Source organism: Buteo buteo, chromosome 7 (assembly GCF_964188355.1).
Source record: "Buteo buteo chromosome 7, bButBut1.hap1.1, whole genome shotgun sequence".
In the NCBI taxonomy this organism is placed as follows: Eukaryota; Metazoa; Chordata; class Aves; order Accipitriformes; family Accipitridae; genus Buteo; species Buteo buteo.
In genome coordinates this window covers 34881211-34999871 of record NC_134177.1, presented here as the reverse complement: position 1 = coordinate 34999871, position 118661 = coordinate 34881211, and the positions used below count along the sequence as shown (strand labels likewise).

The following is a 118661-nucleotide window of genomic DNA, read 5'->3' as shown; positions in this document are numbered from 1 at the left end:
CCAGAGCTCGCCATCCACAGCTTGGATGACACAAAAGGCAAAGGCCCACACAACGTTCCTGCAGGCTGCCGGTCGCCCTGTCCACGCTGGCAGTCCAGGGATGCCTCCTCCCCACCTCCTCCCTGGCCCCAGGCAGGAGCGTGAAGCTCTGAAACCATCCCATATGCTAAGCAAAGCCTGACAAATGCTGCTTAGTGGGATACCAGGAGTGCAGCTCAGCTCCGCCGCCACACACTGCTCAGCGGGGCTCCCCTGAGCCAGTGACTGAGAGGAGCAGAGGGAGATGATGCGCAGGAAACCCGCACGCCCGGGGCTCCCCATAAGCCCTTCCCGGGGGAGCCGGCAGGGCCGCAGGCCTCCATGCTCCCCCCCGGCCTGTTTACATTTTGGGCCAAGCTGCGGGCGGCAGAGCAGACGTCGCATCCCGCCGTGGGGCTGGGCCAGGCCGGGAGCCCGGGGCAGGACTCAGCGCGGCAGCACGAGCCGTGCAGGCCGCAAGCCCGGGCCCGTGGGACCCCTCCAGGCCTGCCCACCCGGGCCGGCTCCGGCCGCAGCTCAGAGCCCTTCGGCACCGGGTCGCCCGGGCCCCGGGGTCTCGCTTGGCCGCGGGGCCGGTCCGGTCACCGCAGAGCCGGCCCTGCGGGCTCACGGCCCAGCCCTGCCCGACCCCCGCTCCGGCCCCGGCCCCGACCCCCGCTCCGGCCCCGGCCCTCAGCGGCCCCGCCCGTCCCCGCCAGGGGGCGCCACGCCGCAGACGGGCGAGGCGCAGGGAGGGGCAGCGGGGTGTGAGCGGCGGGCGCGGAGGCCAATCATCACAGAGCGATGATACGGAGGCGTGGCCGCGGGTCTGAAGTGGGCGGTGCTAAGAGGGCGGGTCGCTGAAGGCGGGAGAGAGGGCGGAGCTCCCGCGGAGGGGCGGGAGCTACCGTTGAGCGGCGGCCGGCCGGGCCAGAGAGCTTGGCGGCGGTCACGTGAGCTGGCCGCATGAGCCGGCTCGGGGCCACCCGTCCCGGGGGGCTCCTCCCGAGTGGCAGTGGGGGGGGCCAATGAGAGCGAGGGGGCGGGACGGCGGGCGGAGCCGGCGGGGTGGAAGGCGGTGCCGGCGGGGCGTGCCCACGCGTGACTGACAGGTGGGCGGGCCAATGGCGCGGGGTCCGGCCAGCGGCGGCGCCGAGCGGAGCAGTGGCGAAGGCGCGGCGCGGCGAGGCCGGAGCGGCGGCGGGCGCGGCGGGGCCATGGACCGCGTGAGCAGCTCCATGAAGCAGGTGTCCAACCCGCTGCCCAAGGTGCTGAGCCGGCGGGCGGGCGGCGGCGGCCTGGAGGCGGAGCGGGAGAGCTTCGAGCGTGCCCAGGTACGGGGCGGGGCCGCAGGGCGGGGCCGGGCCGGGCCGGCGGGTGATGCCGCCGGGGGGGGAGTGCCGCCCGAGGGGGCGGGGCCGGCAGGAGGCGGTGGGGACCGCCAGGTAGCTGGAGTTGGTTCAGCCGGGGAGGGGGCTGGCCTGAGTGGGCAGGGTTAATGCAGGTGGGCGGGGCTTATTCGAGCCGGCGGGGCAAGCCCAGGTGAGGAGCGGGGGCGGGGCTGTCCTGGGTGGGTGGGGCTAGCTCGAGTTGTGTTGGCACAACTAGGCGGAGCTTGGGCGGGTGGGCGGGGCTTGACTGGGTGGGCGGGGCTGGCCTGAGTGGGTGGGGTCAGCCCAGGTGAGCTGGGTTGGCTCCAGTGGGCGGGGCTGCTCCAGGTAGGTGGAGATGGCTTGAGTGGGCGGGGCTGCCCTGGGTGGGTGGAGCCAGCCGAGCCCCGCCCAGGAGGGCAGTGGGTCGCCATGTTGGGTAGGGGATGAGGTCCCCCTTGGCGCTGGCCCCCTAGCCTGTGGGTGAGCCTTTCCCCTGCGGGCAGCGTGCCTGGGGGCAGAGGAGTGCGGTGGCCCCCGGGTGGCCTGGGCCCGGCAACAGGCTGCTCAGCCAGGTCCCATCCTGCCAGTGGCTCTCCCAGCTGGGGCGGGGGGCTGGGGGCTCACCTCCGACCTTGGCCGTGCGACGGGGGACAAACCCAGCTCTGGCCAGAGGGCACGTGGTGGCTGGCTTGGGTTGCTGGTGGGGTTCGGCTTCCAAGCCCAGCTGGAGCCAGGTGTTGTGCCCAGACTAGTGCCCTCTCCATCCCTGGGCTCCATCTTGTCATCCTCTCCTCAGAGGCACCCTCAGGACGCGGCAGCCTCTGCCTCTGTCAGCTGGAGGGGACGCGGTGCGGCTCCGTGGTGAGTGGGGTTGGTCACCCCCTTGGGTGCTACCCCCAGAGACCTCCTATGCTGCCTGGGGACACCTGGCATGGGCAGGGAGGGAACAGGGACTGCCCCTGCGGGCGGCTGTTGGGAAGAGGCACCAACGTGTTGAAAAACAGAGGTAGTGTGCTCCTTGGCAGCATCCAGAGTGCCTGGATGGGCCCTTTCTGCCCTTCACCTGTGTTTTAAGTGATGGCTTGATGTCCTGCACAGAGGGCAAGGTGGGGACAGAGCTGGGTGGGCAGCAGGAGTGCTTTGGGGAAAAAACTGGTAATTTCGGGAAAGGACGTGCTTGGAATCATCTGGGAAGATACCCGGACAAGCCACGGGAAGGGTGAAAGGGATGGATGGCAGTGGGAGGAGCTGGTGACAGCTCACCCCTGCTCTGTGTCCAGGGATGGAAAGTAAAGGCGAAACGGTGCTGTCCTGACTCACTGTGGGAGAGGAAGGGAAACTGAGGCAGGAGAGGGGCAGAGGTGGCAGCCAGCGGGATTGGCTCCTCTGGGAGCAGTGCAGGGGGGGAGCTGGACCTGGATGAGACCAGAGTGGGAACAGCACGTGGGTGATGGCTCAGTAATGAAAATAAAGATCAAGGATCAGCTCTGAGGGTTGGGGTTTTTTTCAGAAAGAAAAACATCAGGATTTAAGGTTGGATGAGAGATTATGCACAGGGAGTCTTCTTACCTTCCTTGTTCAAGTTCCTCAAAAATCAATTATTTATAGCACTAAAGGTGAAACCAGGACTAGTTTGCACATGAAGTTGCCTGCCTGCTCCTTTGTGTCAGCAAACGACCCCATGGGATCCCCGGAGCTCCCACGTGCTCCCCGAGAGCCGCTGCTCCCCTGGGAAGGGCAGACCCAGAGAGGGTGGCAGGCTCGTCTGGAGGAGTGGCACATGCGGCACCCAACACCACGCTGACAGCACTGTGAGCCCTCATGCCACTGCCACATCCATACTAGATGGATTTAATCTTCCTTGTCCAATTTGCAGACAAATGACACAGGTTGTGTTTTTAGGAGCTCAGTCCCTGCCTGGCTTTTTGATCTTCTGTGTGTTCAGCTCTGTGCAATTTCCTTTCTCAATCATTTTTTTTTCCCTTTTTTTTTTTTTTGCATAATTCTCTCTTTCTCTCCAGTTTAGGGAACTTGCCAGGCACCCCTCAGAACTTCCACACTTTGGTCATCCAGTTTTTGTCAAACTTCTCCTTTCTGAGGTTTTTTTATAAAACCTTTGTGGGTTTGGGGGTTTGGGGGTTGGTTTTGTTTTTTTTTTTTTGAAAGTGACTTTTCTTAAGAACAGTGTAATCTGTTAAGTGGCTTTTAAAATTAAGATTTTACCCCCATTTCTGTGTGTACAGGCTCATTCCTTCCTTGCCTCCAAACCTGTCTGTCTCACGACAGCAACGCACTCCCCAGGAAGACTATTCTGAGCTAAAAGCACCTGAACAGGCAGAAAGTATGTCAAAATGGGCCTTTGGTGAGCCTGAATAACACCTGCTTCGGTTTGGCACCACCCAATATATGTGGTCTGAGACTCAGTTTGGAAAAACGAGAGCACCCTATGAAGCTCTGGGGGTGGTAGGACATCCTAGTAGTAGGAAGGTCTGGTGGTGGGAAGCTCTCGTGGTGGTGGGACATTCAGGTGGGTGGATGCTTTTATGGTGGGGGACGTTCTGGTGGTGGGACACTCACATGGTGGTGGGAAGCTCTGGTGGTGAGATGCTTTCACGGTGGTCATCATGTTGCACAACAGCTCTGCCCTGACGACATCCGTCAGTTGGCTTGGGGATAAATGGGAGTAATCTTCCTGGTGGCCTCTTTTCTTTTCCCATGGTTGGTCAGGTGTCCCGTTTTTTCTGGTGATGCAAATGTGAGAAACCTGAGGACATGCTGAAACACTGTGTCCCTGCCATTGTGCTGCTGCATGTGTCCTTGCTGCCTGCTGGGCAAGAGCTGCTCAGTGAGAACCACAGAGATCGGGCCGTCTGGTTTGGACACACACCCAAGGGCTCCCCTTTTCTTTTGCCATCAACACTGATAGTTTTCGTGGGAAGTTGAGCAACAGGGACACCAAATCTGCAGTTCTGCTGTCCTGCAGATGCATGACTGTACAGGTGCTCACAAGGAGGGAGCACTGCTCATTGCCTCAACCTAGGTAGAATAAATCTTTCAACAGAGCAAAGATAACCAAGGGAGGAGAAAAACCACCAAAAGTGAAAATTTTGTTGTATGTTGAGATAAATATTTGTATTTCACATGATACCCGAGTCTGATGTTCGCATCCCCTGCAAGTTCTCCTGGTTGTATTGAGGAGCATGTTCTGGTGTCAGAGCTCTGCAGGGAAGGTCTGAAGACCATCTCATTTACGTTGGTGCATTAGGATCTTCCCTCCTTGGGTCTTCTTCCCTGACTCCTCACTGCAGTGGTCCTCAGTGAATGTCATTGTGCCATGATGGTGCCAAGGAGCAAATCTTGTTCTGCACCAACTTGCTTGGCTGGTTTGGCAAAGACCAACAACAGATGGATGAGCCAACGTCTTGAGGGTGAAAACAGAGTCAGAAGGACGCAGGATTTCTGTGGGGTGTGGAGGACACACACCAGGGTGAAATGCCAGGCTGTCCTGCTTCTTCACTTGTGTTCAGACTGCCATGGGGAATTTCCCTTCATTCCCAGCAGGGACATGGCCAGTGAGGCCAAGCACTGCTCAGCATCAGTGCAGGCAGAATTGCAGACTCATGGAGGTGGTGCCAGCTGGTCCCTGGAAAGCTGAAGGTGTGGGAAGGTCGCCTTCCTGACCCAGCGTGATTCTGCTCAGCTGCTCCTGCACCAGCCCCTTCCCTCTTTTGGGAGACCAAACACTGGAGAAGGGCAAATGTGCTCAGAAAGTGAAGACGTGGGAAGTGTCCTTGGAGTCCCAGCAGGACATACGCTGAGCTCTGGTCCTTGTTCCTGCCGCCGTGGCTTCTGGGCAGAAGGAAAGCAGTATATTGTGACTGCATGTTGTCTTCTGGGCTGCAAAGACAACAACATAACTCTCCTATATTTCCCCCTGTCCTGATTGTTGCTCTGATGTCCCAGCCATGCTTCATCGTGAGCATGGGCTGCCTGGTCTGGAGGCGGTGCTGGGTCCCAGTGATGAGAACATCCATGCAATGCTGATGGAGACAGCGCCTGGGGTTGTGGAGGGGGGGCAAAAGTTTTTTGCTTGTCCCCCAGAGCTCGTGTCTGCTGGGGCTTTGTGCCAGGAGACATGGTGCTGACTTGTACCAAGGTTATGTGCCCATTGGGGTCACTCTGCGCTTGTCCACTGGGGACAATCCTAAGGGTGATCTGTCCTGATAGTGGTGAGTGTTGGGAGAAGACACTTGTTTAAAATTCCTCCAGCTAAATCTAAAAAACTTGCACTTTATCTCTTTAACTGCAGGTTTTTTCTGAGAAAGTCACTGAGTAGCAAAGAGAAACATGGACCACTTGGGTTGCCCACGGCCACCACCTTCTCTTGCACATTTGCATGCTGGGTCCTTAGAACTGTGTGTTGCTGCTGGACCAGCAATAAAAACAATTTATGATGCAGAAATTACCCTGGAAAGACATATTTGCAGCAGAAGGTCATTGCTGATCTGTCTGCATCACTGCTCCTATCATAAGAGGTCCCTGATGTGGTGCAGAAGGTTGTCAAACTCTGCAGCTCAGGGCAGGGAGATGCAGCACACTGAACGCAGCTGATGCCACATCTCAGAAAGGTTTTTAAGGTCCTGAACATCTGTCAGCCATCCCATCACCAGTTCATGGGGGCAGGAAAGCTGTTTTCTTTCTTGCTCTGCTGCTGGAGGAGCCCTCTCAAAAACCATGCAGAAGAAGGAGAAAACATATCGGGCGCAAAGTGATGTCAAATGAATTTGGCTTTTTTTTCCTCCCCCAGTGTCAGTTAGTAAATCCTTTTGATGTGGGAACCAAAATTTTTCACAGCCAAATGCAGGTTGAAAGCAGCTTTGTGCCCATTCTGGTCCCTGCGATGGGCTGTGCCACCTTCGGGCACTGTTACAGCCTGACCACTGCTATTAATGCAATTAATCCATTTCCCCCATCATTTACATAATTGGGAACATGACACCATATGTCCCATTCATAGCAGGCCTGTTGGTTTCAGACCAGACCCAGCTCAGTACGACTCGCAGTCATGGAGGAAATACCATTTTACTACTGAAAAAAACAATTTTTGTGGTTCAGATGCTGCAGCCGCCGTCAGCTTTGCCAAGAACTTCAGTTCTTACACAGGAAATGAGGCTCCTTTCAAAGCACCAGAGTGGGGCTATATATATAGCCTCTCTGAAAAGATATTTAAAGAAACATATTGACACTAGCAAGAACAGGAAAAAATAGCTCCTGGCTGCGGGGAGCGAGGGCTGAAGGCAGCTGAGCCCATCCTGGGGGAGTAGGTGATACAGGGGATTAATTCATGGCTCTTTCATCTCCAGGAAAATGAGCTCCTGTGCTTTGTGCTGTGTGAACCCCCATGCTTTCGGTCTCCTGTCTTTTAATCGGAATTAGAGGTGCTTGGAATTGAATACAGCTTCAGCAGTGAAGAAATGAGTCATCTCATCTCTTTTCAGCAAGTCCTCTTAGGAATTTATTTCCATCCCCGGGGAAAGAAAATAGTTTGTCTTTTACCAGATTAGGGGCTGCTTTTCTCTTCAGCGCAATCTGGGATGGAGAGGTTTGGGTTTTTTTGAAATATATGCAGAAATAACTGAGTTTTTTAATGTGGTGATGGACTCCAGAAGCAGCCGAGCCTCAGGGGGATAAATAGGTTTGGTGCTGAAAGTGGGGGGACTTCTGCCACCGAGTCCAGGGCGCTGCTCCAGATGGGAACATGATGTTTTTGCACCACCAAGTGACAAGGGGGGACCTTGCCCCAAATCATGCCAGAGGCTGAGCAGGAAGGCAGGAATGCTGGGGGATGTTACTGACCCCAAAACCCTTTGCCCCTCACTCAGCACGTGCTGCCCTGATGGTGTCAAGAGGCTCTTTAAACTCTGATCTTTGAAATACAGATCAGCATGAATGATGTGAGCCGAGGTGGTTGTAATTCAGTGGCTCTGCAGTTAGGAGAGGGCTCCCTGCCGAGGGTGTCCTGCACTAAAGAGTGCGAGGGCTATTGCCCTCTGAAATTCAGCCTGTTTAACTCCATCCTCCTGCAAAGCTGGGGAGAAGCAGCCAGCTGGGCAGATTATTTTTACCAAATTCCCCGTCAGAGGACTCTGGACTGAGTGTGGTCTCCTCCACTGGTACTGACAGCAACCCTTGAGCCCAGGGAAAATGGTGGGGAAGGGCAGGTGGGATGTGGGTGCCTGTCAGTAGGAGGGGGTGGCTCTTCCCAGCTTTGCTATTCCAGGGGAAAAAACCTCTGGACAGACCAAAGTGAAGGGGCTGAAGCTGCAGGAGGGACAATTTTGGAAATTTTGGAAACCAAGGATGGTCAGAAGGTGCCTGTTGCAGATCCCAGTGCATTGTCCCATGGGTGCGACATGGGGCCAGGCTGAGCAGCGCCCGCTCTGGCACCGTCTGGCAGACAGGCACTGAGGCATGAGCCCCGGCACCCGCGTGCTGTGACCGTGCTCATCCCATCGCCGGCCTCCGACTGCGTAACTCATTCGCTGTTGTGGCTGGCGGACTAAAATGGCTGCCCCAGCCTTTGCACAGATCCAGAACTTGACAGACACCCAGGTCCTCGGACATGTGTGTTTCTGATCTGGAAAACGGGATGTATTCATAACTCAAAGCAAGCAAGAACAGGGGCAGTGGCTAGAGCCAGAGGTTGCTGCACCTTTGCAGGCATGTTCTTATGCAAACCTGATGCTTAAACTTTAAAAAAATCTTTTTTATTAAAAATGTATTTTTTTTAATGAAGAATATTGATAATTATGTTTCAAAAAACATAATCGGCACACAGCAGGCAATGGTGGGAGGGCTGGTGAGGACCACCCCAGGGACACCCTGGTGCAGGCAGGAGAAGAGGCTTCGTGGGCAGCCCTGTGACTCAGCCCTGGTGGGCCAGGTGCTGGTGTGGGCTGCGGAGAATCAACTTAAAACCCCTCCATCCTAAAGGGATTCAGTCCTTCTCTGCTTTCCCCCACAGCTGACTCACGCTGGGACAGTGGGGACGCAGGGCCAGCAACTGGGGAGTCACACAGCAGCACAAGGGCTGGAGGAAGGGCTGGATCCTGGCCCTAATTTCTGCCACCAGCTTGGCTGATTCATTTTGCACAGTCACCAAATGAGAAAACTTCCTGGGGACAAACTGTTCCCTGGGTGACAGCAGAAACCAGCAGCGCAGCCGGTATTTTAGCCCGGATGTGCGAGTCCCAGCCCACGGCTGGACTAATTATACATTGTGTGCTGTTCCGGACTAATCACAGTGGAAGGTAAATGATCCCTGGTCTACATGCAAAAGGTGAAGTTACTTGCTCAACAGCATTTGCAGACATTTAATATTTTATCATGGACTCACAGAGTGGTTTGGCTTGGAAGGCACCTTCAAAGATGATCCAGTCCAACCCCCCTGCCAGGGGCAGGGACATCTCCCAGTGGATCAGGTTGTTCAAAGCCCCGTCCAACCTGACCTCAAACACTTCCAGGGATGGGGCAGCCACCGCTTCTCAGGGTAACCTCTGCCAGTGTCTCACCACCCTCATCGTACAACATTTCTTCCCTATGTCCAAGATAACCCTACCCTTGTTCAGATTAAAACTGTGTCTTACTACACGGAGCTTCCTTTTGTAACCGCAGAATTTTGGTCCCTGCGTTTTGGCAGCTTGACAAGTCTCCCACCGATGGAGAGCGTGTGATGTATGTTGGTTGTGGCCATGGTTGGTGTTACACCACAAGGACAGGCTTAGCCTTGTGGCTACTCTAGGTATGGCCCTGGCCAGGGCTTCCAACAACATCTTCCGTCCAGCACAGCAGCGCTCCCAGATGGTCCCAGTCCCCACCGCAGGCTTTGAGGTGGGTATGTCCATCAGCTGTGTCTTGGAGCCTGTGCCCTCCCACGGGGCTTGGCGCACACTTGCTGATCCCTTCTTGCCCTGCCTTTAGCCAGCCATGCTGGTCTGGTGCTCAGACAGGCAGGCACCGTTGCATTCTCTGTTCCCACCAACACAAAAAGCATCAGCGTGGTGGCTGCAAAAGCTGTGTTACTGACAAATCAGGTAGCACCAGGCTCGTTCAGCTTTATGGAGCTCATAGTGTGGTTACCAGGCTTTTTTTATGGCTTTGTCATGAAACTTGGGTTGTGAGGTTGATTTGAGTTGTCCACATCTGCCATTCTTTGAGTCTTGAGGTGAAGATTCTTTGTTTCTTGCCTGTTGAGTAAACTAACAAAACTCTGCTAAGCATGCTCGCAGATGAGATTGCTGAAGCTGTGTTTACTTTGTTCCAGGACTTTCGTAATTTTACATGCTATTTTCACCTAGTCTGACTGGTAGCCAGCCTGATGTGATTGCAATAAATCCCAATTTAACAGCATCAGCCTGTGTCCTTCCCGGGTGGGTTTTTGGTCCTCCTGCCCCAAATGCTCCATCAGAGGCTGTTGGCATCTGGGTTTCTGTTCCTTGGGGGTCTCCTGTGGTCTGGTGTTCACTGCCCGGCTTTCCACCACGTCCACCACTTTGCCAAGTGACCTGATTCCTGCATGGGACGGTGCAGCCCCTCAGTCAGCACCACTGTGCTGCCAGAGCTGGGCTGGCAGCTGAAGTGCTGCCACCAAGGAGGGCACATTAAATATTTACCATGCAGAAAAGAGGCAAGTTGCAGCAAACAAAGGGACCCTTTGGGAGAAGAGGCTTCTCTAGCCAGGGCCAGCCTGGAGACTTGCTATTTATTGTTACCATTTGTCTGTTTTAGTCCATGTGAGCAGCTCGGCACTCTCTAGAGAGTGCATGGCATCGCTTATTTTATTTAGTAGATGCTGGCTGGAAAATAGTGTTTTCCAGTCATTGTGTTCACATGGAAGCAAACAAAAATACAGGATTTCGTAAGCACCGGGACATAAGGGACACCCAGGAATTGTCCCTCCTCCTCCTCCTGAGAGCCCAGAAAAGATGTGATGGCGTGAGTGCTGAGACCTCAGCAGTAGACTTAACCAACCTAGTGATGCATGTCCTGAGATTACAGCTCCCACCAAGCAGTGGTCCCCCGGTATTGGGCATCTGGGCATGGGAAGGCTCTGGGTACGGTTGCAAAGAGCAATTTGCATCTTCTGCACAAGTGAGATGTGGCCCTCAGGTCTCCAACCGCTGGTGAAGGTCACTGTGCATCCAGGTGTGGACTAAATGCAATCTCTGCAATCCACTGAATCAAGCACTGATCAGCACTCCTGCATCTCAGTGGGCTTGGCAGCAGGTCACACTGGTGCTGGCCCTCGCCCTTGCTGGTCTGTCAGCATCATGGTTGTTGTCCCTTTCCTCCTGAGCTATGGTTACTGCGTGCACCAAGCGTGCCAGCTTCAGGTTGCTCCTTGTGGGCCACCCAGTCCAGCTCTACAACCCCTCAGAACTACTCACAAGGAAAGTCCCACACCACCAGTTAGTGGTGTGTGAAGATTTTCCAAGGTCTTAAGGCAATACTGAAGCAGAGGCAGTGGAATACTTTGACGACTTCTGTGTTGAAGAAGTCAATGTAAACTAGGAATGGCTCCCCCAGAAGAGATGATGACTTCTGCATTGAATAAGTCAATTAAGTCATTGAAGAAGTCATCTCTTCTGGTGGAGCCATTCCCAGTCTGTGACCTGGTGGAGACCTTGTGTTTTCCCAGCCAGAAATGTTTTGCACACTTCACAAATGGGAAGGAAATGTTCCGACAGTGTCAGCAAGGTTTGACTGCGTCTGTGGCAGTAAATACTTGTCTGCAGAGGGCAAAGGTAGGTAATTCTGAGTTTGCTGAATTTTATGGTCTCATTCTGTTACCTGGAACTTGGATGGTCCATACTGTCCTGCTGGGACATGTGGAGTGGGTGTCAGGCAAGGTTTCTAACTGGGGAGCAGGGAGCTGCATTTTGGTGTGGCTCATTCCTCTCCATGGTCCCAGGAAAGGCTTTGTGCCCCAGCTCTTCTCACCGTGGTACCTGCTACAGGTGTCCATGGATGTACCTGTGCCTCCCCCCAAGCACAGAGCATCTCGTTTCAGCGGTGACCCAGGCTTATGTCAGGGTGACGGGTGGGAGGGTCACACGCAGCATGGCATGAAGCTGGACCTTCACTGCTTCTTGTGCAGGCGGGGTGAGAGATGGTGGGATGACCTGGGACATGACACAGCCAACGTTTCAGTGGGTGGGATCCAGCCTGGAGTTTTTGCTGTGCCCCACAGCCCTCCTTCCTTGTGAGCACCTTGAAAGGTGATGTTAGCGAGGAGTTGGGTTGAGCAAGACCATCTCCTGGCTTCACTTCTCTCCTGGTGTGATGCTCTTGGCCTTGATGGGAGGACACGCTGCCCTCTTGTTTGTCTTCCCAGCTATTGCAGTCCTGTTCCAGCTCTTTTTATAGCTCGGAAAGAAGTGCCTTGAGTTTCTGAGTTGTCTGAGAGGCCAAGCACACAGGGAGGAGTCGCAGCTAGAAATAGGGCTGCTCTCTGCTTATGCATTCCAGTTTTATTATTTTTTTAGCTGAGATATCCAAGTTTGAAGAGTCCCACTGCCGCAAGTGCTGAGCTGGGAGCCATGTCCTGCATTTTTCCACTCGGACTGAGTCTTCTTTCTCCTATGCCTTATTCCCAGTGCCCTCACACCAGCCGTTGAGCCTCTGCAAGATGGCTTTCCCAGGGAATGAGGTCTTTCACCCCTGCCTGTATTTTCGATAACCCCCAGATTTCATGCCTCGGCGCGGCTGGTTTGGCAGAATAGCTCCGTGTGTGCTGGCGGTGTTGGCTGAAGCTGCAGAAGTTAATAATGTCTGGGGGGTGGATAAATGATCAGGTATTTGCTAAAGCTGCTGGGTGGTGAGCGTAGAGCTCAGACAAAAGATTCAGCAATTTCTGCCCACTGGGAGGGAAGCAAAGCTTCGTCTGCTCCATGGCCACAAATAAATGGGAGCAAAAAGGAGAGGACAGTTTGACAAAACCTATGGTTTTCAGCCCCTTAAAATTAGCTGGGATTTTGGCTGCAGTGCAAAGCCAGGGCAGGGGTGTGGGCAGAGCTGCCCTGCTGCTGCCTGAGGGCTGGCGCAGGCTCCCCTGGGCAACCCAGCAGATCTGCTCCTCTCTCCCACCCGAGAGGGGTATAATTAACTATATAACCTCTAGACTTCTCTGTTAATCCCTTAATACTTAGATACCATTTATGGGCATGCCATGGCTGCAATCTCCCCCTGAGAGTTTCTATGATATGGGAACTGGTTTGGGTCCCTGCTGCCAGTTGTCTGCTGGCCCCCGCAGTTCTGCCTGTGTGCAAGCATCGTTCAGGCAGCAGGGCTGCGTCGGCCAGGATGCGCTGATGTGACACCAATGCCTGCTGGGAATGGGACATACCTGGGAAAAATTCATCTGAGATCAAATCTGAACCAATTCTTTCTTTTAATCAGCCATCGTGTGGAAATGGCAATTTAGCCAGACTGTCCCTGTTACATCTTTTATGATTTTAACCCTTTTTCCTGCCTTTCTGACACATTCGCTAGCTCTGGGAGCAATTGCTCTCTAGTTTTCCAGCTTCTCTTCCCATCAGCAGGAAAAAGAGATTTTGCACATTGTGGAAGTGCTAAGAACTGCAGATTCGTATCAGGGGGGATGAAGTCTGCCAGCTCCTTTCTTCTGATGATGAGCAAATTTTAGGTATCTGATCCCAGCACCTGCAAGAGACTATTTCTTTCCAGCCTGCAACAAGAAGCGGTGTTTACTGCTTGGTGAAATAACCAACGTCCTGTGAGCAGTGTGCTAGCCTTGGCGAGAGCTTCTTATACTTACCCTAGGTATTTCCATCTTTTCCAGTCCTAGAGGGTAAGAAGGACCAGTGCTCGTCTCCTTCCACGTGGCTGCCACACATAACGACTGCAGCACCGCAGCAGCGATGCCTGGGCAGTCCCAGCAGCCTGGGTGCTCTTGTATGTAGATGTCTGCTTCTCACCTGCATTTTTCCTGGTGCTGGTGTTTAGCTGCAATATGCTTTTCTCACATGTAGCAGCATGGTGCAAATTCTCACCAATTCTCACCATGCGGGTTTCTGTTTCTCTGCCTCACCAGTGAGCACCTGTGTATGGCATGGGGGACTGGCCATGGCAGCTGGGCTGTGTTCAGGGCTCTCTGGGTTGTTTCTGATAATATCAAGTCAGTAGATTTCTAGCACAATCTTCTTTATTTATCGAAAAATGTAAAAAAAGTCCTGATTCCCTGAATGCCGTAGGAACATGGAGGTTCTCCTCCGCAGAAGTGCTGAGTGCAGCTCCTGCAGCCCTTTGGCTGGTGCCTCACTCAGCCATCATCCGCCTTCACCCAGACAAGTCTGACCCCTGGGGCTTTTGAGTCCAAGAGGCTGGCTGTCACCCGCGGGCTTTCATGGGAGCCCTTGTCCCCGCATCATGCCGGCCAGCCCTGTCACCTTCCAGCAGCAGGACGCCATGGGGGCGGTGAGGACCCAGTCCCCTGTGCTGGGCTGGCCTGGCAGTGTCTGACAACTGCTGAAGTGCTGAAAAAGAATGAAATTGGGTGTGTTTAGTAGGGTGTTTGATTTTAAGTACTTGGAAAACTTCAGGGCTTTGCTGCACCAGTGGGATCCCTTGTTGCTGTGTCTGGGAGAGTGGGATTGAGTTGCTGCGTGTGGCTTGCATGCTGACGTGAGTCCTGTATCACAGACTGGGGTGGCTGATGGTTTGGGAAGCGGTGCCTGCTTGAACTTCAGTTCCAGCTCAGCTGTCAATACGTAGCCAGGAGCACACATTTGTCTGTCAAGCTGATACCTCATTATTCTGGTGTCCTGTATGCACCTCTGCCAGCGATGCATGCTCAGCGTCGAGTGGGCAGGAGGCGCTTGGCAGCGATAGCATTGCACATGTTCCAGATGCTGTGATTTGCTTTTGAGAGCAGAGATCTCCCTCTCAGATTATACCCTCTGATTTCCTGAAACAACACGGAGATACTGGGGCTGCCCTTCCCTCTGCCCTATTTAGCTCTGGCAGTGGCATCCTCGGGGTGCAGAGCCCTTCAGCTGCCCTGCCTCCCTGTCCTGCACTGGGCTGGGGCTGTGTTGCTGCCTGCAGCTGCAGTGTGCAGGCAGGGCGGCGGTGTGCAGGCAGGGCTGTGTCCAGGACTCCCTGCCCCCTGTAGCCATGGGAACAAGCACTGCATCCCTTCTAACTCCATCCTACTGCGGAGAACGCATCATCCCGCTCCCGAGGCCGGAGGAGGCAGAGAGCGGGGTGGTGGGTGCAGCCCCCCCGAGCCCAGCCTGGGTCCCTGCGGAATCATGCGTGGGTGAGCCATGGGGCACCTGTGGCTCCCAGCATGGGGACATCTCCTCCTGCCGCTGGAGAGGCTCCCGATGGAGCTGCTTCTTGCAGTCTGCGCCCAGTCCAAGTGCCTCTCGTCCATTTTCCCCATCCTGCCAGGAGGCAGAGGCGTGTTCTCCACACCCGGCGCTGGGTTTTACATTCTCAGTTTCTCTCCAGCCGCAGTGCTGGGGCTGACAGGAGCAGGACAGTGCAACCCTTCCTTCTTGGGCGGGTAAGCTGAAGGGCATGCTGGCACGCACTCCAGCCAGCAGTGTTTGTTTTTGAACAAGGAAAATGAGTAAGAACTAATATCTAGATCTTGGGATGAGATTTTGCAGCCTTTTGCACAGAATTGTGCCTGCAATTCCCCCATAGGTAAGCATCAGGCAGCAGTAACACATGAAACACAGTTTCCTTTATACACCGGGGTTTTTTCCACCTCGGGCTCCACCCTGTGTCCCAGCAGAGATCCCTGCTCAGGCTCCGCAGGCTCCCTAGGCGCTTTCCACACCCAGCGAGCAGGCGGCACGCCAGATGCTCGCAGCCCGGCAAAGTCACGGAGCTCCTTGTGGGGAGCATCACCTGCGGTGAGGAGCATCCGCAGACACAGGAGAGGTGTCGAACACAGGGAGCGTGTACCGCTGGTACTCTTAAAAGAGCGCAAGAAAAGCTTGCACTCATGTACCGGAATGGAACTGGCTTATTTTCCAGTGACACATCCATCAGAGAACATCCCTTGTACCTCCTCTGTCCCATCCTGCTCCTCTGCACGAGGAGTGGACACCCCATCGCTGGGCACTGAGCTCCGGTTACAGCCAGCAGCGGCACATACAGCGCACCAGCAGCACGTGGTTGCCTGAGCACCGGGGAGGGCTGCTGGGAACTGGCGCTTGGGGACCGCAGTCATAGCTTAATGAAGCTCATTTCTGAACTCCTGGGAGATCCTAGGGGGATGCATGCAGAGCTCCATCCTGCTCCAGTGCCCACAGCCCTCTGTCGCCTTTGGTTTAGGTCCTATGTATTTATTAAGTATATGTAGGCTTAGGTTGTATGCATTTATTAAACCAGTATTTATTAATTATAAAGGTCAAACCTTCCCAGCGGCAGAGATTTGAACGCTGGGAGTGAGCTATTTCCTTGCTGGGGGAGAGGGGAGCAGGTTCAGCCACGGGGTGAAATCCTGGCACTGGTCACCCACTGCATGTGAGGGGATGCTGAGCAGTGAATGTTGGTTTTATCTGTCATTTGGACATCAGTTCATTTGCTCCACCATTTTCTCCCTGAACCGAAATGGGCACCTTGATCCCACTGGGTCTGGTGGGAGGGAGATGAGCCCACTGCCCCTTTGCAAGACCACAGGCTGCAAACCCACAGCTCTTCAGAGCCCATGGCATGCTGACACTTCTGGGAAGCGACTCTCTGGGAGACAGGAAGGTGGACAGAGGTCTTGGCGGCTGAGTTGGGGGTTGAGAGAGCTGGAAAGTGACCTGCGACACCAAAGAAAGCAGAGAAACCTCCGGGAGCACTCAGAGAAGGATGTGGTGATGCTGTGAGCCGGCATCACCCGCTTTGCTCCGACCTCTCTCTGCAACCGCGTGGCACTTAAATATGAATATACTCAGAGCTGGAAACTTTCCCGGGGCTGTAAATATGTTGCCTATTTCCTATAAATACTTTTGCTGCTGCCTGTTAGCTAGAGGCAGGCTCAGTGTCTGCAGCCCTCTGTGTCCTTTCAGCACTGCTTTGCAGACTGCAGGCAGGGCCTGGCAGGGGTCTGGCAGCATCTGGCCACATAGGGTGGGGTCCGGACGCAGGGAAAACATTTGCTGTGGAATTTCCCATCTATTGCATCAGGTGGTTTCATTTCAGAGGAGTTCGTTCCTTGTTCGTTATGCGGGTGTGCTGAACCTGTTAACATTTAGGGCTTGTTTTAGGTGCTGAGGTGTGCGTACACATTGCAAAGCTGCCAGGAGCGTCCGCTCAGCCCTGTTCTCCCCTGTCGTTTGGGTTCACGTGGAAATAAAGCTCAGGAGAAGGTGTGAGAAGGTCCTGGGTGGTGGGTGCGCAAATCTTGGCTGGGCATTGAGCTGAAGCAACACGCATGTGGCATTGCTACCGGGTCTGCAGGTCTCAATTCAAGGGACAAACAAAAGCAGATAATTAAAATGATTCCTCTCATGGGGCAATTTGAAGACCGCCTAAGGTAGACATTTGGAGACTACCAAAAGGATGGGCCTCCCTGCGCTTTGGGAGAGGGAGGAAGGCACCCGTGGGCAGATGCTGAAGGTATTTTGGTGCGGCTTCATCTCCAGCCCCACGGGCACCAGCCGTGCTCCACATAAACCTCCAGGTCCCCATACATGAAGCCTCCAGGCCAGAACTTAGGGGCTTCAAAAGGAAATGGGTGAGAGCTGTGTTTTATTGACCATCTTCTGAATCATTGACACTGATCCAGATGTGGAGGGGCTGCAAAGTGGAGAAGTGCAAACAAAGTTGGGGGCCGTTGGTGGGGGTAAATGGCCCCATTGATGGGGACAGATGCTGGGAGCATTTATCCCCCCGTAGACCTCTGGGGCTTGCAAAGAGGTGGGTGACAGAGGAGCTCTGGGTGCTGGCAGCCCAAGGAGCAGCGAGGTGGCAAACATGGGAGTGGTGAGCACAGCACTGACGGTTTGGTAGTGCAGTTGTGACCTTTGCTAACCCTCTTTCCTTCTTCTGGGCATTTTGCTTATCTTGATGGTGTCAGCATTAGGCTCACAAGAAGGAAGCAACTAACTACAGCGGTGCATAGTGCATGTGTAAAGACCTCAGCTAGAGTCAAGAAGGGTTTCCAGATAACCTGCATGTACAGATGGGGCCACAGGGGGGACAGAAGAGATCTGTGAGTGATGAGGAAGTGGTCACGTACACACTAGCTGAAGTTAAGTGTGCAGGTTTACATCCCATTGCCACGATTGTTATTGTAGCTGCTGAAGGCTGTCCTTTCGGATCGAAGACTTCAGGGGGTACCTTCCCTGCACATCACAGGATCATGGACTCACAGAGTGGTTTGGGTTGGAAGGGACCTTCAAAGATGATCCAGTCCAACCCCCCTGCAATGGGCAGGGACATCTCCCACTAGATCAGGTTGCTCAAAGCCCCGTCCAACCTGACCTCAAACACTTCCAGGGATGGGGCAGCCACAGCTTCTCAGGGTAACCTCTGCCAGTGTCTCACCACCCTCATCGTACAACATTTCTTCCCTATGTCCAGGCTAACCCCACCCTCGTTCAGTTTAAAACCGTTGCCCCCTGTCCTGTCAGTGCAGGCCCTGGTCAAAAGTCTCTCTTCCTCTTTCCTCTAAGCCCCCTTTAAGTCCTGAGCAGCTGCAGTAAGGTCTCCTCGGAGCCGTCTCTTCTCCAGGCTGCACAGCCCCAACTCTCTCAGCTTTTCCCCATAGCAGAGGTGTCCCAGCCCTCAGACCATTTTGGTGACCTCCTCTGGACCCGCTCTAGCAGGTCCATGTGTATCTTGTGCTGGGGACCCCAGAGCTGGTCGCAGTGCTCTGGGGGGATCTGAGGAGAGCGGAGCAGAGGGGGAGCATCCCCTCCCTCGACCTGCTGGCCATGCTGCTGGTGATGCAGCCCAGGAGCTGCTTGGCTTTCTGGGCTGCAAGCCCACATTGCCAGCTCATGTCTCATTTTCCACCCACCAGTATCCCCCAGTCCTTTTCCACAGGGTGTTCTCCATCCACCCATCTCCCAGTCTGTGGATTGCCCTGACCCAGGTGCAGGACCTTGCACTTGGCCTGGTTGGGTTGAACTTCATGAGGTTCACATGGACCCACTCCTCCAGCCTGTCCAGGTCCCTCTGGATGCCACCCCTTCCCTCCAGCGTATCGACTGCACCACTCAGCTGTGTGTCATCCTTTCTATGGCTTCCTAGCCCTCCACACCAGGTGGGGAACTGGAGTTTCTTCTGCTCCAGGTTTGGATGGGAGGATCTGCCTGGCTCCTTGCAATATCAGCAGGAGGATGAAGCAGCAAGTGGGGAGGATGCTGCTTTATCCCATGTCTCTCTTTCCTTCTTGCATTTTTAAGTCTGTTGGCTTTAAAGAGCTGCTCACTGAGCTCCTGCTAACCTTGGACTGGCCCCATCCACAGGCACTGTCTGAGCAGTGTTACATGAGGCTCATGCAGTTGCTGTAACACCAATGGCTATAGATTGAAAAAGGAGCTAAAAATAACAAACGATCAATAATGGCAGCATGAACCCCGGCTTTTTTTTTTTTTTTTTTTTTTAAGAAAGTCTGTATATTGACAACACAACAAAGCAGCTTCCTGTAAAGGCAGGAGGGATAATGGAGCCGGGCTCCCTGCCCACGCCCGGGCCTGGGGCTGACAGCGGTGCCGGCTTCGCCCATGCCCGTTGGTCCTGCAGGGATTGTGTGGTTCTCCACCCTGAGAGCCCTGCATTTATCTTCTGCTTGGGGTGATGTGGAAGGGCAGCACTCCTCCCCAACTCCCTGTGCTGGTCCAGCCCATGGTGCGGAGCTGTGGGAGCTCGGTACCCACTGAAATAATCCCCTCGCTGGCAGCCCTGGGCTGCCCGCTCCTGCCCATGCTGCCTGCTCCGTGCCAGCGCAAGCCTTCAGTGCGGCCGTCAGCCCTGGACCCACGCCCACTTCAGACTGATCTGCTTTTTCCTCTCGCTTTCACATGCCCAGGAAACTGCGGCATTACAAGGATTTGAAAATGGCCTTGAGCTTTTTAAGCACTGCTCTGGAGCGGATATTTTTCCTAAATCAAGATTTGCAAAGGTATTTGGGCATTAGTTGGCCAGGGGGATTTCCAGAAGTATCGGAGCACCCAAAGACCCTTTAAATCTGCCTCCTCTGTGAGTGCAGATTTCGTACTGAAAAGCAGCTAGTTCACCAAGACTGTGACGACTGGGGGATTTTTTTTTTACATCAGCATTGTTAGTGTAAGGGGTTTTTGAAGATTGTTGGTTGCTGGATCCCTTCTGAAAATCACACTGGTGTGGGATCAGCCCAGAGGGCTTTGGGTATATTGTCGTGTCTGAGTCCAGAGAAACTCATCACACCTTCAGCTTCCACCAGCACAGCTGCTCCATTGTATGTATGTATCCCACATAACCCATGGTGTGAGGCTGGCTGTGGGGAGGGTGCTGCTGCGCGAAGTGCCTGGGGCAGGTCTTGGCTCTGTCTCGGAAGGTCGTGGAGCAGCGCAGTGGATCGGTCAGGTCAGGAAAGCTGTTCTGCGTTACAATGCTCTAACCTCCCAGGTCAGTGGGAAAAAAAAAAAAAGCCATTGCCACAAATGGCAATGGTGAGGTGGGTTTTTCCTCTCAATCACACCATTACAAATACAGCCCATTGCCCGGCATTCGCTCCCTTCTCTTAAAAAGCAAAACTCAGTGCACAGCCAACGATGCTCACCCAGCTCTGTGGACCCAAAATGAACCCCAGCCTAACAAGTCCTTGAAGGCACATCCCCCAAGTGAGTTCTCCAGATCTGGAGAGATGCTGAAAAGAGCTGAAACCTGTAAGATAGGAAATAAATAGTTTTCCAAGTGCTCAGTGGTTTTCCCATGAACCTGCTACTCTGCTTTATACCTAGAGCTCTGAAATCCTGGGATGCTGGAGATCCCATATCAGAAAGATGCTCCAGCAGCCTCTTGCACGGTTAAGCCTTGGGGCAGGACTGGTTTACTGTGAGCTAAGAGAGCTGCTCTGGGGAGGTAGATTTAAACTGCTCCAATACTGGAGCAGCTGGAAAAAAATGCTTTTCCCTGAGGAAAATGAATTTAAGAGACTATGAATCCAAGGGGTGGTTTGAGATCGAGGCTCCTGTTTGGTTCCTTCCCTCGGGGAAGACTTGGAAAACATGGAGAGATCAAGAAGGAGCAACAGATATTATTAGTCATCTAGGAGGGAGGCGGCTGCAGGGGAAGAGGGTTTAAAAGGCTTTGGAGTATTTTTAGACCCAGTAAAATGAACAGTAAGGGGGGGGAAAAGAGAAGGAGACCTTTGAGAGAGGTAAATGCTTCATGGAGCAGAGTGGCCTGGGCTTTCCACTCCATCCCGTCCCCCGTCCCAAGCATCAGCTCAGGCAGAGATTTTCTCAAACAGAAGTAGGGGGTGTAAAACCAATACAGGAAAATTCCTTCTAGATCATTACCCAATGAACCTCATCAAGCTGGCTGTAATGACAAAAGGCCACATTTGCCGAGACATTTTAGCCCTAATTCCCTTCATTTTAATGGGAGTTGGTTGCTGAAATAGAGTTTAAAAGCTGCTTACAGAGCCTCCAGTGGGCTCGGGGAAGATGCTGAATGTCTCTTCCTCCTTCATCCATCGCATTATGAACAGCACGTACCATCCTGGCAGCTCACAGGAGAATAATGGAGCTGCAGGAGGATGGACGCTGTTTCCAGGGTGGTGTAAAGAATCTCACAGCGCAGCACTGAAGAAGGTTAAATAGAGCTGGGGGCAGAGGAGAGGGCCCTCCACCTCTCTGGATCAGCTGCATCATCAGGAGGATGATGAAGGTACTCGGAAGACAGCGTGAAGTGAGGGGCTGCCTCCCCCCAGTTCTCCAGGGAAGTAGCCCTTGCTTTGCCTTCCCTGTTCCCTGCTGGGAAAGGTCCCTTCCTACACTCCGAGCTGGAGGGGTTGGAGGAGGCAGCACCCTTGATGCCCTGGGGTTTTTCAGCAGCACCTTCAGCTCATCCCCAGCATTCCCCCACCACGGCCTTCATTCGCAAGGTAATTCTCTTCATCCCAACTGGAGTGCATCTGCTCCGGAGAGACTTGCTAGGGCTGGTCCTCCACAAGCTCATCCCGAATTGCTGGGATGGGATGCAGGACCCTGGGATGAAGTGTGTGGGTTTGCACACCCGACAGGGATGCTCAATATATCCGACCCCGCTCCTGCTGCAGTGGCATGGAGATTGAGAGCAAGTTAATTTCTTGCACAGCCTTTGGTGGATTTGTGCGAGTAAGTATAATATGTGTATATTTGTATCTATAGCAGTTGAAGGAAACTGGAAGCAGAGCTGATGCTCCTGCAGCTGCAGAGAGCAGCAAGTCAGAGACCTGGCATCTTTCCAGGAGCCCCTGGGAATAACCCAGGAGCACCATGTGGGGCAGGAGCAGCTCTCATGTGCCAGCACCAGCGTTTCTCCACAGCAGTGCCATGAACCACAGCAGGGAACTCCCCTGGACTCGATAAAGCAAGAAGGAAATTCCTTTTGCTCCAAAGCATCCCTGTAGCAGTGGGATTTGTCCCCACAGGTCACACTGGCCCCTCCTGAGCCCCAGCGTGGTCGTGTGCACTGCCGTCCACACTCCCTGCTCGGTACTTTCAGCTTGGGGAACACAGCTTTGCTTGTCACTGGGGAATTTGGGTTTCCCTTTGCTCCAGGGACCCTCCCGAATTCACCTTTAAATTAATTTTCAGGTTTTCTTCTGGAGCTGCCTTGGCTCTTAGTTTTGCCCTCTAGCTGATGACCCCCACCTTGCTGTGAAGCCAGCTGGACTTGGAGCTCTCTCCCCTTTCCCCAAGGGCTTCCTGGTGGCCTCCAGAATCTGGGCTTTGCCAGCTGGAGTGGCTCAGCCATGAGGAACCACGCAGCAGCTGTGGCCGTGCCAGACACTTGCATGTCCCAGCTCTGCAGCATCCATAGGAGACCATCGATAACAGCAATAACCATCTTCTCTCTGAACTGGCTTTAGCACCAGCTAAAACGTTTGGTTTAGGGGTGAGCTTGCGTGAAAGCTGGATTTTGAAAAATAAGGCTAATGATGATGCGCTGACTTAATTTATGGGATTAAGGACAGATGTTGGGAGCACAAAGCCTGTGTGTGGGAGCTGGGCAGCTTGGCCTGGCTGCACATGAGTTTTGATGATATTACAGGGTGTCGCCAGTAAATATGGCTAAAGGATGGATCCTGCATATTATTTTACAAGCCATGGTGGCATCGTAGGAAAAGTCACATCCCTCCAATGCATGTGCTGGGGGGGATTCGGTTTTGCTCCTGAGGATGCTCTTTGGTTTTGGCTGTGCCTTGCAAGGTGTGCTCTTTGCATACCTGCCTTAAGGTCTCTTCATGGAAATGAGGCATTAAAACCTGAGGTCCAAGTGCTAATTGCAGGGCTGCGGCCTCTGGAGGCTGTGGCTTCTTGGTGCCTCTGGAGACGGTGCTCTGGGAAGCGTGGACAGCATCTGCAGGACATCGAGGGACAGCAAGGCAGCAGCGGTTGCAAGGTTGGGTTCAGAGCAATGCTAAACCCAACTAAGGGTGAATTAATTAATTCCAGAATCCCATTAACCCAGGGAGAACACCAGGCTGGGGGCTGGGCTGCACAGCAAGGACCCAAGCTCCCACTTCCCATGCAGAGAGCACAGCTGGGAATTGCTCGCTGAGGGGCTTCACTGTGGGGAGGACACAAACCCTGTTGCCCCTTCCCAGTCACAGTGCTCAATTCTGGGTTTGTCCCCTCTGCTTTCAGGGCCTGGACGCCCTGTCCCAGGGATGCCGGGGCTGGTGCCATGCCTCTCGTGGCCGGCATGGCAGAGACCATTCCTGCCACACACACGTGCTGTCATGCCTGTCGTGATAGGGGCAGGTATCCGTGATGGGGGCAGGCACCTGCGATCGGGGCAGGTACCCGCCCCCGGAGCACTGCCTCCCGCTCACCCCCAGGCTCAGAGCAGGGACCAGACTCTGCTCCCAGAGGAATTTGGCTGCTGCTTGAAACCATCCAATCCAGGAAAACACATTTGGTCCAGCAAAAAAACAAGCTGTGTACCTGCAGTGCTGCCGAGCAGTGCATCCATCTGTCTGTCTGTCCCAGGAATCACAGCGGAGGCTTTAACGGCCACCTGAGGAAAACACGACCTGGGTCTTGACCCTAAAAGCTGCCCCCCCCCTCCCCCCTCGCCAGGGCTGGGATGAATTGGGTGGGGTGGGTGGGTGCTGAGCTGGGTGCTGGCAGGTCGCCGGGGTGGCGGTGCTCTGTCGCCACAGGGATGGGGGATCCCGTTATCCTATTAAGAGCGGCCAAGTCACCATCCCGCAGTAAGTGGCTGAGCCGTGACTAGACTGTAGTAATCCTGGGGGATTAGCGTGTTCGGCCAGGACCAGCACCACAGGAGCGTTCTTTCCTTAGGGCCGTGAAGCTTATTCTCTGCCTTCAGCTGAGGGGCAGCTGCGATGCTTTTTCTCCTCACTCTTTGGGTTTGCTTTTAGGGGATCCCAGGAGAACAGAATTGTTTGGGTTTCTTTCATGCCTCCCATTGGAAGATGCTAAAGTGCTTCTTGAGCACTGGTAGGAGCTGGGGAAAAAACAAAATACTCCTTGCCTCGGTGTTTGCCTGTCCCACGGGTGGCAGTCCCCACTCGGAGTGCGGGCAGCGCGGGCCGTCAGCGTGCCATGCCTGCCCGAGGGTGGTGGGCTGAGGCCGGGCGGCTCGTTTAACCGCGCCAGTTTAATTGCTTTTGTTGTTAGAACCCAGATTGCGGCAGCCGAGTGGGCTCCTGGGCGAGGGAAACCCTGTGCAGAGCAGCGGCCAGACCCTCAGGTGTCGCTTCCCCCCGCCCCCCCCAGGCACAGAGATGGTGCAGGAGGGGGGGGGGGGCGGGCAGGCGATGGGGCAGAGGGGTGCAGGTGGGGCATTCGGGCAGGGGGGCGGGCAGGCTGCCCCGGGGGGTGCGGCGCCCACCTCCCGCCCTGCCTCCGGGCATCCTCTCCGCCTACCGCCTCGCCGTTGCCCCGAAAGCACCCGGCGGGCTGCGGGCGGGCGGGCGCCGCGGCGGGGCGCTCCCGGGTGGGCGGTGAGCGTGGCGTGGCGTGGCGTGGCGGCCTCCCCTCACGCGCGCGCCCGCCCCCGCGCGCGCCTCCGCGGGGCTCCTTTGTTACTCCGGCGGAGCGCCGCGGCCGCCCCCCGCCCCCTCCCCCGCCCCTGGCGGGAGCGCGGCCGTGCGCGGGTGCGCGCGCCGCCCCCCCCACCCCGCTCCGCCGCCGCCGCCGCCGCCGCCGCCCGGCAGAACCTTCCAGCGCCGCCGCCCCGCGGGGCCGCCGCCATGGGCGCCGCCGCGCCGCGCTGAGTCCGCACCCAGCGCCCACGGGGGCCGGAGCCCCGGCCGCCCCTCCGCCATGGAGCTGGGCAAGGTGGTAAGTGCGCGGCCCCGGGGACCCCCGCACCGCCTCCCCCCCCCCCCACCACCACCCCGGGGACCCCTCCTCCGGGAGACCCCCGCAGCCGTCCGTCCCCCCCTCCAGCTCCTCGGCAGGGCACGGCATCCAGGTTTATTGCTGGAATCAGGGTTTGCATCCAGCGAAACTCCTTCCCGGGGAAGTTTGTTGATAGCCCTCAGGTATCGGTGTCTCCGGGCGTAAAACCCGGGGGAACCCGAGGGTGGGTTTGGGGTGGCAGCCGCAGCCGCGCGCCCCCTCCTTCGGTTATCGGGGGGCTCGTCCTCGCGGTTAAAGCTGACACACACACACACCCCCCCGTGCTGCTGCAGCCTGGGCCGGGGGTCGCTCCCTCCCACGCCTTTAACTCGCGTTTCCCCCCGGTCCTCGACTCAGCTGGGTCCAGGTGGTGCCACGAGCACCCGCGTCCCCATGTCCCTGCGTCCCCACACACAATGCTGGTGTCGCAGCCCCTTTGGTCCATGGGAGCAGCCCCTTACCCGGACGTTAGGGATGGAAACAAGTTTGGGGTGAAAAAGGGGGGTTTAGGGTCCATTCCCGCAGGGAGGCATGGTCATCCCCTGCACTGCTCACCTGGGAAGAGGGATTTGGCTTTTCGCGGTGCTCCAGCAGAGCCGGGTTAGGGACAGGGAAGGACCCTTGGGTGCAGCGGAGAGCCCATGTGGTGCTGGCTGTTCTCAGCTCCGTTGCAGGATCCAGACCTCCTGGAGGGATAACGGGCGAAGGACGCCCCGTCTGCTTGCGGGAGCTGCTGCTCGCTCGGCGGTAGGCGTTGCTTGGAAGGATTTCCACGAAAGCTACCTTGGCACCATGGGGCTCCACATCCCTGGGGCTTCCCGGCTCCACAGAATTCGGGAGCATCCCGCTTGGGTGATATGCACCCCGGGTATTCCTGCCGGGGTAAAACTTCCCAAGGAAGGTCAGTCCTGGGATGGCAGCTGATCACCGAAATGCATGTCCAGAAATGAGCGCCTGGTGTCTGCTCTCTGCATCCTCCAGCCTCGCTCCTTTATTTCCTCCTGTTCCAAAAAATGCCCAGATATTTGCATTTACTGGGAAGCAAAAGACTCCAGTCAGGACCACTGGGGATGTTTTAGGAATATTTGAAAGTGGTGGAGGACCGTCCTGAACCACCGACCCTTCAGAACACACCGTCCTCCCTCCCCAGATGGAAGTCACTGCTGCTGGAAGAGATTATCTTTGCATAAAATCCCCACTTAAAATTAAAAGCCTGGCTAACAGGGCTCCGGGCCGTGACCGAGCCAGCTGGGCAATGGGGAGCATGAGTGATGGAGTGCCCATATCAGTAATTAAGCGAGAAGAGTAACGAGTGTTTTTCATGGGGAGCAGCTGTGGAGGGGTGCAGGGGTCCTGGGGACCCTCCTGGTTTTCTACCCTGCTCATATCCAGCCACCCATGATGGGGTCTGGTTGTGCTGTGGGGTCTCCTGCTGCGGTGGATCAGAAGTGCCTGGCAGCGGGAGCCAGGGCCTGTGCTGGAGGTGACCAAAGCACTCCCCAAGCTCTTCTGCAGCCTAGGTTGACTTCTCTTTTGACTGTTATTTCAGCTGGAGGCTTCAAAGGGATCTGAGTTTTACAGTGTCAACTTCCCTGATGGTTGTTGGTGAGGTTTGGCTTCTTCTGTAGCCTCGCTTTTTGCCAGCTGTTCTGCCCAAAATCAGTTTTCTCCCTGTCTTGGTTTTCTTCCAAAGGTTTATCTGTGTATTGGAAAAGTCTGTATTCCTTAAACTGGATTTAAAAAGCACATGTCCAAATAATTAATCTGCATAAATTGTTTATGGCACTGGAAAAATCCAGTGGCCCAACTCTTTGGGTGCTGGTCCCCTGATGGTGGGCAATGACGTGTTCAACGTAGCAAGCTCTCATCCCTGGCATTGGTGGAACCAAACCCTTCCAGCCAGTGGCGATCAGCGCAGCTCTCCCTTCCTGGCATTGGAGGTCTCACTTGAGTCCTTCGCACCCACCACAAGTCAGCTGGGTGGTTGTCTTCGTTCTTACCCTTTGCTTGCCTCTGAAGGTGGAGGAGTGATTGGATTGCACTGTCTCATCCTACCCCAGCTCTCGTGATGGTGTTGAACTTGTTATTTTTGCTGGAGGCTCTGGAAAGGCCAGGAGGAGCAGTGGGTTAAGTCCTTGCACATGCAGCTCATGGGCACATCACCCTGTGGATCCCAACCTCTGCCCTAATGCTAACTTGCTGCCCTTGGAAGGAGCTGGGAGCTACTGGGGTGGTCTGTTAAGATACGCTCAAAATGTGCATCCTTCAACTTATTTTCATTTTTCTACCATGATAATGGTACTACAGCTCACCAAGGCAAAGGCCTTGTTGGAATCGGACAGCAGCTGCCATCCTCTTGGGTCTCCTTGTGGTGCAGAGACCTCTGAACATCACATCAGCCCTCCCTGGCCTGGCCCGGGTGGTTTCTCCCCTGGAAGCACCACCTGTGCTGGAAGAGTTTCCCCATAACACTCATATCAGGCTTTACCATGCGCTGGAGAGTGGAGTGCTGATGGTGGGTAGACCAAGCATGACATCCATCTGAAGTCATCATCCTCCCAACCTCGGGAGAGCAGACCTGGAGGTGGCGATGCCAGGGCAGGTCGCTGCCAAGAAAAGCCTCGTGGCAATGCCATCGGCTTCCAACATGGCTCGCACAGCCCATGGCCATCTTCCTGGTGACTCCAGTTTGGGGTGTCCCTTGTGCCATGGGGGGATGGCAGGGCAGGGTGCAGGGCAAGGTGCCCCCAGACACTCCCCTGAGGCTCCCATGGTGGTGTCCCTTGGGGTTCAGGGCTGTCTCTGGTACACCTTGGTCCTCCTTCTCCGGTTGACATCTGAGCTGGTGGTGTCAGCATCTCCTCTTAGAGAGGAACATCTTGAGCCACCACCACTGGTAGCAAATGCCGGCGGATGCAGTGAGGTTTTGGGGTCTCTAACACCGAAGGCCAACATTGCTTTGGGGAAGATGTGGTTGTTTTTATGGCCCAAGCAAAGGGAAATCTGAGACTTGTGTCGTTTTGGGGATTATTTCTCAGCTGGTGGAAGCAGGAGGCGAGAAGGGTGGCAGCACCTTCGGGGAGATGCTCATACAGCCCTGGTCAAGGTGCGTCATCCCTGAAGTGGCTCTGGCGTGTAGCCGGCTGGGCAAGGAGCCCTTTTTTTTAAAGTCATGGATCCAGCAACGGATGCAGCCAAATAGCCTGGATTAAATGCTGGGATGGTATGGCTGATGTCTCCTCTCACTCCCTGCTCAAAGGAAGCATTTAGGACTGAGCGGGAAGACTGGTTTGTGCTGAGCATCCTCTTATCCTATATGTAGACATACATCCATGCATGTACGAGGACGTGGCACCTGGCCCCATGTGGCCGCCAACCCTGCCGGCACTGCCTTTCTGTCTTCCTTTGCCTCTGGCTGCCAGCGGCCACAAAGCCAGGCTTGTTCCCTGCTCCTGCCAGTGCTGTCAAAGGCCATGGGCGCCTGGTGGAGGGGGGACCGCGGCCACCCCAGTTCTCCCCAGGAGCTCTCTCCACTCCCCAGCGGGGCATTGAGCACCCCCAGCATTATCCAGATGGCTTTGCTTCGGGATTTTGCCAGAGAAAAACCTTTCCTGAGCTCCAGCAAGGCTGTGATTTGCTTTTAGCTGCTGGTGGTGAGTGATATTTAAAGACAGATGTGTGCCCTCTGAAAAGCTTGCCCTCACACCCATGTCCTGCACACCTCCAGGGCCGGAGTGAAGCTTTGCTACACTAGGATTTGCGTTTTAATTAAGCTCATGGTTTTTTTTTCCAGGCTCATTGTAGTCAGGTCTCCCTGCTTGCTCACTTCCCCCGGAGCCCCTGCATCTTCAGGGCTTGGTTGCGAGCGGTTTTCCAGAGGTATGCTCCGTCTCAGCTCTCCATTTATAGAAAGGCATTAAGGAGAAATGAGGGAGCATTACTAAGAGGATTTGCACTGCGACTTACTCGGTTTCTCCAAATAATTTGCAATAGCTCTGGATTCTTTAATCAACGCTCATTTCCTTTTGGAAATGAAAGGAGAAGCGGGAAGGCGCCTCCTGAGCAGAGCTCGGCTCTTTGCTGCTGAATGGGAGATTTGCAATTCAGAGGAGACGGAGTGTAGTTTGGGGATATCTGACAGGGGAATGAGGGTGCGCGTGTGAAAGAGAGAAGTGTTTCTCAGTGCTCAGAAAGCCTTTGTCACTCTGTCCTGGGTCCCTCTGTGCAGTTCTGGGCTCCTCTGTCCCTGTCTGGAGCCTGCGGTTGCACGCCTGGAGAAGTGTTGTAGCTGACGTGAGCCACGGTCGGGAGGGGGAGGTCACCCTGGCGTGGAGCTGTCGGTTGCTGTGTTCTGCTGTGGCATCTCCTCGTGAGAGGAGCTGGGCTGAATCGGAGTCCTGGGGGTCCCACAGAACGTGGTGCAGCTCGCCCCAAGGGCCAGCGGCGGGATTCCTGGAGTTCCGTGGGAACAGCGCTAAATTCCGCCGGGGCAGGGCCGTGGTAGCGTATCAAGCCATGGGCAAGAGACCTTGCACGGGTTTCTGGGGACCTCCTGGGTGCTGCAGAGGGAGGAAAAGGTGCTTGGGCAGGTCCCACTGCTCCAGGGCAGGATGGTCCCTAGTCTGTATTACCTGACTCTGCTTCTCCCCGAAACGGCCTGAGCCTCTTGGTGCTCATGGCTGTGGGGTTTCCTTGCCCCGCTCAAGAGGCGCCTGAAAGGCTCACGGTGCTCGCAGCATTCCCGGTGCTTGCAGCCGTAACGCTGCTGCTCGCCCAGCCTCAGCAGAGCACCCACGGCCTAGCCCGACCCCGGGTGCTGCTCCGCTGCGGTCTGCCCCGCACCCCAGCCCCGTGGCCCTGCCGGGGGGGAGGCCAGAGTGGGGGTGTCACCCCCCTTGCAGCTCTCGTTGTGTAAACAGGGCCCCGCCGGCCTCTCCTCTTGCTTCCCTCCTGGCCCCGCTGCCTCTGCGGCGTTGCACAAGAGGAAACGCTGGGGTTTCCTTTCCCGGCAGCGTGGGGATGGAGGAAGGGCCCGGCTGCCCCATACCCGCCCCAGTCCCCTGCCCCAGTCCCAGCGCTGGCAGGGGGCAGCAGTGGGAGAGGAGCCCTGCTGGCACCTGCCTGGGTACAGGGACCGGGGGCTGACGTCCCTCCATTGGCAAGAAAGAAACCGGAGCTGGGCTGGCGGCGCTGCCAAGGACGTGCTCGTGGCCTGGCAGGTTGGAAACGGTCCTCGTGGTGTAGAAGCTCATAATTAAATTAAAATTAAAATACCATCGGCTGTAGGTGCCAGATGGTGTTGGGAAGCAGCACCTGTGGGTCGGGGTGAAAGACCCGCTCTGCGGCAAAGTCGTCTGAGCTTTCTTTCAAGGCAGCCCCAAATTTCCCTCCTTCTTGACCCAGTTTTGCAGCCAAAACTTGTGGACAGGAGCATATGCCACCATCACCCTCTCTGACCCCAACCGTGTCTCCCCACTCCGGGGGGGGGGGGTGTGGGGGGTGTGTCACTGGGGGCCTCTTCCATTAGAAAAACATGTCCTTGCTTTACCAGGAAAAGCTGGCAGGAAACAGCACTTAAACTGGGAGCTCCATTTCCAGCTTTCCTGGGGATGCAGCAGCCCCCAGCACTACTTCCCTCCGGAGACCACCCCGTCCGGTCTTTCAAGGACAGGGGAGCGCACACATGCCACAGTGAAGCCACCGGCTTGGGGAGAGTGGTACCCCCATCTTGCCTCTGGCTACGAGCTTCCACTTGCCAGCTCTGGCTTTGTTATTTGTGATTCAGGACTCCCATTTCTAGGCAGGATGTGTTTTTAAACTCCGGTCCTGGTGCTCCTCACTGTGCCAGGTTGCTTGTTGTGACTGTCCTGTCTGCCTGCGCCTTCATGGCTGCAGACTGGGATTTTGGACACGGACAAGCTGCACCTGGAGCCGGATCCATGGCATGTGTCACCAATGGCTGTTGGGACAAGGGCATCACCCTCCAGGCTGCTACTGCTGGCAGAGAGTTGCCTTCCTGAGGATTTTGTTGGGATTTTTTTAATGCTGAATTTTATTTTATGTTTTTCTTAAATGACAAGGGGCTGTGGCCACAGGGCTGGGCAGAGCTGCAGAGGTGGCTGTCACCCTTGGTCCTCCTGTGTTGGGAACCCGCTCGCCTCTATCCAGCCCCTTGGGAAGGGATGTCTGATGGGGTCAGATTTCTCCACCCCCGGTGTTTCTTTCAGCTCTCCTTAAAACCAAGACGCAGGTTCCGGTCCGTGTCCAGCCTGCTGCTGGACCGGGATGCTCATGCCTTGCAGCTGGTGATCTGGGTCCCCTGCCACCCCGAAATGAGCCTCCTGCATCTTACTGATGACCTCCATGGTCACCTCCATGGTCCTTACTGGTCACCTCCATGACCTCCATGATCACCAGTAAGCAGGGATGTGGTGGTGAGCGTGGTGAGCAGCTCGGTGCAGCTGGAGACCCACTGTGGTCCCTGGCAGAGCCAGTGCTGTAGGGATGGGGCTGCAAACACCACGGAGCTGCATGGACTGGCCCCGCTCGAGAACAGCCAGTGCAGCTGGAGCAAGCAGCAGCGTCCCCACAGCAGAACTGGTTCATACTGGGATATCAGGACCCAGACCCCGTGTTTCAGCTACAGCGGTGCTCGGCCCTGGGATGGGGGTGCAGTTGGCAGCTGTGGGTGAGATCAGAAGCTGTCTCAGCCCTTCAGGATGTTGTGCCCTCACCAGCTGGTGGATGCTTTGGTGGCAGAGGGACTTTCTCGGGGGGGTTGGGCTGTACCCAGCCATACGTGGGTGCCCATGGCTGCTGCCTGTGGGCCCCCCCACCCCAGCTCAGCACATAGTCACCGGGCTTGGTCGTGATGAAGCCGTAGCGGTGCTGCCTTGAAGAGGGTGAGCAAGCAGGGATGCAAGAAGGATTGCAGTGAGCAAGGCGCTGGGATTAATCCCGCTGCTTTAATTGGTTTGTATCAGTAATTAGCTACTTCTGGCAGTGCTGAGCCAGATGGTTTCTTACCTCGGCAGCGGGATCCTCACAGAGCAGGTGCCAGGCAAGCGCTCAGTGCCGCTGCCAGCACCACAGGAGCTTGGGGAGAGGGAGGTCCCGTGCCAGTACGTAGGATCAGCCGCAGCGTCCCCCCGCTGCTGGCACAGCTCCCCGTGGGGCAGAAATGGGGTAGGGTTAAAAATCCTGCCCGGCAAATGCTTCCAGCGGCTGCCGCTGCCTCTCCAGAGGCTAAATGGAGCTCTGGCTCTGCCCAGGCTCCTCAGCGTGGGCTTCCCAAGGTCCCTGATAACTTCATTGCAAGTCTTGCTTTTCCTGGCAGAGGGTAAAAGGGCAGCTTGTGGGCAGTGTTGTGCTAGGGAGAGGCTGCCTGCAACGCTGACTGCCCCAAGGGAGGCTTGTGCCGGCTCTTGACTGGGGAGTTGGGGACCAGTTGTGCCATGTCTGGATGCGTCTGTCAGTGATGGGGAGAGGAGGTGGCAGTGGGTGCCAGCCACGGCAGCTGCCTGCACTGTGGGCAGCAGGTCTGTCTCTTGCCCCTCAAATCCCACAGCCGGGGCCGTGTCCTTTGCTGCCAGACAGTGCAGGCAGCCCCGCTCCTGCTCCTCTCTGCAGTGCGTGGTGATCTCGCTGTCCTGCTGCCAGATTCCCCGTGCCCCCCAAAATGCCCTCTCCACTCAGCCCCCCCCCCCCCCCCAAAAGTGGAGTAGGAACTGCAGGCAGCTGCCCGTGGTCCAAGGGCAGGGGAGGGATTTGCCTTCCCTCTGCGCCCCGAGGGCAGGAGAGGGTCCTTTGTGGTCGCTGCTTTAATTGCATCGTTATTATGCTGAGTAAATGAGTCCTGGCAGCAGCTGAACCTGGTGGATGCCAACCACATCCCAGAAAGGCATCCGGCAACGGGCAGCATCCAGCTGGCACGAGCAGGGGCCGGGGACCTGGATGGGACCCAGCCACCGACAGGTGCCGGCAGCTGGGGGGGCATCAGCGGGTGAGGGAAGACTTGGCGGGGGGAGCCTGAACCCTTCCCATCTCACCCCCCTCCCACCCCGCTTCTCTTTTTCAGACTGTCAGCATCAATAAGGCTATTAATGCGCAGGAAGTGGCTGTCAAGGAGAAACACGCCAGAAATATCCTTCCCAAAGTTGGCCGTGGGACAAGCGAGCGTGGGAGCGGGGCCGGGGCCACCCGGAAAAGGGGCAGCAGCAAGGCGGCGCGTGGGGAGAGGTGCCGGTGCAGCCAGGCCAGCGCCGCAAGCTGGCTGCTGGGGTGCTGAGGGTGGCTGAATGGGACCCTGGGGGGCTCTCAATGATGGTTGGGGTTTTTCCGGCACGGCATGGGGTCCCTGCTTCTGCTGCTGCAGCCTTTGCTTGTCAGTGGGTGCCCAGCCTTGCGCTCCTGGCGCTGCCAGCCCATGGGAGGGCAGGAGGGACAGATGCCCACAGCAGGATGTCTGCCTGGGGCAAGGATGCTTAATCCCAAAGGTGCTTGTGAGCATGCTGCCACTAAAAGTGGATCCCCAGCATCCCGGCAGGGCAGCTGGGAAGGCTTGGCAGAGGCACAGCCCCAGCCTGGAGTGTGCGATGGTGCTCCCGGAGCGGTGGTGAGGGGCTGGAGGAGAGGGGATGGCGTGTGCCACCCTTGGAGACAGTGTGTGTCTGGGCTTGGCAACTTCTCAGCTCCCCGTGGTGGCCTGGGTCTTCTCGGCTCTGCGGGTACCAGCTGGCCTTGGGGTGGCTGCCCTCCATCACCGCCGAAGGGGAGAGAAGCGTTTCCTTGACCGGCCGCCACCATGCATCCTGGGCACGCATCACGAGAAGGGGGCGCAGACCTTCTGGTCGGTGGTGAACCGGCTGCCGCTGTCAGGCAACGCTGTGCTCTGCTGGAAGTTCTGCCATGTCTTCCACAAACTCCTCCGGGATGGCCACTCAAATGTGAGTGCCACAAGCTCGGCTCGACAGCTGTCCTGGGGCCAAATCCTTTCCCCCACGGGGCTGCACGGGGCAGTGGGAGATGCTGGTGGGTTGGTGCCCTCCTGGGGTGTCAGTCCTGGGTGGGGACCGGTGCAGGGACCGCTCCCTGCTCACTTTGCCAGAGCCTTCCCAGCGCTGCTGTGCCCGCATCCCCCAGCGCTACAGACCCCGGTGCTGACCACAGCGCCGGTGCTGGAGGAAACCACTCGGCATGGGGCATTGGCATCGGTGCAGGAGCCATCTGCAAGGATCCTCCTGCCCCATGTGTGGATGGGGAAACTGAGGCACCCTGGGGCTGGTGGTAGTGACACCACCGGCAAGCTGCAGGGTTGGAAACGCATCAAGACCTCCCATTCCATGCCCCAGTTGCCAGCTCCAAGTATGGCACGCCTTACCCTGGTGCTCTGCCTGCTGCCTGCACTGCCTGCTTATTTTCATCGTCATTCCTCCAGGTCCTGAAAGACTCCGTGAGATACAAGAACGAGCTGAGCGACATGAGTAGAATGTGGGTAAGTGGCCAATCCTGCCAGCTGCTGCGGTGGGGACACCCCGGGGGTCCCTCGGCAGGACCCGACTCCCCAGCCGGCGTAGGGGGTGGTGTTGGCTTGGATAGTGGTCTTGCCCAGGAGGAGCCAGGCTCTGAGGTCTGAGCAGATGCTCAGCCATGGCTGACCCACGGCTACATGACCTCCCCAGCCTGGGTTTGCTGGTTGTGCCGATATCCCCTTCCACCAAAATCAAATGCCTTCTTCCTGTTTTATGGCAAAACCCAGTAAAACTCAGCTCTGGCGGTGAAACAGAGCATTGAAACCTGCAGAGAAGGTGACGAGAAGGTCGTGCCGAAAGGATTTGGTCAAGTTTGCTGCAAGCCAGCCTGCACCCCATGTGTTGGCGAGGAGGGTTTTGGCTGTGATTTTGGGGGAGATAAGGGAGGGGTCACTTGTGCTGCAAGGGGAGAAGGCTTTTTCACAGCCTGCCCCAGGTCTCAACAGCTTTTTGGTGTCCCCAGGGCCACCTGAGCGAGGGCTACGGACAGCTCTGCAGCATCTACCTCAAACTGCTGAGAACCAAGATGGAGTTTCACACCAAGGTGAGCATCATCCCATCCCTGTCCCCACAGCCATAGCAAGGGGTGGGTGATGGGGTGCTGGGGCGAAAGTGGTGGCAACGCTACGGTGCAGGACAGGGGCTGGAAGAGCCATCCTGGTGATGTCACCCCTGTGGGTCCTCTCTTCTGTCATGGCTGTCCTGCTGCCTCCATGAAACATGTCCCAGGCCGCCAGGGTCCATCCTTACCCTGGATAAGAATTGGCCCAAGGAGCAATGCCTCAGGGGTAGAGAGTTTCATGCTGGATCAGGGCTCCTTGGAGGCACCTGGGCTGGGAGTTGGGGGGCTACAAGGAACAGTAAGAGACCCCTGGTTTTGGGGTGCATGTCCCCTCCCAGGTATCCCTGATGGGCAGAGGTGGAAGAGGCCATGGGATTCTGGAGTGGGGAGGGCTTGTGGGGGCTGGGCTGTGCCACACCATGCCATGCCACACTGTAGGAGCAGCTCCATACCATCCCGAGCACTGCCCTGGCAAGATCTGCAAGGGCTAAAGCAAGCCCAGGCAGCAGGAACAGGCAGGAGGCAGCACAGGCAAGGCAGGGGCCAGTGCCGAGGTGTAAATCCCCTGGAAAACCCTATGATGGAGCCTGGCTTTTCTGCATCACCACAAATGCAGGGAAGGATGCCGGGGATTTGGGCTAGTGAGGTGTCCCTGTTGGTGCATGAAGGAGAATGAGCAGCAGTGCCTGCTCCAACTGGTGTGCGAGCATGGAGGATTATTTGCTACAGTCAGCAAAGGAGAAATTAAATAGATGTGTATAGAAACCTCCCTTTGCTTGGGACCAAAGTTTGCATGCAAGGTGCTCTAGTGTTTTCTAAAATAAGGTTTTTATATGGGCAGGAAAAGTGGAGTGGGAGCAACAAGTCAGCCTGGAAATTCAAAAATGATTGGGAAATAATGATTAACTTAATCTGAGCACCACTGAGCATGCACAACTTAGTTCTTCTCAGCAGAACTTCAACAGAGTCACAGGTTTAAGGTTTTTTTATGAGCACCCAGTTCATTGCAGACCATAAATCTTACCATAGATGTATCAGGAAAATGAGGAAATCAGGACAAGGTAGCACAGAACAAACCTCTCGGTCTCCAGCAGCCTTGGTGCTCCCACAGCTTCTGCCCTCCATTGCCTGCCCCACCTGGTAAACAGCACTACGCATGGGATGCTGCAGGATCGGTCCTGGCCAGAGTCAGCGTGATGTTCCATCCTGTCCCACCCAGGGCTGTCCTCAGCTTGAAATAATCAGTGCCAGTTACCAAAACCCATTTTTTCTCTCTCCCCTTTGGGCTTTTGGGCCATGGGTGTTCCTGGGCACAGAAGCATCCCGGGGGAATCCCAGGGGATCATCCCAGATGGGTTTTTTCTCCATCATCAGGAGTTTGTTTCCAGCCTCTGAAGCAGCGCTGCTGGGCGGGTTCCTTCTTTGGGCTGGCCTTCAGAGAGGATACACCAGGTCCGGGTCTGCTCCACACATGCCGTGCTGGCTGCCAGGGGTGATGGGGAACGTGTTTATAGTAAGGGACGCAGCATGCCTCGTCACACCTCAGGAAGCTACGCTCACATCGATGGACCTTATTATTTAGGCAGATGCTTTCTTATAGGATAAACTAGAACATGCTTGTGGTGTCAAAATAACAGCATGCTGCCAAGAGCAGGATGGAACGTCATGGTGGGCTTGTGCACAAAGCACATCCCTGTGTGGCTTCAAGCACCCTCATCCTTACAGTAACCATCTGCAGTAGGTTTGGTACCCATGATGTTTCCTTCCTTTCCGAGCTCTGCTGGAAAGGGGTGTTTTCTGAAGCCAGGCTGTACCCATCCCCCCAATTTGGTTTGGAGCTGTGATGTGACCTTCCCTGAAACACCTGGGCAGCATGAAGAGGCTTTGACCCCCAGAGCAGATGTTGGCTCTTTCCCCTCCAGCTCTCGGCAATGCCGTGCACGGGCTGGCAGTCCCATCTCCTCCATACTCAGCGCATTTCTAAGCCCGGGGCGAGCTAGTTTTTCTTGCTGGGGTGAATATGGGCACCATGGATTGAGGATGCTGCAGTCACCTGGGGCTCAGCAGACTTCCTGTCAGCCCCCTTTCACCCCTGCATCACTCCCTCGGAGCATCCAAAGAGCCGTCCCAGTCTCTTGCACTGAGGCTGCCGGCTGGGTTGGTAACCCTGGTGTTCCCAAAGCTGTGGCCAGAGCAGGAAATCCTCCAAAACCCTTTCCTGACTCCTGTTTCCCCATGCAGAATCCCCGCTTCCCCGGCAATCTCCAGATGTCTGACCGGCAGCTTGACGAGGCAGGGGAGAATGATGTCAATAATTTGTGAGTGTGGGGCAGGGGCAGGGAGCAAGGGAGGGGGGTGGATGCGGGCAAGGTGGCACGGCGCTGCCCAGCCTCACCAGCAGCACAACCGAGCCAGGGACTGGACCTTGCACCTTCTCCCCAGCCCTGCCACAGGTGCTGGGAGTGGGCAGAGCCCCTGGGCAAGGCTGGTGCATCCACACCGGAGCACCTGCTCGTCCCTGTGGGGTGGCATCTGGCAATGGGTTGAGGCCCATGGGTGGCTGCGGGGATGCTCCCCAACCATTCGCATCCTTTTTTCTTAGTTTTCAGCTGACGGTGGAGATGTTTGACTACCTGGAGTGTGAGCTGAACCTCTTCCAGACGGGTAAGCCCCTGTGCTGCCCTGCCAAAGGTTGGGGTGAGGGGTCTGGAGGAGCTGAGCTGCATATGTGGGAGGCTCCGGGAAGGTTGCTGTCTGAGAGCATCGCAGCTCATCTCTTTTCTGGGCACTTCACCCAAATTATTATTAGTTGAAGTCCCTGCATGCCGTGCTGCCTTGTGGCAGCCCTGCGGCAGTGCCATGGGGCTGGCTGCATCACCCCACCCCACTCCCCACCACATGCATCACTTCCACTGCCCAGACTTTGGGCTCTCCCACTCTGGCAGCCTCCTTGGGCTGAATTTCTTCTTGTCTTATTCATGGGCTTGCGACAGGTTTTGGTTTTTATTAGTGGTGAACACAAGCTGCCGTGGGTGTTTGCAGCGGTGCTGGAGCTGGGGGAGGCGTGGGTGCACCCTGCCCTTCTCCTGCCCTCCCGCGCAAGCAAGCAGAGGGGTAAAAACAAGCCAGTCTCAACCCTCAGGACTGTCACGCACCTCTGCATGCTCGTGCAGGATCAAGTTTGGGGTAAATTAAAGCAATTGTGGGGCAAATCTTCATCTACTGCATGCACCAGGCTGTGAGTGCTGGCGGGACAGGGCTGTGTTTCAATGGAACTGGAGCAGCACCCTTGTCTCCTGGCCGAATGCTGGCACAGTGGGCCAGTGCCAGGACTCTCATATGTGCAGCGCAGCCTCATCCCCGGAGCACTCCCAGGAGTTCTTGCTGCTCTGCCCCTTGGAAGGGAGTTGCTGGATGGAGGGAGATGAAGCTGCCGCCTTCTCCAACCACCCTGCTAGCCTGCCTGCTGCACCAGCACGCTTTGAGGGCAGGTGTCCCACAACTCGTGGGAGACCCGCAAGGCTGGACCATGAAGATGGTCACTGGACACATTTCCAGCAGCCTGGCATCCCGTGCCCCAGGCTGGTCCCAGCCCTGCCAGAAATACCTTCGTGCCCTGGTGTTGGGGGGTACATCCTGCAACCCTGGCACAAGATGCAATTTGACGCAACGTGGACAGAGGATTGTGGACATGAGGTGCTGCCAGCTGCTCACAGGTGGTTTTGGAGAATCTCCTCACTGGCATGCATGGCACACTCGAATGCCAGTGGGATGGCAGTGATGGGCAGAGCACAGGGGGGCTGCATGTCCTCGGGGGGGCTGCGAGCTCTGCCTGGGGACCCGACTGGGGCTCAGGACTGGGCACCTCCAGCCCATGGTGCCAGGCTGAAGTTTTCCCAGGCCTGTGTGAGAGTCCTGGGTGGGAATTTCCACTCCTGCTGAGCTTGCAAACAGCTGCGGGGTGGTGGGCTGGGTCCCCAAGGGCCAGCAGGTGTCTTGCTGTGGGTGATGGTCTCTTGCTCTGGGTGATGTTTGTGGATGCGGCCAACGTGGTGTGGCACCTGCTGGAGCCTGATGCCATGCTTCTTCCCCACAGTGTTCAGTTCCCTGGACATGTCACGCTCGGTGTCAGTGACGGCCACAGGGCAGTGCCGCCTGGCCCCACTCATCCAGGTGATCCTGGACTGCAGTCACCTCTACGACTACACCGTCAAGCTGCTCTTCAAGCTCCACTCTTGTGAGTGTCCCCAGTGGCAGCGCCTTGGACAGAGGGGGACACCGGGGGTCACCACCCTGCTCAGGCTGGGCTGTTTGCCCCCCCATCTCCTTCCCAGCCTTTTTCAGAGGGTGAAGGGAGTCACCAGGGCAAGGGACAAGGAGGTGCAAGCACTAGGGGACCCAGCTGCCCCAAGAGCCTGCCCTGCTGGATGCCCCTCGGCCATGGGGACAGTGCCCACCAGGAGCTGTCCCAGGTTTGGGCAGGCACTGGTGCAAAACCCACATCCCCCAGGACCTTGAATTGTGGTGGCAGCTGCCTGAACACCAGCTTGCTGCCTTTCCCTGCCCTGGGGGTGTCTGGGGTGGGGACGTGATCCCCTCCTGCAGCGGGATGCTGAGCCCAGAGCATTCAGACCCTGGGAGGAGGGTGACCATCTCTGGGAAAGACTCATCCCCATATGGCTGTGCCGATGAGTTGTCCCTTGATCCATGCTCCTTCCCGGCATGGGGACGCCCGGTGACATTTCTGCTTGCTGCTTCTTCCAGGTCTGCCAGCAGATACACTGCAGGGCCACCGGGATCGCTTCCTGGAGCAGTTCAGAAAGTAAGTACCCAGACCCAGGGTGCTGGCTCTCCCCACTGCCAGCGATGCTCCAGGGTGTTCCTAGGGCAGGGAGGTTCTGGAACCCTTGTGCCAGGGCTCAGCAGATGAGCGATGGATATGGAGGAAGGGCAGGAGTTGGTCTTGCTTTGGCATCTGAAATCCAGCCCGCTTTGACCTCTCGGCTTTCCCTGGAGCTTACTCCAGGACAACCGCTCCACTTGGCTAATCCACAGCTATTGAATTACCAGATAACAGCATTATTAATTCTAATGGGTGTTCAGCTGCTGACGGCATGTCTGATGATTTAAAACCCTCAAACCCTTTAATTGCAGTTTTAAATGCAATTTGCAGTTGATGTGCTGAGATGAAAGTCTGGGCTCAGGCTGAGAAGCCAAGCAGGGGGGGTTGCTGGTGAAGACACCCCAGGGATGCCTTGGGCTGGCTATTGGATGAGCAGGGTGCTCAGCACCCTTACCAGTGTTTTCTGCTTGCGATGGGTCCATCGGCTCTGTCGGGAGAGGGATGCATTGGTAGGAGCCTTGGGATAGGAACGTTTGAGATGCTGCTGCAGAAGGGTCTGCACAAGCCCTGAGGGGGGGGGGAATCGCAGTCATGGTGCTGGGGGCATGGGACAGGGAAAAGAGATTTTTCCTCCAATTCTGTTGAATTTCCAAAAAAACGCCAGTTGTGCAAATCTGAGGGAGCTTGTTGAAAGGGGCAACCAAAAGATGAAACCTTTGGGTGTTGGAAAGCTGAGGAGGAATCCATGAAGAGCCTTGCAGAGAGCCTGGGTGCCAGGGATGCTGCTGGGTGCTGCAGTGGAGCTTTTGGGTGGGAAAAGCCATCCCTGTAGGGACACAGACAGAAAAAGAAAGGATAAAGCTCGTGGCACCTGTCAGAGAGATTTTAAAAGCAGCAGATAAAAGATGTAGGAGGAGAGAACCAGAACCAAGTCATGGTCACCCAATTACCCGAGACCTAGGACATGAGGGTGGCTGTGGTGCTGCTGGAGTATTGCCCAGAGGCTGAGAAGTGTTATGGTGCTGGTTGATAAAAAGGGCTCCAGGGAAAGGGGAGGGAGGCAAGCAGAGGGGCTGACCCAGCGCTTGGCACAGCAGGGAAACAAGGAGTGGGGGAGGGTCTTCATGAAAAAGACAGCAGAGGATGGGGTGGGTGCTGCTGCGTGCAGGAGGTGGGTGTTGGGTTCGTGAGAGACCATGAGCTGCTGCAGGGTGATGCGCAGTGGGAGCGAACATATTTATTTCCAAAAGTTCTGGGAGAAAATGGAACTACCCTGAGAAATGCAGATGACACACAGCTGAGTGGTGCAGTCGATATGCTGGAGGGAAGGGGTGGCATCCAGAGGGACCTGGACAGGCTGAAGGAGTGGGTCCATGTGAACCTCATGAAGTTCAACCAGGCCAAGTGCAAGGTCCTGCACCTGGGTCAGGGCAATCCCCATGACCAGCACAGACTGGGGGATGGATGGATGGAAGGAAGGATGGAGAGCAGCCCTGCAGAGAAGGACTGGGGGATACTGGTGGGTGGAAAATGAGACACGAGCTGGCAATATGGGCTTACAGCCCAGAAAGCCAAGCAGCTCCTGGGCTGCATCACCAGCAGCGTGGCCAGCAGGTTGAGGGAGGGGATGCTCCCCCTCTGCTCCGCTGTCCTCAGACCCCCCTGGAGCACTGCGACCAGCTCTGGGATCCTCAGCACAAGACACACATGGACCTGCTAGAGCGGGTCCAGAGGAGGTCACCAAGGTGGTCCAAGGGCTGGGACACCTCTGCTATGGAGAAAAGCTGAGGGAGTTGGTGCTGTGCAGCCTGGAGAAGAGATGGCTCCGGGGAGACCTTACTGCGGCTGCTCAGTACTTAAAGGGGTCTTACAGGAAAGAGGAAGAGAGACTTTTGACCAGGGCCTGCACCAACAGGACAAGGGGCAACGGTTTTAAACTGAACAAGGGTGGGGTTAGCTTGGACATAGGGAAGAAATGTGGTATGATGAGGGTGGTGAGACACTGGCAGAGGTTACCCTGAGAAGCTGTGGCTGCCCCATCCCTGGAAGTGTTTGAGGTCAGGTTGGACGGGGCTTTGAGCAACCTGATCTAGTGGGAGATGTCCCTGCCCCTGGCAGGGGGGTTGGACTGGATCATCTTTGAAGGTCCCTTCCAACCCAAACCACTCTGTGAGTCCACGATCCTATGAGATGTGAGGGCAGGTCCCCCCTGGACTAGTAACTGCACAAGGGAGAGGAGATAAATGGTCAGGTTTTATACCAGGAAGTGTCTCAGGGTGATCCCCAGTGACAGTGCTGGAACCGGTCCTCTTGCTGTATTTTAAATAAGATCGAAAAAGAGTAGGCAGTGAAGTGCCATGGCCTCTAGTATCTGATTATATAGGGTAGTCAAAACAAAAACTGGCTACTGAGAGCAGGGGGAGGATGTCATGGTGCTGAGGGACAGCTCGATTCAAGGTCACAAACTGCAAACCAGTGCCCATGGGAAAAACACCAGGCACGGACATCAGCAGATAGCGGGGCTGTCCATGGGCTCTGACCACCCAGGGCAGAGACCTTGGGGCGGGTATCAACAGTGCTGAGGTACTGACTGGGAAACTGGGGAGGCTAGAAGGGAAGGGAGCCATGAGTGGCACAGCCGGGCACTGCTGCTCCTCCCCAAAATTGGAAATCGTGCAGAGAGGTAGCCCTGCTCCTGGGGGAGATGCTCCTGCAGGGACCTGAATGTAATGGTGCAGATGTGGCCTCCAGGTAGGAAGCCCCCAACCTGTTCATGGCTGGGGGCATAGTGGGAGCAATGGTGATGTTTCTCAGCTGTCCCTTCAAGCTTTGGCTTTAGTGAGGACAGCACAGGGAGCTGGCTGTACCTCGGGGTGACCCGGTGCAATCATTCTGCTGCGGTTCATGGTTTTACAGACTCACAGAGTGGTTTGAGTTGGAAGGGACCTTCAAAGATCATCCAGTCCAGCCACCCTGCCATTGCCAGGGACATCTCCCAGTAGATTAGGTTGCTCGAGTTTCAGGTCCTTCTCTCTCAGGCCCTGGGTTTATGGGAGAAAGCCTCCAGCAGTCAGTTTTTGCCACAGGTGGGAGGCTGGCAATGGGGTCTTCCCAGGACCTGCCATGGGTTTGGTGGCAGCACACACCACCGACCCTTCCAGCACAGTGTGGTGGCCCGGTGACACCTTCCTGGAGCCAGGCGAGGGCTTGGAGCTACCCACGTTTGGGGTGGGGAGTCTGGGTTGGGCAAGAGACGTCCCTAACAATTCCCTGCCCCTTGCAGGCTGAAGGAGCTCTTCTACCGCTCCAGCAACCTGCAGTACTTCAAGCGGCTGATTCAGATCCCGCAGCTGCCAGAGGTGAGACCCCATGGTCCTGGGTCCCCATCCTCGCTGTCCCCATGGCCAGGAGCAGCAACGGGGCCAGTGGCACTGGGAGAGTGCCCAAAAAGGGTCGCCTGCTGCCTTGCCTGGCTTCCCTGGGGCCAGTGGCAATGTGGGGGTTGTGGGACCTGAGGCCCATCCTTGCATCCCTCCCTGGGTGGGATCCTGCGGGACGGAGCTGCCCCTCTGTCCAGGGGCTGGGATACCCTCTCGCACCGACCCTCAGCCCTTGCCAGGACCTGTCCCCATGGGTCCTGGCTCATCCTTACGGGTCCTGGCTCTGTTCCCATGGGTCTGGGCACGGCCAGCTCAGCAATGGGGCAAGATTTCAACCAACTGTGCCCAAAGCCCTGCGGCAGTGCCGGTCCTCCCTCACCCAGCCATGCTCCCCTCCTTCCCCAGAACCCTCCCAATTTCCTGCGTGCCTCAGCGCTGTCGGAGCACATTAGCCCCGTGGTGGTCATCCCCGCCGAGGCATCCTCACCTGACAGTGAGCCCATCACAGACCTGGTGGAGATGGACACGGCCTCACAGGTGAGCCACTGCCGCTGCTGCACTGCCCGTGCCCCTTCACCTGTGGAGAGGACAGTGGGTGTCCTTCAGCTCTGAGACCACGGTTATTTCTCCAAAACCATGCCATGGTTGGGGCTGAGACAGTGGCGATGGCCTCAAGCACTGGGGAGCATCACTGCAGGGGGCCATGTGGGTGCTGGGTGTCGCGTGTGGGTGCTGCTAGGTCTGAGCCAGGCTGAGTTCATCTTGTGGTGCTTCTCTTGGAGGCTTGGTGCCCTCCAGTGATGGCTGGCTGGAGGTGTTTGGCTTCCCAGCATTGCTCCTCAGCTCCGTGTGCTTGCATTAGGTCTTCACGTCCCTCTCCACCAAGGGTTGTCCCCAGGCGCTGAGCGTTTTGGGTGGGGAAGGGGCTTGCAGTGACATGGCTTTGGGGATCTTCTCCCTCCCCAGGAGTCAGGTGGGGACAGACCAGAAATGCTCCATGTTCAATGTGTTCAACATGTTCAGCGCCCTGAGAGCAGCAGGGGGGATCCAGCCCTGGTGTACAGGCAGCACAAGCAGGCAGCAGGCCTGCCGGCACGTGGGCTGGCTCGGCGGTGCCACCAGGAACATGGAGGGGACAAGGGTTCCAGAGTGGTGGTGGGTTCGCTCCAGGTCCATGCTGCTCCTCTTCCCGCAGAGCCTGTTTGACAACAAGTTTGACGACATCTTCGGCAGCTCTTTCAGCAGCGACCCCTTCAACTTCAACAGCCAGAACGGGATGAACAAGGATGACAAGTGAGCAGTCCCAGTTATGCCATGGAGGTGGCCAGGATTGGACTGGGAGCTCCCTTCCCATCATGGCACTGCAGCCGCCTGCCAGGCTGCTGCAACACAGCAGCTGCAGTGGCACAGGGGATGCCTCCCCTCCCAGGACGCGTCCCCATGGTACTGGTGCGGCTGGTGGCACTGAGGACATACCCGGTGTCTCTCCTTCCCAGGGACCGGTTAATCGAGCAGCTTTACAGGGAGATCGCAGCCCTGAAGGAGGAGCTGGAGAACTTCAAGGCTGAGGTGGGTGACAACCATCTGGTGGTGTCACATGGTGAGCACCTATGTGGCAGTCCTGTGGGAGGATAAGACCCAGCAGCTCACACTGGGAATGGGGCTGGTGGGGTGATGGCTGTGTCCCTGGGTGGGCAAGGCGCTGACCCTGTCTGTCTGTCCTGCCTTGTCCGCAATGGCTTCTGCATCCCTGGCACAGCCTTCACTGCCCATATGGGGGGTCCCTAGGTGTGCTGGGAGGGACTGCGTCCCTGTCGGGGGGGCCAGGCTCACCCCCACTGCCCAGCATCCTCAATGCTTCACCCTGCTACCTTTGGGACTCTATGGGATGCTACCCAGGGGGTGGCCACCGGATGGTACCGGTGGGCATCGGACAGTGCTGGCAGCCACTGAATGGTGCTGGGAGCTGCCCACCTGCTGTCCCCGCAGAGCGCACGGGGTTCGGTGCAGCTCCGTGGTCGTGCCAGCGAGCTGGAGGCCGAGCTGGCCGAGCAGCAGCACCTGAAGCAGCAGGCACAGGACGAGAGCGAGTTCCTGCGTGCAGAGCTGGAGGAGCTGAAGAAGCAGCGGGAGGACACCGAGAAGGCACAGAGGAGCCTGACAGAGATCGAAAGTGAGTAGGGAGAGCCAGCACACAGCTTGGGGTAGGGGTGAGCTGCGGGGTGGGGGTCCACGGTGCTCACCTTGGCATCCCTGCATGTGTGGCAGGGCGGGCACAGGCCAACGAGCAGCGCTACAGCAAGCTGAAGGAGAAGTACAGCGAGCTGGTGCAGAACCACGCCGACCTGCTGCGGAAGGTGGGCTCCCCGAAACCCCTCTGGGCATCCCCTTTCCCAGCCATGCCCCCCCAACACCGGGGATCGCTGAGCTTCCTCTCTTCCATCACCAGAACGCAGAGGTGACCAAGCAGGTGACAGTGGCCAGGCAGGCCCAGGGGGACGTGGAGCGGGAGAAGAAGGAGCTGGAGGACTCCTTCCAGCGGGTGAGCGAGCAGGCTCAGAGGAAGGTGAGTGGGGACGAGGGGACATGCCAGGGTGTCAGTGGGAACTCCCCCATGGGGCACCAGTGCCAGCAATTTCTCTTCTTGCCCGCAGTCTCAGGAGCAGGCAGAAGTGCTGGACACACTGAAGCGGGAGCTGGCAGCCAGCAGACAGGAGCTGCAGGTCCTCCAGGGCACCCTGGAGTCCAGCACACAGGTTAGAGCCCATGGGTGGCCCCTGCCACCCCAGGAGAGGCATTTCGGGTGAGGGGGAGGTCTGCCCGCTGTCGCGGTGCTTGGGTGAGATGTTACCCATCCAGGCATTACCCACTGTTGGCCTGATAACCAGCTCCCTGTCTTCTTCCTCCCCACATCTAGATGGGTTCAGCGATTGTACCAGGGGGTTTAACACTCCTGGGTGCAAGAGTGTGCCGAGCGATGGCCTCCAGCAGCCGGGATCATTGAACAAAATGCCTGCAAGAGCAGGGTCAGGCAGGGTGGCTCTACCCACCGTAAAACCCAGGCAGGGAGCTTGCTGTCACATCACAAGTGTTTGCACGGGCTTGCTGCCGTGCCAGAGGGTATTTCATGCCTATGGAGCTGTGGAGGACAGCAGGGGTTTCCAGGCTCGTTGTAGAAGGCAGAAGCTGGCAGGAAAATGGAGCTGCCCATCTCCAGGGTGGGCAGACACACTGCAGCAGGATGGGGATAGGGCAGAACCAGCTCCAGGGCTAGCAGCCAGCACCCTTCATCTGCTCCTCCATCAGGATGCTGACTAGTCATAATAAAAGAGAATTTTCACTGGTAGAAGTGAAAGGGCTCCCCAGGGAGCCTCAGCCAGCCCCAGGCGAGGCCATCAGGGCTGCAAGCGTGCTGCCAGGCAGCAGGTGATGCAGGGATGATCGAGGTGGCACAGCCCCGACCACTGTTTCATGCCCACTCAGGCGGGAGCGGAGCAGAGCACCCGGATCGCCAGCCTGGAACAGGAGAGGGACAGCCTGAGCCGGGCAGCGGAGCAGCACGGGGAGGAGATGGCCGCCTTGCGGGCTGAGCTGCAGCAGCTGCGGGACACGCTCGGCCGCGAGCAGGAGAGCAGCAAGATGGAGCTGGAGACATTGCAGACCCAGCTGAGAGACAAGGTACCCCAGGGGCACTGCGGGCACGGGGCATCCCCCTCCATGCCAAGCTGCGGGGGTTCGGCAGTGCTGGAGGCAGCCGTGGGGTGTGGGGGTGATTCCCAGCCGGTGTGGCGGGAGCCGTGACACCCATGCCGGCTCGGCAGGAGAGCAGGGAGCAGGCGCTGCAGCGGCGCCTGGCCGAGGAGCAGTTTGCCCTGCTGCAGGGCACCGCGCGGGAGGCGGAGCGGATGGTGCAGGATGCCCTCGGTCGCCTGGAGGATCCCGCTCACATCGGCTGCACCGGCTCAGCAGGTGAGTTCCCTGGTGCTCGCCAAACCGGGTGTTATCCTAAGCCAGAGCACAAAGCCCCCCTCCTTGCTGTCCTCTGGGCCGCGCCAGCGGCGGAGAGCAGCCATGCCGCACACAGGGACACCCCACATTTGAGCCCTGCCTGCTGTCTGCCTGCAGATTACCTCCTGTCCAGAACGCTGGCAGCCTCCGAGTGTGTAGAGCGGCTGCAGGACGCACACAGCAAATACCTTTCCAATCACACAGGTGAGAGCCGGCAGCCCCAGGCAGGGGCTGGGCTGGGGGACAGGGGCAGCTCCGGCACTCATGGGCTGGGCGGGCAATGCCCACTGGGGCTGAGGCGTGTGCCCGCTCTCCCACCGCAGCCGTGGGCTCCCTGCTGCCCTGCCTGGCCCTCTTCGCCCACCTCGTCAGCGACACCCTCCTGCAGGGCAGCGCTACCTCCCACGTGGCCCCTATGGAGCCCGCCGACCGTGAGTGCTGCGCGACCGACGGGGCAGGCAGGGGCTGGGGTGGGCAGGGGGCTGGGGTGGACACGGACTAGGGTGGGCAGGGGCCACAGCAGGCAGGGGAGCGGGTGGGCAGGAAGCTGGGGCAAGTGGGATGCTGAGCTGGGCAGGATTCTGGGGTGGGCAGGGGACTGGGGTGGACACGGACTAAGGGTGGGCAGGGGCCACAGCAGGCAGGGGAGCGGGTGGGCAGGAAGCTGGGGCAAGAGGGATGCTGAGCTGGGCAGGATTCTGGGGCAGGCAGGGGCTGGGCTGGGCAGGATGCTGGGGTGCGCAGAGGCCAGGCTGGGCAGAATTCTGGGGCAGGCAGGGGCTGGGCATCTCAGTCGCCACATGCGGTACCCTCAGCCTCTCATGCTGCCCATGCAGGTCTTCTGGAGATGTGCAAGCAGTGCGGCAGCGAGGCCGTGAGCTACCTCAGCGCCCTGCAAGACCCAGGGACGGTGGAAGGCGCCGACTGCAGCCTGGTGATGACTTGCCTCGGGCAGATCAGCGCCATTGGGGAGGTGGGTGCCCCAGGAGGGCTGGCGGGATGGGGTCAGGCTGTGGCAGGCACCACCGCAGGGGCCGTGCCACCCCTGGATGGTCTCTTTTGTCCCATCACGTCCCTAGGAGCTGCGGCCCAGAGGGCTGGACATTAAGCAGGAGGAGCTGGGTGACCTGGTGGACAAGGAGATGGCAGCGACAGCGGCGGCCATCGAAACAGCGGCTGCCCGCATAGAGGTGAGGGTTGCCACTTGCTGAGAGGCACCCGTGGGCGCTGTGCCTGCCGGGACCACCGGCACAAGGCCAGGACGGCGCATGGGGTTCAGTGCTGCCTCTCCCCCCTCTACCAGGAGATGCTGAGCAAGGCACGGGCTGGTGACACTGGGGTCAAACTGGAAGTGAATGAGAGGTGAGTGGTGGCTGGGGCGCTGGAGAGAGATGGGCAGGCAGGATGGGGCCTGCTGCCGCAGGCAGAGCGGCCGCACCACGGCCCTGGGGTCTCCCTCCCCACAAGTGAGGCTCAGTGGGGTTTGTCTCGCAGGATCCTGGGCTCCTGCACGGGCCTCATGCAGGCCATCCATGTCCTGGTCCTGGCCTCCAAGGACCTCCAGAGAGAGATCGTGGAGAGTGGACGGGTGAGCCGGGGACTGGGATGCAGGCAGGGGTGCGGGCAGGGCATGGGGCAGCAGGTGCTTGGCCAGCTAAGGGTCGCCACGCACTTGCTGGGGACGTGCTGCTCCGAGCCTTGGCCTGTTGGGGGATCAACGCCAGCTGCCGGGAGCTCCTGCCCCAGTCCCAGCGTCTCACCCCAGCTGCAGTCCCCAGGGTGTCACGGAGGTCCCTGATCTCCCTTCCCACGTTGGGCACCCCTTCACCCCCCAAGTTCAGTGTCTCCCCAGCTCCCACACACATCCTAAATGAAACCCTGACTTACTCAGTTCCCCCAAGAACCAGGGTTTGGGGGTCCCAGGCCCCGCCACCCCCCTGTCCCCAACATGTGACCATGCCTTTCTCGACGGCAGGGCGCGGCGTCCCCCAAGGAGTTTTACGCTAAGAATTCCCGCTGGACCGAGGGTCTCATCTCTGCCTCCAAGGCTGTGGGCTGGGGTGCCACCGTCATGGTGTAAGTGCCACTGTCACTGGAGGGGGGAGAGGATGGCAGGGTCCTGCTGTCCCCACAGGGAGGGGACGGGGGTGGCGGGAGGATGCCCCAGCCCTCCTCTGCCCTCCCACAGCGACGCTGCTGACATGGTGGTGCAAGGCAAGGGGACATTCGAGGAGCTGATGGTCTGTTCCCGGGAGATCGCGGCTAGCACTGCCCAGCTGGTAGCAGCCTCCAAGGTAGGAGCCCGGCATCTCGGGAGGCTCCTCTGCTGCTGCCTGCATCACCTGGCAGCTCCCCCCACCACTGCCTGCACTTGGCTCTGGGAGAGATGCTCTGTCCCCGAGCAGGAAGCAGGGGGGCTGCTCCCCTGGCCATGGTTTGGGGTGACCCTGGGGCACCACATGGTCACCCCAAACCATAGGGGTGGTCTGCTCGCCCAGCAGGGCCTAAGCACACCCCTCCTCGCTGCCCTGGCAGGTGAAGGCAGACAAAGACAGTGCTAACCTTTGCAAGCTCCAACAAGCCTCCCGGAGCGTCAACCAGGCCACGGCTGGCGTGGTGGCCTCCACCAAGGCTGGGAAGTCGCAGGTGGAGGAGAAAGGTAAGTGTGGGGCTGCAGGAGCATAGACCTGCCCCGAAACCTCTGCTCTTCATGCTCGCCATCTTCAGTTGGCTGTGCCCCAGTGGTCTCTGCCTGTGGCTGCCCGTTGCTTGCAGTCTGCGTATCCCACGGTGGCAGACCCTGCCAGTGGCATGGGAGCTGCCAGGGGTTCTGAGCAGAGGAGTGAAGCTGGAGGGGGCCTGGTGGTGTCTTTCTCCACAGACAGCATGGACTTCTCCAGCATGACGCTCACCCAGATCAAGCGGCAGGAGATGGACTCACAGGTAGGAGGTTCTTCCATGTTTTGGGAAACACATCTGCTGGTGCCTCGCTTGGGCTAACGAGAGGCTGCCTGGGCTAGGGGAGAGGCGGGTGGGGGCACCCTGCCTGGCTGCCCAACCCCAGGCGGCACCAGCTTGTGGGGAAAGCCCAAGATATGAAGGCAACAGATGGGTTTGCCCAGGAGCCACGTTGCAGTTGGTCCTCGAGCCTTCCCTGACACTGTGCCCATCACAGCACAACAGCCCATGACCTCCCCCTGCTCCTGTGTGCCTGCCGGGTTGCCCCACAGCACCCACCTCCACCTGGCACGGGGCATCCCCGGGGAATTCCTCTTCCCTGGGTGTCCACTTGGGTTGCTCTGTCTTCACCTGCCTGCACAGGCAGTGCCCACCTGAGCTCGATCCCCTCCACAGGATCACTTGCCATCAGAGCACTTGTGGGATGTACCTCGGTGGTCTTTGAGCTCGACAGCGGGGAGATAGCGGGTTTGAGAGGGGGGTGGCCAGCCCAGCATGGCTCTGTGCCAGCTGGAGAACCCAGGTGCTGTGCCAGGGCTCAGGGTGACCATGGCGTGCATGATGTCATTCAGGTGCGGGTGCTGGAGCTGGAAAACCAGCTGCAGAAGGAGCGGCAGAAGCTGGGGGAGCTGCGCAAGAAGCACTATGAGCTGGCAGGTGTGGCGGAGGGCTGGGAGGAGGATGGTGAGTGGATCCCAGTCCTGCTCCCAGTGGGAAGCTGCACCAGGAAGGAGTGGGGCAGGATGGGGAAACCCTGCCTGCAATCCAGGCAGCGAGCAGGCGTGGGTTCTGCTCCGGCTGGCATAAGTGGAACCCAGGGACAGTTGGCACATGTGGGCAAAGCCACAGGGCCCCTGATCTGTGCAGGAGGCTGTGGGACCCGCATCGCCCCTGGGCAGTGTGCTCCGGTGCTACTGGGGCTCTGCTGCCCTGCAAAGCTCTGGGATCCCAAAGGGATGGGGCAGAGGGATGCTGAGGGGGCACCGTGTTGCTCCACACCTCCTTACCCTCTCTCCCTCCTCCAGCTGCAGATTAACACCCGTGGTGGAGGCAGCCCTCGGGGGACACCCCCAACGGCGGGCTGCGACCCAGCTCAGTGCAGTCTTTTGGGAAGATCCACAATGAACCGGTGCAAAAGCCACCCCGAAGCACACGTCCTCCGCGTCCCCTCTGCCAAGAGCCGCCTCCAGCGCTGGAGCACCAAGAGCCGCCTGGCGAGACCCCCGGGCCGGGAGCAAGGGCTCGCCGGCCTGACGCCAGCTGCAAACCGCACGTGTATTTATTAGAGCTGCTTGGGGTTGGGGAGGGGGGGGTGTCTCCAGGGGGGGTCTTTAACCCTTTAGTTTTGTTTTTGCACAGACTTTTGGAACTCTTTGAGCCGGCTCTGGCTGAGCGAGAGCATTCAGGTTTCTTTCGCCTCTCGCTGCTTCTCCAGCCTTAACCCGGTCCCTGGCTCAGCGCGAACATCCGCCCCTGCAAAGGAGCCTGCCGTGGTGCCAGGGGCCCCAGGGGTGCTGCCGGGTCGGGAGCCAGCTTTTGGGGTGCTGCTGGGCTTGGTGCTAGGTGTGCTCCCCCCTCCGGCAGGGACACCGAGTGCCTTTGGCCACTGCAGGGTGGGGGGGGAGCGTTCCCATGGGACAGTCTGGCTGGTGAGACCAGGGTGCCGGCAGCAGAACTGGGAGCAGCCGGTGGTGAGGAGGGAGTGGGGCGGACAGCGGAAGGCATGCTGCCTTGAGGTCCTGTCCCCCCACCCTGGGTCCCAAAAATGCCCCCCCAGCCCGGGTCCCAAAAATGCCCCCCCAGCCCCGGAGCTGGGCTGCCCTGCCCCAACAGATCACTGTGTTCATGCCAGCAATAAACCCTCCGCAAGGTGCTGGGCACGGGTTTGGGCAACTGTGGTGCCACCACACAAGCCACCAGCTCCTGGGGATGGGGGGTGGCTCTAGGGCAGCAGCACAGAGTCTTTGGGGGGCAGTCCGGGTGCCCCAACACCAGAGCACGCTGAAGCCAGAGCAAGCAGCTCCCCATGCCCGCTTGCTCTGGGCTGGTGCCACTCCTGTGTCCTCGCCACCCTCTTTGGTGCATGGGGGATTGGTGCTGGCGGTGCCATGGGCAGGGGCAGCTGTGGGGCTGGCTCTGGCCGGGGAACCTTTGTGCCTTGGAGCAGGGGGGTGTCTGCCAGCTCCAGCCCCCCACCTCATCTCGCTGCAGCAGGGACAGTGGCATCAGCCTGCGCAGAAATGTTCCTGTCCCCCACGGCCACTCCCATGGTCCTGCCGGTGCCCCTTGCAGGGCCAGGGTGTCCTTGCCAGCCTGGCAGCATCGCTGCCTGCACTCTGCCTTCAGGCAGCTGCCGCTTCCTGGGGGGGGAGACAGCCAGACCAGCCCCCTCAGGGTGCTGGGGGTGCAGGATTTGGCCTTTCTCACTTTAGGAAGTGGTGGCATTTCCCACTGCATGCTTTCCCAGTGATGTCCGTCAGCCCTTGGCTGGCAGTCGGAGCAGTGGGACCCTCCTGCATTCCCATGCCCGGCCAGGCCATCACCATGGCCTCAGGGCTGCTACCCGCTATGCGCAGGAGAGCGCAACCATTCACCATGCAGGGACCTGGTGTCCCCGCATCCCCCAGCCAGCCCTGCTGCCAACACACCCACTCTGTGCCCCCAGCCTGCTGGGGACCCCTTGGGGACCTTGGGGCTCCCCCTGACTCCCCACACCCTGCCACGGCCGTACCCTGACCTGCACTGGCTCCCCTCTGGATGCAATACCAACCATCCTGTTCCTGCAGGACACGAGGAGCCCCCAAACCCTCCCTGCTCTTTTGGGCGGGGGGGGGGGTCTCACCTGTGCGGGGTACCCCCAACTACCTCAGGCCTCCAGGCTGGGTCAGGGCCAGGGGGCGGCAAGGGGGTCACGGTGGCAGCAGGGGCTTGGGGACAGGGGCGCACCGCTCTCAGCCGAAACCACTTCTCCTTTTTGTATCTTGGTCGGGTGCTGGCGGGGGGCGAGTGTCCCCCACATGGTCCCTGGTGCTGGCGGCTGGCAATGGGGATGGCGGGGGTTCCCCTCCACTGCAGGTTGGGTTGGTTGGGTTTTTTTTTTTTCATTGTATGATAATAATTACTACATTGTGTGTTTTCGATTTTTCAATAAAGCCTTCAGCCCAGCCCTGCTGGCTCCGGGGTGGTTGGCAGCTGGGCTGTGTCACCATGGGGGTCCCACGGCTGTGCTCAGCCCCCTGCAAAAAATAACCTAGGGATGTGCTGTTGAGGTCACCCGGGTGATGTACTGATGATTATGTCCCCCTCCTGGCTCTGTCCCCAGGGCCACCCTGCACATCATCTGTTGTTCCTTGGGAGGGGACCACGACCTGGTCCCTACTCAGCCCTGAGGAGCAGGGCTGGCTTTAGCCTCCCCACCACCCCGGGTCCCTCTGGTGACACTGCAGTGGGGGGGGGGGGGTGCAGAGCACCCTGCCCTTCCCAGCTGTGCTGCAGGGTCACCCTGGCAGGGCCATCTCATGGGGGTCCTGCTGCTGGATGGCCCGTGGGGGCCACGGATGGGGAGATGCTCAGGGGAACGTCCCCTCTCAGGTGTGATGCTGCAGCAGGACGTCATGCTCCTGGGGTGCCCTCCCACCCTGAGCTGCAGGAGGCCCCGTGACAGCCCATCCCCACAGCGTGGTCTGTCCCCACAGCTGTGTTCTGCAGGGTCCCTGCCATGGTCCCCTGCTCTGCAGGACACAGCAGGGCTGCAGGCAGCTGGCAGGCAGCAGGGTGGGCAGCACTCCCCTGGAGAGCTGTGTCCCCTGGGGACCCAGTGGCGCAGCCAGCCAGAATGTCCTTCCCACGGACCCCGGCACGGCGTGGGGTGGCTCGTCCCCACCCCTGCCTTGCAGGGGCAGGGGGAACAGGGGCTGGCCACGCAGGGAGCTGCCCCTGCACCCACTGGGGACCAGGGACAGGCAGGTGCCGGACTGAGGCCGCGGGCCCACGAGTGCCTGCGGCGTTGGGTCAGGGATGGGGACGTGCGGGGACACGCGGGTGACTGTAGGGGCTGGGACAGGGGGGAGACAGAGGCTGGAACGGTGCGGGGGGGCTGTAGGGGACAAGACAGGGACGTGGAGATGGGGAGAGGGGGGACGCGGGGGTCGGGGTGGCAACGAGGACGCTGGTCTTGGAGTGGGGATGGGGAAAGGGGAATCGGTGGGGGGAGACATGGTCGTCAGGGTGGGACCGGGGTGGGGGGCTGTGGACAGGAGGACACCGCGGTCGGGGCGGGGAAGACCCGAGGGTCAGGGTGGGGACGCGGGCCGGGCCGGGGCTATGGCGGCGGAGATGGGGGACACAGCGGTTCGGCTGGGGGGATGGGAGGACACGGGGGTCCCGACGGGGTCACACGCGGGTCGGGAGCGGGAATGGGGAGGGGCCGCCGCGGCGGGTTCGGGGACCTGGGGGCGGGGCGGGGCGCCGGGAGGGCCTGGCCCCGCCCACCCCGGGCGAGCCCCGCCCCGGCGCCCCCCCCCCCCCTCCCGCCCCGCGCAGTGCATGCCGGGCGGCCGCGGCTGGCGGGCGGCTCGGTGCGGCGCGGCCCGGCTCGGCGCGGCGGCGATGGCGGGGGGCGGGCCGGGCGTGGGGCGCTGGGGGCGGCGGGGCGCCGCGGCGGCGCTGACCCCGGCGCTGGCCCTGGCCCTGGCCCTGGCCGTGGCCTGCCTGCTGCTGCTGCGGGGCGCGCTGCTGGGCGCGGCGGCGCTGGGCGCGGCGGGGGCCTGGTGCGCGATGCGGCCCGGCCCGCCCGCGCCGCGCCCGCCCGGCAAAGCTGCCGCCAACGGGGGCCCGGCCGCCCCCTCGGGCCGGCCCGCGAGGGCCCCGCCGCGCCGTCTCGGGTAAGCGCGGGGCGCGGTGGGGCGTGGGGGTGGAGGGCCGGCCGGGGGAAGCCCCGCGCCCCGGCGGCGCTGACCCTTCTGTCCCCGCAGGGCCTCGCCGGCCGTCCCGCACTGCCCGCCGCAGGCTCCGCGCCGGCGGTACCCGCTGCCGCAGACCCGAAGCGCCGTGCCGGTCGGCCTGCCCGCCGCCCGCTGGGAGGGCTGCTCGCCCAGGAGCGCGCCCTGGGCTCGCCGGGCCGGCCCGCTCCGCAGCCCCGTCACCGTGAGGATCGCCCGGCCGGACGCCGGCCTGACCCGCTCCCCAGCGTGAGTACGGGAGTGGGGACCGGGCCTCGCCTCACGGGCGGGCGGCAGCCGAGGAACTAACCCTTGACCGGGCTGACCCGGGGGAAACCAGTTACCTGGCCCTCAGCCGGTCCTGCTGCCCAGAGCAGTCCCCTGGGGACAGCACGCTGCTCCCGGCCTGGCGGTGACCGCTCCATCCCTGTCCCAAGCCTTGCTGCCCTGTGGGGAGGACTGGGCGATCTGAACCTTCGGGAGAGGCTGTGCGGGAGAGCCCTCTCCCCACTTCCGTGGAAGCAGCCAGGGCACCGGGTGGGGGGATCCCACTCTGGGGATTCCAGCTTGCCTAACGCCTTGCCTTGCTTTGCCTCACAGCCTGGAGCAGCTGGTCTCACGCATGGCCTTCCCGGCCAACAGCAGCCTGGACCCATGTGCAAAAGAGACTGTGCTGAATGCCATCAAGGAGAGCAGGAAGAGGGCTGTGGAGCAGGAGGAGGAGGAGGACCAGGCTTTTGGGAACGATCAGGAGAGCAAGAGAAGGTAATAAGCCAGCAGTCCAGGTCACTGCCCACGTGTTGGGAAGGTCGTAAGTGACACTGGTGCTCCAGTGGTGACAAATGGGATGTGTCCCAGAGCGCGCTGGGCCTGGTGTGACCAGGAGTCTGGGTTGGAAAAGTCCTGTGGGAATTGAACCGCAGAGAGGAAGCACACCCCATCACCCAGCCTTCTGGGCTGTGTTGGAAAGTCCTCCAAGAGTTCTTTTTGTCCTTGAGATCAAAGGGATGTGGTTTAGGTTTTTGTCTGGGCAAGCTTGTGGGTCAAGCATGTTCCCTGGCATTGCTGGTGTTGGTAGAGGCTGGGATGTGGATTGGGGAAGCCTGGCAGGGAGGGTGGCCTCTGTCATTGCAGGGGTTTGCAGACCAGGGAAACTTGGTGTGAAATGCTGGTATCTGCCATAGGTTTACCATCTCTATTCTTCAGTCAGCCCCAGGCTCCCAGGAGAGACAGGATCCCCAAGTCGTACAGCCCCAACTGGAAGCATCGCACTTTAAAAGATCTGCATGCTTCCATTGTGCACTCTAGCTAGCAAAAGGAGGTAAAAACACGAGGGTAACGAGAGACTATCTTCTGCTTTCGTTAGTCAAGGTCAGAGATTTCCAGCTCCAAGAAATGAGGGTGCGATGTCTTTGCCAGTGCTCTGAGAAGGACAAGGCATAAATCCTGGGTGCCAAAGTCTGCCAGAACCTTTCTAACTACCTGGGCACAGTACTGCCTCGCTGTTCTTCTTTCTCCTCCTCTTTTTCATCCTTTCACTTGTGTATGTGGAGGCCATTTGCCTCGTGCCCCTCTGCCCCTCACATGCCCAGGCTGCCTGCCTGGGCTTAAGCAGGGAAGCTGAGAGACAACAGAAGAGTGGCTTGGGCAGTGCCCAGGCGCATTGTCCTGCATGCTGTGCTGAGGCTGCTGCTAGAGTGGCTGTGAGAGCGCAGCAGGATGAGCGGCAGTTTGCAGGAAGCCACCAGCTGCCTTCTTGCTGCAGCAGGGCATGCCCCCCTCTCCTCCATCGCTGGATTTCCCTCTACGTTTCAACTTTTGCCTTAGCTTGGTGAGTCTGAGCCCCACTAGAGCTGAGCAGGATGACAACAGGATAGCTGCACAGACAGGATCGGCTTGGTGGTTTTTTTAATACTGTTTTTCTTAACATGCCAATACCCAGCTCTGCCGTGAAAGCCAATTTTGAGGGTATTAAATCCTGGCAAGCATGAAGAATACTTGTAGGCAGAAAATCACATGACCTTTGAGGGCAGAAAGGAGCCTGTGTCAGCTGGATAGCACTCGATCGCCTGTGCAATGGGGTCAGCGTGCTTGAGCTCGAGGGAAGCGCTTGGGCTAAGTGACAGGGCTGATTGTACACCTCCAGCTCTGCTTCGCAGCAGGGTTTGCTTTAAGACTTTTAGACTTCGGGTCTTCACCAAATCATTGTGGGAAGGGGTATTCGGTTTCTGACTCAAACAGTCTGGGGCACTGACTAGGAAGAAGTAGGAGATCTGAGTTTTGGAGCTCGGATCCATTCCAGAAATGACCTGCTGAGACTCTCTGAAATGTATTGGCTTAGAATAATGGATTTGAGCAAAGATTTCATTACATCAAAACTACTCTGCCCAGCAGGCATCTAGAGGAGCTGCTGGTGCTTGGGAGGAGGCAGCTCGAGGTGAGGGTCAGTGAGAACAGGATCAGGTGGAGAGAAAATCTGCAGCAGGATAGGGAGAACCTCTGTCCTTAGGTGTTGGGTGACAAGAAAAAAGCAAGGTTTGTGCCGAGCCTGCCTGGAAGGGGTCTTTTCCCAAAGCTGGGAGGGCAGCCCTGTCTGTTGCCTCCACACTACCTCAGGCTTCTGCCCTCTCTCCCGCAGGCGCCATGATAGCAGTGGAAGCGGGCAGTCGGCGTTTGAGCCGCTGGTAGCCAACGGTGCCCCTGCCTCTCTCATACCCAAGTAAGTGCCCATCGGGCCTAAAGTACCTGCTGTGAGCTGGGGCGGGGGGGGTGGGTCTGAAAGCCTGTGGGCTCTGGAAGAGGTGCTTGACTTTTGCTTCGTGGGAGAGCAAGAGATGCTGTGGCTGTGCCTTTAGTCTGTCACCCTGAGCACAGGCCAGTGGCCATAAGGGCAGTGCTGCTGTTGAGGCCTCTTTCCAAGCCCTGCACTGTGAGAGAACAGGGTTGCTTTCCTCCACCCACCCTGCATTAAAGTACCTGTAGACAGAGTGGTGCAGAGCTCACAAAATCTTTAACCTCCTTTAGGCCTGGCTCTCTGAAGAGGGGCCTTGTCTCGTACTACCTGGATGACTGCTCAAACAAGAGGTCACGCACCTCTTCCATGAGTTCCCTCAACAATACATATGCTGGTGGGATCCCCAGCTCCATCCGCAATGCCATCGCCAGCTCCTACAGCTCCAGCCGGGGCCTCTCACAGGTAGGAAACAGCCTGCCGAAGGCAGCACCGGAGCCCAGTGCAGTGGCTCAACCCTCCTCTGGGATCGCCCCATGTAACTCACACCCTGGCCTCATAAGAAGAGAGCAATGTCGCTGGGTGCCTGGCAGTGAGCGCTGCAGGGAGTCTCCAGCGCAGCTCAGCCAGGCAGTTTCACCTCCTTGTGGGTTAGGCAGGCTGCCAGGCTGGCAGCAGCAGGCAGCGATGTTACTTGTCCTTCAGTGCGCAAAACTGGGGGAGTCCCCAGGCTGAGCTGTCCTGCTTTAGTGCTTATTCTACGTCGACGCAAGAAGGAGGCTTTTTTTCCCCTCCTTACTCAGCCTTGGCCAGTCTGCTAGGGTAGAGAGATCCAGGTGAAAGGAAAAAAAAAAGTCACTTTACTGCCACCTTTTCAGCTGTAGTCAGGACGTATTGGAGCTGTGCACTCCCACATTGACCCAGGTCCCCTCAGCAGCTGCTGACCTTTAATAAAACACTGCTTACATCCTGGGTCAGGCTTGCAGATGTGACAGTGGGCTGTAGCCATGCCTAACAGAACTCTGCGGTCTGTGTGGGGAAAGGTTTCCTGCAGGATATATTGGTAGGGAAAGGTTTCCTCCAGCTGGGGCTAGTCTAAAATCCTTGAGGTGGGATCCATCCACTCTGAGTTGCTGGTGAGGAGGTGGTCTGTACCTGCCAGAGCAGCCCCGCGCATGTGAGGGTGTTTGCGGCAGCCAGGCAGCCTCTGCCTGTGCCATACAAAGGTAAGAGCTGGCATCTGACCATCAGCGTCCTCCTTCCCCATCCTCTCACAGGACGTGGAAGGAAGTTAAGCGGTGTTGAAGCAAAAGAGGTTCTGGACTCGTTAGCCATGGCCCTGGGAGATGGGATTTAATCTGTGGGCAAGCAGGAGGATTGGAGGCTGTACTCCCTGCCAGCCCCCGTACTGAGTTACGGCTGGTCTCTCTCTGTGTTCCAGCTGTGGAAGAGAAGTGGTGTGAGCGTGTCCCCGCTGTCCAGCCCAGCGTCCTCCCGCTCCCAGACACCAGAGTGGCCTCTCAAGAAAGCCAGGTAACTAGCCACTCGCTCAGCGAGCACCTGCTCATCGATGCCAGCCAGGAAGAGAGCAGTTGCTTCCACTGGAGCCGGGACAGTCCAGGCCCCTTTCTGAGACATGCCTGCTGGGTCACCCACCGGTGTGGAAACCCCCTCGTGTCAATTGGCATCCCTGCTGCCTTGTTACACTGTGGTCCTGGCAGCAGCACTGAGCTGCACCATCCCTGCTCTGCTCCCAGGCCAGGTTAGAGATTTAAGGGCTCAGGTTGCTGCAGAGGTGACGTTGCCTTGTGGCATTGGCATGGCCTGGGTTGCTGTTTGCCAAAATGTTGGGGAGAGACAGGCCCTGATTTTTGCCATGTCCTCAAAATCAATTAACGGGACCTGCAGTAGGGGTTGTATTTTAGCGCCTGCCTCGGAGCACAGGCCCCTGTTCTCCTCTCTCCTGGCTCAGAGAAGGACCTGAGCTTATGTCAGAACTAAAACCAACATAACCGCCTGCCCTGGCAATAGGGTGGGTCCACGCCAGGGACCTGCAAGGGGCAGCAGCTTCCATCTGGGACCCCCAGCTGCTGCCCTGAGGCTGACTTGTCCTGTGGAGGGTGCACAGGCTCAGCAGCCCGACCAAGCTGGGGTGCTGGAGAGGGGAGCAGCTCCTCTGCCTGGAGCTGCTTTCAGGCTGGTGTGGTGAGGGCAAGGCTGTTGTCCTGAGGTCTGTTGTTTGGCGGAGGCAAAGAAACACACCAGGGGTGCTGGTGGCAGTCCTTAGTGCCTTCGGTCTTGTCCTGCTCCCTGGGGACAGGGCCAAGCCTGGGGTTGACCCTAACTGGCTCTCTCCCACTTGTGCAGGGAGGAGGAGTTGCATCGCTCCAACACTTCCACTCCAGTGAAATCGGACAAGGAGCTGCAGACAGAGAAAGGTGAGCGTAGGTGGGCCCCAGCTCTGTGCCCAGGTTGGATGGGCCACCAGTGCGAGCAAGCAGCAGGACAGGAGGTAGCTGAGGTCTGCAGGTGGGATTGGCTTGAGCTGTCACCTGGAGACTAGGAACGTGCTGGTCCCAAGGCGGTGGCACTTCTGCTGGCCTCAGCAACTGCCTTAAAGGATTTCCAGGTGATAAGCAAGGGGTGCTCACAGTGTTGGTGTGCTAGCAGATGCCTGGGAGCTGGCTTGCAAGGGGGAACACCAGCCCCCAAGCCAGCATGGGTCCAGGTGTCAGCCTTGGGGCAAGATCTGCTGTGGTACAAGTAGCACCCTGATCAAATTCCAGGCTGAGCTTATGCCAATGCTTCCTCAGCTAAAATGGAGAGGAAATCCTTTGTGCCCATCTCAGATAGGGTCCTGTGGCATAGTGATAGATGTGGCTCATGCAGTTTGCATGGTTTGTAGTTTGGGTAGGCAGTGTGCAGGGGACCATGCGTGGAGGTGGGAAGGGGCCACTGCCCCAGCGGGCCCTTGTAACAGACTGCCCTGGGATGTGTTGCGGCCAGCTGCTTTTCCAGGGCATCGCAGCCTTGTTCTCAGCTTGAAGCTGTGCTCCTGTCTCTGCCCCCTGAGATGGGTCATCCAGAGAGGAGTCAGAAGGGACAGCCCTGTTGGTACAAGCCAAACGCCTCCTCTGCCTGGAGCTGGTCCTGACTTGTCTCCTTCTGTAGTGGTGGAGACGCCGGTGCGGAAGAAGCAGAATTCCCTGAGCCCACCGTCCACGTTGGGGAGCAGCGGGAAGCGCAAGCGAAAGATCCAGTTGCTGTCGTCTCGCCGGGGGGACCAGCTGGCGCTGGTACGTCGCTGTCTCGCAGCCCCTTTTGCCCTCCTCTGGCGATAGAATGTGCTCACTGCAATTTCTGCAGGGCTGGGGGGAGACTGACCTGCCTGCCCTCAGGAAGGAGGCCCCGTCCTTGGCCGAGTGGGAAGTGACGCTATCCCCAGCCCCAGTGTCTGGTGGGCTGTGCGTGATTGTGCTGCCTGCTGCCGGACCAGGTAATGGCCTGGGGAAGGCCTGCTGTGCCCTCAGCGCCAAGCCGGGGGCCAAAATGAATGGGGATCGGAGCTCCGCGGTAGCGTGCTGTGGCAGAACCACCTGCTTCACGGGTCTTGCGACGGCCAGCCTTCACCACACATTCAGAGAGGCTCTGCCGGCTTCCCTGAGAAGGAGCTAAGCTGCTGCTCTCTCTTGGCAGCCCCCACCACCTCAGCTGGGCTACTCCATCACGTCGGAGGACCTGGATGCAGAGAAGGCGGCAGCGTTGCAGTGGTTCAACAAAGTCTTGGAGGATAAGGCTGGTAAGGACAGCCTGGGAACATGGAGGGGACAGCAAGGAGAAGAAACCCAGGGCCAGGGCTGGTAGGGCAGTGGGGTGTCTGCATAGCACAGCCTGGGGAAGCTCCTGGGCCAGTCCCACCTGGTACTCGGGTCTGGGAATGCTCTTCGTGCCTTCAGACTCAGGAGAGCTCGTGCCCTAGAGTCCCCAGGGTGATGGGTGAGGTTCCTCAGGGCCAGAGCTGTGGGATGTTCATGCAGTTTCCCTACCCACTGGGGAAGCTCTGCTAAGGAGTAGTCCCCTACAGTGAGTTGTGGGTCCTGATTTCTTGCTTCTTCCCAGTAGACGCGGAGCCCAGCACCACTGCAGAGTCTACGCCTGTGTCCAGGCCACTGGCGTTCACCGTGACGTCCCCGGGGCCTGTGCCTGCCTTGACAGCTTCTGCCCCGGCCAGCACCAACTCACTCCTGGACAGCCTGAAGAAGATGCAGAGCAGCCAGGCTGTGCCCACACCAGCAGGTGAGGAGGAGGGCCGGCAGAGTGGGACTTCGGCAGAGCAAGGCAGGCACAGAGGGAGTTCTGTGTTGCCTCTGTGGGAGTCAGGTGGCAAAACTCCCTGTTCAAATGCTCTGCTGGCAGCGGAGCTGGCAGGCATGTCTTGGGGTGGAGGGGGTGGCAAGTTTGGAGATGCTGAGCCCATGGTCCTGTTGGGAGCTGCAGTAAGTGTGGAGGGCTGGGTCTGTCTGGTATGGGCAGGTGCTGCTCCACAAGCCTTTGCAGCAGTGGGGTGGGCGCCTGGCAGAAGGGCTGTCTGGCTGTAAGTGACCCCCTGTTGCTAAATAAGCACTCTCCCCCTTTCCAGACTCCACTGGAGCTGCGGTAGCATCCCAGCCGCCTTCATCAGCTGCACAGCCGCCTGCTCCTGCTGTATCACTAGAGTCGAGTTCTCTGCCTGCCACCTCTGCTGACACCAAGCCTGTGCCCGTGTTGAGCACGCCTGCCCCTACTGCCCCTGCTGCTGCCTTGGGGGTGCAGGCCCCCAGCAGTCTGGCACCTCCTGTGTTGACAGAGCTGGGCCAGACCCCCAGCAAACCTCCCTCCATCCCGAAGCCAAGCATCCTTTTTGGGATGCTGAACACCCCACCTTCCAGCCAGGCAGCAATGACTGCAGCTGCTGCTGTGCCCACCATTACCACTGCTGTGACTACCACGACCCCTGTCTTCAAACCCATCTTTGGTGCTTTGCCGAAAAGCGAGAGCACAGCACCCTGTACGGCTGTCATCTCCACCACAGTCACCGTGTCTGCGAACTCAGGCCCTTCCTCAACATCCTCCACCACCACCATGTTCAAGCCTATCTTTGGCAGCGTCACCACAGCTTCATCTCCAGCACAGGCCTCTCCCTTTGCCTTCAAACCAACGTCGCAGCCGGCCTCAGCCGCAGATCTGCCAGCAGCCTCCACAACTACCCTGGCAGGATTCACAGGTCTCCCTAACGTCATCTTCACCACCGCAGCTACGACTGCCACTACGCAGAGTTCCTCCACAGATGCCACTATTAAACCTGTCTTCAGCTTTGGACTCAACTCCCCCGCCTCCACCGGCCCCACTGCCAGCCTGACCGTCTCCGCTGCCACGTCCACCAGCACGTCTCAGCCCTTCCTGTTCGGGGGCCCGGCCAGCTCAGCTCCCAGCACAGAAACCAGCTTTGCCACCCCAGGGCCTGTGTTCCAGTTCGGAAAGCCACCTCCAGCCACGGTCACTGCCACCACCAGTGTCCCAGGAGGCCCTGCCTTTGGCCAAGCACCTTCAAACTCAACAGCTCCTACCACCACTGTGGGCTTTAGCATATTTGGGGGCAGCACGCTGACCTCTTCTACCCCAGCCACCACAGGTCAAGCAACGTTGACGTTCGGCTCGTCTGTTTCAGCTTTTGGCAGTTCCTTCAGCACAAATGCGAAGCCGCCACCACTGTATCCCGGTGCAGCGAGTCAACCCACCTTCAGTGCTGGTGCTGCGGAGAGCCAGCCGCCTGCCAGCAAGCCCGCTGCTGGCCCCGTCACCTTTGGCCCCCCGTTCAGTTTTGGAACCCCTGCGGCCCAGTCCACTGCTCAGCCGACATTCGGCAGTGGTGCTCAGCCAGCTTTTGGCACAACCAGTGCCCAGGGTTCCTTCGGCGCCAGCAGTGCTCAGGTGGCGTTTGGAACCACCACGTCAGTCTTCTCTTTTGGGACAGCCACCTCCACCACCGCCAGCTTCGGTTCCACCACGCAGACCACGAGCAGCAGCGCCGGCACCGCCGTCTTTGGCACCACCCCTTCCCCTTTCACCTTTGGGGCAACTGTCCAGCCGGGCCCCTCCGCCAGCGCCTTTGGGATCAGCACGCCCACCCTGAGCAGCGGCTCCCCCGCCGTGGGGTTCAGCTTTGGGGCTGGGCAGAGCGGGGCAGCCCCAGCAGCAACGCCGTTCGGCTCTTCCCTGACGCAGAGCGCGCTGGGTGCGCAGAACCAGAGCACGCCCTTCGCCTTCACTGTGCCCAGCACACCTAACAACAAGCCCGTGTTTGGAGGTGAGTCGGGAGAGATGGGTTTTCTCTGGGGGTGAAGGGCAGGGCTAGATTTAGGCAGCAGCTTTCCTGCTTGGACCTTGCTGAGCTCCCCAGGCTCAGCAGCCCTAGAGGGGCTGGTGCTTATGCTGTGCAGAGCCTTGCCATGTGAAGGGAAGGCACTTCTGTCACTCGTCCAGGTCCCCAGCCCTCAGTGATGGAGGGGAATCCTTAAATTCTGCTCTTCGGCCCCTCTGAATGCACCCTGGCTTCGCCTGAGTGCTGAGCCCAGCCAGGTGCCTGGCAGAAGCCAAGGTCTCGCCAATGCTTAAAAACAATCTGGAGCTTCTTGGCAAGTAGAAACGCTGCCAGCCAGTGATTGCAATTGCTTCTTGCTTGCTCTCTGAGGTTTTCCCTACTGCTTTGCACCCTCGCTGGGCTGTCTCACCTCCCACAGAGCTGAAACCCACAGGCTGAGCAACCACTTGATCTAGAAAGACAGAGGCCCTTGTTCCTCCCTGGCCTGCAAATCCTCCTTTGCTGCCCTGCTGGCAGGAGAGCCCAGGGATTACCATGAGAGCACAACTTCTTGCATTAAAAGGGCTTCTCGGGTGAAGAGGCTGGTCCTGGGGAACTGTGGTGCTTCAGCCCCTGGGGGGAGATCTGTGCCTACTGTGGGTGCCACCAGCTCCTAAAGGCCAGGCTCTTCCTCCTTTGCTGACCCCGGCTCACAGTGGCGTATTGCTTTCCAGGAACTCCTGCGCCCACCTTCGGGCAAAGCACACCCATGCCAGGAGCAGTGGGGAGTGGAAGCAGTAGCCTTTCCTTCGGGACGCCCAGCGCTCCTGCCTCGGGCTTCGGAGGAGTCAGCGCTTCCTTTGGTAAGGAAGGAGTTGGTGCTTTGGCCTTGCAGAGCTGATGGGTCGTGTTGTCCCCTTGGGCTGGGGATGGTGGAAGGGCCAGGATGTGCTCTGGGAGACATCATGGGTGGTACCTGCTGGGCTGTGGGGGTTGCAAAACCTTCCATTCCCCCTGGGACAGGAATTCTGATACACCCCGTGCCAGCTCTGAGTGAGGCTGCAGAGACCTGAGCAACCTTTCTGCTTCCAGGTTCATCCACCCCAGCCTTTTCCATCGGAGCAGGATCCAAGACAGGCGCTCGCCAGCGGCTGCAGGCACGGAGACAGCACACCCGCAAAAAGTAACCTCTGGTGCTGCTGGGCCCCCGCCACCGGCCTGCACGAGGAGCCCCTGCACTCACATGGGGGTTCCGGTCTAGAGTGGTCCCTGTGGCGGGACCAGTGGTGATGGGGCCAGGCTCCCCGTCTCTGATGCCAGCCAGAGACCATGCTGGGTGGCAGTGACTGGGGTGGGGCAGGATAAACCAAACTCTTCTTACTTGAACAGTTTCACAGCCAAGGCTGGATGAACCTCTGTACATATCTGCAGCGTTTCCTCCCTCACTTTATTTTGCCATGTTTCATAACGTGTAAATTTTTCCCCATTTGCTTCTTCTAGCTGTTCCCATGCTTTCCTCCCCAGTCCCCCGACAGTCAGCCCCCTCCCCTGTGGCATAGCAGCCGGCAGAGCTGCACGTCTCCGCTCGGAGCCTGGCTGGAGACATGCTGCGTTCCTGCTGGCTGCCGTTCCAGGCTGCTGAGGGATGCCGTCTTCACCAGGTCCTGAAATCTTTCCCCATTGTTTCATCCCATGGACTGGTGAATACACTCCCTCTGGCTTCATTGCCGTCCCTGCAGAACACGAGCCGGGGTTAGTGCCAGCCAGGCCTGGGCGTCTCAGTGCCACGGGCAACTGACCCGGCTGCAGCTGGGTGACGACCCCCTCGCTGTGACTTACATCTCCCATCAGACCTCCAGCCGAGGACCCGCCGTAGCCTGGGACCTCGGCTGGAGGCATGGTTTGGGGATGGGGGTCCCTCCTCCCGGCTGCCGAACAGCCCTGCCAGGCTGCGGACTCCCCCCACCCTGCTCGTGTAAAGCCCTCTCTGTTTTGCTTTATTCGTGCTCCCGTTTCAATGCGCTCATTGAATCGAGTTTGGAGGAAGAACTGAACCGTGTGTGTGGCGGCATGTTGGTTATGCCGGATTTGCTGTTTGGAGTTTATTTTTTTTGTGGGGCACCTGTCCCTTTGCGGGGGACGCGCCCTAGCTAATTGGGTGTTGACAGTAGCATCACTGCGTGGCTGCTCGTGCTGGGGGAGTTGTCCCTTCGTTGTCGTGACTGAAAGGCAGGCAGCAGGGGTGGGGCGATGGGGCCTGGACCCCCAGGCATGGGGGCCCCAGCCCTGGCAGTCTCTCCCTTCCCTTCCCCTCTCTCTTGGTGCCCCTTCCCCACCTTGGGGTGCTCTGGAGCCGCTAATGGAAGGAGTCCAGAGTGGATGGGTTTCCACCCCCCTCCCCAAATCCAAATTGTTTTTCATTTTTAGCTCATACCCCTCCTTTTGGGTTTTACCAGCTCCTAGGAGCTACGGTGCTGCCTCCCTTGTTCCCATCAAGCCAGGAGCGGGGCCCTTCCCCTGCCTGGGAGCTCGTATGGGAAGAGACTGCCAGAGTCAGGGGTCACCCAAGAGCTGCCCCCCACTCTGTCCTGGGCGAGGGATGGGCACCCCTGCCCATGGGCTCCCCACCACTTCCAGGAGTGCTTTGCTGCCGGGTTTTTTACTCTCCGAGCCGTGTGAGTGTGTGTGTCTGCTGAAGTCTAAATTAAAAAAAGAAAAAAGAAAAAAAAAAAATTGCAAACAAATATTTAAACGTTTTTTAACAAAATAAAAATTTATTTTTATATTTAAGCTGAATTGCCTTTGAATTCCTTCAAGCTTGGTTCAGTGAGGTTGCCAGACCCCGCAGTGCTGTTGGTAGTGTTTAGCTGTGCCGTTGCAGCCTGGTGAGGAGCTGGCCCGTGCCCTGGCTCTGCCCACAGGAGCTAGCTGTGCTGGGGAAAGGCAGCTATATCCCATGGGCTCTGCCACTGTATGCTCCTCCTGGTCTGTAACAACATCTCCTTAATTTTAAAATGTGATGTATGTGGATGTGACTAAACTTTTTTTGTTTTTTGTTATTTCTCTGAGGATGAGGAGCAGGAACTCTTACGCCTTATGGTGACGAGTGGTTTTCTTGTCTGCCAGGAACAAGATGTCTCTCCCAGCAGGTGGAAGGAGGGCAGGTGACTGGGTTCTGTGCGGTGCAGAGGGGACATGGCCCCTTAGCGAGTTGGGGCAGAGGCTGTGCCAGCAGGCACCTGCTGCCAGTGCTGTCAGGGCATTTCTAGCCTTCCCCTACCAGCACAGCTGAGGGGGTGCAGCAGGCTGTTAGAGCAGGGCAGACCTGTGCACGAACCGGCCTGGGCAAACATGTCCTTGGGGTTTGAGAAAAGGGTTGAAAAGGGATTAGTGCATGAGGGCTGCCCCTGGCAATTCCTCCCTCTGCCCCAGGCAGGGTGCTGAGCCAGGAGGGCGCTCGCTCCCCAGCCGTCAGGGCTGGCAGTGGCCTGAGGCAGGACAGTGGCTCCGGGGTGAGGGAGCTGGGAGCCTGGTGCTGGGGTTTGCTCAGATCAACTCCAGCAAGACCCGTGTGGCAGAGGGAGATGGGGGATGAGCAGGGTACAAGGTGAGGGCACCCTGGGCAGCACTTGCTGTTGGTGCTGCCCCCCCAAGTAGCTGCCCCATTTAGGTCCCAAGAGCCCAGCCACGCAAGGAGCCAGGCTGTGTCCCTTCCCCACCGCACAGACTCTGCTGGGAGAGACCTGTGTGACTGGGCTGCCGTATGTGGCCAGGGGGAGGCTGGGTTTTAACTCAAACTGAAGACTTGGATCATTCCTGGTGTGGCTGATGAGGATTTTAGTGTGAATGTGCAATTTTTTTCCTCGCTTCTTATGTCCCTGGTTTAAAATAAAAAGACTGTGTTCACATCTGCCTTGCCTGTGTTTAATTCCTGGGCCTGAGCAGGGCCAGGCACTGCTTGTGATCATTACCATTTCACTTTTTTCCCCCCACTTTGCCTCCATTCTGAGCAGTGGCAATTTCAGGGCAAGACTGCACAAACATGCTGGGAAACACAATGAGGGGAGAGAAACTTTAATATATTTCATCCATACAGTTAAAGGCTTTTCTGAAACCCTGCATCAGGCTGGGGTAAGTATTTTAGGAGCGGGGGAACATGGTAAACTTAACACCCCAGCTGGAGCACTCCAGCCCTGCAGGGTGCAGAAATGGGGGTGTTGCTGGACACTGGTGCTGGCTGCAGACTTCCCAAGGCTGCCTCAGCCCTGGTCTGGCTTTGGGGGCAAACCTTCTGCTGGGGGCTGGTGCCAAGGGCCAGGTCCAGTTCCCCATCCCTGGCAATAGGGTGGTCCTGGGGGTTGGCACTCGGTCCCAGGGGAGCTGGGCCTTACAGAATGCCACCAGAGCTGCAGCTGACACAAAGCTTTACTTGTGTTCAGTGGCCCCACTGCTGTTCAGGCAGCAGTGGCAGCATGTTCCCCGCCAGCCCCAGCTGGGCACTGTGCAGTCCTAAAAACATTGTTTCACTCCTTCACCCGCTGCTTTTTCCTCTTCCTCTTCTTAGGAGCTGCTCTTGGCTCCATTCCCTCTCCATGCTGTGGGTTCTCAGCTGCCACAGGCAGAGAGCTGTGGACAAGAGCAAACAGCCTGAACCATGCACCCTAGGCCCCGCTCACCACAGTACCATTACTCCTACCCTCGCCTCCCACACCTGCTACAGCCAGGCCCCTCCATCTTCTCTCCTCCTGAGCCATGGTGTCCCCTCCCCCCCCAAAGCTGCCCCCCAGGCCCTCCTCTCACCTGGGGGCAGCAGTCCCTTCCCCGTGCCGCTCCAGGACAGCCACAAAGAAGCCATGGGTGAGTGTATCTGCAGGAGAGGCACGGAGGCAGCTCTCTGCCCCGGAGAAGGCAGCGAGTCCTCGGCAGGGCCAGGAAGGGAAGGCGTTCACCAGCCTGTAGCATGGGACAAGGGTCAGGGCCAAGTCCTGCAGCACCCTGTGCTGTGTCCCCGTCCCCCCCAAGGCAGACACACCTGAAGGCCGAGCCCCACTCCTGTAGCACAGCCTGCACCACATCCTCGTTCTCCTCCCGGTGCAGCGAACAGGTGGAATAGACCAGGCGCTGGAGAGCCGGGAAGCTCAGGGCATGGCTCAAAACCTTGCGCTGGAAGCCAGCCAGCGCCTGCAGCCGCTCAGCACTCGGGGCAGCCTCCTCCCTCGGCACCCGGTTCACCATCCCTGTGGGGACAGCAACTGTCACCCACGGGTCCTCACACCCAGAGCCCAGCTCCAGGTGGGGCAGCTGGAGACCCATGTGTTACCTGAGCCACTGCAGGATGGATCGAGGAGGATATAGGTCACCTTGCTGTACTTGGGGTCTCTGGGATCCACAGTCAGGAAGTCCTGCTGGGCCAGCTGGAAGCCGGTGACCCCAGCCCGCATCAGCATGGTGTTCATGGTGGCCAGGCGCTTGGTGTCCACGTCAAAGGCAAAGATCTGGCTGAAGGCAGAGCCCGGCACCCAAAAGAAGCATGAACATCCCACCCGGCCCCAGGAACAGCACTGACAGCGACAGGCTGCTCCAGCAGCCCCAAACACTGGCCATCAGCCAGGCAGGCAGAGCTCAGGAGCTGCTCCCCCAGGCAGGAGTACTGAGCAGGGCCAGGGTCAGGCAGGGCCTGGGAAATGAACGCCTCCATGACTTCACATCCCCTCAGGCCCTTCCAGTGGCCCAGCACTATCAGAGCCACCAGCCCACCTAGGCAGAAGTGGGCATCAGCCTGAGTCGGCAGTGCAGGGTGACAGGCTGCAGCTCTTCCTGCCACCTGCTCTCTGTGGGTTCGGGGGGACCAGGGCCACCTGCACCCCTTCCCTCCCTGCCAGCACACAAACCTGCCCTCACCCCTTGTTCTTCAGGATGGCAGCCAGGTGGCTGGTCTTGTTCCCAGGAGCAGCACAGGCATCGATGACGTGGGAGCCAGCAGCAGGGCTGAGGAGGAAGGCAGGGAGGCAGCTGGCCTGCAAGAGGGCAAAGCCCCATGAGAGGTACAGGCAGCAAGCACCCCTGGCCCCTCCTCAGGGCATGGCTGATGCTGCGGGGTCGCAGACAGCCACAGACAACACCGGGCCAAGTCCACCACTACCATCTGCCACTGGAAGCCTCTGCCCAGCTCCCAGGCCCGCATTCCTCCCAGGTGCTGGTCCCCAGTTCCCTACGGGGCATTTTTACAGCCCAGTTCAGAGCAATTCATCCTGTACCTACAGGCTACAGAAGCAAAACCGCTGGGGAACCCCATAGCTGCAGGCTGCATTCACAGTTTCCACTCAGACTTCAAGTGCTGCAGCAAAGCTGGCCCAAACCCAGCCCTTGGCATGGAGGAAGGGGCCGACCCTCCACCCATGTCAGTGGTTTCCCCCCTGCCCACTGGAGCCTCCTGCTCTCCAGCTCCCCCACCTTGTCCTGCAGAATTATGTGTCCTGAAGTGTACAGGAGGTTGTCATGGAAGTCCGTCTCCGGAGGGAAAACCAGCAGCTCCGGGAGATGAAGATCCAACAAAAATTTCTTCCCAGAAAGGGCCCTCAGTTCTTCCACACTGTCCACGAGGCACAGGGAGGATGAACACAGAGTCGTGCTTCACCATGCCCACACTAGAGCCCAGGCTGAGAACACCCTTCGCCCCACACCTCCTCTCCATTTCGGCACCAGGCAGCATCCAGAGGGGCAGACAGTAAGAGCGGGAAGTGACAGAGACCCCAAGCTGGACACCATGAGCACCAAGACCAGCAACCCTTCAGCCCACATGACCTTGTCCCAAGCCCCTGCCGCTCGCCCATGTCCCAGATAAGGTGGGATGGCAGAAAGAAACGCTCACCTGGCTGCCTTGCCCAGGTAAGAGTAGCCCTGGCGCTTGAAGAAGTCAATCGCATCGTCGACACAAGTCTTCAGGGTGTTGACTCGGACATAGCGTGGTACCTGGCAGGCTGGGGGAGCCAGCCAGGTCAGACATAACCCACCACTGCCGCCAGCACAGGGAGACCACCCTGCCCCGAGGCCCACTCACCTCCGGGATACGCTGCCTGCACTGGGGCCAGGAGGTCCTCGTTGCGGCTCACCTTCTGCTGCACCTTCAGGCGGGCCAGCTCAGCCTCCAGCCGGGCCCGGTGCTGCCGGGCCACCGCCTTCCAGCGGCCCCCGCACTTCAGGCCCTTGCCGAAGAGCAGGTCGTACACCAGCACCTGCGGGGACGTGGGTGAGCCCGGCCCTGCCAGCCCGGGCCCCGCCGCCAAGGGGCCGCCCCCCGGCCCCCCTTACCTTCGCCAGCGGCAGCGGCAGCTTCTTCTCGGCCCGCAGCAGCGCGGCGCCGGCCAGCAGCTTCTCCAGCACCGAGGAGTAGCGGAGTGTCTCGGACACCAGGGCGTACAGCTGCCGGACGTGCTGTGGGGCGGTCAGGGGCTGCTCGCCGACGGGGCCCGAGCCCGCCGCCGAACCCCCCCCGGGCCTAGACCCACCCCCACCCCCCGGGTCTAACCCCGCCTCGGGCCTAACTCCCACCGGGCCTCCCCGCCTCGGGCCTAAACCCCCCCTCCCGGGCCTAACTGGCCTAACTCCCACCGAGCCTCCCCGCCTCGGGCCTAACCCCCCTTCCCGGGCCTAACTCCCACCGAGCCTCCCCGCCTCGGGCCTAACCCCCACCGGGCCTACCGCTTCCGGCCTAACCTCCCCCCGGGCCGCCCCCCGCCCCGCACCGGGAAGCGGCTGTTGTACACCAGGGTCTTAATCCCGCCGTCGCCGCGCTCCAGCCCCTCCAGGACGGCGGCGGCCGCGCTGTAGAGCGCCATGTCCCCGCCCGGGCCGCGGGCCACCGCCGCCACTTCCGGCGGGACGACCTCCCGGCCGGTAGGGGGCGAGCGGCGGAGCCGGGGCCTGGCGGGGAAGGAGGCGGCGGCCGCCGGGGAAGGAGGCGGGCCCGGCGCCCTGGGCCGCACGGCCGGCGGGCGGAGGCTGGGGGCGGGCAGCAGCCGTGAGGAGGGCAGCGCGGGTGTCCTGCTGTGGGGGGACGTGCCGTCCCACCGGGGCGTCTCTCTGGCGCAGTGACGGCGTTCGCGCTGCGTGGGCCCCGGTGAGGCCCTGCGGCGGGACGGGGTGCTGGAGTAAGGCACACGAAGGCACGGCCCGGCCCTGGAGAGAAGGACTGTGCTTCTGGGAAGGATAAAGGATAGCGGGGGCGACCCCGGTAACGCCATGTCCCAGCCCCCCTGACTGACAGGTCTTCGAAACCCTCCCAGCCTCGCCTGGCATCATAGACCAGTAACACGGGCAAGACTGACTCCAGGGACGCGCGGATCCACCGACCCGCAGCGAGAATGCTGCAAAACTGGAGTTGTGTTGCACAGTTGGGCTACGATTAGTAATCGGTGGCGTGGGTGCTGGTGGTAGTCAAGTCATCTCAGACCTGAAGGATTGAGGGGTACGAGAACCCCGTGTAAAGGCACGTTTGGGTGCCCCAATTTGCTGGGGACACCTCATGCACAGGGATAAATATTTGCCCCAGTAACGGTATATTCTGTGTCCTGGCCTCTCTCAGTCGGCATGGGCTCGTCGTGAATTTTGGTGAAAAGCCTGAGGAACGGCTCCTGGGTGACTCTTTGCGGTTAGCCGGAACAACTTGCCAAGGAGCGGCTGGAGAGCTGCTGCCGGGCTGTGTGCAGGGCAGCCGAGCTGGTCAGGACAAGCTCCTGGCTGTGTCCGGATATCCAGTCCTGCTCTCCTCACGCTGTCTCAGCCCATGGCCCCAGGCACAGTGTTGCACCCGGGCAGGCTCTGTGTGTGGTTCCCCATGCCAGCTCACATCCCAGAGGAGCTGGAAGAGGCACTGCCCCAGGCAGGCTGCCATCCTCCCGCTGGGGACTGACCTCTGCTGCCTGGCAAAGGGGTCTCTGCAGCTGCTTCTTCAGCTCCTGTTTTCCCCTCCCAGCAGCCCCTCATGCCTCCGCAGAGCACTGCGGCTGCCCACACAGCTCCAGCTGCAGTTGGTTCCTCAGACACAGTACCAGTGTTAGCCAGCAACCAGCTCACCTAACACAAACTCTATTTATTCAGAAGAAGGACATGCCAACAAAGACCCCGGACGCTCACGGCTCACGCTTTTCAGGCAGGCGCTCCTTTCCATAGAGAGATCTTCACAGGCCAGATGTGTTTTAGGCTTTTGGGTCAGCCTGCCAGACTAGGGATGGGGATTCAGAGACCAAAGCTGACATTTTATGCTCTTAAGAGGAGAGGGGAAGGACCCTGCTCTGCTGCTGAAGCTTACTCTGCAGTACCAGAGCTTCCGCCTCAGGACAACCCTGCAAGCAGCATGACTCCCCTCTGCTGCAGGCCATTGGGACTTGGCCACAGCCCTCCCTGGCCACAGCCTCATCCCGCTGGCCAGGCTATGGCTTCATGGGTTCCTCCGGGGCAGGATGGTTGTACGGTGCCCGGGAGTGCTGCCTCGCAGCAGGTGCAGGCAGGATGATGGGAGGGGAGTAGGGCCCTCGCTCCGGCCAGCACAGGTCCACAATGGGGTAGAGCTGGCCCTGGAACTCTGCCTGGAAGGTGTAGATGGGGCTGAGCTCATCAGGGTTGTCAGCATTGTAGAAGGTCAGCTCACCCTTCTCATAGTGCAGGTAGATGCCAATGCGCTGGGGCCGGGTGGTCAGCGGCAGGGTGGCCCGCGGGGTGCTGAAGGCCTCGTAGACCTTCCCTTCCTTCAGGCCGATGAGCCACACGCCGTTCTCAGGAGACTTGCTGAGCTTTCCTTTGCGGCTGACTGTGCCCTTGATGATGCCCACACGCCAGTGGTTCCTGGTGCCCACAATCACCTCCCAGTAGTGCTGGCCGCAGGAGAAGCCCTTGCAGGTGAGGATGCAGTTGCTGGAGTTGAAACGCTTGGGGTTGCTGTCCCGGCGCTGGTAGAGCCCACACTGCACCACCGTGTCGCCCTTGAAGAGCTCCAGGAGGGGATGCGCTGTCACCGGGTCCAATTTCAGCATCTCTGGAGCTAGAAGGAAAGCATGCATGCTCCAGGCACGCTAGCAGGCAGCGGTCTGGCAGACCCCAACTCAGCCCTGAGGGCTGGCACTGCTGAACTTCAAGCAGCTGGACTGTTATGCAAGAGCAGGCTGCTACCAGCACAAGACACAGCCAGCCACTGCTCCAGGAGCTCTCCTGGGGATGAGGAGCGCACAAGCAGAGAGCAAGACAGAGACTGGGGCAGTGTGATGCTGGCTGGGCAGCCTGTCCCACACGCCAGTGAGCCGGGGCACCTGGCGTGCTGCCAGCAGAGCAGGTCAATACCTGGCAGGACACGGCGGTGCAGGCGCTTCCACACAGTCATCTTGATGTCGTCTTGGTGGAAACACGGCTTGAAGGACACGGGGCTAAAGATGCCATCGCTGGGGTGCAGGCTGGGGAGCTCTGACCTGGAAAGATGTGGGCAGCTGTGACGCAGCTGACGGGGACGGCGTGTGACCTGTTCTTACCTGGCTGCCATGTATGATGGAGCCACTGGTGTCTCACCAGCTGCTCTTGCCCTCTTCTAGGGCTGCAAGCATGGCTCTGGCCGTAGCTATCCATCACAACAGCAGTGTCCATGCGAGGCTGCACCAGCGATGCTGAGATGCCCACTGGCCTGGGACCTCTAGCCCTGGTGCAGAGGCACTGCCATCCCCATTGATGCTGTTTGCTGCTGGGTCCCACCACTCACCTGAACTGGGAGGAGCCATATTTCTGGAAAACACAAAAGAAAGAGAAAGTCAGTGGTGGGAGACTGACGGAACGGCAACTCCTCTGCATGGTCACAGCTGTACACATCTATGCCCTGGGCTGGGGAGGCCAGGGCTCTCCTCTCCTGGGAGAGCTAAGGGCATTGCCTCTTATGGAGGGCAGGTCTCTCCCATCGGGCAAAGCCCTGGCTGGACAGAGGGCACCTACATCTCACTTCTTGTGGTGTCCCAGCTATGCTTGGTGAGGTACCCACTGCCCAGGGCAGGGGTCAGGGCTATGAGCAGTGGGCTGAAGGCTGGAGAGCCTGCCTGACTGTCACTGCCTTCACTAGTGAGCATGCTCACCCGGATGAAATCAAGCTGGCTTTCGTTGCTGAGTGCCTCCAGAGAGCTTTGCATCTCCTTAAGCCTCTGCAGGGCGTCTGACGTCTGCTTGACCTGGGACTCAATTGAAGTGATGAGCTGGGCTGCCTTCCCCTCAATGCTCTCCAGGAAGGTGGCCTTCTCCTCATCGATGTACCTGTGCAGCTCCTGGAACTCCTTCCGGATCACCCACTTGAAGACATCTGCCTCGTTCTGCAGGGAGACAGCAAGCAGCTCTGCAGGGCTGCCTTGCTCCATCCCCTTCACCTGCTTTTTTGTTTCAGAGATGCCAACAGCAATGTCAACGTGTCCCACCAAGCCGCCGTCCACTGGCTTTCCAAATAAAGACCAGCTCTTCACAGCAGGCTAGATGTTGTTTCATCCTGCTGTCCTCAGCTGCTCACCACCATGGCACCCCTGCCTTATGCCTCTTCTCCCCCAGATTTCGGTTTCCTGATGTCACAAGCAGCTTCACCAGAGCCTTCAAGGCTCTTGGCTCCCTCTGCTCCCAGGGAACAACCTGTGTCCCGGGCTAAGGGGGAGAAGAGTACAGCTCCACTTTCATTTGGGTTGAGCCTTTCTGAGGAGTCCCACTGGGAAGCTTTAGCCTCAGAAGGAATGCCAGGAGGTCCCTTGGAGACATCTACTGTGTGGGAAAAGGACACACAGCTAAACCAGGCATAAACCCAATGTGAAACCAATGGCATTGCTCTGACTAGGAAGCCTGCTCCAAGGGGGGGTCCTTTTCACCTATTATCTCCCCACCTCCAAGGACATTCGGTCAAACCAGCTCTGACTGCTGATCCTGCCAGGACGCTTGGTGAGGGTTATGTCACCCCTTCCGAAAACAGGGCTGTGCCACCAGAGAGGGCTACGTCACCCTTCCCAAAACCAGGTCTATGTTTAATCTGAGAGAACACAAACTTCAAGGAACAGGGTGGAAGATAAGCCCTGTCTGCTATCCTGGGGAAGGGAGAAGAGAAGGAGAGGAGTAGAGGAGGTGAGCTGTGGAGACCCAGGAGCAGAGGTTGCTCCAGGGGCTGCTTGGGACACAAAGGACTCAGGGACAGAGGCTCCCTTGGCACATGGCACTCACCGCGATGCGACTTTTGTTATTGATGAGCTTGTTGAAGTGTTCATCCAGGTTCCTCTTGTACTGGTGGACATCGGTCAGCAGTACAGACAGCTCCTCCTGAAAAGACAGCACCTCTGTGGGAGGGACCTCTCTGGCAGCCTCCTTGATCGTAGGCAGTGCTTGTCAGCCCCCTGAGGAACAAATGGCCCTCAGAAGCCATGTTCTCCTAAGCTTTCTCTAAGCTTTCTGGGGCCCTGCACATCCTGCTGATCTTCACTCTCTTGATCTAGAGGATTTGGGGTTGCCAGAGGCAGGAGAGCACTCAGAGCATGGCCCTGATCTGGATGCTGCTGACCAAGTACTCTTGCCAGGAGCATCAGGACTCTGCTCCCATTCCTGACCTCGATGTCTCACACCCCGTGGTGGCTCTGCACCAGGCAAGCAGGTGGCAAGCAGCCGCAAGCCAGCACCAGGCCAGGGGCACCCTCCTAGCACCAGCGCCAGGAGCCTTGCTGGGGCAGGAGCACTTCTGGTGCCTCCTGCTTTTATCTCCCCGGTGCCAGGAGCGGAGGCGCCGGGTGGCCCTGTGCTTTTCCATTCCTGGGGCTTTCATGTGATGCTGGGCAGGGATGCCAGCTGTTTACTCTACCTGGCTGGGGCTCCTGTTTCCCTGCCTCCCTGCTCTCTTGCGGCACCACACCTCAGCCTTATCTCCAGACTCTTTTTGATGGTATTTGGAAACAGTCTTGAAAGGCCACGCCGACACTCCCTGACCCCCAGCTCTCCCCATCGCGCTGCAGCCAGCGAAACTGTGAGTCCTCTCAGCCAGGGACACACTCAGCCTGAGAAACAGCTGCCCCCCAGCTCCAGGGACCTTGCCCCACATCTGGCTGTGCCATGGGACCGTGCTTCCCACCCTGGCATGATTTTCAGCCTGTCCCTTGAAGGAAAGGGGACATTTGGCCAGCAAGCACTGCAGGTAGCCTAACCCCCACCCCAGGACCCCCGCCTGGCTTTGCCTGCCAACCTTCATCCGGCAGTATGTGGTAGAGATGGGGGTTATCTTGTGCTGGCGGTGGTTGCCGATGGTGCCGCACAGCCCGCAGATCACCTCTTGGTCGGCCTCACAGAAGAGGCTGAGGGGGTTGTGGTGCATTGGGCAGGACTCTGGGGTGGGCTCTGCCTCGCCCCAGCTCTGCAGTGCCTCGATGACGCGAGCTAGTGTGACGTTGGGTGGTGAGGCGCTGCAGTCCACGGTTTGGCGGCACACGGGGCACAGGAACTGCCCGTCCAGCTCTCCAGAGAGTGACACCACGCAGGACTTGCAGTACGAATGCCCACACTGCAGCATGAGGGGGTCCTTGAAGACCTCCAAGCAGATGGGACAGAGGAGCTGGTCCTCCAGCTGGTCGATGCTCATCCTCCGAGCCATCCTGCCAGCTTCCCACACAGCAGCACAGACCTGGCCTGGGACACAGGTGGGAGATCAGTCCTGTTCCAAGAGCAAGATAGAGATGAGCGAAGATGGAGAGGGGGTGAAACGGAGAAACACCTCCACTCCCCGGCAGCAGTGCAGACAGTTGCAAACTCATCATTAGGCTCCACACAAAATCTGAGATGCTTATTTTAACCCGCAGTGGGTTTGGGCTCTGGAGACGTGAGACCACACCTGGCCATGCCTGCTGGATCTGCCTAAGGTGTCAGAAGTGACCACCAAGCTGTTCCCATCCGTGGCCTTTGCCTGGCAGGGATGTCAGACTCCAGCCCACCTCAGAGGAGACCTGCCTGTGTGCCAGGGCTGGAGTCAGAGCCAAGAGGGATTTTCTGCTGAAAATTCCATTATTGACCCTGGCCTCTATGAATTCCTACAGATCTCTTTGGGCTTATTGTCTTAGTCATGGACATCCTCATAAAGATTGGCATTAGCTCAAGTGATGCATCTAAGCAAAAGCAGAAAGAAATCATAAAAAGCACGTTTATCTAGGAGACAGGGACAACCACCACATGGTAAACACCTGTGAGGCCGTATTTGACCGATAAGATGGTGGGGAAGCTAAGGCACAGCGTGCAGGGCTGCGACTGCAGCTCACCCCCTTGAAACACAGCGCAGTCTCTGGTCCCTGCAGCACTCCACGCTCTGGGCCAGCACGCCTGAGAGACACGAGCCCAAATCCCAGCCTCTCCCACCAGTCCTGGGGCTGTAGGTGGCCAGCCTATTTAACAGCTATAAGGTTCGTGCAGCATTGCCTCCCATGCTGTTCCCAGCACTGGGGGATATAACCACCAAGATCCTGGGCAAGTCAAAGACATGACCTGAAGTTGAAGAAAATAAACCTGAGGTCAAAGACTTCGTAATTTCCCCGGGGAAAGGGGAAGCTGTGATCTTGAGCTCAATTTTATCATACGTTGCCATAGGAGCTTAGTGAATCAAGGAAAGCTCGACTGTCAGCCTGTGACCCATCAGACACCGCAGGACCCCATACGGGGGAACCAGCTTCAGCTGCTCCCTCTGCTCACACAGAAACACCTCCCGGGGACCCGAATAACAGCCTCCTGCTTACCACAGCACTCACGCACCCTGCACAGCTTCCTCCCGGCCCCAGCTCAGCCTCCTCCACTCGTCCCAGTGCACTGAGCCCGACGGACGTCACTCGGCTTCTCCTGATTGAACTGAAGATTTTGACTGGTCAGAGAGGCAGACGAGGCAGGTGGTGGGACCGGCAGCCCCTCGGCGAGATGGGGAGCTGAGCTGCTCCCCTCCTGCAGCCTCAGCCCTGCCGGGGATGTCTCCACTCGCCAGGGAGAGGCCAGGCAGCCTCTTGTCCCCCTCTCCTGCTCTGAGGACAGCGTCACACCCCCGTGAAGGGCTGCCCACTGCCCCACCACACAGGTACGAGCACACACATCATATGACTGCGTGGGTAGGAGCCTTGATAAGAGCCGGTGCTGTTTGCTTCCCTGAGCAGCCAGTCTCCCGGAGTCCTGCTGGGGTTTCGCTCATCCACGCTGCTTGGGACATTGGAAACATTTTCACCAAAAGACTTCCTTACCAACTAAAGCTCTTTTTTGGTTGAAACAGTATTTTTTTGTTGTTTGAAAACCTTTCATTCTTTTGGAAAAGACCAGAAGGAACCAAAAGCGTCACTCCTTCAGTGTGGGGTGAGGCACGTGTGTCTTTGCCTGACTATGCAAAAAATGGTTTCTCGTATAATTATCCTTGGTTCACGGATGCGTTCAGCTTACGGCCACCCTGGTGGCTTCCCTCTTGGCATCGCCCAGGGGAAGCTGGGGATGAGGGAGGCTTCTCAGCCAGAGGGTCCAGCTCTATGCAACCCTCCAGAGGCCGTGGGGTGGGGGAAGCGGAAACAGAGGTTAAAGGATTAGCCCGGGGCTCCCACCTCAGCCTCACACTGAAGGCATTGGGTCTTTGGGCCGCAGTAAACCAGGAGGGTGCAGCACCCGTTCCCCGAGGGGGGCTGGCAGGTGAGGACAGGCCGTGGGGATGTCCCTCCCTCCCTCCCTCTCTCGAAGGGGCCTCTCCTGCAGCCACGGCAGCACCCAAGCCGAGGTACCCCAGTCCACAGGCTCAGGTCAGGGGAGCGGGCCCGGGGCCTGCGGCTGCAGCACTGGGACTGCTGCGGGTGCCCCAGGGCGGGGGCAGCGCGGCCCCGGGCTGCGAGCAGACACGGCCCAGCGGGACCGTCCGGGTCTCCCTGAGGGAAACAATGCTCGGAAGAGCCTGCTTTCCCCCGCAGGCCCGGTGGGAACAGCGGGGAGCCGGCGGAAGGCAGCTGCAGCGGCACCCGTGCCCACTGCTGCGCAGGCCCAGGGCCCCGACGGGCGAGGGCGGACTACATCCCCCAGGGTGCACCGCGGCGCCCCGTGACGCCTCCCTCGCCCATTGGCCGATAGCTGTGCAGAGGCGTATCCCTCCCCGAGAGGCGCCGGCGCGTGGTTCTTAAGCAGCGTGTCGGGATGAGGTCGTTCCTCGGAGCGTGATTGGCTGGAGGCGCAGGGTGTGGTGGGCGGTGATTGGTGAAGAGGGCGAGGGGCGTAGGCGCTGCGGATGATGGTGGGCCGCGGCGGGGCCGCGGGCGAGGCGAGGCCCGGGCCCGAGGGGAGGCCGTGCCCGGCGGGGCAGGCCCCGGCCGCGTCCTCCTTCCGGTGCCTGGCGCGGACCCGGGGCCTGCGGGACCTCAGCGGCGATGGAGGCGTGCTCAAGGAGGAGCTGCGCCCCGGCACTGGGCAGGCCGTGCCCCCGGCCGCCTCCGTGGCAGGTACTGCCGGGGCTCCAGGGCCTGCGGTGCTGAGCAGGCCGAGGTGCCCGCGCTCCTCCCGTGGGCCGCCGGAGGCCATGCGGCAGCGGCTGGGCACCCCCCTGTCACGGGGCCCGGCCTGGTTCTCACGCCTTCTCCCGGGCTGCGTGTCCTCTGCTCCACGCCACCAGCCAGGCGTCCCGCAATGAGTGCTGCGTGAGCCGGCAGCCTGGCTCCCCAGAGGTTTTGGCGCACTCTGTGGTAACATTGTGCCCTTCTTCGTGGGTACAAACCTGCAGCGTCCACTGACCGTCTCTGGAGCAGCTTTCTTTGTAAATGGCAATTGTTAAAATTTAATCTGTTATTAGCAGAACTAAGAAAACCAAAAATCCCTGGAAGCGTAGACTGAAGTCAGGGTCTCGTGCTCCTCTATGTCATTCACATCTCGGTGCAAGGTCCTTGCTTTGATCTGTGTGGCTGGGCCTGAAGCATGTGCTGGAGGAAGTGGAGAAGGCAGAACCTGTTGTAAAAGATCCCCTGAGCCTCTAATGTTGAGGTGCTTGTGGGTGGCAGATCTGAGTGCTTTGGACTTTAGCATGAGATCAGAACAAGAACTTAAAAGTGCTTATACAGTAGTATGTCTTTCTGTTTCAGAGACTGTCTGCTGTCCTTATCAGTATTTTAGCACTTGGAATACTCTGTTTAACTTCTTGTGGCTGACAGATTAAATGAAAGGGCATCTTGACCTTGAAAAAAGCAGGCTTTCCAGGTCCCACCTGTGCTCACAGTACAGAGAAGTTTGAAGCTGAAAGTGGTTCCTGAAGTGCAAGGGCCTGGTGCCGTGTCAAGGGAAGCCCATTATACTGTGTTTTCTAACTAAGTGAGAACAGGAGTTATGCATACAGTGCCCAGGAGAGTGGCAGAGCTTGGAAGGATTCATTTTCCTCTTTGTTTCTCTTTCCAGGGCTCCAGCTTTGGTTAGGAAAGGCTTTGTTACATATTTCTGCAGACAATTGGGGCATTTTAATTGCTACAGCTGAAGTTTCCAATATTAAAAACACAAAATCACATCCTTTAATTAGATAGGGATCAGGACTGTGAAGCAGCTGCATTTTCTGGTGATGATGTTAAAACACAGTCAACACTACTTGGCTACTGGGATGCGATCAGGTTTTTGGTACAAAACACAGGGTGGTTTGTGCTGCCTCTGCTGTTCTACAGCAGAAGGAAAAAAAGAAAAGCAGGATAAAAGGGTGGCATTGCAAAACCAACTCCCAGTGTGCTCCTGATGGTACTGTTACTGGATATGATATCAAACTCTTGCTTTTTTCTTCTGACTCCTTGCTTTGGGCCCCACAGTGAAGTACTCTGGATACCTGGAACACTGGGATGAGCCCTTCTGCACAAACTGCTACAGCAAGTTTCCTGGGCTGATGAAACTTGGAAAAGGTAAGTTTGAGCCAAAAAGTTTGTCCTGGGACTTGGGGTTGTAAAGACCAGCCCATTAGGACATGTCAATTTAAATGCTGTTTAGTATCTTTAGGTTATTTGAAACCTTTAAAACTTGTTAATGGAGTCCAAAATCCTTCTGCTTCACACGGGGGATGGTCAGTCTGGAACTGATCACGCTCTACCCCTCTTGACTGTTAGTGGCAGTGGGGGTGCTTGTCTTGGTGTTTTTAGATCACCGGAGAGGAGATGTTGCTGTTCACTGTGTGCTTGGTCCCACAGCAAACTGCCTTGATAATCCGTAACAGGGGGCAGCTGACCATTGTAGCTGCTGAGATAAGAGCTACCAAGGATTTTTTCCTCCAGGCTTTAGGACAGATTGTTGTTTGGTGTCTAAGGGGGTTTCCGTGTGTGTGATTCTTATGACCTTCCAAATCTTGTGACAGACATTACGCTGGGGGGCCTGGAAATTGGCCTGCTGACAATGAAGAAGGGAGAGGTGGCAAGATTTGTCTTCACACCGGCTTATGCCTATGGGCGTCAGGGCTGTCCTCCTCTCATTCCCCCAAATGCCACGGTCATGTTCGAAGTGGAGGTGCTGGACTTCCTAGACTCGGATGAATCTGACACATTCTTTCAGTTGACTGCTGTGAGTTGCCTTAATAAGGTTTGAGACCTAAATCTGGAGTCTAAACCTCTGTTGTCTTTCCTTCCAGTTGCTGTGGCTCATGCATTACATATGTTTAGCTTAATGCAGGTGCAGTTATCCAGACCCTGGGCTGCTAGCCCTGCTCTGATACAAACACATGCCCTTTAATGCTGCCCCTGCATGCCTTGCTCTGTTTGCAGTCCCGTGCAGAGGGAGAAGCTGGGAGCTGCCTTTGTTTGCTCCTGTGTGCTGGAGTCAGTGGAATGACTTCCATTTATTTTTAGCTTTATAAGAAACCTCATGGTTTCACTAGAGGGCACCAGCTTCCAGGAATTTTTCTGAAGGAACAGTAATGAGCTGTCTCTAAAAATGCTGTTCAGGCTGCAGTGTCCAAGTGCCCCCCCAGCCCCCACCCTTTGTCTCTGCTTCTTGGCTGCTCTCCCAAGTGCTCCTTCACTGTTGGCTTTCCTCCCTGGTGAGTTACAGTGTTATTGTTAATTCCCCCTTTTCATGTAAAGGGCTTTGGACTGTGGTTGTGGGTCAGTGAGTGGGGCACAGGCAGCAGCACTGCTAGGGGAGGCCCTCCTCATTCCCTCCTGCTGCTGCACAGGCCATTTTTTCCCCACACGTAGCCCTGTGAGTGAACCACACTTGTTGCAAGAGCTTACTCCCCTTGCTAGTTGCCCACCCTTTCTGACTAACTGACCTCTCTCTGTGAGCTGGTTCAAACTAGCAAACCCAGGAGAAAACCTGTCCCTTGTTTTTTGGGTTTTTTTTTAATCTTTTTATTATTGTTGGGGTTTTTTGTTTTGCTGGTTGGTGTCTTGTGTGGGTGTCAGGCTGGTGCCAGAGCTGGCCTGAGGCAGCCATGCTGGGTGATGCTGAGCTATTAGAGCAATGAAGCCTTTTGATCAGCTTCACCTTTTGTGCCAGGAATAGCATTTGTGTTAACTGTCTGCTCTGTGCTAAGCAGATGAGAGAGTTGGGCAGGATTTAAGAACAAATTCCTGCTTTTTTTTCCCTCCCCTGGAGTCCTTTTGGTCCTGGTGAGCTTCCTAACCTGGTTGGTAGCACTCTTCACCAGGAGTTACCAGCACAAGAACAGTGGTATGTTTCAGCCTGGCAAAGGGAAATGCTGTGTGGTGGTGTCCTGGCTGGATGCTGCAGGGACCTTGATAATGGCCTGGCTCCTGCTCTGTGAATAGAAGGGGACTGACTGTGCAGGACTCTCCTGTCTGAGCTGTCTGCTTGTTTTCTTTTGTTTGAGCTGAAATTCAGGTATTTCTTTATACAGGAACAGCAGGATACATTTCCGCTACAAAAGGTGTTGAAAGTGGCTGACACGGAGAGAGAGTTTGGCAACTACCTCTACCGTAAGCGGCACTTCGAGGGTGCCAAAGACAGATACAAAAGGGTATGACACCAGAAAAAAAGTCTTCCATTGTGTAAAAGCTGTGAAAGCAGTGATTATTTAGCTCACCATACCAAGTACAATTTAGAGATCAAATAACTTCGTTATATTTTCCAGGCATAGTTTGTTATTTAAGAACAGATCTTTAGACACCTGCTTTTGTGTGAGCAACAGTGGTAAAGGAAGGAGAGGGTTGGCAGAAATAGGCAGAATGCTTTTTCTTCGGGCTTGCTCTCTGTGGGCTCTAGCCGAGATGGAAGAGTACATCTCAGCAGCCGTGTGAGCCCTGAGCAGTTTGCGTGGCTGACTGCTGAACCAGAGCCTTTCAGATCAGTTTTTGCTGGGTGATGTTATAATACAGCATGGCCTTGTATTGCAGTAGTGTGCTGCTTAGTGCTTTGAGAAAGAATTTAGAATCCCTTTGGTCTGGAAACAGGTATCACTGGCACACTGGGCACTCTAACATTTTTAGCCTTCCAGTTGGGAATCACAGAGTAGTTGAGGTTGGTGGGAACCTCTGGAGGTTGTCTAGTCCAGCCCCCTGCTGCAGGAGGTTGCCTTGCACTGTGTCAATTCAGGTTTTGAACATCTCCAAGGATGGAGATTCCACAGCCTCTCCAAGCAGGGAAATACTCAGTTATTCCCAAACTGGAATGCATCTGCCTTTGTTCCAGAGATAGTGAGGTTTTATGATATTTTTTTTTCTTCCTTCCATTCAGTTGTTTTTTTCTTGGTATTTTTGTAACAAAAATAATTTAAATTGCCTTTCTCCCTGTAAGATTTCTCTTCCATCTTTGTCCTTAAAGTCCGAGTCCTGTGTGTAATTTTTCTTATTCTGCCACTTTCAAGTTCTTTGATAGGTTCCTAAACCTGTAGTCTTATGGCTGAGCTGGCTAGTCGTACTGATAATGCCATGCAGTATATTTAGAGTTTTGATTATTACTATTTTTTAACTGACCTAAGTAAGCAGAAACATGGTTGTAGCTGTGTGATGAGATGGATTTCTCACTTGCCGTAACAGATTTGTTGTGCACTAGTTCTTTTTTCCCTGTCTCCTCAGGCGTTCTCCATCCTTGGTCGCAGCCCTTCCAGTGAGGCAGAGCAGTGTCAGATCAATGCTTCCAAGTTGCTGGTGCTCCTGAATCTCTCTCTCACTTACCTGAAACTGGAACGTCCTGCCCAAGCTTTGGCATATGGGGAGAAGGCCTTGGAGATTGACCAAAGAAATGCCAAAGCACTGTTCAGGTGTGGCCAGGTGGGCAAAAATAAATTCCTCTGGTAGCTACATCAAGGAATAACCTGGCCTGACTGACCGAGAGAGCCTTGAATGAACTGAGGAGAACCACTAAATTCTGGGCCAGGCCTCCTAAGCTGCTGCAGCAGTTGAGGTGGTTTGTCTGCATCTGACCTCTTAGAAAATCTGGCCCTGTAAATCTGTCATGCAGATCTTTTCATGGGGGATTCCTGAGCTACCTGGATCTGTCTCAGAAATGTTTGTGGTTGCACATGTTTGAGTCCTGAAGAATGGCAGTGAGTCTATATTTATCCTGTGATGCCTCTGTCTTCTTTCAATGGCAGGCTTGTCTCTGCATGACAGAATATGAAAAATCCCGGGATTTCCTGGTCAGAGCTCAGCATATACAGCCGTTTAACCACGATATTAACAATGAGCTGAAAAAGTTGGCGAGGTGAGAGAACTCCTTTCCATCCCTGTGGAAGAGAGAGTGCTTAGACAGGCTGGAACACCCACTCAAAGATATTTAAAATGTTTAAAAAAAAAAAAAGGCACAAAACTATTGGGTTAGTAAGTGACTTGGGAAAATGCAGAAGGTTTCTCTTAGTGTGGAGACAGCTGATGCAAACATTTTGCAGACACAGTGGTTACAGGTAATGGGTAAGAAGCTGAGAGCACCCGCTCTTTCTGTACAGTTTCTCTGGGGGGATGTGTGTGTTACGCTTCTTGTGACTAGGTAGGTCAGGGTGATGACAGGGAGATGGGGGCTGCTGAGATGCCTCAAAACCAATGAAATGCAGTAGGCTAGTGCTCAAGCTGATATTGTTCTGGATTAGTAAGTATGATTTTCATCCCCTTTAAGATGTGTTGGTTAGTTACAGCAGCTCTTTTGCACTGCAAGTGCTTCAGTGTACAATGTTACAAATACTAATGTCTGTTGAAAGTGAATTTCTTGCTGTCTTGGAGGTAGTAAGTGAGCAATCCTGAAGAAAAACTTTCCCTTCGCCCACAGGCTGAGTACAGCACAATCCTGCCAGCTTTAGTCATGCCCTAGCCCCACCAAAACATGACTAACGCTAGTCTCTCCCCTCATTCTGTTCTTCCCTTTGAAACTGGCAAAAGCACTAGCTGGTTCCCAAAAGTGTGTGCTGTACTTCTGGCACTGTTCACAGATGCAGAAGGCGATGCAGTCCCCAGCTTCAGAGATCACAAAGCAGCCCTTGAATACGAACCCTCTTTTGTGTGTTGCTGCTAGGCATTTGCAAAAAGGTTTGTAGGCAGCAGTAACATCTTTTATTAGAGTGGTTGGTGCAGCTGAAAAAGCCAGTCTTGTGGGCTGAGTGCCTTCACCAGGTAATGTTTTGGTAGAGGGCTGTCCTTGGAGATCAGTGTCCTATATGTCCACATCATCTTTAATAGTCTGTGATAACACCAAGTCTTCAAACTTGTTCTGTTACTTCTGAAGTACAAAGAAGTTGAAGGTAGTATTAACTGCTGGTCTGGAAATCTGAAATAAACCGCTTCTATTCATCCTCATCTGCCTCTGGGTATGTAGCTACCAAATTGCTAGGTGAGCGCAAGCAGTTATAAAATAGATCTGGATGGCTGGCTAGCTACTCTTGGAGGCTTGGTATGTGAGTAGTGTCAAAGACCTGTGGTACAGTGCTAGAAGTCCTGATTCTAGAAGCCTCATGTATTCCCTTGGATTTGTTTGAAATATGTTGGCAGGTAAACGAGCAATCTTGCTAATAATGTTGAAGTTGTGCTGCCAGGAAGCAACAAGGCATTCCGCCTTCAGGGAAGCAGTGGGCAGGCTTGTCGGCTCTGACTGGAGATAGCAGCACGTACAGCTAATGCGTGTGTCAGTAAGCTGAGTACGCGTTAAACCACTCAGAGCTGTGTTGTCTGGGGAGTTTCTGCTTCAGTGCCAGCTAAAATTGGTGTATTTTTTGTTTTTACTATGACAAAGAGTGGAATTAGTATAAAATAGATGAAGACAATGTTATCGGGTGTTGTTAATTATGCCATACCTCAGTCTAGATCCTGTAATGTTGCCAAACTGCCTTGCCTGAGAAAACTCATAATGTGATCTGGCAAATGCTTCAGAAATGGAATATGAATCAAAATCTTGTTCTTGGAGGCTTTTTACTTCCTTACCGAGTACATTTACACTTTGCAAAAAGGAATGTTTTATGTTAATCAACAGCTACCTTTTGCTGTCTAAAACAAAACTTTGACAAACATCTGTTTAACAGCTGAACCAGGTTCTTGGCAAAATTCACTTCACTGGAGAAAACCAGGGTGAGGGTTTTGTGGAATGTGTGACTGGTACCAGCTGCAGTGGTCTTGATGGTGCAAATTCTGCTGCTGGATTTGGCAGTTCTATTGGAAGGCTTGCATTGCATCAGATCCAGAACAAAATGGGTTTGTTCTGATACCTGCCATGAATCTGTGCCTCCAAATGAGGGGCTCTTGGATATCCTGCTGTGCCAGGCATGTGAGCATGCCATCCACAGTCTGTGTGGGCATCCCTCATCTACTCAGTGTGAGACTTGCTGTGCTGGGATTTCATTGAACGAAACACTTGGAGATTTTGGACACAGGTGCTGATGGTAGGCGGCTGAGAGAGCATTAGCCAATGTCACACTTGTGCTGTTGCTGGTGTGTTGCAGCAAAAACCTTTGCTTTTGACCTTATATGGCAGCAGATGCAGGAAGGCTGACCATGTGGGCAGCCATTGATCCCTGGGATGGTGCCCAAACTGAGTCACCCTCTGGCTCAGGGATTCCTCACCAGTGAGACCTTGTTGCCAGAGAGGTGAGAGCACAGGGTACAGAGGACACTGTGCTTGGAGAAGCAGTGATTAGAATGGAGCAGTCTGGGAAGCTTTTGCCATGCTAATATGGTGCTGGCAGGGAAGTGAGAATGGAGGAGGAAGCATCTGCCCTGTCATCCACTTAGCCTGGACACAAATCCCTGCTGTCTCCTACCCATCCTCTGCCCAGATTCAGTGTCAATGGTAGATACCCTGGAGTAGGGTGCTTGGATGATGTCTTCTAGGTGCTGAAGGAGCTCGCACAAAGAGTGGCACAAATGAGGAGACGTGAAACTAGACCACAGGACACAGGTGGGGTTTCCTCTGCATTGTCACATGCTTGCCAAGCTGGTGTAGAAAGCATCTGACCACCAAAAGTCAAATGATCTACTTGGCTAATAGTCACCAGCAAAGCAGAGACCCAAGGTCTGGGGATGTTTCCAGCTCTTCTTCCCTGGCATGGCAGAAAGAAGGGCTTGGAGGAGTTGCATCTGTGCTACCAGCACACTCTTATGTTGGGCTAATTTATTTATATAGAAAAAAATATATATATTTTCTGGTTGTGGCACTGACAGTTGGGTAGGCAGTCCACAGCCCATGATGCCATGCTGTGCTCTACTTTGCAGCTGCTACAAGGGCTACATGGAAAAGGAGAAAGAAATGTGCTGCCGAATGTTTGCCCCTCTCAACTCTTCTTCTGGCTGACCAGAAATAAAGGTAATTAAGTTGTGAAAAAGGGTGGGGGTCTCCCAAAACCTCTGTTGTGTCTGAACCATTTTCAGGTGGGGAACCTGCTTCTTTTCTGCATGGGAGGATTTTGGAGGCAAAATGTAAGGTAATGGGAGTGTGTGGAGGGGAAAGGGCAGGATGTTGAGGTGAAACACTGCTACATATTCGGCCTGGGGTATCTCTCTTCTGAGGCAAGCTGGCGTGGGACAGGAACCTGAAACTAGCAGCACTTGAGTAAGTTTGGTTTTGTTGTTTCCTGTGCTGCTCATTCCAGCTATTCCTTGTCAGAGCCAGGGGGAGAAATAGCTGTGTAGTCTTGTTTCTCTGCCAATTAAAAGAAACAAAAAAAATTGTTCCTGTCAAACTTAAGAATTGGATTTCCTCCTCCTCTCCAGTGCTCCTGTCTGGAGCTGTTGGAATGCCTCACTTCAGAAAAATCTAAATATTTTATTTCTGTTTTTTTTAAATATTAAAAAAACTGTTTGTATAGAAAATTTCAGATGGATGTTTTGGGCTCTCTAAAGCCTTAAGTCTTCTAGCAAAATTGACAGGTTTATAAATGCACAAAGGCTCTTTGATCATTCTTTTTTTGTCAAAAACCTTTGGGGGGGTGCAAGGGGGAGTGGAAATCTTCACTGGTCTCTTGCCTCAGGGTAAACCCTAGGGAGAGAGTTGCGGAAAATGACAGCAGCCTTCTGTCAGAAAGCATCAGCAGCTCAGGGCTGTCAGAGTTTGCTGCCATTCTCTCATGCAATACAGGCAGTACCTCTTTTACTTGTAGCAAATGAGTATAGGCAGCCTTTCCATCAGTAGCAGTGCAAGTGCAGGGTGCAGGTCTGGTATTTTAAGGTTGGCTCTTTTGTCTGTGCTTGTGAGGAAGCTTGGTATTTGAGGAAGAGGTTTGACTGAACGTCTGCTTCCTAAAGCAACACAACCCTCTTTTGGCTGTATGTCCCTCCCTACTGTAGTCTTCACCCCCTCCTGCCACCCCTGAGCCCAGGTCTGAGCTGGGCATGTTGCTAAACTGCCTTGGAGCATGAATTCTTCTGCCTTGGGTTCAGGATGAGACTGATAGCATCTGTTAGCAGGTACCTACACCCAGGCAAGTAGCTGGGAAAGGGGATTTAAGACTGACGAGCGGTCTTGCCAGCCTGTGCAGGATGTCTGTGGCTCTGGACTTGGCAAGGAGGCTCTGATTCTTCACGTGCTGAATTTCAGAGACTTGCAGTTTAGAAGCCTGTAGGACTTGGGTCTCGTATCTGACAGTAATATGAAGCAGTGCCTGACCTGGGAAGCTTCTTGTGTCAATCTGTGCATGAGCTGGCCCTGCTTCGTGGTGGAAACTCTGAATGAATGTGGTGGTCTGCTGGGTCACCAGACAGGTCCTCCACGGGTAAGGTGGTGTGGCCTCTTGTTTCCCAGAAAGCAGCTTGCAAAGATACTGATTTCCACACAGTTGGTGTAATGGCACATCGCTGTTGTTCTAAGTAAAACAGTGTCTTCAGTTAGTGGAGACTGAGAAGTGCAAAGGGGAAGGGAAAAAGAGAAACCTCTGCTGGAGGCAAGCTTAAGGATTGGGCTGAACTCTTCATCAGCCAGTTTCTCCACTGACTCCTACTGATGCACATGTACAGCACTTTCCTGGAGTTCTCCTGCCTTACACAGCCGATGGACAGCTGTCAGATAAAAAGACTTCTAACCTTCTTTGAAGTCGATTTTTAGTTACAGTATTAAGAATATACTAAGTCTTCCAGACAAACATAAATGACTGAGACCTACAGAAGAATCTACTGTTAATTCATTGCAAGAAAAATCCCTTGCTGGAGGAGGTTCTTGCAGGGCAGGGCCTTGTGCTAGCTGGAGGTTGGTTTGCTGCTGCATCTTGCTTAAAAACTTCATTACTTATTCAGAGAGGAGTAAAGCAGTTCTAACTGGAGCTCCTACTCTCTGTCAGAGGCACTGCTAATTAGTCAGACTTGAGGCAGAACGTTCTTTGGTGTTTTCTGACAACTTTGTACAAGTTCGGTTTAGGGTACAAGCTGTACTCTGTGAGTCTGGCAGGCCTGCTTCATCCTTTCTGTCTTAGGCATTGAGTGAGTAGATGGCCTGTGAATGCTGCCTGTAGCTCATGTGTAACGATCCAGTGGAATCATAACAGTTATGGAAAACTTTCCTATATACCAGCTGGCAGGTGCTTGTTAAGTGTTGACCTGACCCTTTGTCTAGCTTACCAGCTAAATGACTCAGAGCTGTAGTTGTGGCATTTTCTCCCTCCTGAAACAGCGCTACATCCATTCCTCTGCTTCAGAGCTCCTTCCCAGGTGAGTTTGCTATACCTTTTGGTGAGTTCTGCAGTGGTTGCCCTGTTACAGGGACAAATGCTTCACTTCTCTGTACTGAATAATCCAGGGCTGTGTTGTATGTCAAACCCAGATACTTGAGTATCTTCATTCTGCCTGGTATTTCTGTATGTCTCTGACTGTAGAGTCCAGTTCCTTTAATTGCCACAAACATCTTGCTCAGAGCACATTTTCTGCCTTTTTAACAGTGTTTCAGGTCAGAATAAATCTTCTCTTTGGTGAAATGCAAGGCCACTTGTGATACTTCCTGGAGGAATTCAGAAATACTCAGAGGGAGAAATAGAAGCACAAACACTTTCTTAAATCCATCCTGCTGCAGTTCCTTCCAAATCCAGTGGCTTGGGTCTCATGCTTGCCCCTCTTTGGATTTGGGTTATTTTCCTGCCTCTGTATACTTTGTGTGGTGCAGACGTGTTGAGCCAGGTTACCTGGGATGTGTGTAGCTCAAAGTCATCCTCAGTGTCCCCTAAATTGCAGGATGGGTGGGATGAGGACCACTGGCTTATTGGAGCTTTTTGTTCTTTCTTGTTTGAAAGACCCAGCAGGGAAAAAAGTGATTTCTTATTGTTGTATTGCTGTGGTCTTTCGTGATAGGTTAATCATCAGGTGTGAGGACAAACTGCCTAGAAACGTCTGGATTCTAGTAGAGGGTCCTTGGTGATAGTTTCATCCCAGAAATATAAGTCTCTGAGCTTTAAAAAAAAATATAAAATTTAAATTTTTAAAATTTTAAAAAAATATTATAGGTGGGCCAAAGTTGAAAGCTTGCCTCTAATGTGTATCTCAGCTCAGTACACAGGGGAAGTGGTCTCAGTAGTTGAGAGCACACAGGGAAGTATTCCAGCGAAAACAAACAATGCTGAAATTATGGCAGGAAACTATGACTCTGAGGTCAAACTTGAGATTGCTACGAATAGCAGAGTATAGCAATCCTGAAGCCATTAATTGGTGAGAATTGGCTGCAGAACTGGGGCTGTGTCACCCAGTGGTAGACTACCTGGTAGTCACCAGGTAGAAGTGACTATAATTGGGCTTAAAATAAAGCAGCATTTGCCAGTTAAACTGACCTAATAAGCTGAAAGAGACTTGCAAATAAACTGAGAAGTATGTGCATAACACAGTCAAAACTCCTGCCTTGGGAAGGCTCCAGACCTCGAGTAAGCAGCAGCTTGCTCCTTCCCCTCCTGCTCTCCCTTATTGACTGAGCAGATCTAAAATGTGCCTCCTGCTGATACTGTCCCTACCCACTGTGTAAAGCTGAACAACAGAGAACTGGCAATTTCACTTCTTTAGGATATGCAAATTACTGTACCACTGAGATGTCCTGCGCTGCGAAGGAAATTAGGTATCTGCTTTATGCTGAGCATTGCTGGAGCGAGTGGGAAGGCTTGAAGGATGACTTAATTAAGCATTCTCCTTGCTAAGCAGAGGAAGGAGAAAAGCTTTAATAAGGTTCTTGGGTTGGGTTTGTTTTGGTTTTTGTTGTTTTTCCCTCCAGCTCTCTCCCCTTCTAGCATCTTTCTCTTTTTCAGAGGAGTTGTACAGTTCATGCCTGTGGTAGTACCTGTAATAATACCTCTCTGAAAGATTGGTGGGCTCTGTCAGTGGAGAGATGACATGTGTGCTTCCCGGTCAGGTGTACTGGACATGGGTCCCTGGTTTGAATGCTCTATGGGTGGCTTTCCTCAGATTGGGAGATCTGGCCTGGGCTTAGAAGTGAAAAGATGATATGAAATGGAAAGGAGGGAGACCCATGCAATATCTCGGTGCCTTACTGTGCCTGTCCTCCAAGGCATTGGTGAAGTGATGGTTCTCCAGCCTCATCAGAGGACTGCCTTGGGGCCCAGCCCAGGGCCGTCCTCTCTAAGACTTTGCAAGTGTTTAAAGCCCGGGGTTCCCCTTTGTGGGCTCAAACGTGAACCTCCCAGGTGAGGTAGGAGCAGGTTCCTGGCTGTGTTTCTTCTCAAGCTCCTGTCTGCCTGCCTGAGGCCACCCAGCACACTTGCCCTGGAAAGGACAGGCTAAGCCCCCAGTTAATACCCCTGTGCGGGCTTTTATTTCTCAGAGCTTTTGTCAGCAGCTGGAAGATAAAATATGCTGCTGTTACAAATCAGTAGAGAGTGAAAAAGATGCTGGGCTCTTTTTATTCCTGTGATAATGCTTGGTTTATCATGCAGGTAGAGTTTAAAGAGAATGGTCTATGTGTAAGATGTGAATTTCTTTATGAAGAAAGTTTTAGGTTTGCAGAGCATTCAGAGTTACTGGCCTTCAGTTCCAGCAGCAAGGAGACTCATGGTTATTTTAAGGTTTTCTCTGAAGTATCATTTTTAAAGTCTCCTTTCTCCACCCCCTGTGTTTCAGTTGTGATAAGCTATATGAAGTGTAAGTAAAAATATTTTGTTAACCTTGATGGGTAAAAAGGCAAATTGGATAAACCTACACTGAAGTAGGTAGTGACCAAACAGATTTTGGATGGGAGCCTGCTGCAGGTGCCTGTGACTCATAGGCTTGGGATGCAGTTACAGCTTAGTTGTGCTGGTAGCTGAGGCACAGAAGTCCCCAGTGCTGCTTTTGGTCCTTGTGGCATTGCAGACAGTGGTAAGCAGCTCTCCCCAGGCTCTTGTTAACCCAGGCAGAACTGGCATGCCTGACCACCAGTCCTGTTGAGCTGGGGTGCTCCAGACTTTCTCTCTGAACTAGTGGAAGAAATGTCTTTATTTCTCTTAGTCTTAAATCTGGGGATTTTAAAAGATCATGCCTTACACAGCAAAACAAAGGGCCCTTTTCCATGCTTTACTGTTGTGTGCTTGTTCTTCTAGTCCAGTTTACTGGAGGAGTGCTGAGTGTAGAAAGCTGTAACTGTGCCCGTATGAAGAATCATGTATCCTCTTGGACTTGGAGGATGTTGCCACCTCTAAAGAGCAAAGGATGTTTTTCACTGCCTGATTATTTCAGTGACATCTCATCCTGAGCAGACATGCTCAATGATGTAAATTGCTGCGCATGGACATGGGCCAGCTGTGGCCTGGCTGTGCCCATGTATCCTACCTGCACTGGGGTCAGTGTTGTTAAATGTGGGTGTCCCTGTGTCTCACTGCTTGGGCATGGCACTGCACTGAGGACTCTGCTACCGAGACAAGGCATCAGAGCCTGTAGCAGCACTCGGAGCAGAGGGGAGCTGGAGAACAGCAGAAGATATCTTCAACACACAGTTGGGAAGAAAAAAAACCTTGATGATGGTGGTGCAAACCATGCCCTGGTGGCTGATGTTTTGGAGGGCCTCTGATGGGTTTGGTGGGGGTTTTCTGGTTTGTTTTTGGGGTTTTTTTTTGCTTATTCCACAGTCTCCACTTTGTTCAAATGAAACTGCAAACTTTTATGACCTGATACCCTAGGCTTCAGGTGAGATGCTCTTCTGATTATGAGAGGGTGCTGGTCAGGGTCTTGTGAGGCCTGCCAGCTTTCTGTTCCAGCAGAGTGAGCAGTGAAACACTGACAGACTTTAGAATAGTTTAAAGTACTCTAACTGGGCATTGTAGTAGCTGTGATGATACAGAGACAGCTGAGGTTAACAAAGTAAGTGCTAAGTGCCCTCGAAAGTGTTCATTGTGGCTTTGGGAAATACTCCTCTGCTTGTGAGCTAAGCATTGTTTACCAAGTGCAGCCCCATAATGGGGTGTCCTTTCCATCAGCAGCAACACAGAGTGGCTGATGGGATCGGGGGCTACATCACTACCTGAACAGCACCAGGACAGGGATTCCTGTGTCTGACACGGTGGCAACAGCACTTTGCAAAAAGACAATGTTTATGGTTGTTAGCACCAAGAGGCAGGAAATAATAACAAGGGCCTCAGATTTGGGGAATGCTGCTTTCAGAAGGCCTTTTTGCTTAAGATGCAGGGGGTGTCCTGGCACTGCAGTGAGTTGGTTTGCAGAACTGCAGAGTTACTTCCAGTAAGGGTAGACATGACCTTCATGTGCCTCTCCCGCTAGGCACCCTGCTTTATCAGGGACCTGTTGATTTGACAGAATGCTGAGCATTATGGACATGAAACTTATCTGAGCTCTTGAAGGACTGGGAGCTGTTACAAGGATCAGTTTCAGCCCAGACTTGCTGGATGAAGTCCTTTGTGAGTCAGAAGTGTGTGTTGAAGAGTTCATCCCTTCTTTCACCTTCCCATAATTGTCCCTCTTGTGAGACCTCTTGCTCTCTGAACAGTTGTTTTGTTGCTTTGTCTGGGTGCTGTTGTAAGGGGCTTTATTTAGAAATGGTTGGGAAAGAGCTCCGCTTTCTGTTTTTCCTTTTTGCTTTAGGTATCCTTGTCCTATCACAGATCTGAGCAGACTTGACAGATTCTTCTTCCATCATCTCAGAGTCAGGATGGTAGTGCATATCATCAGCATTCAGGGTGTTTGGAGTTGAGACTTGTTAAAGATCTCTGGAGAATTCATCCTGCCACTGAGCTGTCTGTCTAGCATACAGGCAGTGCTTGAAACTGGCTGTGGATCCTTTGCAGAGCTGAGGATCATGACAGATTGACTTGCAAAAAAAAAAAAATCCTGAGAGAAAAGTGTATGGGCATGGATCTTCAGATGGCAATGGAAGTTCACATAGCTTGGTTATATAAATGAGGAATAGTGCATCTGCTCCTTGCACCTTCATCTGTGAATTTGGACATTTGGTGCACCTGTGATGGGGTAGTCAGAGCCTGCTCAAGCCTTCAGATGTGGGGAGTCTCTGAGCATCTGCATGCTTGTGTGCTACCGCACTCTGAAGGTAGGCTTCACAGCCATCTTGGCCATAAAAGTGAGTCCACTTGAAGCACTAGCAGCTGGACATCCCCAAACAACACATTAGAGAGAGAAATGAGGGTATGGCTGACTGCAGAATCACTTCTGTAGATAGCAGATATGTGGTACCCTAATTAGGTAATTTTCTGAAGGCATGTTGCATGCTCAGAGACAGGCTCCCTGGGATGGCGATACGTCATGTTCTCTCTAATAATTGTCCAGATAAAACCACAATAGCCTGGCGTTGTAAATTGCTATTTCTTCTCCTTGTATCAGGGTGGATTGCCCAGCACATCTTGTTATCGGCTAGCTGATAACACCCTAGCTGTTGCTGGGCTTTCTTCTTGCCATTCAGGAGAGCTGCAGCCTGTCAGTAACCTCTCATGGGGTCCACGTGGTGCATTTCAGGAGGAGCTTTTTCACATGCTGGTAGCAGTGGTTTTCTGCAGGCTGACATTCCAGAGTAGCAGTTTCTTTTGGGCTTGTTGGGGTTTGAGTGAAGAGCACTCCTCAGGCAATTGCCGTTCAAGAAGGCTTTAGCTCCTTTGCTGATCTGTGCTCCAAATGTGTTCACATTAACATCTGTTTTTCCAGCGTGCTCATGTGGACCTGTGGTGTAAGATGTACTGTATCCTTCTGACTACCAAGTCAAAACTTTCCTTCCTTTCTTCTCCATGGTCAGTGAGAATCCTATTTAGATTTGAACAGAAGTGTTGAAAAGAAGGCATTCTGTCTCCCATAACAGACACGTGGAGGCTACATTTCTCTGAACATCAATTAAAGGCACTTCTCTGGGATGTAAAAGCCAGGCCAGCCTTCCAGGCTGCCCTCCAGAAAGCTGATGACTTGATTACTTCTCTTGAGGAGCACTCTTCTCACTGAAGGTTATCTCAGTGCAATGGTGCTGGGAGATGCTGCTTCAAAGCATGGGTGTAATGAGGGCTGAACTGGCAAGAGCTATGGTTTAAGTGCATGCTTCTTACTTTCCAGTTTTGTCATGCTTTGATGAAAATTTTACCTGCTGTATTTCGTGCCTACATGACACTTCCCTGCAGCCCTGCTAGAGATGGAGGTAGGAAAGGCGGAGCTAGGGAAGAGGCAGGAACAGTTCTTTATGCAAGAAAGCAGCTTAAATTTTAAAGCCTTAGTTAAACATTAACTGTTAATTATGGCTTTAATGCAGAGTAAAGGTGACTGTGAATTATAAATGACCTGTGACCTGGCATGTTGCTTACTGTAAATTGATGATTGAGTGCCTTGTCTTTCTGAAGCATGAATTAAAATAGCTGGTACCAACAGACTTCTATCTGAACTTCAAAGTGAGCATGTGCCTTGCTGGTTTTTGTGGCAGAGTTGCTGCCAACCTGCTGTTATGTGAAGGAAACAAATATTGGAGCAGAGTCCTGGTTGGAGGCCACTGTTCTCCTACGTGCAGGAGCAGCAAATGCTTTGAATGCAATCTAACTCTGCATCTTCAGGGCTGTGCATTTCCCCTCTACTTCTCTTTTGGTTGTGTAGCCATTAAGTAGAAATGAAAGAGACAAACTGATCAAACACTTCTTGAAATGGCTTTAGGGTTTCAGTTTGAATGTTTTTTTTAATTAGCTCAATGTAAAGACTTTAGTACTTCAAATAACAGCCATGAAACCAGAAGACTCACAGTTTGATCCTTTGTTTTTATGGTGCACAAGAAGTCTTGGTAGCTGTCGGTTTTATACCCAGCTAGATGCTCCAAACCACAACAGCCAGTGGAAACATCAAGTGATTATCTTTTAAGTATGCCTATCAGGGACATGTAAAATGAAGTGCTGTGTGGAGATAGGATTAGACTGACAAGTAGCAGAGTATAAGTCAGTTGCATTTTAGCAGGAGCAAAGATGCTTTTTCTCTAATAACATGCAGAACACTATAGCACTTCAAGTATAATGATTTTTTTCCACTACAGAAACCTTTCTTTCATTGTCCTAGTTGCTAGAATTTTGTGCTGTCAACTGGAGAAATGATTTAAGCATTTTTATCTCTGATTCATTTTCAAAGATAACAGATCAGCTGAAGTGTCCTCCAGTAGTTTTCCTTCTTTAGAAACTTCTCCCCCTTCTCCTGGTCGAGGGAGATACTAGAAAGCTCTGCCAGCCTGAAGCTGACTGAATATCTTGTGTTACAGTGAACCTCATTGATGCCCGGTTTTGGAAGGTTTGACAATAGAAGGTGGCCTGTTAAATGAGACTGTAACATGGGATTTTGTGAGTCTGGGTGAACTGGGACAGTGACTCTGCACTGACTTGTTACTGTGAATCCTAGTTTGTGCTAGGCCAGAAGTCTTTACTCTTGTGTTTCTGGCAATCTTGAGAGTTGCTCAACTGGTTTGTGCTTTTCTTATCCCAAACTTGAAATGGGGGGCAGCCCTTGAGAGAGGCACATTGTCCTGTTTCAGACTCATAGTTTTCTGGCAGGGTGACATTTGAGTCATGGGTTTGTGTGGCTCTGAGCATACAGACTGACTAAAACTCAGCTTCTTCAAGGTCATCGGAGGAAGATGAGTAATCTGGTTGACCTCATAGCTAACCCTGCTCTGAACAGGGTGTTGGACTAGAGACCTACTGATGTTCCTTGCAGCCCTAATTATCCTGTGATCCTTTCAAGGCTATATATATAAAATGAATGAGGTGTGGATTTTGAGCATCATGTGATCTTCATCTTCTCATCCTTTAGTCTGCAAAGCATCTGTTTTCCGCACAATTACTGCTTTTTTGCCTTCTGGTTAGCAGTCTGTAAGTTGATACCCTCTAAGGAGCAGGCTTCCCCATTTTGCTACTAGTAATTTGATTTACATTTGCAGAGATTGCCACTGCAGCTGAGCCAGCTAAGCAAGCTGTCATAGCTACAGCTGCTGAAGGAGTATGAAAAATTGGTTTGAGCTCCTGGTGTTCTTGAGCTGGGAGAAGGTAGGGCATCTCTTGAATGTACCTCCTTTGATCCTCAGAACTTCTGTAGGAGACAGATAATGGGTTATCTTCTAGAAGGGTTTCCAAGGATTTTTCTATATTTTTTTTCCTTCTGCTATTCATCCTATGGATGACAGAGGGAGAAGGCTGACTTTTCAGCAGTGTTTTGGTACCATCTGCACCCTGACAAATCAGGGAAATATCCTCTCTATCAATATTCCTCCGTATCTCAGAGGTGCCACCTCTGAGCAGCAACACCATGAGCAACAAGATGTTGAAATACTTTAACAGGCACATTAGAAAGCAGTGTGAATATGTGTGCTGAGTGTATTTCATCCCACGTGCTTAATGGCTGTGGGGCCAAGAGGGAACTCTACATTGTGTGCACCACAGCTCCACCACAGATCTTGCAGCGTTAGACCAGCACTTGGAATCCAGCTCAAATGGCTTGCAAGGGTCAGGGAGGAGAAGGTGCTGGCTCTTGTCTGCAGGTGGAGAGGCAGAGGGAAAGCATGGCTGGGAGAGGTGCTGAAGGAGCAGGTAAGCTTTTGGCAGCAAGGTCAGTGTAGCCATGTGGAAGGTGAGGCAGGTGATCCAAGTCCTGATCAGTGACCCAAGAGGTTCCCCTTTGAAATAGAGGGGGGTTGGGAAATAATCACAGTTTAGAAACAGTTCTGGTTTATATCCAGACAAAACTGACCCTATGCCTAGATACTGGTTTCCTTCTAGTGAAGCTCTCATGACCCTAAAGAGGGGGAGGGATGCGGGCTGCAGAGGGGAGAAAGAGGCTTTGGTGTCACCTTCTCTGTGTGCCAGGACTCCAAGAGGACCCAACCACAAGTGAGGGTGATGGGGCAGGAGGAGCTAAGAAAGAACAAAATGCTGGGGCTGGGAATACTTTGTGATCCATTGCTGGTGCCACAGTGGTGTGGCCAGGCCTCTTGGTGGTTGTGCCCTACAAATGAGAAGGGGGTGTGGGAAATGGGGGAAGATGGGAGCAGGTAAATATGGTGAGAAGCAATAGAAATCTGAGATGAGGAGAATGGTGGATCTTCTAGGAGGCACAGGACTATCTGCCAAAGTCAAAGAGTAAGTATCCAGGCACTGGGTTTCCCAGAACAGGGTTGGAAAAACACAAGTGATGGGTAGCATGGATGACCCCGTACAGGAAGGGAGGTGGTGTGTAGGGTGTTCTCAGGGTTTCTCTGAGGTGGATTTGCTAGTTTTGAGTTCTTGGAGGAAACTGAGTATTAAGTGACAAGTCCTATGTGAGGAAATAGAATGAATTTTATGGGGATTTCACTGTGCCTGTTTCACTTGTGCTAATCCACAAATTCTGGGTGTTTCTTTCAGGGCCACTGCAGACGTGTGCTAGTAACAATTGACCATTTAATACTAAAATGGAATAAAATGTACAGATGATCCCTGTGGGACACTGACTGTGGTATTTTGTTATCCTAGGACCTCGCCAGCTGACAAAAAGCCGTTCCTTGGACAGGAAGGAGACCTGCCTCTGGGCACATGGAGATCTCAGTGTTGCATCTGTGTTTTGGGAAAAGGGACAAGAGCACTGTCTTGTTTTGAGAGTGTGAAGTGGAGGTTCTGTGTTTATACACAACCTGATTTTCCTGAAGTTGGTTTTGTTTGCCATATTCCAAGGCTATTTCCAGAAGAACCAAATCCTGCTGTAGGAGAGAGAAAGGCGTTCCCTCTCTTCTCCTGCACAGTCTTTGAAGAAAACTTGCCTGACATCCTACCTCTTGCAGGTTCTGGGCTGCTTTTAGGGAATCTGTAAATGGGAGTAGGATGCCATGAAGTTTTGTATTGTTTATACAGGTTGTTCTTTAAAAAATTGTTTGATATTTTTGTTCTGAGAAAATAAACCAACCTGAGAACTAATGCTGGCAGGACTTTTGCACAATAAACTGGCAAGAGTGATTAATGTCCCTTTCAGTGTAAGGAACTGGAATTTGGAAATAGGGTCTGGTTTGTTGCTGTATAGCTAGTTCCCTTCTTGGGCAACAGCATGTTACGCTCTTTGTTTTGGCTGAATGTTCCTGTGAATGTTGATACTAAATTTCAAATTACTTGAAAATACCAGCTTTATCCCCTACAAATATTGCTGACTCCTCTAGCTTTGATCAAGTCTGTTTCCTTTTGGAGCAAAATCCACTGTGTACTCCCTGTGTCTCTCTGAACCTATGCCTTTGTGGTGTGGCTGAGATTTAATAAATGCAAAATCAAATGTTTTTATGGTGGCAGGTAAATGCAAAACTAGTAAGAAGCCATGGAGGAGGAGGAACCTGGTGACATGAAACAATTTTTTCATGGTATTTGTCCTGCCTGTGTTTGACTAGGTTGGATAATGTCTTCTAAACATGATTCAGTGCCTTGATGTTGACTTGCTGGGCAGGGAGGGTTGCCTGTGGTCACTGTGCGATCCAAGGTGGCCTCTTGCCAGGAGAGAAATGTCTGAAGTGTTCTTGTTCTGCCAGCATCTTTATGGCTTTTGGATTCCTTACCACCATGCTCTGTTGGTGTCTTAAAATAAAATGCTCTCTTGGTAGGATGTTCCAAAGTGAGGGGGCGGGGCGGGGAAAGGTTAGGAAAGCTTTGGGTTGGCGGCACCTTGCAAGCACACTTCTGGACCCTGCTGCTTGTCTACTTGTTCTGGTCCTCTGTGCTTTTGGAGAAAGAATGGCTTGGTGTCTGAGAGGAGGTCAAACCCTGCTCTGCTGCTTAGTTCAAAGAAGAGCGACCTAAAGGGAGTGCAAGGTTTGGATTTTGTCATCTGTCCTGTAAGACCAATCCAGTGATTAGTTTTTTTCCCAGATCTGCTTTTTTCCAGAGCTTTCCTGATGGTCAGAAAGAAAGAAATGGAGTTATATGATGTGAATTCTCTTAATCATACACTGTGATGCTTTGTCCTGATGAATAGCATGCAGCAATAATACACACCTGAAAAGCAAGTGTTGTGTGGAAGGCTGTTGGTGAGACTTCTAACTGAGCTGGGCTGGCTGCTGAAATTGCTTGCTCTGATTAAAACACCACAAGCCTGGGCTCTCACTTGTTCAATGGCTGGCTTCTTGGGTTTGGGCTTCCACAGCTATTGTGGCTAGGGCTTCCCAGCTGTCCTTCTGTCACAGGCAGCCTTGTCCTGTCTGCTTGGCGTTGCTCTTTTCTAGGAGGGTATTAAAACTGTCCCCCCCATCAGTCCCCCTTGGGCTGGCAGTAAGGGGAGGTGGATGTCTTGCCGGGTCCTTTTTCCTGGGTCGACACTAGATGGCAATGCCTCCCTTGTAATGCTTTGCCAAAGGCAAGTGGTTCAGGGGTTCGTTTCAGATGGGATTTAAATCTGGATATTGGTCTCTTTCTGTACATATTGTTAGGATAACTTCCTTACAAAAAGCAGGAACTTTGTGCTTCCTGACTGTTGGGATAAGATAGGTCTCAAGACATAAACGTGGCCAAATTTTCCAGCAAGAGACAGCTGTGCCTTTCATGGAGCTTCCTCAGCTTCTGCTCTGACGTGGGATGTGCTGGCATTTCTCTTGACAGCCTCTGGGTGCTTGGGTTGAGTGAGCATGGGCGGCTGGATCTGCAAATGGAAACTTGGCATGCCTGTGTCCATCAATGACCTTGCAAAGGCAGGATCTTCTGCCCTCCAAACCGTAGGGACAAAACTCATTGTGGAAGGCGTCGCGCCTGCTAAATCTGAAATGTAGAAATATGTCGGTAGGGTGGTTCACTGTGGCGCACGGTAAGGAGCTCTGCAAGTCTCTGGAAGGTCTGTTCCCCTTGTCAGCTGCCTGCTGCCAGTGGTGCGTGCTGCAGGAATGGCAAGTGCCCTTCACTGAGCTGTTGCCCTGCCCAGGCCAGGAACTTGTATTTGACCTAGAGTCTGGCTGCAGGTTGATGGCCATTTTACTACTGTATGAGAGGCTTCCCATGGTTAACTAGACTTTGCCAAAGTGCATTTTTTTCAGTTTTTCTTTACCAAATAATGGCCAAAAATTACTTTTTTTTTTTTTTTTTAATTAAAGGAAGGAATACAAACTTTCAGCCTCTGGGCAAAATCAAGGATGTGTTTGGATCTTGACTTGGCATTCAAACAAAACTACAAGTCTTTGAGCAAAACAGACAAAAAGCTCTACAGACAACCATACTTTCTGATCATTAACTAAAAAATAGGGGCTTTTGAGAAGTTTCCTACTAGATTTTTTATTTTTGGCCAAAATGCTTCTCTCCCCCCATTAAGTACTTTGACAAACATCTTTAGCATGTTCCCTGAAGAAACTGTTCCAAAGGTTGGTTACAGCTCAAAAGTGGTCTTGTATTTTCAGTTTGGGTTTATCAAATGTCATTTTGCAGCTCCTGAGCTTTGCTGAGTGTTTGCTCAATGAAAATATTGTCTGATATCATATGATGTTTTTCTGGTGTGGGTGTTTAACCAAAACCTGGGATGTTATGTACCTTCAACCCCTCAATTCAGCTCCTTGGTCTGCAAAACAAAGATAAAGCCAGTGTGAATCACAACCCCTGTGTGTCACTTGTGGGTCAGGTCTCCCACCTTGTTGTCCCCCCTTGCAGCCCTCTTCCATGCTGGCGAGTCCCCAAGGGACATGGCAAGGGCAATGAGACCCTACTTGGTGCCTGCCTCCTCTGGTGGCAGCTGATGCAGAAACCTTGGAGAGCATTGATGTGTGATGATGTCCCCACCATGTTGTGGGCTTTGCTCTGCCAGGGGTGAGGGTAGGCTGAGATCACCGGCAGGTGACCAAAACACGTGGGATGGCAGAGCAAAAGATGAGGTGAGACATCCAGGGCACATGGGACCCCCGTTCCTGGAAGGTGCTCCAGGTTTTGGCACCTTCTATTACAGTCTGAGCTCAGCCCTGTGGACTGGTCACAGGTCTCCACCAGCACAGGCTGTTAGGGTGGGAGGTGCAGCTTCCACCCCTCTGAACCTTCATACAATGCATGGGGCAGCCAAGCTGGGGCTGGTCCCATCAGCTCAGCCTGGGTGGGTGGCTCAGCATCCTCCACCGTGGCCAGGAGCAATCCTGCTGGTCCCTTGGGCCGGGTGCTTGGGTGCTCCTGCCACCCACCATGTCCCCTCTGCTGGTGGCAATGCCCAGGTGCAGACCAGAGGAGAAGCAGAACTGGTCACTGTAGGCAGGGACAGAGGACCCCTATGGTGCTGGACCCCCTTGTCAGCACCAGGCACCTCATGCCCCCACACAGGCATAGCCTGGGATGGGGACAGGGGACTTGCGCCTTTTTATTTTGGTGGCTGGCTGTGAAAGTCATCGGAGTGGAAACCCCTTGGTGCCGTCAGCCATGGCTGAGCCCAACTGGGCACTGAACAGACTGGGTCCAGCGTGCTGCATTCCGCTGCCCCCTCGTTTGTGTTGGCACAGGCCGGTGAATGTAGCCGGTTTAATTGGCAGTTGTGTTTGTGGCCAGGGTGTTATGAAAAGGTTTTCTGTCTCCCTCTGTAAGTTAGCCTGAATATGTTTTCACTCTTAATATAATATTCACTTCATTATTAGCTGAAAGAGGCTCTTTTCAGAGAGGGTTCCCCCCCGCCCCCCTTCTTCCAAAAATATATTAAACAGGCCCTTCATGCAGCGCTGCACTGAGGGCCGGGATTGTCTGCTGGAGGGAAGTGAGAAACCCAGCAGTAAATGGGATTTACACAGAAATTCCTTTCTTCCCCAGCGCCCCAGTGTGCCGGCGGCACAGGCTGCGGCAGCCCGGCAGTGTCCGGTGCAAGCAGCTGCAGGTGACGGAGGAGGTGTCCATTGCTTATGGGGCAGTTGAGGGTATGCTCGCCTTCCCCCGCCTTTGCAGTATGGTCATTAAGGGGTTCCCCCCCCCCCCAGCAGAGTAGAGGCTCCCCAGGGACTCCTGGCACTGGGCTAGTGTTTCCAGACTCAAACCTGTCCAGAGAACCCCGTGTATGCTGTGCTGGCTTCTCAGCTCTCAGTGGCAAAGGTGTTTCCAGAATCTGCAAGGTTCTGGGAGCTTGTTTGGTGGGTGGGTTTTGGGGCATTGGGTGCAGCGGGACCTCCATATCATCATCTCACTGTGCTGCTGGTCCTCTGGGCTTTGCAAAATCTATAAGGTTTTGTCTCCAGCTTTGGGAGAAACTCTGTGAGCTGCAGGAGAGAGCTGCTCCTGGGGATGGTATCACATGCAGAGCAGCCTGGCTCAGCCTTCGTGGTCCTGGGGAAACGGCTCTGCTTCCCTCTTGCCTGAGCTCCTCAAAGGGCAGCCACAGCCCAGGCAAGCTCTTTTTTTCGGTTTGTTGGACACGTTTGGGTGTTTCAGCATGGCCGCAGCCCCCGAGCCATGCAGGGGCATGGGACGGCAGCAAGCAGCTGTGCAGCCCACGGTGCCCTTGCTTGGATGTCCTTGGCCCAGCCGGGGAGATCCTGTGGCTGGGTCAGGCTGGTGCTGCCCTTGGGCTTGTGCTGTTTCTGCAGCCCTGGCTCGAGGAGCTGCTGGCTTTTGGGGTGGCCCAAAGGCAGCCAGTCACAGCCGGGGGGGATGACGGGCTGGGGTAGAAGGGACCCCTGGGCTGGTACTTACGCTGCTGCTGAGGTGTACTGGGATCCCTCAGGACCCCCAGATCCCTGCTCCATCCCTTGAGGAGCTGCTGTGAAAGCCCAGAGGAGCCCAGAGCACGTTTTCCTTTTCCCTGAAAGCAGCGTAAATACAAATCCCCCGCCTTGGTAGGGCAGGCGCCAGCAGTGGGACGCCTTCCCCGTGCTCCACTGCCACCATTCCTCACCATCCTGCGAAATGCATTAGGGCTGGTGCCATGCGCTGATGAGTATTCAAGACCTGGCCCTAATTGGGAACAATTAGCAGTTGTTTTGGCAAATGTACGTCTGTTTGCTGTGGCTCCTGGGCCCGAGCACTGTCTGACAGCTGACGCAAGCATCCCTATCCAGAGTAGGGACCACAGTCAAGGGAGGTCCCTATGGATGATGCAGCTCTCAGTTAAAGATGCTCTTGGGAGGAGTCCAGCTTGTGCAAGACGGAGCATTCCCAACCCCTCAACTAGCCTGGCTTGTCTCTCTCCAGCATGGTGGCAATCCCTGCTGCAGATGTGAGCAGGTCCCTGCTCCATGGCTTGCTCAGGTCAGGCTGTGGAGAGAGGCCACGAAAGTGCTGCTGGAGCCAGACCCAGCTGATGCTGTACTGGACCCTTGGTGCCTCTCCTCCCACCCAAATTCCCATTACGGCTCTGCCGTGTGGGAGTTTAAGCCATACAGGGTGCTCTGAGTCAAGAAGATGCCGAGGACCAGTCCCTTAGTTGGGGGGCACAGTGGTGGGAGAGAGCACTTTGGGCCATGAGGAGCTCGTACCCTGGTCGTCGACCTGTGCCACTGTCTGTGGGGCAGCCCCCCAGCCCGGCACCCCAAATGGCTGGGGGTCTGTTCCCTTACCACAGAGCGGGGCTGCCCTCACTCTCCCCGGCACCAGCAGGGAAGTGGGAGCTCCCCGATGTTCTTGGACTTCTTCTTTCCAGCTTTTGGGAAAAGGTAAATCAGACTTGAGCTGTTTTTCCAGAGTCTTGCTGGTCTGTCCCCCTGCTTCCCACACGCACCTCATGTCCAGTGTACCCCAGTGTCTCCCCTGTCTCTCCCCCAGTAAGGAGCATCTTCTTGCATAAAGCCGGACAGGAACCATGCCTGGCAGACTGGGGGGGCATCTGGAGAAGGCAGTAGAGAAGGTTATGGAGGGATGTGGCCAAAAAGAGATTCCAAATTTGCTTTAAAATAGGACTGAAAGCTGAGGGTGGGATCCTGACCCAGCTGGGGAGTAAGTGCTGGGTGTGCTGCCCAGTGTGGTGGGGAAAGGGCGATTCCCAGCTCTGCTCCCTGCAGCGAGGCCGAAGGGGAGAGGTGCTGCTGCTTCCGTGGCCTTGTGTGCACCAGGGATACTGCATGCTGGCGGGGCCGGTCCTGACCATGGAGGTGACGAAGGCAGGAGCCCATGTATCTATGTAGGACCCGGGCTTGGAGCAACCTGGGGAAGGGTGGATGGGGAAACCACAGGGGCTTCGCCAACAGTGCCGAGCCTTCGTTCCCAAGTGCTCTTGCCCATGGAGCTCTGCTCCATGAAACCCTCAGTGAACCCCAAAACTGGGTCTCTGCAACTCGGGGGGCCCGGGGTCCTGCTGGGGGGTCGTGGGGGGAGTGGGCAGCCCGACTGGGGTGCTGGAGATGCCAGGAGCTGGGCAACCTGTGGTCTGTGAGGTGGAGGTGCTGAGGAGGAGGAAGGTGGCCCAGCTGCCGGGGACCAGCTTGGTTTTCCATGGCCTCACATTTTCCTGTGCTGGAGAGTTTGCAGTGAGGGTGGAAAATGCAGCAGCCAGGAGGGGAAAGAGGGCGGGAGGGGAGGCTAGCAGGGCTGGCAGGGAAGGGTTTCCTTTGCCAGGGTGTTTGGGACGTCATGTGCCTGCCAGGGCAGAGTCCGTGCTCTGCCGGACTGTGGTGGGGGGCTGCGGACATGGTTGTGATGGGTTGACCCTGGCTGGACGCCAGGTGCCCACCAAAGCCGTTCTATCACTCCCCCATCCTCAGCTGGACAGGGGAGAGAAAAATATAACAAAAGCTTGCGGGTCGAGATAAGGACAGGAGAGATCATTCACTAATTACCATCATGGGCAAAACAGACTCAGCTTAGGGAAAATAAGCTCAATTTATTACAAATCAACCAGAGTAAGGTAATGAGAAATAAAACGAAATCTCAGAACACCTTCCCACCACCCCTCCCTTCTTCCCAGGCACAACTTCACTCCCGGATTTCTCCACCAAGCCCCCCCAGCGGCACAAGGGGGACAGGGATGGGGTTTACGGTCATCACACGATATTTTCTGCCGCTTCATCTCCTCAGCGCGAGAGCTCATCACACTCTTCCCCCGCTCCAGCGTGGGGTCCCACCCATGGGAGACAGTCCTCCACGAACTTCTCCAACGTGGGTCCTTCCCACGGGCTGCAGTTCTTCACAAACTGCTCCAGCATGGGTCCTTTCCACGGCGTGCAGTCCTTCAGGAGCACACTGCTCCAGCACGGGTCCCCCACGGGGTCACAAGTCCTGCCAGAAAACCTGCTCCACGGGCTCCTCTCTCTGCAGATCCGCAGGTCCTGCCAGGAGCCTGCTCCAGCGTAGGCTTCCCACAGGGTCACAGCCTCCTTCGGGCACCCACCTGCTCCGGCGTGGGGTCCTCCCCGGGCTGCAGGTGGAGATCTGCTCCCCCGTGGACCTCCCTGGACTGCAGGGGGACAGCCTGCCTCACCAGGGTCTTCACCACGGGCTGCAGGGGAATCTTCACTCCGGTGCCTGGAGCATCTCCTCCCCCTCCTTCTTCACTGTCCTTGGTGTCCGCAGGCTTGTTTCTCTTACATGTTCTCACTCCTCTCTCTGGCAGCTGTTTCTCACTCTCCCAACTTTTTTTCCTTCTTAAAAATGTTATCACAGAGGCGTTACCACTATCACTGATTGGCTCGGCCTTGGCCGGTGGCAGGTCTGTCTTAGAGCCGGCTGGTATGGGCTCGCTCTCTCTCGAACACAGGGGAAGCTTCCAGCAGCTTCTTACAGAAGCCACCCCTGTAACCCCCCCTGCTACCAAAACCTTGCCACATAAAACCAATACAATGGTCCACACCAAACCCGTGGTTTTGGGGAATGTCCCCTCCCTGGGTGGATCAGGGATGGGGATCTGGTGGGAGGCAGGGCAGCATCACAGGCAGAGTGATCCCCGGGCTCACACGGGCTGGGGATGCTCAGAGGGTGCCGGAGGACCTGCCAGGCCAGGCAGCACAGGGCTGAGCTCAGGTTTGCTGCTGTGCCACAGCTCCCTGCCGTGCACCTCGGCAAGGACAAGCCGGGGCAGCGGCCCTTTTGCCACCTGAGGCCATCCGTCTTGGCATGCAGACATCCAAAATCCTGCTTGGGCACCTCATTGCTGCTCCTGGGGGGTTTGCAGCAGACCCGCCTTCACTAGGAGCCATGAGCTGGGTGCAGAGTGGCTTGAGCCCATCTGAGAGAGTACCTGGCTTCTGCCCTCGGCGCTGCTGGCACCGCTCGCAGGCAGCCGTGGTGGTGCAATGGGATGTGGCATTTCCTCAGGCCAGTCCCTGCTGCGTTCCTGGAGGAGTGTTTGTTTTCTAGTCCTGGTTTTTGGAAGTATCAAGGGCTGATGGGGCCTGCTGGCTCTGCCTGCCATCACCAGCTCCCTGCCCTTGGTTCTTTGCCCACTGGACAGGACAAAAGGCTTAGGGATGGAGAGGGGGGAAAAAGATAACTCAGGGTTGTCCTGGGACGAGGCAGAGGGCAGGAACGCACAGGTTGAACATCAGGGGAAAAGACTCAGGTCAGTTTTTATCCTCCGCAAATACTTAGATGGACTCCTCTTGCCACGATCTTTCAGCAGCGCGAGGGATTGCCCTGTCTTTAACCCTTTCGTTCTTTCCCCTTCTCTCCTGTCCTGTCCCTGCAGCCGTCTCCCTCTCTTCCCATTTGCGGACCTGTGGTCCCGGCTGGGCAGCAGCTCTCCTGCCTTTACTGTGTCCGGCAGAAGTGAGCATTTCACACCAGCTTGGGGAGACCCACCAGCACCCAGGGAGCTGGGACCTGCGGTCTGGCACTGCTCTGGGACATGATGTCATCTCTAGATGTTGATCTCCCCAATAACAGTGAGTGAGCCTTCGCCCTTCTCCATCTCCTCCAGCAACCCGGCATGTGGCCGAAGGGTTGGTGCCATTTGCAGGGACAGAAGAGGGACCACCTGGGGCTGGGGCTGGGGACAGAGCCGAGCCATCGCACAACCCACCCCCGCCACTGCTGGAGGAGCCCGGTGGGGTGGGTGACCCACCTCACAGTCTTGGTGACACATCAAAAAAGCACCTTTTCTTGGCTCAGGACTCATGCCCAAATGGCAGGCGTTGCCAGCTGGGACAAGAGCCTTCACCAGGTCACCTGACTTTTAAAGAAGGGTGGTTGGAGAGATGGAGGGAGCAGAAATCCCTGAAGGATTATTTGTTTCTCATGAACTATATTTAGGCACCATCAGCAAAACCCAAAAGTGCTGAGTTCTGCTAAATAAATATGGGAGCTTTGTGTTTTTTTCCCCCGGAGGAGAACAGGATTAGTAAGTGAATGGTAAATAGTATTTTTGTTTGACATACCTGAGGGTTTCCATTCGAAGTTGCCGTCTTGAGCTCTTGATGCCGTGATGATGATGATGGACCTAAAGTGGCACTGCCCCATCTTATGAAAATATTTTTTGGAAAAGAAAAGGAGGCAGCTGGCTTACCCACCATGGTGCTGCTTTTTTTTGGTTAAACTTTGCATTCTCGAGTATTTTCATAAATGTTTGCATATTAGGATGTTTTTAAGCTAGAAGTAGGTCATGCTGGTGCCACTCCAGTAGCAAATACCTTCCCCAGTGGGATGCAGACCCCTGGGCTCCCTGCCTACACCCACCAGAGCTGCCCTGGAGGAACAGGGTGCCCAGGCAGCCATGGGGGTCAGGATGGTCCTTGGCTGGTCCAAGCACAGCTGCAGCAGATGGTGAGGAGATCATCTCGCTTGTCTGGAACACACTTGGGTCATCCTGGGTTTAATTCTTCGCTGGTTTGGATTCCCCATGCCTGAACCTCATCTCCCCCAGGGATCCCCACTGGGATCAGGTCCAGACTTCCCACTGGAGTGTTTGCAGGTGGGGTGTGAGGCTGTGGGTGGGCACCAGGCAGGCGAGGGGCGTTTGCGGGTCACTCAGGGGCGTAAAAGCCCATCTGACCAGCTGGGCGCGATGAGGAGCAGAGCGACCGATCAGGAAACACCTGTTTGGACGTGAAGTCCAAAGCCCACGGGCAGTGGGAGGCAGCGGGGCAGAAGGGCTCCGGGTTTACCTCGAGCAGAGCAGAAAATCTGTTGCCCCAAAGTCGCCAAAATTCAGCATTCCTCGAGCTGACTCTGCCGGGACGTCAGCATCTGTCCCTCGTAGAAATAAGGCACTGGGGTAGTTTGGGTCTGTATTGTAGCAGCTCGCCTGCAGTAGCTCTTCTCTAGAGAGGGCCAAGTGGAGGTTGCAATGGAAATTGTCGCACAACGGCAGCACCCTGGTAAGCACATTAGAGACATGGCTGAAGAACTTCCCCCTGAAGCTGCTCCTCTGGCCAGGTTAGACATGATGGTCTCATAGCATGCTCCATGTGGAGAGGAGATGAGGGAGGTACTCAAGGAGGAACCAGGTCAGGGAGGAAGATGCTGGTACCAGACAGTTTGTGACGAGCAAGAGTGACCCAACCTTGGGTAGGAACCATCAGAAAGAGGACCGTGACCTGAACATGGACTGATCTGGGGCCTGAGGGGAGAAGAAGAAATGCAACATGGTGTTACCCAGCGCTGATGAACTCTGTCCAGTAACAGGGAAGAGGACAGCGAGATCTCAGGTATGTGCAAATACTCGACCAGAGGTTGCAAAGACAGGAGAGCTTCAGTCTGGGCCGCTCCAGCCTGCTCACTACTCTTGGTCCGAACCTTGCTTGAGGAGTTGAAACCAACCCAACCCAAAAGCACTCAAAGTGCCAAAATTCTCCCTGGACCACACTGGTGAGTCCGTGCAGCTTAGAAGAAGGCATCTGCGTCCAGGTACCATGGCTATGCTGAAGCTTGCAGCGAGCACAAGGAGGACTTTGATCACAGCACCGACAGCTTTGCCAGCAAGTGGGGGCCGGCGAAAGGCCACCCGTGGCTATGGGGCACCCAAGGGAGGTTGCAGGGTGACGATGCCTTGAGGTTGCACTGGAGACCTTTAGTTTGACTCAGCAACCAAATGGGCAGCTTGGCCCATTCAATAGTACATTAAAACCATTTCCAGCAAGTTCCAGTCCTTGCAGCTGTCCCTGCTCCTGGGGCAGCACGGCATGGGCTTGGGCTTGGCTCTGCAGGGGTGCTCCTGCTTCCCAGCGGGTGCTTTGGCCATGTCCCTACTGAGGTCCAGCCTGCGAGCCCACACCAGCTTGAAGCAGTGCAGGTGTTCTTGGCCCATAGCACCATTCAGAGGTGGCAGAGCAACGCATGAGCCATGCACAAGAGCGGGCTGGGGAGGCAGGGGCTTTCTGCCGGGCCATGAGCATGTGCAGCGCTGGCCTTGGGGATGGCAGGGCTCGAGGGCAATCCCACGCTTCCGAAATTGCCTAGGAGAAGGTTTCTCTTCCAGCCAAGTAGCGGTGCTGGTGGCCAGGGTCCGTGCCTGGCACAGCGAGCTCCTTACTGGGTGCTTGCAGTGGTCCCAGGACTGCGGAGCTGCCTCCTGGATTGCGTTTGCTGGGATTTTGGCTGCTCCTTGGAGACACACGAGGGACTTGGCGCAGACCCGGGGAGCATGGACATCGCGGGGGGCACAGCTGCTGTGGGGCGTCCTACGACCCCCCTCCCCCAGCCCAGGGTGCTCCCAGCCCAGGTGCCGCGGGGCTCAGCCCCAGCCCACGTCCTGCCTGGCTCCAGGCTGCCCCGTGGTTCTCCCCTTCATATTTATTTATTTATACGGTGAATGTAATAAAACTCCAGCAGGAAACGGAGGCGATTCCCTGCCATTCCCCGCAAGCCGGCCCTGGGCTGGGGCGAACAAGGAGGCGCATTGTGCGGCACAGACCTGCCTGCCAGTGCTGAGCTGCGCGCGGGGCCGAGGGGCGAAGAAAGGGCTGTGTGTGTCTGTGCCTGCACCAGGACCCAGTGCTGACACCCGCCTGCCAGCAGCGGGCAGCTTGGCGGCTGGGGTGAAGCTGGGGAAGAAGCTTCACTTCAGGGGGCAAGCGGGGCTGGGGATGAAAGAACTCCTGTGCTGGCTTGGGATGTTGTCTGGGAGCAACACAGAGCCTGCTCCTGGCACAAGGTGCCTCCTCTGCCAGTTCTTGGGCTGCCAGGAAACAGGGGTGGGCACTGAAGGTCAGCTGGGGGGGGCAGACAGTCGCCCCATGGCCCAATGTGGTGACTGTACAACCTGCTCTTCCCAGGGCTGTGGCAGCTAGGAGCGAGCAGCAGCCCTTCACCTGCCTTCATCAGGCAGCTGCTGCAGATGCTGCCATCAGTAGGGTTCAGAGTGAATGCCTGCTGCGAGGCTCACCTGGGTCCTGTCTTCCCTCCAGAGGAGTCTGTAGGGGTGAGTAAGGTGGCTGGGGGAAGGACATGGCTCAGCCCAGCTTGCTCTTTGATAGGGAGGGGGTCCCCACGGCCAGCGATGTGCATCCCAGCCCCCCCAGAGGGCTGTAAGCAGCCTGCTGTGCTGCCAGCTGTGTTGCCAGCTGCGCTTACCAGCTAAAATACTGCAGGAGAGGTGGTGGGGGCCTGCCCAGTGTCCCCTCTTGTCCCCTTGCTAGCCAGCTCCCCACCATGCTCCCACCCAGGGCTGCCCCGGGGCACGCTGCTGCCCTGTCCCCAGAGGCCCATGGCTGCACGTAGTCCCCATCCGTGTGCTGGTCCCTCAGGCTCCCAGGGTTCCTGAGACAGTGGGGACATGCCCTGTGCTGTGTCTCCTGCCCTCTTCACATCAGCGCCGCATTGATGGGGGTGTTGCAGCCCGGGGACCCTGTGGCCGTGGCCAGGGAGGTGGGCTGGCTGGCAACAGGACTGTCCCTCCATGCCCACCCCTGGTTTGCAGTGGCTGCAGGGTGCCCACAGCTCCCCAGCCGCGGAGTGACGGGGTGACCAGGTTGCAGTGAACATCCCTGGGGAATTTGTGTCACCCTGTGTCCCTGAGCCCTGGCCACAGTGTCCCCTCACGCAGGGGACCCAAGGCCAGGAGGTGACCGGGGAGCTCAGGGCACAGTGTTGCCCAGGGATGCTGGTGTCACCCAGCTGCCTGCCACTGCCCGGGGCTGGTGGTGGGACCCCACCGGGCAGGTGGAGGTCCCAGGGGGTGACGATGGGCTAGCAGGGGGGCTGGGGGTGTTGAGCACAGCATCGCCTGCACTGCGGCCCCATCACCTCGCCCCCCACGCCTGCAGCACCTTCCACTGCCCGTAGCCACACAGTTGCCTGTGCAGGCAGAGAAGGCAGACACAGGCAGCAGCTCTCATGGCTCCTCAAGTTACAGAAACCGCACGCCCAGGGGAAAGGGGGTAAAAAACTCCTGGCTCCTGCAGGAAATGTCTCTGCAGCCCCCTCAGCGGTGGGGCAGAGGCGTGGGCACTGCTGCCCATGAGCGGGCAGGTTGTGCCAGGGACAGCCGAGTGGGCAGGGATGTCATCCCACTGCTCTGAGGGGCACCGGCGTGATTGGGAAGAGGTTTCCTTTTCCAGGATGAGGGGATCAGGTCAGGCCCTGACCTCGATAGGAGGACAGGGTGGGGGGTCCGCAGCCCCTCGGGGATCCTGCGGAGCCTTTGGCATGGCTGGGGAGGGTGCCAGCCTGTGCTGTCCAGCAGGGACACTGGGAGCACAGATGGCAGCAAGGTGAGAGAAGGAGGGGACAGCCCTGTCCTTCAGGGGACACGTGCCAGGGTCCAGGTGTCTCAGCAGCAAGTGACAGGGTGTCAGCATCTGGCTGGGGGCCAGCGGAACCCCCCAGGACGTGAGGCTGGGGTGCTCAGTGCTCCCTGCCTTGCCTGTTGCCACTGGTGCTGCTGTACCCACGGCGCCCTTCCAGGAGAGGGTTGCCTGCCCCGTGGCACACACTGTGAAGCCACCAAAATAGCTGCAGTTGGGTGTATGGCAAGTGGGGCTGTGTGTATGGCAAGTGGGGCTGGTAATTCCCCCCCACCGGGGTTCTCAGTGCTATAGTTAATGCCAGAATCAGGGAAGAAATGTCTTTTCCCTTCTTTTGGCGCTGGCTGGGGTTGGGCAGGATCCGTGCCGCATGTTCATCCATCTCTTCCCACCGGTGTCAGGATCCTCCACCCATTTGTTTGGGGACTGTCCCCCAAAATCCCCATATTCCCACCCTGCTGCCGCCTGCCTGTGTGGCGTGCACAGTCTGGTGCACACGTGTGCGCATCTGCATCACACAGGACCCTGCCCAGAGGTAGGAAGGTTTTGGGTTTTCTGGTGCACAGGAGGGTGTCCCCAGGGAGAGGGTGGCCAGGGCAGGGGGCAGCTGCCCCTCCAGCCGGGTGGGTGCCAGCCTGCGGCCCGCAGGGTGCCTGGCATGGGGTGCTGCCAGGATGGACCCCTCCACCTGCTCGCCAGCCCATCCGGCCCCAGCACCGGCATCCCTTTGAAATCGAAGCCACTGGCCTTTTGCGCCAGCTATTCCTGTGAAATTCTTCAGGAAGGGAAAATTATCCCCCCGGATCCCTGTAGGGTTGTGCCATCGCTCTCCCTCCCGGCTGGCAGGGAGAGCACAGGGTGCCACGGAGCCCAGGTCTGCCCCTGGGCACGGCTGGTGGCCTGGCCTTGTTATTTGGGTTTTCCCTCTGTGCTCCAGCCCCTGCCTGCGAACCTGGAGCTGGGGGGAGCTGGGACCACCGAGGGTCCATGGGCTCGGCGGGGCAGACCCCGCTGGGAGGGGCAGGGGTGAGGCCAGCACAGCTGCCATGGGGCCCCTCACCACCCTGCAGCAAGTCCTGCCTGCCCTGGCCAAGGCTCGACAGGACAGCACCTACAGTTCCCTCCCATCCATCACCCCAAATCCATCACCCCCCTCCCTGCCTCCATTGCCCCATCCCCTGCCCTATTGCCCCATCCCCTGCCCTATTGCCCCCTCCCCACCTCCATTGCCCTCTCCCCAGCTCCATAGCCCCTCCCCAGCTTCATCACCTCTTTCCTGGAGCCATCACCCCCTGCCCAGCTCCATCACCCCCTCCCTGGCTCCATTGCCTCCCTCCCCAGCTCCGTCACCACCTCCTCTACTAGACTGCTCCCTCCCCACCACCATCGCCCCCTCCCCTGCTCCATCATTCTCTCCTCTGCTCCAGCATCCTCTCCCCAGCTCCATCGCCCCCTCCCTGGCTCCCACCAGGGCTGTCCCCATTGCTGGTGCCAAGGGAGATCCCCCAAACCCTGTCACCCAGGGAGAACACATCCGTGGCTGGGCAAGAGGGGCATTGCTGCAGCCTCTCTTTCCCCCGGGGCAGCAGCATGGGATTTTTTCTCCACCCGTGGCCCTTCCTGCTCTCCTTCCCCCTCCCCTCGCTGAGGCTCTTGCACAGGTTTGCAAGCGCTGTTGACGGGAAGAAAGGAAATGGGGCAAAGCTGCTGCCAGGAACCACAGGCTCCCAGGCTCCTGCGATACAGCCCCACTCCGCCAGCCTGGACACTTCCCGGGCAGGATTTCTGTGCAGTCTCTGTGAGCCCTTTCTTCCAGCTATTGATATTGGATTCCCAGCCCAGGGCCACTTCCAAGGCTGTAAATCTGCTGTGTTGCTCTACCTGGTGTTCTTGTTTTCACTGCGAGGCTTCCAGACCTGCTGGAGATCTCGGCTTCTGTGCATGGCCGTGATGTCCCCAGCCCAGTGGCAAGCATCATGCTGTCCCCTCCCCAGCTGCCCTGGCATACCCCAGGGGTGTGAGCACGGGTGGGCAAGTTGCTGGCACAGGCAGTGGTGCAATCAAAGGGCAACACTTGGCCGAGGGTTGGGATGCTGGTGGCACCCCCCTGCCCACTGCTGTGGGTGGGATGAAGCTCTGGGAAGGGCTCCCTGGGTCCTTTGCTGTCCCCACTGCAGGTCCCTGAGGTTTGGGTAGGGCTTGGGCATCCCATGGAGCACCCAAGGAGGGTGTCAGGGTGGGGGGAGGAGCACCCCAGGGTGCCACCCCAGGGTACGGGGCAGAAATGAGGGGCGGCTGCTGCTCTCTATGTTAAAAGGAGCCCCTTGACTCTGAAAATCCACGTGTTGCTCTTGGCTGGGCTGCGGCGCCTCCTGCCAAGAGCAACAGTTTTACGTATTAAAGCAAAATTAAATTAAAAGGCATTTATTTGTGCGTTTGTCGTTGTGTCATCCCCCCGTCCCCCTCTTTAACCCTTCGCAGCCCAGGCAGCAGGGTTGGGAAGTACGAGGGCACCCATGGGGGTGAGCCGGGATGGTGGGGCTGGCACCCTGGGCTTCCTATCCAGCCCCTGCCCATGGGCCCTGCCATGCCTGCTGCCTGCCCAGAGCCCTCGCTGGGCAGCCAGACCTGCGTTCTGAGACAGTTGGGTGTTTCCAGGTGATGTTTCCAAGCTTTCCTTAGCAAATGGTGCCCTAAAGGGAAGCCTTGGTGGCAGGAGCTGGGCTTTAGAGTGCCCTGGAGCAGCGGCAGTGCCACCCTTGGGTCCCTCACCCCACGCAGGACACGCACCCTGGGGCTGGGAGGTGGATGGGATGAGGGACCCCAGGGGCAGGTCCCCGCACCCCACGGGTGCCACCTCCATCCCAGCTGCAGCAGACAGAGCTGCGGCTGCCAGCTCATCCATGGGTGACAATTTGCCCCCAAACCCGCACCACAGCACAAAATACCCCCAAACACCCATTTCTTAGAGCACACGAGGAGGATCGTGGCCTTAACTCAGGGCGCGAAGTCCCCTGACGCTGGCCGCTGCTCCATGTCACCTGGGCACATGGGACAGTGTTCTTCGGGGGATACCCCCCACGCAGAGCTGATGGCCAAGGGGACAAAGGCCCCTCCAGCACCCCAAATAACCCTTTTCCCAGGGCCCTGGAGCTGGGTGAGCAGTCGCCCCATGCCAGAGGGAAATTCCAGGGCGACAGCTTATCTCCTGCACCGTTAGAATAACCGATAAGTGGCTCCCGTGGAATTTCCTTATAGCGCCGAATCGGGGATGTTTAAATAATGTATGGCTGGGGTGTCAGTATGCGGCTGGCAATTAGGAGCTGTGTTGACAGGTTGTTATGTTGTTACTGAAGTCGTCACAGGGCTGTGGGAATGCCTGGGAACGGCGCGGCGCCTGGACCCCCAGGCGCCAGCCGGTGCCCACACCTGCCGCCAGCACAGACAGGCACCGGGTGCCAGGTCTCCTGGCAGGACACACCAGGGACGCTGCCCCGATTGCCTGTGGGACCGCTGAGCCACTGGTACCCCCTGTCAGAAATGGGTGCTGGGGATGGCATGGAGCACCCTGCGCCAGCACCCCAGAGCCAGATGTTGGATCGGCGTGGCATAGGCAGCAAAGCCTGTCCCCAGGGTTGCTGCCAGCCCCTGCATGTTTTTAACGCTGGCCTGGGCACTCTTGGCTCCTCCAGCCAGGCACCCTCTGCCTCCCCTTGCACCCGGCACAGGTCATCTGTCACCCTGCGAGTGGGACAGTGGATTTCGGTGTCTGGCAGCCCCAGCTCAGCCACGCTGACTTGTGTCCCCACCCAGGAGCTGCCCTGGCCTTGCACATCAGCATGTGGTGTTATTTGGGTTTTCCCAAATATGCAGTGGGTGGCATTGCCATCCTCTGCCCATGGGCACAGGGCACCCTGCCCTGCCACCAGCCCTGGGTGACGCCCGGGGACGGACGGTGCTGGGCAGGGACACGGCTCTACCAGCCCATACTGTGAGTGCTGGGGCTGAGCCACCTCCCATGGTCCCCACTGTCCC

The 118661-nt window shown here is 56.3% G+C and overlaps 5 protein-coding genes across 7 annotated transcripts; 3 read left to right on the top strand and 2 right to left on the bottom strand.

The window, feature by feature from the left end:
- The first annotated feature begins 1161 nt into the window (after positions 1-1161).
- On the top strand, positions 1162-53433 carry HIP1 (huntingtin interacting protein 1). 2 transcript variants are annotated; one of them, XM_075032372.1, is made up of 31 exons: positions 1162-1352; positions 33063-33126; positions 33788-33930; positions 34422-34478; positions 34979-35059; positions 37319-37395; positions 37680-37741; positions 39174-39314; positions 39842-39899; positions 43204-43279; positions 43706-43837; positions 44496-44593; positions 44797-44869; positions 45290-45473; positions 45569-45657; positions 45750-45866; positions 45955-46056; positions 46784-46978; positions 47122-47269; positions 47426-47512; positions 47632-47739; positions 48145-48281; positions 48388-48498; positions 48612-48670; positions 48803-48896; positions 49284-49384; positions 49497-49602; positions 49844-49967; positions 50190-50251; positions 50839-50950; positions 51292-53433. In XM_075032372.1, the coding sequence occupies exons 1-31, from the start codon at positions 1236-1238 to the stop codon at positions 51300-51302; spliced, it is 3126 nt and encodes a 1041-aa protein (XP_074888473.1). In that variant the 5' UTR covers positions 1162-1235; the 3' UTR covers positions 51303-53433. The 2 variants fall into 2 exon arrangements, with proteins under 2 accessions (XP_074888473.1, XP_074888474.1); XM_075032373.1 differs by lacking the exon at positions 1162-1352 and adding an exon at positions 24787-24925.
- Positions 53434-54811: 1378 nt separating this feature from the next.
- On the top strand, positions 54812-68172 carry POM121 (POM121 transmembrane nucleoporin). Of its 2 annotated transcripts, none has more exons than XM_075032368.1 (13): positions 54812-55149; positions 55240-55455; positions 55807-55971; positions 57845-57925; positions 58231-58402; positions 59379-59470; positions 60305-60375; positions 61109-61233; positions 61634-61736; positions 62060-62233; positions 62577-64283; positions 65012-65140; positions 65370-68172. In XM_075032368.1, the coding sequence occupies exons 1-13, from the start codon at positions 54812-54814 to the stop codon at positions 65462-65464; spliced, it is 3468 nt and encodes a 1155-aa protein (XP_074888469.1). In that variant the 3' UTR covers positions 65465-68172. The 2 variants fall into 2 exon arrangements, with proteins under 2 accessions (XP_074888469.1, XP_074888470.1); XM_075032369.1 differs by having other exon boundaries at positions 54829-55149; positions 62057-62233.
- A 163-nt stretch (positions 68173-68335) lies between these two features.
- On the bottom strand, positions 68336-72181 carry NSUN5 (NOP2/Sun RNA methyltransferase 5). Its single transcript, XM_075032370.1, has 10 exons — positions 72023-72181; positions 71589-71711; positions 71338-71512; positions 71149-71257; positions 70731-70869; positions 70179-70294; positions 69598-69776; positions 69310-69514; positions 69078-69230; positions 68336-68903 (listed from the first exon to the last, which is right to left on the bottom strand). Exons 1-10 carry the CDS (start codon positions 72113-72115, stop codon positions 68801-68803), a joined length of 1395 nt encoding a protein of 464 aa, XP_074888471.1. The 5' UTR covers positions 72116-72181; the 3' UTR covers positions 68336-68800.
- Positions 72182-73604: 1423 nt separating this feature from the next.
- Positions 73605-77942, bottom strand: TRIM50 (tripartite motif containing 50). The gene is given in 7 exon segments (XM_075033315.1): positions 73605-74316; positions 74613-74737; positions 75022-75062; positions 75064-75222; positions 75224-75616; positions 76500-76595; positions 77506-77942. Coding segments are annotated over 7 exon segments (1827 nt in total). The 5' UTR covers positions 77911-77942; the 3' UTR covers positions 73605-73708.
- A 2605-nt stretch (positions 77943-80547) lies between these two features.
- FKBP6 (FKBP prolyl isomerase family member 6 (inactive)) lies at positions 80548-100716 on the top strand. The gene is made up of 8 exons (XM_075033167.1): positions 80548-80755; positions 82094-82183; positions 82630-82832; positions 84127-84246; positions 85304-85498; positions 85822-85931; positions 88919-89009; positions 100579-100716. The coding sequence occupies exons 1-7, from the start codon at positions 80548-80550 to the stop codon at positions 88995-88997; spliced, it is 1005 nt and encodes a 334-aa protein (XP_074889268.1). The 3' UTR covers positions 88998-89009; positions 100579-100716.
- The last annotated feature ends 17945 nt before the right edge of the window (positions 100717-118661 follow it).

Bases quoted from the DNA above. Each gene is read 5' to 3' on its own strand.
- HIP1 (XM_075032372.1), top strand. From the start codon at position 1,236: ATGGACCGCGTGAGCAGCTCCATGAAGCAGGTGTCCAACCCGCTGCCC. The intron at 35,060-37,318 runs GTGAGCATCATC...TTCCCCATGCAG, and splicing joins AGATGGAGTTTCACACCAAG to AATCCCCGCTTCCCCGGCAA. The intron at 49,385-49,496 runs GTAAGTGCCACT...GCCCTCCCACAG, and splicing joins TGGGGTGCCACCGTCATGGT to CGACGCTGCTGACATGGTGG.
- POM121 (XM_075032368.1), top strand. From the start codon at position 54,812: ATGCCGGGCGGCCGCGGCTGGCGGGCGGCTCGGTGCGGCGCGGCCCGG. The intron at 55,150-55,239 runs GTAAGCGCGGGG...CTGTCCCCGCAG, and splicing joins GCCCCGCCGCGCCGTCTCGG to GGCCTCGCCGGCCGTCCCGC. The intron at 61,737-62,059 runs GTAAGGACAGCC...TCTTCCCAGTAG, and splicing joins AGTCTTGGAGGATAAGGCTG to ACGCGGAGCCCAGCACCACT.
- NSUN5 (XM_075032370.1), bottom strand. From the start codon at position 72,115: ATGGCGCTCTACAGCGCGGCCGCCGCCGTCCTGGAGGGGCTGGAGCGC. The intron at 71,712-72,022 runs GTGCGGGGCGGG...ACCGCCCCACAG, and splicing joins TGTACAACAGCCGCTTCCCG to CACGTCCGGCAGCTGTACGC. The intron at 69,777-70,178 runs GTGAGGGCAGGT...CTCTGCCTTCAG, and splicing joins GCCATCCTGAAGAACAAGGG to CCAGATCTTTGCCTTTGACG.
- FKBP6 (XM_075033167.1), top strand. From the start codon at position 80,548: ATGGTGGGCCGCGGCGGGGCCGCGGGCGAGGCGAGGCCCGGGCCCGAG. The intron at 82,184-82,629 runs GTAAGTTTGAGC...ATCTTGTGACAG, and splicing joins GCTGATGAAACTTGGAAAAG to ACATTACGCTGGGGGGCCTG. The intron at 84,247-85,303 runs GTATGACACCAG...CTGTCTCCTCAG, and splicing joins CCAAAGACAGATACAAAAGG to GCGTTCTCCATCCTTGGTCG.